Source organism: Spermophilus citellus (genome assembly GCF_964194105.1).
Source record: "Spermophilus citellus genome assembly, chromosome: 7".
Classification (NCBI taxonomy): Eukaryota; Metazoa; Chordata; class Mammalia; order Rodentia; family Sciuridae; genus Spermophilus; species Spermophilus citellus.
In genome coordinates this window covers 127,097,365-127,241,543 of record NC_138188.1, presented here as the reverse complement: position 1 = coordinate 127,241,543, position 144,179 = coordinate 127,097,365, and the positions used below count along the sequence as shown (strand labels likewise).

General features: G+C 33.7%; 2 protein-coding genes and 1 long non-coding RNA gene across 4 annotated transcripts; 1 reads left to right on the top strand and 2 right to left on the bottom strand.

Moving 5' to 3' along the window:
• Positions 1-51,997: 51,997 nt before the first annotated feature.
• Positions 51,998-64,057, bottom strand: LOC308652611. The gene is made up of 5 exons (XR_014022838.1): positions 64,004-64,057; positions 54,915-54,980; positions 53,986-54,065; positions 52,627-52,771; positions 51,998-52,517 (listed from the first exon to the last, which is right to left on the bottom strand). It is a non-coding gene; the product is annotated as an uncharacterized lncRNA (long non-coding RNA).
• A 96-nt stretch (positions 64,058-64,153) lies between these two features.
• On the top strand, positions 64,154-98,026 carry CHMP2B (charged multivesicular body protein 2B). The gene is made up of 6 exons (XM_081300578.1): positions 64,154-64,409; positions 80,517-80,608; positions 88,024-88,218; positions 93,016-93,118; positions 96,608-96,714; positions 96,907-98,026. The coding sequence occupies exons 1-6, from the start codon at positions 64,376-64,378 to the stop codon at positions 97,015-97,017; spliced, it is 642 nt and encodes a 213-aa protein (XP_081156704.1). The 5' UTR covers positions 64,154-64,375; the 3' UTR covers positions 97,018-98,026.
• Positions 98,027-102,057: 4,031 nt separating this feature from the next.
• On the bottom strand, positions 102,058-118,088 carry POU1F1 (POU class 1 homeobox 1; the record flags this gene model as incomplete). Of its 2 annotated transcripts, none has more annotated exons than XM_081301814.1 (6): positions 102,058-102,268; positions 103,108-103,168; positions 103,905-104,069; positions 106,363-106,587; positions 114,603-114,752; positions 117,947-118,088. In XM_081301814.1, the coding sequence occupies 6 exons, from the start codon at positions 118,086-118,088 to the stop codon at positions 102,058-102,060; spliced, it is 954 nt and encodes a 317-aa protein (XP_081157940.1). The 2 variants fall into 2 exon arrangements, with proteins under 2 accessions (XP_081157940.1, XP_081157941.1); XM_081301815.1 differs by having other exon boundaries at positions 114,603-114,674.
• Between the last annotated feature and the right edge of the window lie 26,091 nt (positions 118,089-144,179).

Sequence of the window (144,179 nt, the reverse complement as noted above, 5' to 3'; positions counted from 1 at the left end):
TATTTATATATATGTTAAATATATAAATATTACATATATATATATATATATATATATATATATATATATGTTGTAGGTGGACAGAATACCTTTATTTGTTTATTTTTATGTGGTGCTGAGGATCTAACCCAGTGCTTCAGTGCCCTATCATTGAGCCACAACCTCAGCCACCTCACACTTAAGCTTATTTAGCACATTATTCCATAAAATCCAATTTAGTATTAATATCTTAAGACAACAAAATTTTATGTGATATTTCAATGAAAAAAATCCTATAACTATTAGAGTTCTTGTAAGGATTAAAATGAGATTTTGTACAGTGACTATACTTATAAGCAATACACCATGAAAGTCATTATTTTTATTATTTCATTCAAGGGTTCAGTGTTATGCCAAACATATCACTAATCTGTTTTTTGTTTGTTTGTTTTGTTTTTGTTGTTGTTTTTGTGATTATTCTTTATTAAGAAAAAAAAAAGGTCTTCCCTGTTGGAGTCCTTTCCTTTTTCTTTTTCTGCCATTTTTAATTAGACTTTTTAAGACACTTGTGAGTTACATGGAGTTATAAAAAAATAACACAGAGATAATTATACAATTAACTGGATACTATTTATACAGTTCCCTTACATGTTAACATCTTGAAATACTATAGTACAAGATTAGAACCAGATTATTGATTTGATACCATATGCCAATCTTACTCAGATCTCCCCAGTTTTATTTTGCTACCTGTGTGTGTTCATGTAGTTCTATACAATTTTATCATATCTGTAGATCGAATTCTCTACCACTTTCAAGATGTGGAATAGTTCAATGGCCACAGGAATTTCTCTTATGGCCACATTATAGTCACATCCACCTGCTGCCTGTTTCTCTGTATTTCCTTCTCCAGGTCTTAACGTCTGGTAACAATCTGTTTGCCATTTCTAAAACTTTGCCTTTTCAAGAATTATTATATAAATGAAACCAAACAATGTAATGTCTTGAAATTTGGCATTTGAACACAGTATTATTTCAAGTTTTTGTGTCAGCACTTTTTATGACTGAAAAACTTTTTATGATATGAATATCTTCTAGTTTATTTAACCATTCACTCAATAAAGAAAATCTGATAGCTTCCAATTTGAGGTTATTATGAATAAAGTTGTCATGAAGGTTTGCATACAGCATTAGTGCGAATGTAAGTTTTCATCTTTCTGGGATAAATGCCTAAGGGTTTGTGGTCTTCATTTTTTTGTTAATTGCATCTTTAATGTTATGAAAACAAAAATGGCCAAACTCTTTTGCAGACTTTACATTCTATTTACATTCTACTTTACATTCTCATATGTGATGGAAATATTTGATTGACATCCCCACTAGCGTTTAGTATTGACATTTTAATTTAACTTCTGCATGCACATGCACACATACACACACACACACACAGCCATAAACACATGTTTTCATGTATATGTTTATAATATATATGTACCAATATTACATTGAATTTCTTTTAATTATTCTAATAGTTATGCAGTGATATGTAGTTGTGGTTTTTTTAGTTTCCATTTGTTTGATGGTTAATGATGTTAACAAAATTTTTGTGTGTTTGTTGGTCATCAGTATATCCCATTCAGTGAAATGTCATTCCTGGATGTTGATAGTTTCCAAATGGTTTGTTTATGTTTTTGCTGCTGAGTTTTGAGAAGTTTTTACATATTTCACATACTTGTCCTTTTTTAAATATGACTTAGTATTTATTTCGGTCTATTCTTTGATCATCCTCTTAATAGTGTCTTTTGCAGAGCAAGAGTTTTAGGTTTTCATGTACTTACTAATCTTTTCTTTTATGGCTCATGTTTGGATACCAAGAATTCATTTTATTGCTTCATTTTATAGACAAGCTTCAGTTTCCAAAGTTCTTTATGTACTTTTTCCTAAAAAAAATTATAGTTTTCAATTTTATTATGAAGTCCATGGTCCATTTTGTTTTAATGTTACTATAAAGTGTGAATTTCAGATTGAGGTTCATTTCTTTGCCTATACATGTTCAATTACTCTAATGATGAGAAAGCTATCCTTCTTTCATTGAATTGTTTTGAATATTTGCCAAAAATCAATTTTGCATATTTTTGAGTATCTATGTCTAGTTCTTCTCTTTTTCTTATATATTTATGTGTTTATGCCTCCCAGAATGCCGCACAATCTTGATTCCTGTATCTTTGTAATAATTTCATATCAAATAAAATGATTTCTACATTATGTTTCCTTTTCAAGATTGTTTTAGTTATTCCATGTTGTCCCCATTCTTATCCATATAAATTTTAGAATAAGCATGACTATATCTACAAAAATATTGCTGGGATTATTACAGGAATTATATTGAACATATCAAATAATTTGGAGATAATGTATACATTTCTTTTTGTATAAACCACCCAATTCATGAACATGGTATATCTCTTCATTTATTTAGGTGCTCTTTGATTTCTTTAATTGTATTTTGCAGTTTTTACTTACATTTTCTATGACAAAATTGCATTTTATAATTTTCATATGTAAGAAAAGTTCCCCCCCCCCGAACAATTACAAATGACACCATGTTTTTATTTTCAATTTCCAGGTAAACAATGTTTAGAGACATGTATGTTGATCATATATTTTTCAACTTTGCTGAACACAATTGGTAGTTTTTCTAAATCTCTTGAGTTTGTTTTTTTTTAAGTAGACAACTATGCATCTTTATAAAGGAGAGAAGGTATGAAGATTATAGATTAATTTTATTACTTATGAGATTAAATTAAAAATTCATCAATTTTATTTGTTCTGCTAAAACAGAAGAAATACTGCCTTATTGTTGTGGTTAGACATTCCAATATTATATTAATTGAATGGCAAGAATGGACATCTTTCCTTTGTTCACCCTCTCAGGATAGAGCATTTATTTTTTTTTATTAATCCATTTTAAAATACCCACAGGGGGATAAATATAAGATTTCTATGTTGTTATTTACTTTTCTAAATTAGGCATCTAAAAATAAAAGTGGCCTCCAAAACTGTAAGTACATTCTGCCACTGCAAATGGAAAAAAAAATCTAGAGCTGACCTATGATCAGGAATTAGAATAAGTATCAAAGAACAGTGTGAAGGTAAATTATAAAGATTAATTTTATTGATTATGAGAGAAGATAAAATGCATCTAAATTTATTAATGATATTCTGAGTTTAAATTTAAAGCTATTTGATAAATCATGATGCTCATAGATTTGGTAACTAAATGGTAGCTACTAAATCAAAAAGCATTTCATATATAAATGCTTATAATTGTAGAATGATATAAATGTTTACCTGCACATGCAATTTATGTTATCATTCTAAAGTTGTAAACATTTAACTGAAAACTTTATCATTTTAATTGTGAATTTAAAAATGTAAATATCTACAATTCTAGAATACTAAAGCAAATTATATATGTATTTATTATTATAGAAGTATAAACTAATGGAAAATGTATATCTGTTTATATACATTATGCTATAATTATAAATATTTATACAATGCAGTCTTTTATATAAGAATGTCAAAGATCAAGAGGTTTTTTTCTATTTGCCTTATATGAAACTATAAAAAGTCCTCAAATATAGCTCTGCCAATTACTGCCTAGAAGGTGTAGGAAAAGGAGGATGAACAGGTTTCAGTAGATACACATCATGTCAAAATTTACTAAAAATATGTAAACAAATATTCTCAGAAACTCTAAAAATGGAACAGGTTAGATATCTCTGACATTTACAGCCATCCATGTCTGAAAACTGAATTTTAATGGGGATAAGTGAAATGATTTACTCTGCTCATTTGCAAACATATGTAATAGTTTAAACTGTGAATTTTACTTTTTGCTTTAAAGAAATGTATTTTTAGTGTAGCCAAACATACACACACACACACACACACACACACACACACACACACACACACGAAATGAGACTGTCATGGCTTCCTAGTTTCTCACTTGAATTAGGCAAATGTGGACTTGATAGGTAACCCGTCTCCAGATAATATGGTTACAATTCAAAGAAGTGATAAAGTCGTCCCTTGCTCAAAGAGTGAGATAATATTTTAAAATCAGCTATTAACTCAAGGAACCTGGAAAAACTTGATAAGTGCACTCAGAAGAATCTTTGAGCAAGTTAGTTTCAGTTTTCTGATAACTTCAACACAAAAATAAGAGACTGCTACTGCCATCTGTTGGTCAAACAAAACACCATACACTCTGGACATCAGATGGCCTTGCTCCTGGGCATAGTCTTTCAAGGGCGAAGGACTCTTGCTAACCCAAACTGAGCAAGTTCTGAATGAATCTCATATTCTGTTAGAATGTCAAAAGGACATTGTTCAAATAGATCTCTCCCTTTCCCATTGCATTCAGACTTCCTCGTGGTTTCTGTTTAAGAAAAGGGTTTGTTTTTATCCTGATAAGAATGAAGTGATCTGCAAAAACAGTGTAGCTCAAAATGAAAATTATTGTGGCTTACTGTGTTTGTGTGTGTGCAGGTGATGTATATGGGGTGTGGGTGGGTGTGTGTGTGTGTGTGCAGGTGCACACGCGCGCATTTGTGAAAGAAAGAGAGTTCATGAGACAGAGCAAAACAAATCAAGACAGATTAATGATGAAAAGGAGGGAGAATAAGAAGGTGTAATCTGCCAGATATCACAGGTATAAGGCAAAAGAGAAAACACATTTTCCAAAGCTTTCTGAAGAGAGCATTATCTTAAGAAAAGCTAGGAACCCAGACTTCTTGTCCTTGTATTCTTCACCTGTAGATCCCAAATCAGCTGTACCAATATCATCTGCTGCTTGTTACAAATTCAGAAGTTCAGGTTGGATGCCAGAGTCCGAATCTGATTCAGAAATTGATTTTTCTGAATATTAACCTGCATCTTAGAAAGATCGTCAGATGACTTTTAATACATAGCAAAATTTAAGAAAAGATATTCTAGCTCTTTACCATTAATGAATTAAAACAGGTTTTCTGACATGATTACCTATTATATTTAATGACTCTAAAACATACATTTTTCATTTGTATTTTGGAATGTGCATTATAATCTGCAGTAGTGATCAGCAGCTTTCATTTTAGTGATATGTAGCACAATAATACATCTTAAAATTGATGAAATCTTTGATTATGTGAAATATAGTAAACATCATTCTGTTAAGTACAGAAGTAATCTAGTGGGAAGAAATATGGAACAGGTAATAATAAAAATAGATAATATTTCCTAAGCATTTACTGCATTGTACTTATTAAGCTAACTAAATACATCATTATATTTAAGACACTTTATATTCAGCCCTGCTTTATAGGTAGAAATTAATACTTTAGTTAAATAAGTTTCCCATGTTATCACATGGATTATAAATGTTAGATGCAGAATTTTTCCTGATGCCAGAGGTCAAATTCTTAATCATAAACGATTGCCTTTGATATTGCAGAAGAAATATCAGGAAAAGCCAGAAACAGGAAAGACTGAAGTGGAAGTTTGTGGGGGCCAAAGGTGTGATCTGTTCATGTATACTGCCTAAGAATTTGTGATTCTTCAGGCTAGAATGTGAGAAAAGAACATATCAGAGATAAGATAATATACAAATCTGTCAAAATAGAAAGAATTTTCAAAAAATATTAGGAACAGGAGGAAAAATAGGCTGAACTGGGAGCTAGGAGCTGAGCACCGGAGGGGCCCTGGTGCTGAAGAAACCCCAGCCATCTGCTCACTGACCTTTCAGAGTCACCAAGGCCCAATTCCTGCAGGTGTTGGAAAACACATGGGTGGATAGCATGGGAAGAGAAGTGGTAATTCTGTAGTGTCCTATCTGCATCTGATAGGGTTTTGTTTTGTACTTACCCATTTTTTTTTTAATGTCACAGCAAGAAACCAATGCTCTCTAAAGTGACACAACCTGGATTTTACCTCCCACCTTTGAGCCAGTTGTCAGAGACTGCAAGCTTTAAAAACTGGGGTGGTTGATGAAGAGAGTATAGTTGCTCCATCTAGAGACAGTAAAGGAAAATGGTGCCGATAGTGAGTGTTATCTATCAGCAACTGAAAATTTGCTATTTCTCAGGAACTGAGACGGTCCTTCATGTACAGCAACCGCCACAATGTTCCACCCATTTTAAAGATGAGGAAATGGATGCTTAAAGCACTTAAAATCTCAGTAAACTAAAGGGCTGAAAATTCTCAGTATGCATTTATATGATGTACTAGTAGGAGAGATAAACAAGCAGGTGTTAATGAATTTGCTTCACAGAAAGCAAAAAGTTAAACACAAAGTTGTATGGTTTGCACAGATCCATCTGGTTTGTGGTTCTCTACAGTACTGGGATTTATGTTCTCTCCCATAGTACTGGGATTGAATCCACGGTGCTCTACTAGTGAGCTACACCCCAGCCATTCTTATTTTTTAATTTATTATTGTTGTTGTTGTTGTTGTTATTTTGACAGTGTCTTGCTAAGTCAAGGAGGCTGGCTTCAACCTTGTATCCTCCTGCCTCAGCTTCCCAAACAGCAGGGTTTCCCCATGTGAGCCAAGGCACACAGTGTTTCTACCATGTTGATAATTAATGAGGCTGCCTTACATATAAGATTATATTGACTTGGGCAGTACAATATAGAGCCAACCTCCATATAGTGAACTGACAGACCGTGATAATTCATAATGATCGGAAGTAGGCCTCATTCTTTTAATGAGTTTGGGCCATTCAGAAATAATGAGCTCTACTCAATTTTCTTTGTGTGTACCTCATTCAAACAACTGGCTTCTGGATATATAAATCAGAGAAATAAAGAAGTATTTGCATGATTTAGTATAAACCATGTACAAATGTGATTTCTAATGAATCACAACATCCTACAGCTATATCCTTAGAGCAGGGGCTGTCTTTGCTAACACTAGTTTAGAAATAAGCATATTTATTATACTATATAAATATTACTAATGACGATGTTAATAATATCTTCCCATTAAAGGTCGCACTCACTGTTGTGTAAGCCTCCTCCTGCTGATAAATTGCCCACAGGTTAAATGGAGTTGATATAAATACTACAGGTTGCCAGCTGAGAAGAATACAATAAGTGCAATTTTAAAATAATTATGGCAAAAAGCCATGTCTTATTGGCACTAAGTGTTTTAAAGACTTTTATAGTACAATAGAAACACACCTTAGAGACTTGTTTCACAAAACATATTTTCTTTTACAATTGGAAAATTTGTTAAATATACAGTCCATCATCTTAATTGGTATGGAAGCATGACTGAGTCCTGAGAAGAATCAATTCCCTCAGGTGCGCTTAGAAGATCTGATCAACCGAAAAATGTGTTTTCATGCTGGGTAGATAAGGAGATATTTTTCTTTTTTTTTTTTTTTTCTTTTTTTAAAGAGAGAGAGTGGGGGGGGAGAGAGAGAGAGAGAGAAAATTTTTTAATATTTATTTATTTTTTAGTTCTCGGCGGACACAACATCTTTGTACATGGTGCTGAGGATCGAACCCGGGCCACATGCATGCCAGGGGAGCGCGCTACCGCTTGAGCCACATCCCCAGCCCCAAGGAGATATTTTTCTTCCAGTGAGTTTATCTCTATGATTTTAGAAACCCTTCTCATATTTTTATAATATTTCCCCCCATGTTATTTCAATATACAGTGAAAGAATGTCAAGATGGTCAAGTACCATCTAATGGGTACATCAGTTTAAAAATATTTTTAAAATAAAAAAATTAAAGAATACTGCCAGTTATTCAAGATGAAAATAAGGAGGATAAAAAGAGATGACCAACTAATGTGATCTTCTTCATCCTTATTTCTAATATGTTGCTTGTAGAATTTGATTCTAAAATTACAAATCAGAGTCTTGGAACTTATGACTTTAAATTTATTTTGGTGAGGCATATTGTGCAGTCAAACTTCTGTCAGTACTAATAATTTGAAATGTTTTCCTGTTTTTGTTTCAGTGGTATAAATTTTTGCTTTACTTCTCAAAGGAAAGTTCTCATTTAATCATGACCTCCATCTCTATTTTTTTTTTTTTTTTTGGCTTGAAGAATGAAAGAAAAGTGTTGGGTATACAGCTCAGAGATACAGTGTCTGCCTAGCATGTATGAGGCTCTGATTTTGATGCCAGCACTAGTGGTCAGCAGGTAAAGGGAGGGAAGGAATCTTAGACCAGTAGAAAAGTCACAGAAAAAAAAAAGTACATGACTTTCTGAAACTTTTAGATTGCATAATATAAAATATGGTAGCTGCATACCATTTCTGCCTTGAAATTCATCATTAATTTTCTATTCAAAGATCATTAATTTGGGGTCATGTAACTTTTTCCTTTCCTTTTTTGGATTATGTTAATGAATAGGATAATCCCCCAAAACCAATTATTAATTGCAGCATAGCTTTTTCTTATTAAAGGGACATAATAAGAGCAACCAGTTATTTAGGCCTCCTATGTGCTAGGCACATCATAAAATGTCTCAACAAAGCTTCAAATTATTATCATCCTTGTGCAAATGAAAAAATAAAATATCTATAGAAATAAAATAGTATGTTGAAGATCACCATTGGGTTAATATCTGAATTCTTTTTCTCTATGTCATGCAAAACTTGTACAATTTTCATTGTACCAATGTAGTAGTAATTAAATTTCGAATCTACTACATGAAAACACCATCATTATCTGTGTTGCTCTAGACCCTACAAAGGATTTAGTATGACAATTATTTACTACAAAAGAAAAAGTGAAATCTCCTTAAGGTAAAAGATATCAAAACAGGAGAACTAATAGGCAGATAATAGCTGTAGAGATGTTATACATCCAACCACTTGTAAGTTTGTAGCAAAATGCGATTATGTCTTAAAGAAATTACATATTTAATTTTCAATTCTTCCTAATTAAAAAGAATTCACTCACTCCCTTAGGGCCAAACACAAACTCATAAATACCAATTGATAGACTTTAATTTATTAAGGAACCATACTTAGTTGATGTTTATGTGTTATCCCTCAGCTTATTCTATTTTTTATCTTTCTATTATTTTTGAAAAAAAATTGACATTATAATGCTTTAAAAATCATGCCTTATTTTATATCATGTATTTTTTAGTTTTATTTATAAAACTAAATTTGTAATTGACACATAATATCTGTGCATATTTATAGAGTATTTTTTTTACTTTTTTTTCATTTTTAGTTGTACATGAACACAATGCCTTTATTTTATTTACGTGGTGCTGAGTTCAAACCTGGTTCCCCATACACGTGAGGCAAGCACTCTACCCTTGAGCCACAACCTCAGTCCTGTAGAGTATAATTTGATACATTTATCTATTGTATGGTGTTCTGACCAGGGTAATTAGCCTCTCTTCTTCAAAGTTTAAAACTTAAGAATCTTTAATTCCACCTCTCTATGGGTACATTTTTTACTTCATTTTTTTATACTTATACATTTTTCTACTCAAAACAATAATAAAATCTAATGATATGTTTACAGCATAAAAATGAAAAGGAGAGGTCAAGTAATTATCTTCCATCTACAAATTCCCTCTACATAGGAATGTTGAGAAGAATAGGGAAGATGACTTTCCACAATGTGTTGCTCACTTGATTTCTTGTGTCAATTAAAAGCATCAGAGATAATTGCTCCTCTCTCCTCTCTTTGCCCTGAGCTATAATGAGAGGAGAGGGGAGAAAAAGTTAACTGTACAAGTAAATATTTTTTTCCTACTTTTGAATTGGGCAAAATTCAACATTTTTAACACATGGTAGAAATCCTGTTTATTTTAGTCCTAAGACCGTGAGATATTTTTCTAGCACATGGTGGACAGAGACCTTTATTTATGCATTTAGGTCATGTTTTTTATTTATGCCTTCGTAATTTTAAAAATACCAGATCAAATTGTAAGCCAATCCATAAAGCCTTCTGCATAACTGTGTGGGAGTCAAACCACAAATATTATCTATATTTATGTTGGGCTGGCCCACCCTTTGGCTGTCTCCATAGCCTGGTTTACTGGGACTGACACTCCTGGGTAGCAGTGGCGCCACATCCATTTGGCATAGCTGTCTACATGGGATCTTTCCTTCTGTTGTCTTTCTTTGGCACGAAGTAGTAAATGTAGTCATGCAAATATGTGTCTAGTCATTGGGCTGCCTGGGACTGTGATGATGGAGTTTGCTAATCTGGCAGTGTGTCCTATGGTTCATGAACTATCTATCTTAATACAGGCTTCTGGTTAGTTTGGTAAGTATGTTTCAAGCTTCATATACCTACAAACAATGTATACAGAGGCTATACATGAAGTAGTATACTGGAATAAAGACAAATCCTGTCAATATTCTATATGGTTGGAAAATTCTTATGGCATTACCCAAATAGTCCTTTAGCTGGGGTTTCAGGCCAAAATGATTACTTGAAGTATTAGAGTATACACTCTATGGTCACATATACACTACTGTTAATTTCCAGATATACCCATGACCGGCTTGTAACAGAACACAACACTTTCATTTGTCTACAGATTTGAGATCTGAAAAAAGATTCAGATGTGTTCAAAGAAATTATCTGTCAATCATAAAAACTCAACATAAGCCTTTCCTATATACCCAAAAGTTTTAAAAGGAGAGAGAGAGGGGGAGGGAGGGAAAGAGAGAGATTGCTTATAATATAATTGGGAGGAGAAGAAAAGGTGAGTTAGCTAAACATGAAAGGATTTTGGACAACGTAGAAATTACTTAGGCTTCATAGTCAGAAAAGGTTTTGTACAACAGCTAGATTTGACAGGACATTGAAACCTGACCAGAAATAACACAAATGGTGAAATCGAAGGATCACTAACATCATCACAAAAATTTGGTGAATATTTATAATAAATACAGCAAAGTGGAATTTACAAAATGGGGTTAACAAAATGAAGACATACTCCTTTTAGTCAGGATTGTATAGTCTAGTCAAAAGCTTAAATCAATAGAAAAATAAATAGCAATTCATGCCAACAAATTATAGTGTTAAATAAGTGGTTTTGACATTGCTACACAAAGTTAAAAGGGTGGAACTAGGTGAATAGGAAAGAATGTATAAATGAGGTGGAATTTAACATGGACTTCAATAAGCTGCTCTTGGATATGTGAAAAACACACCCAAACAATAAATGACAAATGTGCCAATTAATTAAACAAAAACCCAGGAATTTATGTTGAGTTATGGTGGAAATTAAGGACAAAGGGTGTGAATCATAGGGGTATACATCTGGAAGGGACTAGAATATCATCTAGTTCAAAAGTAGCAATTGCTTTCCAAACTCGGAAGACTCTATAAGAGCACTTCACAGTGAAAGAAAAGTGCATTATTAGGTACATTTTGCCTGAATTGTGTAAAATTACTGTTAAGTTTAGGAGTCACTATGATACAAGGAATCACACCAAAAATATATTGAGAAGGCAAGGTATGTATTAAAATATGCACTCAAGTGATTTAATATTAAAGTGTATTAGTACACTAGTTTTCTGATTCAATTAGAAGATACTGGAGCTAGCACATCCATAAGGAAGCCAGTAGAACAATGAAAGAACTGGCCATTTTTAGAATTAAGCAAGTTCAAATATGCTGGTTAATGGGGAAAATGTTGATATCAGTTTCAGGTACACTGATTTTGCCCTCACAGTGGGGCAGAAGAGTAGTGTAAAGGTAGACATATAGGACTGGCATCTTCTAGGGACCCACAGGTAAAGCTAAAGTGTTAACCCATTCAAGATACCTTCAGCTCCATCATTGAACAGGGTCATCGGGTTCAGATCTTCATTCTGAGTCATAATAGAAGCATAAAAAGAACTTAGGGTTATCATAAGATTGAAAAAAATAAGTCTTTTTATTTATAAAAACTGACAGTTTTTATACATTATTTTTTCTTCCCACATGCTCAAAAGCACTTCAGGTTCATTCTAAGTGACAAAAATTCCCCTCAAAGATGAAATTGACTCATTCTGTTAGTATATTACTGCTGCTGGTCTCAGGCTGTCACAACAATGCTGTTGCTCTGTTAAGTGGAGGCAGGAGTAGAATCATTTACATGTATATGTGCCTGCTTTGCAAAAAATAAAAAGAAGAAGAAGAGGAGGAGGAGGAGGAGGAGGCTTTAAATTCTGTTTCTCCCCCATCTACCTACTGCCTTCCAAAAACTAGAGGGAAAAAAATACTAATAGTATGGGTTCCATCAATAGCTAATATCTCTTTCCAGATGGATACAAAAAGAAAAAAAAAATGATGTGATAGTTGGCAAAAGATGAACATAAAGGCAATAAGTGGAGAGATCAATAAACAATATGGCCACATCCATTCCTCAGAATACTTTTATTGCACCATATTGAATTAATAGAAATGCCTTTGGTACAAATGCAAAATTATTTATGAAACAATAGAAAATCTGCTCTTAAGTAGAAAAAAAAGCATTACACATGATTTCAGCGAAAAAAAGAACCAGATGTTACACATATTTAAACACACACACACACACACACAATCCCATATGCAGTTATCCATGAAATATTCAACACACACAAAAGTTTAGGGCTTTCCTGGCTGGATTTCTTTCCTCCCTCTCACCTTCATGCTAATCTTCCACATGTCAGTGTTGCTTTGGAATCAGGGTGTGTTACTAAAGTCAAGAGCCAAGAGCCAACTGAATATTGGTTCCAGTTGAATTTTGTATATAGCGTGCTCAGGCACATCCTCTGCCTTAAAAGGAAAAGAGTGTAGTTGCTACAGGTCAGGAATGAAGGTTTACAGACTTCTAGACCATTAGCTATCTGTGGAACCCAAAATGGGTTGACCTCTGCAATAAAATTAAGAACTAAGCAATGGATGAGCAAGAAATAGGGTTATTGTAATAGTCCAGATTCCTATATTGAAGGTAAAAAGATGTGAAATTACCAATTAAATTCCCAGCACTAAAAGAAAACAACATTGTCTCAGATATAAAATCAAACCCTTACATTTTAATCCTGGTATTCAAATTGAAATTATCTTTGTACATTAAAGTTTAAAAAAAGAGTATTGAATGAAAAGCAACTGACTATATCAACCACATATTCATCCACTTCTTTTTTTTTTTTTCTTTTCAACTGCTCTCACGAGCCCACGTACCTCTTGGGTTTAGTATTTTTGTTAGCTCTTATTTAAAGTGATTTTTTTTCTTTTGCATAATCATATCTGGAATATTCTGAACTCCATAGCCATTTTTAAGAAATACTCAGGTAGTTAATTTTTCAAAGATATAAACCCTTTGTATATATTAGCTTATTTCTTTATAAGTTTAATAGAATTAGGAATATCTACCCTCTAGGTGATGCTTACTTTGATATTTTGATTTGTAATTAAACAAAAATAATTTCTGTATCGAAACAGAAATCTATGCTAAAGGATTTCATTTTCCTTTATTTCCTATTAAACATAGTGCCAGGTGTGTCCTCCACTGCTTCATTTTCTACATGAAGTGATGTTGAAGTGACTCTCCAGGGAATTCCAGGTCCCCAAGGTGCCATAGGATCAAAGTGCTCTGAAGGCTGATGGCGGTGGGTTTTGCCCTAGACTTATTGTTGAGTCCCTTGGACAAGACTGGATGGCTAGAGGATGGGGATAATTGGATATATCAGTCATGAATTTTTTGTTTATATGAAAACATAGATTGTCAGTGTTGCCTGAATACTTTATAAAACATGGATAACATTATTTTCATATCCAAGACACACAAGTCAGTTTATTTGGGTATTTGGGATTTATTAATTAACAAGGAAAGATTCTCTGACCTCCAGAAAGTACTTACACTAAAAGATAACACAGGTTTAGAACAATCAAACATACACAAAGATTTATTTACATATATAAATAGATCTAACTACAGAAGAAAGTATATCTAATCAAAGCATAGTATGGGTGGTTTCTATGTGAACTCTATGAAGGGAAACAGAAGACACCTCATCTGAGAATAAGAGTTGAGGCTTTGTATATTTATTCTGCTTTCCATAATAAGGAAAATGCATGATATGAAAATAAAACATTCTCAGGTTACATGTGGGAGATATACCTGCACCTGTCCCTTAACTCTTACAAATCATTTCAATTCAAAAAATAATTTTTATGTGAACAAAAGAAATGGATTCCTCACAAGATGATTAATAAAAGTAAAAGAAGATAGAGAGGGGTGAAAAAATTACAAATGAGCGCACGAGATTCTCCATGAATAGAGGAGATATATAAACTATTACCATCCTCAGGACTGAACAGAAAGTCCCCTATAGATGGCACTGTACTTAGGATGTGCCAAATCATCAGATAGTCATCATTGGAGATCTCAAAGTTCTCTCCTTCTCGATAATAAAAGTTCACCTATTTGGAACAAATATAAGCAGAACTTTTTCTTTCAGGATTATCTTTACTTCCCAAAAGAAATCTGTAACAAGGACTTTGATAAAAGAAATAATTAAAAACTGTCTTGAGATGGAAATTATCCATCATAATGAATAGTAAACATTATGAACTTTAATACTGTAAGCATTCTCTGCTTTTTCTCTTTTCCTCTTCTCCCACTGTTTCTTTCAATAATTTTCTTCCATATTTATTCATACAGTTCTTCTTTAAAAAAGACAGAAGAAGGGATTTCTATAACTTTTAAAATCTATGCACATTTTAAATAACACTGTATAGTATTTGGTATGCAAAACTGGGGACAAAACATGAGTGTGTGTGCCTGACAAATACAGATAAAGGCAACAATTAGCACTGAAATATCTCAGGGGAAGGCTGGTTGCTAGGGTTTGGCTGCTGTTGGCCATTGTGCAAGGGTACATGATGCCCAGAGTTGCAATGTATTGTGCTTCCCAGTCTACACCTAGGCTTTACATTCGAAGCTTCAGAAATGATATGTAACAGCAAAACAGACACACATCAGGGTGGTAAATCTAACAAAAAAACACTTGCATGTCTACTTAGGAAGGAAGATACACTAATCAGCATATCCTGGGAAATCCTTGGATATAGGAGCCCAAGTCACCATTTCTGAGAGGGTGTACAGCTCCCACCTAAGGAAGCTGGTAAAAGCAAATTAAGATGAACTTCTGGGAGACCTGAGGAATTAACTGGGAAATGAGAGTGTGGATTAAGGCCTGGGGAAATAGCTCAGTTGGTAGGGTGCTTGCCTAGCATGCACAAAGCTCTAGGTTCAATCCCCAGCACCACCAAAAAAAAAAAAAGTGTGGATTAAGATATAACCCAAATCAGAAGCTGGGAGTAGTGATAAGTACAGCTAGGATTTTGACTATAGACACTTTGGTGCCAAAAACATCTTCAGATCAAGGACACTATAGAAGCTCTGAAATATTTGGAGGCCCATATGCCAGCCCTGTGTACTAGGATCTCAGATCAAATTTGCCACATATATGAGTAGTAGCTCAGGATTAAGCCTGAAGAGGTATTGTGATCTGGTTAGTTCAGTCATAAAGAACTCAGAGAGCAACACATTTGCCAGCTTCCTTCTGTCTGCCTGGCACTGTGTCAAGTACTCTGCCTATATTTTTTTCTAATATTCATGATCCCTCTTTTGTTATGCATTATGAATTCTATTATATTGATGAAGGAGTTAAATACAAAAGAATATCTGGCTTAAATGCTTAAATCCAGACTGATCTAGGTATGAAGGCTGAAGTGAATCCCTGTATAAGGTTCTGATGTAGCTGAGGAAAGCACTCAGTTGGTAGAGTGCTTGCCTAGCATGTACAACATGTACTTCAACCCACTTGCTGGGAGCATTATCAATCTGTAGTTTTATAGTTACTTGCCATATGGAGTGGTCATGAGAATATGAATACCTATTCAAGTTTATATGGTGAAAGCCTGTTTTGTGTCAGGAAATGTCAGCAAATAGTCTGAACTAGTCAAATACTGTCTACTCTTAGGATTCCATATGCCCAAATGAATTGTCTAAACCAATTAGTATGACAGTCCCATGTCCAATGTCCAACCTAGACTGTGAGACCTGAGAATTTAGCTGAGGACATTTCAGAAAGTATTCTTTTTTAAAAAGTTACAACCATTCCCTTTGTTATGCAAGCACAAAGGAACTTTGTCCTGTTATAACATTGACACTGAGGGTGACAGAGTAAAGTACTTTACATGACTGAGCATCTGATTCTGCTGGTTAATGGCATACTCCTTTGTGAATAAAGAAATATAAATTGGTATATTCTGTGATTTGTAGTTGAATGTTTCCAAACTGATATGTCATCCAGAAACTGAATTGAAGTGTCTGTCCCAGAGGATAATTTTAACAAATTAGAGCAGTCTTTGAAGATACAGAGCCAGAAAACACTATGTGGGTTTGGGATGGGGCAAGAAAGGATAAAGATCAACTCCAAATTATAACAAGTAGAGGAGTAAAATTGAGAAGATGGAAAGATAATGATCAATGAAACATGGGAAACAAATATCCACTTCTAAAAGTCAAACAAAACAAAATGTACTACTTTTAGGAGTTCGAATGCTAGTAGTTGACTAGGAATCTGTATGCCCAAGTGAATTTTCTAAACCAATTATGACAATCTCATGTCCAGTACTCAACCTGGACTACAAAACATGAGAATGCAGAGTCACATGATGAAAAGACAAGTCAGAAATTTCCCTTCCAGGGATAAAATTTACATTTTCCAGAATTCCAGAAGCATATTTGTATTCACCAATTTGTCCTTGCTGGTTTTAAAGATACAGGTTGCTGAGCATCCACCCAGAGGAGCATTATCTGGGTGGCTTCCATTGCAGTGAACCCAGCTCTTGCTTTGAACATCACTTAACTGCTCAGATATTTCTACCATTGGCACCAGTTTTCAGAGAAACTAACACTAAAAAGGTAGAGGCACTGTTAGGCGGGAGAATTATAGAGTATTCTTAGATTTACATACCAATTTTTAAAATGAGCATATTACAGCCATCAGTTCTTATGATTAATTATTAACAATCATTATTTTTTCCTTCTGTCAATTTTTAAAATATTGAATTGAATTCTCAAACATAAGAGCAAATGGATTTCTTTAAATAATTAAAATAAAATACCAATATTATAAGGCATATGTGCATCTAAAACATCAAAAAATTTTTAAAGGGATTGAGTTTAAAGTAGAAATGTCAATAATGTTGGTAAACACTAACATCAACTGTAGTTGCAATTAAGTATTTTTTATATTTTGAAGACATTAAACACTGTTATTTTACAAAAAAGCACAGTCCTGTGTAGAAACAATATAAAATTAAAACAATAGCTCATTGTTCAGGTTGCATTCTAAGGATGCCAGACATAATTGAGCTACATTAACTCACATGAAATAGGACCCAGTGGTGACATCCTGATTACCATTCTCAATTAACACTGCTACATTTTTTAATGCCTATGTTTAATGTCAAAGCATTAAGTGGCTTCCAAGATAAGAAATCTATTAGTGTTTCAAAAATATGTTCAAACCAGAGAGACTAGAAACGGAATGAAACCATATGTCATTTGCACTAAGGTGATAATTTCAGCAATATGAATTAATCAAGTTTCTCAAGGGATGGCTATAATTTAAAAAACTCAAGTGTTGAATACTGGGCAGAATCAGCTTAAGATATAAGACAACAAATCTGAGAAGAGTTGAGGGGTAGTGCACAGGAGGGAGAGAATATTTCCATAATCCTAACTATTTCAAGTCAGGTGTTGACCTTTGCATTTGTTCTTATTTAATGCAGGTGAGTCACTTAGGCCTGGCAAAAGCACACCTTCAATATATGGTTCTTAAAGGAATGGTTAAAAAGAGAGAAAAATCAGAAAAAAACAAAACTCAAAGTTTAGAATTATAGTGAAATAGTGCAGCTTAGATCTGAGTTCTAGTCCTGATTTTGCTGCAAGGTTTTCATGTAAATGTGAGCAAATTATCTGATGTTCGGTTATTACATCTATCCATTTAGATTATGGAGTTTCTAAAATTCCTCCCAAATCCTTGTCACTGAAACTGTGGTTTAGAAATAATTAGGCCATAAAACGTCCCAGAAATTAAGACAAAGAAAAAGAAATATGGAAAATGGCCAAAAATTAGTAACGGTAGATGACTTGAAAGATTGTGTTTGTTTTTAAAATTGGAACCATCTGAATAAAATTAGGTGGAAATAATCCCTTAGGGTCTGAATATATTTAAACAGAAACATCCAATCTAAAAACCAAAGAATACATTCTTGAAGAAAATAAAAATAAAAATTTCCAAATGGAAGAGATTAATATTTAGAAATTGTTTATTCATACATTAGTCAACAAACAGGTATTAAAATTTTTCTTTATGTCAAGTACCTGATTCAGCACAAAGGGTTGAATGATAAATAAGAGAAATTCTTTTCCCTATTCTATGGCAGTGAGTTCATCATATAGTCTAGAAATGTAATTGTAAGCACTAAAAAAAAAAATGACACAAAGAAGAAATTCAGACTACATATAATATGGTTCCTGGATTAAATTTTTATATGTTTTAATTTAAAAGACAAAAATGAATTATATTTTCAATATTCCTCATTAGAAAAATTAAATTAAATGACTTATTAATTTGAAATAATAGCAAATTAAACTAGTAAAATAGGCATTATTGGATGATGTCATTTGAAAAAGGCAAAAGCATAAGCTCTCTAAAATAACATCTTTACTTCAGATGTTTAATAGGTATATATTGAGACTCTTTTTTCTCCTCAAGCAAAAAATTTTTGAAGACAGATTATTGGATAAAGTGACTAAACTTTTTTTTTAACACAAGACTAAATTGCTTTGCCAAAGGGATCTACCAATTTAAAGTGTATTATGTAAATATTTTACTCATTCTTATAAAGAGCATATTAATAGGGATAGATTTTATGTATTAAAATTTATTATTTAAAAGTTGTGTTTCCCTTTTTACTAGTGAAGGTCAAGGTATTTCTACATGTTTACTAATTGAATTGATCTTCTTTGATGTGAAGTGTTTATAATGACATTCTACCATTTATTAGGGGCTTGCTGGACTATAATCTTCTAAAATTTAGCCTATATAGAGTTTGTATAGCTTGCTTATGATTTGAATTTTATATATTTAGAAATTGATTTATAAAATACATGATTTTTACTTCATGCCACTTATAATATTTTGATTATGAAGCACATTATTTTACTTTTATTAATATTAATTTAATTGTACAAATTCATGAAGTATACTTCAATAATATGAACCATGTATATAGTATGTGATGGTTAAATCAAAGTAGCTGATATTTCCATCTCAAACATTATTTTAGAAGCTTTTTATTAACACATAATAATTTCACATATTTATGGGGTACAGTGTGATATTTCAATATATTTACTGATCAAATCAGACCAATTAACATCTCCATCTCCTTATCATTACTGTGTGTTTACAGTTTTCAAGCCCTTACTCCAATTACTCATAAAACATGCAATAGATATTTTAACTGCTTCAGATCTCTGGAAATTATTACTTCTGTGGTTTAGAACTCATTGTCCAACCTCTCTCTATTCCCCACCTCTTCCCAGCCTCTGTTAATCTCTGTTAACAATCTGATCAGCTTTTTAAAACATCCTCTTGAGAGAGAACTTTCAGTATTTGTCTTTCTGTGTCTGGCTTATTTCACTTAATATAATGTCCTCCAGTTCCATACATTTTTGCTGCAAATGATACCATATCATTCTTTTTGTGGCTGAATAGTAATCCAATATATATATCATATTTTCCTCAGCCATTCATCTGCTGATGGGCTTCTATAATTGATTCTATACCTTAACTATCAATGAACATGGACATTCAGGTATCTCTTTGATATGCTGATATTATTTCTTTTGGATACAGACACAGAAGAGAGATAGTTGGATCTTATATGGTAAATCTGTTTTTAGCTTTTATTCTTTTAAATATTTGATGATGGACCTTTATTTTTTATTTATTTATATGTGGTGCTGAGAATTGAACCTAGTGCCTCACACATGACAGGCAGACGCTCTACACTGAACTACAAATCCAGCCCTGTTTTTAGCTTTTTGCGGAAACTCCATACTGTTCTCAATAGTGGCTGCACTAATTTACATGTCTATCAACAGTGTATATGAGTTCCTTTTCCTCTATATCCTCACCAGCATTTCTTACTTTTTGTCTTTTTGATGCTAGCCATTCTAAGTGAGTGAGTGAGCTGATATCTCACTGTGGTTTTGATTTGCATTTACCTGAAGGCTAATGAAGTTGAACATTTTTTTCATCTTGTTGACCATGTGAATTTCTTCTTTTGAGAAGTGTCTATTCATATCCATGCCATTTTTAAATTGCATTATTTTTTTCTTTATTGACCTTTTAATTTCCATGTATATTCTGGATACAAATAATTTTTCAGATGCATAGTTTGCAAAATCTTTTCTCCCATTCTGTAAATAGATTGTCCCTTTGATCTTGATGATTATTTTCTTTGCAGTGCTGAAACTTCTTACTTTGCTATAATTAAATTTGTCTATTTTGGCTTTTTCTGTTTCATTTGCTTTGAGGATCTTATAAAATAATTGCTGTCAGAACAATATTTTGAAGTTTTTCTTCAATGTTTTCTTCTAGTAGTTTCATAGTGTCAGATTTTACATTTAGGTTTTTGTTCCAGTTTGAGTTTACTTTTATATAGAATGAAAAATAGGGGTCAAATTTCCATCTTCTATATGTGAATATCTAGTTTTCCAAGCACCATTTATTATTGAAGATTGTTTTTTCTCCAGTGTTTTGTTTTTGTTTTTATTTTACTTATTCCTTTGTGAAGAATCAATTGTCTGAAAACGAATGGGGTTATTTATGGGCACTCTCTTCTATTACATAGATCTCTGTATCTGTTTTTATACCAATATCATACTGTATTATTTACCATATCTTTTTAGTATATTTTAAGTCAGTGTGATTCATACATCTTTATTGTTTTGCTCAAGATTATTTTGCTTCAGTTATTTGTGGTCTTTTAATTCTTCTGTAAATTTTAAGATTTTTTTCTGGTTTTATGAAAATTACCATTGGTATTTTGATGGGAATTGCATTGGATCTACAAATCACTTCAGGTAGTATAGACATTTTAACAATATTTATTCTTCTAATCCATGAACATGGAGTTATTTCCATTTGCATGTATGTATGTGCATGTGTGTGTGTGTATGCACAAACATGAATGCACATAGATTACCTCATTTCTTTTCTCAGGGTTTTGTAATTTTGATTGGAGAGGTCTTTCACTTCCTTGGATTTCTTGGTTTCTACTTTTGATGTTGGTTTATATTGCTTTCAGGATTTCTTTCTTAGCAGTAACATTATCGATGTATACAAATACTGCTGATGTTTGTATTTTGGTTTTATATCCTGCAGCTTTACTGAACTCATTTATTAGTTCTCATAGTTTTTCAGTGGAGCATTTAAGTTGTTCTTGTGTCTTTCCATGGATTATTTTCCTTTCTCTTTTTGTTCAAATTTCAAGCATTTAACTCCTCTTACATGTTGTTTTTAAGACATATTTTTTTATTATGTGGTGTTCCTCCAAGATCAGAGAGCAAAATTTTACTGTTATGATGTACCAAGAGAATTTTAACTAAATTGTAATTTTTAATTCCACTTGTTTATTCATTCTCTTCATTTTAAATTTTTTAATACAAATGTCATTTTTAAAGAAAAGTAAATGTACACATTGTTATTTTCCAAAAACGTAAAATAATCTTCAGTACTTTCTGTACATATTGGAGCACGTAAATTTGCTTTCTTGGAGCCTAAAAATTCATGGAATAGTTTAAGCAATCATTGATTAACAGTTTATATAACAGTCCTGTATGGTAGTGACAATCAGGAGACCAGATTACAAAAGCAAACAACAGGAACCCAGTCTTCTTTGTGCCTGAGGTCCCTTTTGACTATGGAGAACTCTTCCTAGAAGTGTTGCATATTTAAAGAGAACTTGTTATGGTTTGGATCTAGAATGTACTCCAAAAGCTCCTGTGTTGAAGGTTTAGTCCCCAGTGTAGCAATGGGTAGAGGTTGGGTTTTGATAATGATCTTATCATGAGGGTTTTGATCTCAGGAGTAGATTAATCCATTGACAGCTGAGTGGCCTATTGGAAGGTGATGAAACTTGAGGGGGATGGGGACAGGACACATGGTTGGAGAAGATAGGTCATTGTGAAGCCAGATTTAAAGTTAGGTAGTCAGTGTAGTTAGGTAAATCGGGTCTAATATCGAGTAAGATCCAAAATGGAGGCCTTGTTTAGAATGAATTCTGGGAAAAGTTAAACAACTCTTGGAATGTTAATGAAGTCCTTCGAATGTTAATGAAGTCAGGAGAAAGCCCTAGGCCCAAAGCCCATCCCAAAGAAGTGTTAATGAACAGCCCCCAGCAAACTTGAAGATGCTGATTCAGAAGTGTCCAGATTATTTCTTTGGCCCACCTGTGTCCCACCTCTGGGGCCTTCCCACCTATATTCCATCACTGAAAGAACTATAAAAATGGGAAACAACCACACTTCCACGGATTTCATCTCTTGGGTCCCCTTCTTCCTCCAGGAGAAGTCTTTTCTGCTGTCCTTTAATAAACTTCTAATTTCTACTTGGGTCCCCTTCTTCCTCCAGGAGAAGTCTTTTCTGCTGTCCTTTAATAAACTTCTAATTTCTACTCTGACCTTGCCTCAGCGTGCTTCTCTGGTGTTATTCTTCAACATTGGGGAAGCAAGGACTCCTCACTGGTCCACAGCAGTAACAATTGGGGGCAAGGCTTTGGGCCCCTGGCCCCTTCTTCTTTCTCTATCTCTTCTTGCTGGCTGCCAGGACATCCTTCCACCATGATATTTGGCCTAGCTCAGGCCCATAGCAATGGAGCCAGCAAAAATGGACTAAAATCTTTGAAACTGTGAGCACCAAAGAAAGCTTTCCTCTTCCAAGTTATTTGTGTCACGTATTTTGGTCACAACCACAAAAAGCTGACAAACAAAGTCCTCTTTTGTTTCAATAATGCACTTACAATTTTAAATATATTCCAGTTTCTCTCAGAGGGGGAAACTCAGAAGAGAAATGATGAAGACAAAGGCAAATGTTTGTGAAGTTAGATAGCAAGGTATTGTAATATTGCTAAGCATAATTTTTAGAAAGTGTCTTTTCTTTTTCTGAAAATAAACCACATAATCCTTTCACAAGCATATACATTTTTAAAATTATAAAATGAAAAAAAATGTTCAAGAACCGAAGCTACTCACATCTACTATATTTAATTTCTAGTTTTTGTTAAAATTAATGCTCCTTATTGTAGAACATTTGAAAAATATGATAATATTGATAGGAAAGAATTATAACCCAACAATTCCAAATGAACTGTGTATTCCAAAATAATAATTTATTTTTTTCATTGTACATGCTTGGTGTTTAATAAAAATTTATCAAATCAGTGAATATTTTTTAAATTTACTTTTCAATGTCTTACATGTTTACAATTGCTATCGTTTATTGTCAACATACCAAGCTTCATACCAAATGCTACATGTAACATCTCATTTAATACAACAACCTTATTTGCAAGGATCACTTAGTGCCCTATTGGTAAATGTAAAAAGATTACTTTAAAAAATCTACATTGCCTATAAAATATCACAGAATAGCAACTGTTTAAGGATCCATGAACCTTGCCTGCAGAGGGCATGCTTCTGACCCCCTACACAATTCTACTCCTTGGATAGGGATACAAATCACAATCATTTTACTGGGCATAATCTTTTAAAAACACTATTGGTTGTAAATCATTTCTTAAATGAACAAATGTTTAATTTCCTGGTATTATACAATTATAAAAATTTGATTTTTCTGGAGTTAGTAGCATTTATTAAAGCATTCCATTTGGGGGGATAGTGCTAGCATTTTGCTATTTTAATATTGTGATATTGAGAAACTAGTGTGACTCCATTTTTGAGAAACCAGCTTCTACCTCAAGGCCTGTCCTAAGGAAGGGGGCGTGACCCTTGTCCCAGGAAAAACCCACAGAGCACTCCTAAGCATGTACCCACCCTACTGAGTTGTTTGTCTATAAATAACAGGAGAGATCTGCAGGTGTCCCTGACTCAGCCAGGCTAGGTGATGACCCACAGCAACCACCAATCAGCATGAGACAGGGAAAATACCTAGGATACCAGATGACCCCTCAGTAGTTTATGGTGGTTGATAACATGTTGGGAAACCATGTAGTTTAACACGTACACTCCTCATGGCTTAAACCAATCAGTTCAAAGGAATCCTCCTCTTATACTAGCCAATCACCCCTATCCAAATTGTTCCAGCCAGTGAATGTGCTAATCAATGTTAAGAGTTGTTGTTTGATTTTCCCTCGGTATGGAATGATTTGCTGTGTGATGTTGTGAGTCACAGAGTATCCCCCCAAAACCTATAAAATCTCATTGAACAAAGGACCAAGACTCACTCCCTGGGACCACTGCAGGAATGGTTGTTGATTCCAGGCTGGAGCTTGCAATAAAGACTCTTGTATGATTGCATCGGATTCGGCTCCTGGAGATCTATTGAGGTCCCACGAATCTGGCATTACAATATTTATTATAATAAATAATCTTTAATCTACATTTTGATTGCTACTTTAGAGTTGATTGCTGTAAGTGAAAGTGTTAGGTCAATAATATGATGATTTTTGAGGTTCCTGATTCAGATTAAGTAATTTATGCTCTCCTTAAGATTGTTTGATGATTGCAACTACATCATACAAGCAGCCTTCAATCTTTTTGGTCTCAGACCCCTTTACAATCTTAAAACTTTTTGAGGATCTCATAGAGTTTTTGTTTATGTAAATTAGCACTATCTATACTTACCATATTAGAAATTAAAACTAAAAATACATGTAAACACATAAGTACACATTTTATTAACTGTCAGAGTGATACTTAGTGATACATTATACTTAGGGAAGCCAGAAAACTTTACAGTGAATCTGTGAAAGAACAAAGTTTAAAATGTCATGATGTTATTAGGCAAACACTTCAACCACATAGTAGCCCTGTAAAATTCGTGGGGTTCCCCAGTCGTCCATGAGTCATTTGCGGAGAACCACTGCACTATACCACACTTAGTATTTAATATCTCATCTTAAAATATTTCTATTTTGATGAACAAAAATCCTATGCTATTCATGTTTTAACTTGCATTTATTTGGATCATAGTGATCTGAATTTCACCCTTTAATTTTTTTCTTCTTTTTAAAATTAAATAATTTTTTAGTTAAATTTTTGTTGTTGTTGTTGTACTGGAGACTAAACCTAGGATCTTGCATGTGCTAGGTAAGTATCTGCCCCTCAGCTACACCCTGCAGCCCTGTTACAATTATTTTACACTTATTTATTTATTTATTTATTTATTTATTTATTTATGTATTTATTTATTTTGAAACAGAGTCTTACAAGGTTGCCCAGGTCAGCCTTGAATTTGTGATCTTCCTGACTCAGCTTCCTAAGTAGCTTGGATTACAGGTATTTGCCACTAGGCCCAATTTTTTATTTATATTTTTAACCAATAAATAAAAGCCATTAAAATTATCAATATTAACAGGGTATAATATAATGTTTCAATACGTGTATCCATTACCTAATGTTTAAATCAAGTGACTCTCCCCTTTTGAGATCTTTCCCACTCCTGTCAATTTACTCATCTTTCATTTTTCCTCATTGTCTGATTTAAAATCATTTTTAGGTTTGTACCTGAAATGCAGACCATAATGCAACTTGCTTTTTATTTTCTTTCCAGCAGTCTGAAGCAAATCTGGATTGCTATTACTGTCTGCTTTGGCAGAATGTAAGCTCACAAGCCTTTGGAGTGAGTCCCCTTGACACCATTGCCCGAGGGCAGATTTGTGTACCCTATAGATATTCCCAGAGAAGGAGATTCCTGTCCGGAAGTTCTGATAATCTTTTTAACTTCTGAGTATTTGTGATGCACAACTCCTGAAAGTAAGCAACCCTCATACCTTCCTCCTGACTCTGTCCTCAAACGTCCAAATAAGGAGAGAAGTCACAGGCAAAGATATAGGGCTGTTCCTGTCACACAGCAGCACAGCCAGACATCCTTCTACTCATTGTTAGAGTGCCACCCAAAGTTGTTCCTTTTAACTCTTACTTTTATCCAGTTAGGTCTGCAAACACTTGTCAAAATGTCTGGTATTCTACAACACTATCCCTTTTGCTATTTAATAAAATCTTCTTGGTTCCAAAAATAGTTTCTAAATGAATCCTACATTAATATTTCTAACCATCATCTGGCTACATTTTCCACTCAAACATAAAATTTGAAGGCATTCTTAACAGGATACTGTAGGAGTTATGTTACAACTTAAGTTATATTGTTTTGTTTATTATTAGTCATAGTTCCTTTCAGCATACATAATTTTCTGTTTAAAAGAGCAAGTGGATTTTTCCACAATAAAGTTGAGTATGTCTGAAAAAAAAAGATCCCTTGCAGCATTTAGATTTACTGAAATTATGTTCTGTCAAAATATTTTATAATGACAGCATAAAATATTGCCCTGAGGAAAACTATAGCTGAAAGTTGACTGGGAAATAATATCTTGGTGCTATGCCACATTAGAATAATTTTTTATTTCCTGCAGATAATATTTTATGGCTATACTTTTGAAAGAGAACCTATATTTGCCCGCAAAGAGAATATTTAAATGAGAAAGTTAAGGATTCATGATGCATTACTAAATTATGAATTTGACTGCCACCTCCATACATTTCTATCCATAAAAGCCCCTTTTCCACTTTGGACTAAATGAAGTGGTTAATAGTTTGGGCAAGTATCTAGCTTCTGAAAATAGCCTGCAGATAAAGGATGACATTAGTGATAAATATAATATACATCTGACAATTACATACAGTGCTGGTGCATACAGTACCACAGGATAATTAGCAGGCACCCCTGGCAACTCTGCATGTCCTCCCCTCCATCTGTTGCTTCACTTTGAGTTTGAGGCAACTAGAATATTGAGCATTTGGAAAAATTTTAGTACTGTGAAGTTTCGTTTATATACACATAATGAACTACAGGCAATAGATAAAATTAATGACTCAAGTACCAAAGACCTTTTCTAGCCTTGGTTAGGCTAAATACTCAGATATTTGAAAGAAATTTCCAATCTCCATCTGATATCTGGCAGCTCTTCAGCTTTATAGATAGTTAAATCAAATCTTAGCCTTGTGGGATCAATAACACATAAAAGATGACACGGAGCTACTAAAAATAACCCATTCTAGGGAAATTATCTCATGGTTTGAAAAAAGAAGTTTGTCTCTTTCTGGAATATGAGATCAAGTATTCAATAATATTCACAAAAAAAGAACTCAGCAAGTAAGAATAGTTTCTAGAATCATCATTAGAATATGGATGATGGAAGCAGACTTACTATGTTAAGTTCTATATTCTGCTATTTATTAGTCATGTAAATTTGGCCACTTTTCTTTAACTCTCTTTCTCTCCCTCTGTCTCATTTTTTTGCATCTGTAACTTGAACATCATTCTAGTATCTCTGGGGTTGTTGTGAGGATTAAATGCATTAATATTCCTAAATATTTATGACAGTGTCTGTCACAGAGTAAATTATATAAGTGTTTTTAAGTAAATAAAAAAGGAATATACACACAAGGGCCCTGGGTTCAATCTCCAGCACCATAAACATATATATATGTTTATCTTATCTTTGAGCATTTTAGCCCTGAAAAGATAACCATAGACGTGTTTGTGCTAGTTAATCATAAAATCCTTATTACCACCATATTGCTTCAAAACTAATTTTATTAAATGTTAATAAGGCTATGATATAATAAATTCAGTTTACATCTATCAACATTTTATCATAAATAAATATAATGTTTCTACTGAAAGACAGAATATTTATTTTAACAGTGAGTATTGGTGTTTGGAAACATTCCAAATGAGACATGGCAATATAATAACAAATTGTGCTTATTAGTCAGTGTACCAAAAATATTTTTTTTTAAACTGCAGAAAATGTTGTGTTGCATGCAAATATTTTTAATTGAACAGAAGTCCAGACCTAAAGCCCTGGAGGTATAGATTAGATAATTAGTCACAGTACTCTTTGCTGATCCCAGTAGAAATTAGCTAAATCTAAACTACTAATAACAGACAGACCGTAGAACATAAGAACAAATATTCACTATTTGCTGATTTATTCCTTTTTATGTGTGCTTTAAAATCCACATATACAGGGAATGATATAGATTTTTTCCTAAATCTTGATCTGAAAAATTTAATTTTAGGACGGAATATTTTTTTTAACATAGCTATAATTGGCAGTAAAACAGTGCAATGTTGACAAAAAAAAGTTCTTAATTCTAATTTTTGAGATAAGCTCTAAAATGAAGGCAAACAACGGAAGAAACTATCTTTTGTTTCCTGTTGTAAAAGTACTAATACCATTAATATCCTTTAAAAATCAAATAATTTTTCTAAAATTCTGAAGCCAGAAATCACCCCAATCAATTTATATTGTGTCTGAATAATTTATAATAAATATAAATAAAACAGAAATAAAAATTATAATTGTTCACAAAACTTAGATTTTTATTTACATACCTGAGGCATCCTATTGATTCTGATAATTGACTACTGTGACTTGAATGTATCTTCAAAAAGAATGTGTTGGAAAGTTGATCACCAATATAACAGGGTGGGAGATGGGCCCTGATGAGAGATGATTAGGCCACAAGGGCAGAGAGATGATTAGGCCACTCTCCTTATAAAAGGGGAGTTCTGCCCAACTTAATTTCTCTTTCTTGTGTACATTGTGTTGTCTTGTGCCTTTCTACCTTCCACCATGGGATGATGCAGAAAAAAGGCTAACACCTTGTGCCAATTCCTTGGTCTTTGAATTCCCAGCCTGTCAAACAATGAGAAATAAATTTCCAGTGTTTACAAATTACTGTCTGTGGAATTCCGTTGTAGCAACACAAAACAGACTAAGACACTGACTTATGCAGATATTTAAATATCTACATTAAGACTTCAGTAAATGTCTCAGAAAGTAGATTTGGGCAAATTAAGCTTGATAATAATTTATTCTAATGGTTCCTCTATCAGTTAGCTTTTTCTGTCACTAACAACTCCAAAATTTAGCAGCTTACAACAACAGCCATTCGTCATTGTTCAGGTGAGCTAAATGATTCTGCCAATTTGGGTCATCCTTTGTTGATCTCACCTGGCTTCCTGCATGTATCTGCAGTTCCCTGGTACAATGGGTGGGTGCTGGTCATCTGAGATAGTCTAACACTATCTCATGTCTAGCTGTTGGTCAGCTGACACCTGGAGGAATGGGGGAAAGAAGGGCAACTGGACTGTTATCTCCTCTCTCTCTCTCTCTCTCTCTCTCTCTCTCTCTCTCTCTCTCTCACACACACACACACACACACACAAAAGATCTCTTTATGCTTGAGCTGAGAAATAGTACATCGTTTCCACCAAATTCTGTTAGCCAAAGCGAGCTACAAAGCCAGCCCAAATTACAAAATGGAGGTACAGACTCCACCCCTTTATGGGAGTAACAGTGAAGAATTATGGTCATTTCTATAGTCTACCATAGTTGCTCTGGGTAATTTAAGGATGTATTTTTAACAAGTTTAGGTCTAATCTCAATGCAGTGTATACATGTACCTTGTCATTGACATTTATTTATGAATTTATTTGTACCTCTTAGACTTTGTCTAGATGATATTAACTAGCAGATCGAAGCATGAAAATAACAGCCAATCTGCTTGGTTTGGGACATATTTTAATCATGGTTTGACTGAATTCTTTGATTGTTGATTCACAAGATTTTCAGACTGAAATTTCTTGACATCTATCCTTCCTTGACTTTAAGTTAGTTGAATAAGAGTAATCATTGTAATAGTAACAAAATTGTGTTTATTTAAAAGTACTTACTCTATAGAACTCCGGTTGAATTGGCTGCTTAAAATCCAGCATAATAGAGCACCATAATGTTACTATTTCAGCTTTATGTCGGGGTCCTTTGGTAAAAAGTATATATGTAATGATATAGAGGAATATAGTGACTTTTATGGAAATGTAAAGACAAAATTTTTATTTATTCTTCTGTTCAAAGTGCCAGAATCCTGGCTGAAGTTGCAGTGGAGGCCACCTGATTCCTGTGCCACTTGGTAAAAAGTCTCTCAACTTGGATCTTTTATAAGAGTGGCAGAAAAAAAGATGAGAAGCATTTACAGAGTATACAGTTAATGTGAGTATAGATTACATGCATATATTAACACATATCTGTCTTTACAATACAACTAATAGGATGTTTGACCCCCATGTGTTACCCAAACTTTCTGTTCTCCAAAATAATTCAATAATTACACCACTTTCCGTTTTGTTACTGTTAAGGCTTGGATATAAAGTGTCCCCCAAAACCTCCAGTTAATGAAGGAATTTCAGAGGTAAATTATTAGATCATGAGAGCCTTAATCTAATTAGTCCATCCTAGTTTGAATGGACTGGTAATTAACTGTAGGCAGGTGAGCTGTGATTGGAGGAAGTGGGTCACTGGGTGAGTGCCCTTGAAGTGTGCATCTTCCCGTGGCCCCTTCTCCCCATTCAGTTTCCTGATAATAAGCATAGCACCTTACCTCTCATGGGCCATTCCCCCAGGATGTGCTGCTTCACCTTGGTTCCAGAATAAAGGAGTAGGTCGTCTGTGATCTCAGACCTCTGAAACCATGAGCCCCAAATAAACATTTCCTCCTCTAAAGGTATTTTGGTCACAATGATGAAAAAGCAAACTAAAACAATTACTTAAACCTGAAACCTAGAAATTGTTCTTCACATCTCCTCTTACTTATTCCCTGGATATAATAAGTAACCAAGTCATACAGACTCTATTTCCCTAATATCTCTGAAGTCTGAGTTCACCTCATTTTTCCTCAGTTTACCCATTAGAAGATACCTCCTGGATGGGAATGTATCCTGAAATATCTCCCTAAAATCTGACTCATTTCCTCTAATCCAGTGCCTCTGCCACTGCTAGAATGAATTCCCTAAAACAATACTATTTATTCCATTCATTTATCTAGGATTAAACATTGACTCTTTATGGCCTTCAGGATAAAATCCAAACCCAAATAAGCCTGCAAAAGGATTTTACATTATAAATCCTGTATTCAACTAGTCAGCTATTACTTCAAGGCCTAAACAAAATAATGGGGCCACATTTCAAAACAAGGTAGTGCACTATCTTGGTAGGGTTATTAAGACAGTGGCAAAACCAGATTTGCCCCTCTCAAACTACCACCCACATCTCAGCTGAGATTATAGAGATATTTTTGGAGTGTTTTGGCATACAATCTTCCTCCACAGCCGGACACATCATATACTCACACTAGAAAAAGAAGCTTGATTTGTTCCTCTTGGTCTAGGCTGAGTAGCAGGGTGTTCAAGGAAAATTCTTGGCTTTTGGTATATATGAGGTAGAGAAACTGGTACCAGAAGTAAATCTTTAAAAGTCCATAGGGAATAGGCTGAATGATAGAGGTAAGAGGCAGAAAAAAGGTAGATGTTGCTTTATGCCTTGTGGGTAAGATGGGCACTATGTTCCGCATGCAACCCTTTTAAATCTTAATATAGATGAGTGTCTGGTTGGTTGTAGTGACCCCAGTTGGTTGTGGGCCTCCATGCCCAGGGATCTGATTGAGGAATGGTAAGTGGAATGGATCATTTGAAGACAATATTGCCCACCTCGGAGGCACCGCAATAGGAGGAACCCAGCAAAGCATGCACCTGAGGAACCCAAGAAAGAATCCAACACCAAGTGTAAATATTAGCAAAATGACACTCACAGGGCGCTGGCACTGGATTACACCCATGCTGTCAATTAGCTCCTGCCCATCTCTTATATCGCCACTGCTCCAGTTACCAAACTCAAAGGGAGCAGAGACATCCCTGAGATACATGGGCAGAACAAAAAGATGATTCTTACCCTGGATGAACTCTCCTTACCCCTGACAAAGAAGTGAGACTTGGGGAACATTTAAAAATGGAAATTCAAAGCAAGTTGAGATCAGGAAAATATGTCCTCACAAATATTTTAAACACAAACTTTCTTTCCTTGAAAATGAATTAAAAGTTTTTTTGGAGATGTACTTATAGGCAATTGTTTTAGTCATGCTTTTCACTGCTCTGACTAAAAGACCTGATAAGAATAATTTTAGAGGAGGAAACATTTTTTTTTGGGGGGGGGGCGCTCACAGTTTCAGAAATCTCAGTCCATAGACAGCCAGCTCCATTCGAGGTGAGCCAGAAGAATGTGGCAAGGGGAAGCAGCTCACGTGATGATCAGAAAGCAGAGAGACTCTACTTGCCAGATACAAAATATATACCCCAAAAGCACATCTCCAGTGACCAACCTTCTCCACCATACCCTATATGCCTTCAGTAACTACTCAGTTAATACCATAAGGGGATTAATCATAGCACAAACATTTCACCTCTAAGCCTTCTTGCATTGTCTCATACATGAGCTTTTGAGGTACACCTCACATCCCAACCACAACGGCGATATTCTAAGATTTATAAAAATCTGAAGATGTACATTTGCAGTATTTGGTTCTTCCCAGAATTATAGAACTAACCTCCTCTCTATCTAAGATACTCTATATATTTCAACAGATAATCTGAAATGCTCTGCTGCATCTTTCAGAAAGGAAAATAAAACATCAACCCCTATGAGAAGCTTCTTCAATGAAAACAAATAAATGTTTACAAAACAAAATGAACTAAAGGAACTTAAGAACCAGGGGAAATATGCACTTATAACCCCCTCTGGCAACATTTTAATTATAATGCAGTCTCTCTTCCCCAGGCAATGAGTCCAATCTACTATAATATGAACAACAATCTATTTACTACAACACATTAAGAAATCCAAATATCTGGAACAGGTCATATCTCATTTGCTATTCCTGATTAAAACAAATAATGGACTAAGATGGCTTTCTATCTTTCCTTATTTTTTTTTATCATCACTGCTCTTGTGTCCAAGATTGTTCTTGGAATAGATCTAATACTTTAATACTTAAGAAGATATGATTTTCTAATTTGCTTTAATCATACAAAACAGTCTGAGAGCTGTTGCTTTGAGTATTTTCATAATGATGACTCAGGAAACCTTGAATATTGGTACTTAATATATTTTGTTGAATCAAGGAAATCATATCTACACAAGTCATAATAATATGCCAAAATATCACTTCTTAAGTTATAGAAAAGTGAAATCCTCTCTACTTACCATCTTTGATAATTCTGCATGAATTACCTCAAGCGTCTATTTTTTTTATGTGAATTATAAAAACAGTATGGAATGTGCCACTTAGACATACTGAGTATAACTGAGTCCAAAGTTAGAGGACAGATTGTCTTTGCTCCACTTTCACTTTATACCATAGTTTTAAGCTCTTATTTTGTGTATATAAAGAAAATTTTTCATACTTCTTTTGGTATACCCTTAGTTTCACTTTTCATACAAGGCAAAATCTTGAAAAGACAGATTATCTATGCATAGAGGAAATGATTTTCCCTGAAGGGCATTTTCTTTTTCTTTATCCAGGATATTTTTTAAAGTCTCAAGAGATGAGACTGGCTGTTCAACTAAGTTCAGGAACACATTTCCATTCAACCCGTTATCTATCATTGTAAACACAAACCTGCAGTGTTACTCTGGTGATAATCTATCATCTAACAAGGGTGAGGATCTCTTCAAATGACAGGAGCAAGGAGAAGTTGTGGATTTGGCTTACAAGGAGATTTATTAATTGAATTTCACACATAAAACATATTCAGTTCAATATTTCCTTACTCAAGTTATATATATACAGTCGTACTCCCCACAATTTTGGAAAGTCAGATAGCTACACTGGAGAAGCAATCTGATATTTAAAAATGAGAATGAACAGACTGTACATCTAGTCTCACAATTGATTTCTAAAATGTTATTTTATTGCAAAACAAACACTATTTTTCTACACATAAATAGAAACTAGAAGGGATGTCCTCCTGAAGGACTCTCTCTCCTAAATGTCCTTATTCTTCCTTCATTATTCTATCTATTTTCCCAGGATAGCAACATTAATTTGACATGGCTGAATTATGCTACCTACTGTTTCCTGTATAGCACTTTCAGTGCCTCAGGCTGGGTTTCCTGCTTTGGGGATAGGGGCCAGAAAGACATTTCTAACTCCACTGTAGTATGGGAAGCAATTAAGCTACAAGTTGCTTAGCTGTAAGCAGTTAACCTCACAAGCCTAATAAATTATTTGATTATATGGAGGACTAACAACTTTGATCCCTTTTAGTAAATATATATGAAATTCTAATACTTTGCTGTTATTTTTATTGTTTAATTATTTTAAAATCTGCCCTCTTTTTTTCCCCATGCTTTGGAATGTACAAGGAGCTAAGAGGATAAATGCCTACGTTCTCTCACTGCCAAATTATACAGTTCTATTGTCTTTGAGGCTACTATTGTCAGTGTTTCAGTTGGAGGCTGCACAACTTGTTCCTATAATGGAGAGAAAGCAGCATTTTAAATTTTTTGTTCCCTCTACTCAATTAAAAACAAACAAACAGACATAAATTCCTTCATGGACACTAATGAATCCAAAATAGTCTGTAATTAATTTCAAATTCACTACTAGTTTCAAAAATTAGCTAACACTGCAAATCACGTTGACCATGATCAGGCCCTTAATAACCAGGCCTATTGTGTGAAATGTGCAAAGTCAGCAGAAACACAAATTAAAACCTCTCTGATTTAAACACTTCTGCTAGCACAGAATATGAACAAAGCAAGATGAAAGCTGAATTTTTAAAAAGCTGTAAACAACTATGTCTCATACAATTTCAGTTAATAAATCATTTTAAAGTACACTTTCTTCTTTGAACATTCATTGTTGGGAGGTCAAACCATCAGAGGTATGTGAAAGCAAAATCCCTCCTTATTTTCCCCTAACAGCTAAATAATAATGCATAATTAGTCTTGGTAGGCAGTATAACGTAATTATGATGATAAGCCTAAAAAGACCCTGACTCTTTATTTTGGAAATTAATTTGAAAAAAATGAAAATTAAAGAAGTTTGAATTTAACAAAAGAAGAGGAAATAATCCATTGTTAAAGTAGAACATGTCCCTAATGCTCTTTGTAATCTGAGGAGACCTTAAATACTTGGCTTCTAAAGAAGTGCTCTGACAACTATATCACAAATTTATTTTTATTCTCATTTTCCTAATACGTTATATCCACTATTGACATAAATAAAATAATATTGATTTATAGTGATAATTTCATATTTGTGCCTTTGCTGTTGTTTGTTCTTAAAGCAACACAACTTTGATCTATCATTTTTGAGAAAAGTCCAAATGGTAAAAATAGTGTGCTAGATTGTAGTGCAACCCCATGCATCATGGTCCCTGGATTTAAATACCAGAAGTCAATCTTACAAATGTGTCCATTATTTGTCAACTAGGAGAAATTGCTAAATCTATTCAATACTTGATTTTAATAGCTAAGTGGAAGATAACTACCTATTTTAGAGGGATACAAGTTGTAGAGGCAATCTGCAGGACTGAGTCAACAAATATAGGAAAGATTTTGTACTTCTTCTGAAATTGCTTTGGTGATAAGTTTTCCCTCCTTCTCTAGGCCTCCAGTAGCCCTGTATCTCATGGCCAATCCTTTTGTTCTTTACAAGTTGCCATCAATATTTGCTGCTTTCTGTCCTCTCACTCATGAGAGAATAACTTTCTTTCATTGAAACTCTTTCGTGAATGCCTTTTTAATGAAAAATGGATGCAACACTTGATTCTATCCTTTGACAAATCTCATTCTAAATTCTTAATGACTTCCCCAACAAAGGAAAAGCAGATGCTCCCCCCAAAACTCCAGATGCTATGCAATGTATGACACCACACACAGCTAATCTTACATAAACTAAAGATTCATTTTCCCCCTCCTGTATTTTTTCTATAGGACATTATTCTGCTTATGAATGTTATACATACAGTCAATTATCCAAGCTAATGGAGGTGAGCTATGGGAGAGATAATTAAGAACAGTAGATAATCTATGCTGCTATTAGTGCAGGTGTAAACCAAGAGTCTGGCCTGAGACATCATTGTAGGGGGTGTGTGGTGGGAAGAAGGAGGTTTGTAGTCCCAAGATATTTAGAGTGGTAGCATATTGCCACTAAGGAAAGATGGGGGAAGTAGGCCTGGTGACAAAGAAAATGTTAAGACATATGAGCACTCATTAACATAGATGTTGTGGATAATCTGGAATTCACTGTAATGTTCACATGTGTGCATGGACAATAATAGAAATTAACTGAAAGCAATATGTTTGATTTATACCACCAGCAGTTTTTTTTATTCTGTTTGTTATGTTTTATGTGACAGTCCTTGCCATCAGCCCCAGAAGTCAATTTTACAGATGTGCCCTTGAGATTAGTAAAGGAAGTGGCATAACTTGTATTGGATTGAAATGTATTGTAACACTGAACATATGCAACCCAATTGTGCTGAATCTATGTCATTGAACATACATTCTATCAATTATAGGTTGTCACTGTTATTCTATACATGAGGGTCATGAAATATACACTAAAACTATGACCAATTGATTTTTAATCAATTTAGTGATCAGCATTGTTTTAATCATGACAACTGTTTAAATGTACAAAATATCTGAGTATCTCTTTATGAATTCTGTAGTTATTAAATAAAGGATGATCATATTATTTCCTGTACTAAGGAAATGTACATACTGGTAAGACTACATATGTTTGTGCAGGAAAGCACAGATTTTTTTTTTGTTGGTTGTAAAGATATTGTAAACATTTTAGTATTCTACATATAAAATATAATCAAAATCATCAGCCAAAGAAAATAAATACTAAAATATACATGAGAAAATGGCAAGAATAGTCCAGAAGTCCTTTTTAATTGTGACTCAAAAATGATAGTAATGGAAATTTCTTGGCAACCTAAGAAAGTCCATCATTTTTACCAACAATTGCTTCAAAGCAGGAAAAGAGCAGCAGATGTGGACTTCTCAATTTATAACCATCTTCCCCATAGCTTTGTGATACACTATCCTTTGGGCAGTAAGACTCCAGGGTCTCAACTAGTGTGCTTTTCAATTACTGATACTATCCCTGATAGATAGGAAGTGATAAAACAACATAAGAAATCATTTTTCATAATTCTTCAGAGTCCAATCTAGCCCCAAACTCACTTCCCTTGCACCCCATTCAGGCTGTAGAAGCTGAGTTTTTGTGGATTCTATTGCCTCAAGTGGAATCACTTCTCATATTTTTTCAGTAGATGAGCCTCTGGAGTATTTCTTTTTTACTCACAAAATCTAGTAAAACAGAGTATAGCCTCTAAGCATTCCCACCGAGGAGACATAAATATCAAACAAAATAATATTAAAACAATCTTGCTATCCAATATTTCAAATAATATTGGTTTCTTTTAATAAACATCCCAACATTTTTCCCAGATGTTTGAAAACATTTGAAATATTCAGAGATTCAGTACATAAATCCAGTTGATTTGCATACAAAGAATCATGAAAATTATGAAATGTCTTTGCAAAACAGAAAGGTAAATGTCCAAGGAAACTAGACAACTTGTAATGAAATAATCTCCCCTTTCAAAGAAGAGGATCAACAATACACCGAATTATTAAAAATTAATATAACCAATCAATTTTAATTGGCTTTACTTTTGAGGTCAATAGGTATTAGCTTTGATTTTTATAAAATATTTCCATGTTAATGACTCTAAGATCTATTGTCTCGGAGATTTTCCCTAGGCATACAAAGCTAAGGTTGAAAGCAGTTAAGGGTGCTTAAATTCCTTTACAAGCCTATTATAAGCCAATATTCAATCAAAACGATTATTGCTAGCCATTAAAAAATCCACTAAGTATCAAGGGTAATAACTCTTGCATGTTATTACTGGGAATTCCTACAAAGCAAAAGGCTTTTGTGCTGCTGTTTGCAAAGACTGCTTAATTTATTTGACGTCCTTGGGAAAAAAAATCTGCTGTTCAACCAGAAAAAAAAAAAAAAAAAGAGTAGTTTTGTCCCCATTATCTCTGAACAAGAAGTGTCAGGAAGCTTCAGGCTAGAATTAACATGAGATAGGCTATTACAGTTGTAAGAGCATTTAGCAGCCTTCCCCACTGACTTCAGGGTGATAATGTATACGGCCCCAGTATAATCTGTCTCCTCTGCTGCTCTCTCTTTGACTGTCTTCTCCTTTCCTTCTTTACTAATATACATGCCTTATTGTAAATCATGATAAGTAAACAGCAGTATTTTTCTACTAAAGTGACACCTTTGGTAGGATTTTACCTTCGGCAAAGTCACATAAAGAATCACTGTGTATATGTGACCATTTTTTAAAAGCCAAACACAGCATTCAAGTGTAGGAATATCCCAGGACTCATGCTTTATAAACTGAATTATCTGGGCTCTTTTACATTAGAAGTCTTCTCACATAATGTTAATTTGCACAAAGTATGGAAATATAATTAAAATTGTGGTGTTATGGTTTATACCAAATTTTGGCTGTCTTAATAAAAGATAAAAATTATGTCCTGAAGATTCAGAATATTCATAATTACTGATATTAAGTATAATCCAAAACATATTTAAACCAAGGCAGCTCCTTTCTTGAAATTTAGAAGATATATTGTACCAGAAGTAATGTTTGAATGTTTTTAGTTTCTGAATTTCTCCAGGTGTTTCAATGTTAATTTCCCTTAAATTGATGTTAACCCCCTTGAAATTAGAAATGCACAGCAGAAGAAAAAAAACTACATGTGCAAATTACTCAACATTTAAAAATTTTAAGCATCATGAAATTCAACAAATAATATTAGGATATAAAAAGTTAGTTTTTTATGGGAATTCTTTGAAATTACATTTTTCCAACATTGGCACTATTGACATGAAGGGCTCTATAGTTCTTTGCTTTGAGGGTCTGTCCCATGATTTATAGGACTTTTAGCAATGCTGTTGGTTAAGTCATTAGCTTTCACTGTCCCTATCACATCCCACATAAACATCCTGAGTTGTGGTGACAAAAATGTTTTCTAGAAGATGTGGGTGTGGGCGGAGAGATCACCCTCACTAAGAACCATTTCTTTAAGCTACAGACTTAATCTATATTTGACAATATTATAAATACTTCATTAACATTTGTAAAAGGAACTATCATGGAAAACTCAGTTGTAAAATTCGATTTGTTTCAAACAGTAACAAATATACTATTTGTGTTACCTTAGATTTGGACTTCTCATTTATTTCTTGTATACATTCTGAGAAATTGACAATTATGAGAAACACATGAAAAACTTATGGCTCAAATATCATAAAAATTCCTAAATATCAATGTCTTTGTCTACTTGGGCTGTATAACACAATACCATAGACTGGGTATCTTAATCAACAGAAATCTATTTTCTCACATTTGGGGGGCTAGAAATTCAAGATCAGGATGTGTGTTATTAAGTTTTCATCACTGTGACCTGACAAGAACAACTTGGAGAGGAAAAGTTTACTTTGGTTCACAGTTTCAGAGGTTTAATCCATGGTCAGCCTACCATTGCTCTGGGCCTACAGTGAGACAGAACATCATGGCAGACGAGCATGGCAGAGGAAAAGCCACTCAGCCCATGGCAGTGATGAAGCAGAGGGAGAATGGAGAAGGAGCCACAGAAATAATGGATCTTTCCAGGGCACATCCCCTGTGACCCACCTCCCCAGCCATGTTCTACCCGCCTATAGTTACCAACCAGTTAGTCCATTTAAACTAGAATGGATGATTAGATTACATCTCTCATGATCTCATGATTTCACCTCTGAATATTCCTGCATTAATAGGAACTTTTGGGTCTTGCTTCCTGCCCAGAGCAATGGAATATATTGAACATGGACTGATCCTCTGAAACTATGAGCCAAAATAAACTTTTCTTCCTCTGAGTAGATCTTGTCAGACTTAAATCCAATGTGAGCAGTTGAAAAATGAGCTGGAGAGGCAGACAGAAGGGCGTTAAAATGAACTTACATCTTATCAAGAGTAAAGAGACTTTGAGAAAGAAATGATAAAGAAGAAATAACAAAGGAAAGGGACTTTTTGGAATCAATGATACTTAGGGATGTAAATTGTTATATACAATGTAGAAGAAACTTCCGTTTTAATATCATTGAGGATCCCATGGACTGCCATTATTTTTTTTAATTGTTGATGGACCTTTATTTTATTAATTTATGTGTATGTGGTGATGAGAATCAAACCCAGTGCCTCACACATGCCTCACACAAGTGCTCTTCCACTGAGCCACAACCCCAGCCCTGAGCCACAACCCCAGCCCTTGGCTGCCATTCTTGGATGGACTTAAAAACCTTTATAAGTAATCAAATTTATTATAATTTTAAAAAATTAGAGTTTATTAAAACTGTTCTATTTTTCTGTGTATTTCTCAGTAGAATTTATTCTCTGAACTTTCCAGATAAAATAATCAATTTGTTTCTAGAAAAATAAAAAGTAGGAGCTTTGGGGAGACACCTTATATTCAAACTGTAACAAGGTGTTAACCTGGCAGGATTCCAGTGAGTGCTATTTTCCTGACTTGCAAACAATGCCCATCTTCCGGGTTCACTGACCTCTTCTTTGTGAGAAAGATTTTCTGGTGTGTCATAATGATATCCACCTCATTATAAGGGCCTGGTGACCTCATCTACTGTCTGTAAAAATTCCTCTCACAATGGGAGCTAGGATTTCATCATATGAATTTTGATGGAAGCAGAGGGACATACAAACATTTAGTACCTAATAACCACTCAATTTCTAGCTTAGAAATCTCATGTTGGTTAAGTAAAATTTCTGGAACTATAAGAGAAATAACTGTCAGTTTTTTTTTAGTATGTCATTCATATCTTCATTGTGTGTTCGAATTAGATAAGCATTATGAACACTTCTTGATATGTTTATTGGCACAGTTAATTTTAAATTATGCTGGGTCTTAAAATTATCTGTTTGGGTTTTTCATATGTAAATATAATAAAGAGGAAAAATTAAAGGTACAAATTTATTTATTTAAAAACATAAAGGATTCATAAACTATGTAAAATATAATTTTTATGATTTACCATAAAACTAATTGATGATATTATAGTTGGGGTTCCTTTGGGGCTTGAGGAAGGGATAGGCCTATGGGGGATCTAGAGGTTAGGTCTGAGGAGTCCCTCACAGTAAGAAGTGACTGACAGCAATTCAGAGAGGTCTTTTCATAATAAAATTTTATACACTTTGAAATTCATCAAATTGAGTGCTTAGGGTCTGTGAACTTTTCTTTATATATTTTACACTATAAGAAAAATGTTTGAAACCTTGTTCTCACACAGAGACAAGTTTCTGCTTTTGTAGTGTAAAAGAGAATCTTGATCTTCAAGCAAGTCAAAGTCTGAAGAGTCAGACCTGCAAACAGATTGCACAACACAATGTGATTAGAGGTGAAAGATGTATATGAGCAGAATTCTTTACAAAAACAGACAAGGAAGTAATCAACTGTGCCTGGGAAAAGGAGGGAATATTTTATGATAAGCAGCATTTGAACTGGGTCAGGAAGGGTGGCAAATGTTCTTATTACTCTATATTGGTCATCATAAAGTAAATTAGCTTTGAAGGAAATAGAACTTACCTGATTGCAATATATATTCATTTTAAGGTAGTTCTGTATTTATTGGTTGAAAAAAATGTGAACCAGATACAACTATATAATAAAGGCCTTCCTTTTATACAGTTTTATACAGAACTTTATCTAACGTATTATTAATATACCTGGATATGTGTTTATGCTCCAACTTCAGGTGCTTCCCTCATTGATATGTTTTTTTTTTTTCAATTTTCTTTAAAGTAAGTGACAATAAGGCAGAGGGCAAGAAGAATGCAGAAGAGATAAAATAATAAAATGTCATATAAATGCCAATGGACATCATTATCAAATTACTACTATGTAAATTCTTAAACATGGTCTTAGTAATAAAGTGATATGAAACCATGAATTTTTTTTTCTGAAAAATGACTGCCAATTATCAATAACTAACTATGAACACAAAAACTAACCCTTGAGGGAAAGACTAATGGTGAGGTGTGCATAGAGCTAAGATTTAAACTTGAGGAAACTCAGGCCTCTACAACCAGGATAGCAGCTGTATCACCATTAACCAGAACTAGGGGACAAAGGGGCAACCCTGTGGACTAGTAGAGAGCTTCAGAGCATGGTGAAAAAAAAGGAACAATTTTAAGGAAAAAAAAAAGATAGGTGTGGGAGTGTGTGTGTGTGTGTGTGTGTGTGTGTTTATGTATGTTATTTGTGGAATGATATTCTTGAGAATCGATTTTCTATCAAAAAGTACTCACTAGGGGTAAAATCTCAAATTGGTCAAAACCCCTATTTATCAGGCATAATTTTTATTGGGGAATATTTCTTTCCTCCTCTTTGGCAAAATTCTTTCAAGATGGACCACTTGCCCAGGCATAATACCATATAACTGTAATCCTAGCAACTGGGGAGGTGGAGGCCGGAGGATTGCAAGTCCCCGGCCAGCCTGGGCAACTTAAGGAGACCCTATCTCAAAATAAAAATTAAAAAAGGCTAAGGATGTGGCTCAGTGGTAGAGTGCCCCTGGGTTCAATCCCCAGTTACTACAAGAAATAAAGAGAGGAAAAAAAAATAAATAAAAACAAAGATGGAACACTCAATTCTCAGGAGTGCCCCTGAAAACCTCAACTCTGAAATTTTAGTATTCTCTCAACTACCTATATTCCCTATTTCACAATCTCTGACTGCATGAGAGTTTCTCCTTGACCTCAACTAGAAATTCAGTAATGAACTCTACCCTGTTTAGCAGCTCTGTGCTGACTTTACAGTAATGGTATTTTCACACTTTCCTCCTGAATTCTCTTCCTTTCTCATCTTTCTACTACACCCTCATGGCTGCCAATCTTACTGGGGTGAGGTGGTATCTTAGGGTGGTTTTGATTTGCATTTCCTTGACTGCTAGAGATGGTGAGCATTTTTTCATGTACTTGTTGATTGATTGTGTGTCCTCCTCTGTGAAGTGTTTGTTCATGTCCTTGGCCCATTTGTTGATTGGGTTGTTTGTTTTCTTATTGTCTAATTTTTTGAGTTCTTTGTATACTCTGGATATTAGGGCTCTATCTGAAGTGTGAGGAGTAAAAATTTGTTCCCATGATGTGGGCTCCCTATTTACCTCTCTTATTGTTTCTCTTGCTGAGAAAAAAACTTTTCAGTTTAAGAAAGTCCCATTTGTTGATTCTTGTTATTAACTCTTGTGCTATGGGTGTCCTGTTAAGGAATTTTGAGCCCGTCCCCACAATCTGTAGATCGGAGCCAACTTTTTCTTCTATCAGAAGGAGAGTCTCTGATTTGATATCTAGCTCCTTTATCCACTTTGAGTTGACTTTTGTGCATGGCGAGAGAAAGGGATTCAGTTTCATTTTGTTGCATATGGATTTCCAGTTTTCCCAACACCATTTGTTGAAGATGCTATCCTTTCTCCATTGCATGTTTTTAGCTCCTTTATCAAATATAAGATAGTTGTAGCTTTGTGGATTAGTCTCTGTGTCCTCTATTCTGTACCATTGGTCCACCCGCCTGTTCTGGTACCAGTACCATGCTGTTTTTGTCACTATTGCTCTGTAATATAGTTTGAAATCTGGTATCGCTATACCACCTGATTCACACTTCCTGCTTAGAATTGTTTTTGCTATTCTGGGTCTTTTATTTTTCCATATGAATTTCATGATTGCTTTATCTATTTATACAAGAAATGCCATTGGGATTTTGATTGGCATTGCATTGAACCTATAGAGAACTTTTGGTAATATCGCCATTTTGATGATGTTAGTTCTGCCTATCCATGAACAAGGTATATTTTTCCATCTTCTAAGATCCTCTTCTATTTCTTTCTTTAGGGTTCTGTAGTTTTCATTGTATAGGTCTTTCACCTCTTTTGTTAGGTTGATTCCCAAGTATTTTATTTTTTTTGAGGATATTGTGAATGGAGTGTTTTTCCTCATTTCCATTTCAGAAGTTTTGTCGCTGATATACAGAAATGCCTTTGATTTATGTGTGTTGATTTTATATCCTGCCACTTACAATCACTATTTATGGATCAATACAAGCCCTGTCTTCAATCTTCTTTTATTATCAGTGTCTCACATACTGGGGAAGATGAATCACATTACAATGTCCCTCTGTGTTCACACAAAGCTATGGCCTCTCCTTTGAAGTGTACCCTTGATATTATAATTAACTTCTTTTGTGATTGTTTAAAACATTGGTTCCAAATCTTTACTATACTCTTCAAATCCTTAACCATATACCACAATATTATCAAAGATGCACGTTAATCAAAAATTGCATTGCTTCTCTAACAGGCTCAGTTTCCTATATACACTGCCACACATCTTTCCTCCTTTTCACTATCTCTGAGATGAGATTTCTCTTATTTTCAGAAAGTAAACCTTTCACCCATGAGCTGGAAATTCAATTCTCTTTCTTTCTCTGCGATCTCACTCCAATAATTATCAATTCTATCTTTTTCTTTTTAAAACTCTATTTTACTAATCTAATTAAAATAATTCAAGTCTTCTGCAACCTGTAAACAACTGCCCTCCCCATCCTAAGGACAACAGCACCAAACATCATCTTAGCATTACCACCTGCTCCAGGGACTGATTCAGTTCCCTTCCTTTCTTTTTATATCTGTGGTCACAGTTCTTAAAATAATACATCATATTTACTTTTTTTCATATCCTGAATTTTCAATTACTCCTGTCAGGGGCATATAGTAGAAACCTGGCTTGAGCACTTATAGAAGATATAGAAAGTGATGTGTCCTTAGACAGGTGACATAAGTTTGTCTAATTTCCTACTCTTTAAAATGTAGATACTGGGGCTGGGGATGTGGCTCAAGCAGTAGCGTGCTCGCCTGGCATGTGTGCGGCCTGGATTCGATCCTCAGCACCATATACCAACAAAGATGTTGTGTCCGCCAAGAACTAAAAAATAAATATTAAAAAATTCTCTCTCTCTCTCTCTCTCTCTCTCTCTCTCTCTCTCTCTAAAGAAATAAAATAAAATGTAGATACCTATTGTGCAGGCTCAGTAGTGGAATTAAATGGCATAATATTACAAAATACCTGATGCAATTCCTGACATAGTGTAAATATTATCTACCATTTACACAGTGTAAATATTATCTAAATATTATTTCCCATTATTCTTAGTTCATCACATTTCTGTTCTTATCTTTTTCCTTTTGTTTTTCTTCACACTGCTATAATCCCCCTTCTGCTCACAACTTTGCCCCCCATAGCATAGAATCACTCTTGCTAAAGTTACCAATGACTTTCTAATTGTCAAATCCTATAAACTACATATAAAATTTTTGTCTGATTTTATATTAATATTTGATGCTGTTAAATTTGCTTTTTAAAACATCCAGTTCTTCTGGATCTTCTATTTATTCCTTAATTCTCTCCTTTGTTGACTCCTTGTTCTTAGTGAGCTCTTAAGTGCTGAGTCTCATCATGGCTCCATCCTGGATGTCTTGTCTTTACTTTCTCGTATGTCCCTTAAGACAGTTAATGACTCTAGCTCTGCATCTTCCCTAAGCTTTAAACTATTTTCAATTGTGTATTAGAGAGCTTCACATAGGTGTCTCATATACTTATGAAGCAAAATGTGTCTTCAGTGGAACTCATTTGTATTTGCCCCAAATTATCTTCCTCCTACAAACTTTATCTTAATTTTGTCAATATACTGTTCTTTAGTTCTAATACTGTTCTCTATCTAACTGTTCTAACATTTCTACTGTTCTTCAATCTAAATGTTCTTCAGTCTATCATAACTCAGTTGAAATATTCAATTCATGGGCTGAGGCTATAGCTGAGTTAGTAGCTTGCTTGCCTCGCATGCACAAGGCCCTGGGTTCAATCACCACCACCACCACAACACACACACACACAAAAAAAAAAAAATTAAAAAAAAATATTCAATTAATCCTTTATCTGGTGCACTTTCAATTCAGTTTGCACAAAATTATCTTCTCAAAAATCAAAACTTGGCATACTTAATGCTATTGAGCCATATGTACACTTACAAAGATAAACTGCATGTTCTCATACTTTACCAACATAAAATAAGTAAGTAAATATTACAACAACTGCGTCATCATTGCAAACCAAATCTTACAAATCTGGTTCCAGCTTACCCTCACTGCTAATGTGATTCTGTTTCCCTAACCCTCACACTTTTGTTGAATATTCCATGACACTTTATCACTACTCTGCATGTTATTCCTTTGTCCAAAGTACACTATTTTCAGTCGGATGAACCATTTCCTGATCTAGTCCTAATCTCTCCTGTCAAGTCTTCTTAGAACCCTCCCACACAGAGCCTGTGAATTCCCTATAGATGTTCAATAATAGCATTTCACACACACCTTTACTACACTGCTTAGCATCTTATAATTATTTATTTCTATTTTTCTCCCCAACTAGACTATGAGTACTTTAAGCACACATTTGTCTTCATTAACTTTGTAATTCCAGTTTTTAGTAGAATTCTTAGAACAAGTTTTCTATGTATTACAAGATACACAAATGGAAACATAAGTGAGCTTGAATAGAAAGATAAGTGGCAAATAGCATAAAATCCCTATTACAGTACTTAATTTAATCTAAGATATCTTCAATTCTCAGAAGGATTATTATGGCCTACTGAAAAGGAAAAACAAATCTGGCAATTAAGTTATGACATAATACTTTCCTAAAATTTACATTAAAAATATTTATGCTTACTGGAAAAAAACCCTTAAATTTGGTTGTACCAAAGTTTTTAAAGTATTATTTTATGAATGCATATTAGATAAATTTAAGCAGACTTTATCACTTGTGCAGATTATATGACTTTTGTAAGCATCTATTTTAGTGTTTATGGAATTCTTACAACATATTCCCATTTTAGAATTTTAATCTTTTGAATCACTAATCAATGACTCTATTTCTACCCATTATTTTCCTCTGTGTTTCTATGTGCTACTGATACCCAGTTATTTCTTATGACTTCCTTATTTTCTTCTATATTTTATTTCTTCTAACAAACTTTAATTTCAGATTTCTTTTATTTATTCACAGGAAAGTTGCAAAGAATTTACAAGCATTTTCTATACACCCTTTACCCAATTTTAGTTTTGGACTCTGAGTATAAAACTGAGTCTCTTTTGTAGACTTTGAAACTTGATTCTCCATCAATCTTATCAGTCTGTATCAAGAATTCATTTTCTTTCAACAACACAGATGCATGCCCTTCCTTGATGATTGAAAATTATGAGTTTGCATTTGTCCACTTACACTGAGAGTAACAACAACAGCTATATTTGGGGGTTGGCTTACTTTTAAACAGTTGATGCATGTCCACTAACTAAAAAAAAAAAAAAGTGAAATATTGACCCTTAAGAAGGGATGCTCATTGTGTATTTCAGATAACAGCTAGTTCAGCAGCTCAGCCATTATCTATTTATATTTATGCATGTGTACATGTATGCATGCATGTGTGCACACTCATTTGCATGCACACAACAAACAGAGTAGCATCTTGGGGCACATACTCTTCAGAAGCATTTTGATGTTAAAAATTCAACACAAGACATATTTGGGGCCATGGCAGTATTGCCATTCTTCATTCATGTTCATGATCTTTATCTTTTCAGTGTGTTTAATCTTGACAGGAAAATTATGAAGTCTGTCAAACAGCCCCAAGTTTAGAATCTTATCTTATTTGGATAAACTTATATTTGTTGTTTTCTTCAATTTAATCACTTGTTGCTAAAGGAAGAAATGCTACCATTCAATTAGCTGGAACATTCTGACAAATGGCTGTCAAATCTTTAAAGATAAACCTGTTCTATAATTAAAGTAGTCACTCCAGCCTTCTCCTTTCATTGAAAGTTCATTAACTTAATCTTAGACATATTAATATGCTTGCCTATAGTTTCATCTCTTGGTACATAGCCAATCTAATAACACATATTCTAGTAATTTGAATATTTTATATGTGTGGATCTCATTAAAACTTTGGTTATTCTTTGCAAGAAATTGTGAAATTGTATTCATTTCTCCCTCCTATCGTAAGTATTTGCTTCATTAATATCAAATTCATGCCCCACTTCTCCGTTTTCATGGTATTCTGAGTACAGAATAACTTATTGTTGTAATCTCTTTGATGCCATTTTTAGCAATGCACATAATTCAAATGAAGTGACTATAAGAAGAGACATGATAAAGTTCACATTAAGATTTAGGCAGACGTGATTGTAAGTTATCATCAGGTGTAAAAATGTCTTTAAAAATGTAACTTATAAACAAGAAAATATCGTTGATTCCTAGAGAATTAAGCACAACTGCCATTCTAACACTTCTCTATTTTTTGACTCACCATTCTACCCATTTACTTCTTTCTCAATGGGGAACTTTAGTTCCTATATTGCTTAGAAAACTAATGTATTACAGGTTAGTTATTAAGCATCCACCTGTATATTTTTTCACAAAGATCATCCATTGTGAGTGGATTATTTCACCTTGCTTACATCTCTGAGGCAAATATATTCCTTTTTCTTTCCAAGGATAAAATTCCTTTTTTTTTTTTTTTGTTGTTGTTGTTTTGTTTTGTTGCCTGAAAAATTTGTGTACACAGATAAGCACCCTAGGTGGCTATGATGTAGGTAAGCTTCAGATCAGTTTGATAAATAATGGTGCTCCCATCTTTCATCACTGTGTTTCTACTGAAAGCTTTAATGTTGCTATAAATATACCCATGGGAGAATATACATTTCCTGTTCTATTTTTTCACTCCTTTAGGGTAATAAATATTAATAGAACAATATTTGTCTCTTAGATGTTGCGCTCAAAAGATGCTCTACACTGTTCCAAACTAAGGACAGGATGAAACCTCAAATTCGTAGTATTTGTTGCCTTGACTACAAGATAAACTAATGAATCTTGGTCCTTTGAGGGTGAGGAGATGTGAAGAAGGACAAAAAAGAAAAGCAATGAGTGGTAAAAGTTAAGGTGTTCCAGGGTACCCTTCAAATCGGCTAGGGCCTGGACTCGAGGAAATGCTAGACAAAATCTATGTTTCTTATCTCTCTTTATAAGCCATGCATGTTTGGACCCAGTAAATAAAAGAGGATTCCCAGGTCTATATATACTACCAGAAGTCATGAGGCATGATGGAGAGGTTATACTTCAAGGGTCTTGGAAACAATCCACTTCCCTTCATTTCAATCTCAGATTCTGAAGTGCAGTGTATACTTCCTTCCTCCATTTCCTTTCTCAGCCTCACTTGCTCTTTAGCTCAATGTGTTTTGACCCTATGCCCCTACACAAATGAAACTGCATTTCTGAATGTCACAAATGATAATCACAAGATACAATGGCCTTTTTTTCTACTTCATCCCCTGTGTATGATTTTAACAGGTTTGACTACCCATCCTTGAAATTCTCTTTCCTTCTGACTTTCCTAACACTAAATAAGCTTAAACTGCTTGTTTTTGTTGTTTTTAAGAAGTTCAAATTTCACAAATGGAAGATGCTAAGGGAAGTTGGTAAAAGAAAGTGGTTATGTTGGTAGTGAAATCCTCCCCTAAAGTTATTCAAAGGAAGGAATTTTCAAAACACATAATGTTCCAACTCTGCGATTCCAAACTCTGATTTTCTTCATGAAGGGTAAGAGGTTAAGACAAAAAAGTGTTTGGCAATATATGGTAGAGAATGCTCTTTCAAGCATAAAATGAAGAAAGTGAGTTTGTCATCTTTTGCCTATATGAGAAAGGATTGCTACCCCTTAGTAATATGCCTTTGGAACTCACCAATGTGGGGTGATTTCTTGATTCATAGTAATTTTCTCCTTATCTGGGAGTGGCATATTAATAAGGAAAAGTGGGTACTTAATGGCCATATCGACTCTGAACTTTCTACTCTAAACCTGAATACCCAAAAGGTAGATATCTTACCCAAGTTGGGCATATAGATTTGGTATCCTTGGAATTTTAAATTTAAAAGGAAGAGATACAAAGGTTTTGTTACTCATTTTACCAGTGTAATGTTAATAAAAGTCAATACCAGGAGATAAAGAGGGGTTATGAGAGTTCCTTTTAGTTGCCACATTCTTTCCTTTATACATCTTTTATTAAAGATATCACTCCACATATTAAGTATTGCATAAACTTACCACAAAACCCCACAATTAGCTGATCCTTTAAGAGGTGTCAAAAGAGTTGGGCAGGCATGGTGGAGCATTCCTGTAATCGCAGCTACTGGGAGGTTGAGGCAGGAGGATTGCATGTTTGAGACAAGCCTGGGCAATTTAGGCAGATCCTATCTGGGAAAAAAAAAAAGTGCAAAGGCTAGCTGAAGATGCAGCTCAGTGGTAGAGTTCCCCTGGGTTCAATCACCAGCACTGAGGTGGGGGGACGGAGATACCAAAAGACACTGTAGTGTTAGAACCTATTTTTCTCCTTTGTTGTTCCTCACAGATTGAGGAATGTGGATAAAACAAAATCACCTGAAAATTGAGGTAAGTAAATAGTCTAAGAAAACGTCTTTTTTTTTTTTTCAGGTTAAATGTGAGTCTCATAGTTTCATTAGAGTGTCAACCCATTTGTTTTATTATCTCTTGACCATTTGTTTCCTTATTGTATTGGCTTTGAGAATATTTATATGTTCAGAGTTACTTTTTATTGTGTATTGTTTACAACACACCTGTGACTTAGCAAAGTATGATTATTCATACAGTACAGATGGTGAGACTAACGTATAATGCCATCTAAAAGCTAAATAGCAGAGTTGGAACCAGAATTTATGGTTCCCCAAACCTCATGTAGAGCAGTATTTTCTGATATCCCTACCCTGTCTTTAACATTCATGAACAAAAGACTGTATAACTGCAATCTCACACCAAAATACAAAGCTAGGATTTTAGAATGGGTTTGGGTCTTTCTCTTTAGTGGAAATATATAGTGTTTTAAAATAAAAGTAATGTTTACAACCCAGTACTCAGAGATCAAATCTTGTAAAGATGTTTCAGGTTTCCAAGCCTGGCCTCAGACATAATGTCATTCATTTCTTTGTCATATATTTTGTTTAAAATCTGGAATTTTCTTTCTCTAAAGGGAGTGTCAGAGATTTTTTTTTTTTTTTTTTTTTGGTACCAGGGATTGAAGAGGGTAGGAGCACTTAACCAATGATCTACATTCCCAGCCCATTTATTAATTAATTTATTTTTAATTTTTTTGCTTTTGTTTTGAGACAGGGTCTTGCTAAGTTGCTTAGTCTGGCTTTGAACTTGTGATTCTCTTATCTCAGCCTCCTCAATCTCTGAGATTACAGGCATGAGACACCATGCCCAACCAGAAACATAATTTTTAGCTGATTTGAGAATGTATTGTCCTCTGTGTTATATGTAAGTTTAATCCCTTACTTGGTTGAATTCTGGTTTAGGGCATGTTTATTAAAACAAACAACAATCTCTAGAAGAAGAAAACGTTTTCCTGAAAATAGTATGGAGCTAAGCATTTACCCTATGCATCAGGTTTGAAAATCTGTCAGCTTAGTCATGTAGTTAGAATCACATATTATGCCAAGAAACACATGGGAATTTAAATTAAATTTATTCTAAGATTGGTAAAGAAAAGTAGAACAGAAAGAGAAAAATCATTTGGACTGATACATTCTTATTCCACATTTATTAAACAGCTATACATCACTATTGACAAAAAGTTTTCCCCCTTAAAACATAAGTACAGAAAAAAAAATGTTGTAATCCAGTGTGAATTTATCCATTCCCCTTCTTCCAGCACCAATTTTGGAGTAACTGGATAAATTGAAACACAGGATTATATCACAATTGACATTCCAAATGCAAAAGTAAAAATAAATCTTTGCTCAATTTATTATCAATAGAATATGTAAAATAAAGATATCCTAAAAGGGTTTCAAAGTTTAGTTTAACATCGCATCCTTTAGATTTTTTTCTGTCAGTTAATGAAGCGCAAGGACTAACCTAATTCATGTGATCCCCATCTGTCATTGCCGCAGTAGTGATGAAGCCAAAAATGAAATTCCATTCTTCATTCAATTCCTGTGGCTGGATATTAGTCAGGTAATCAAGCACAACTCCCAGGCACTTGTGTTTTCAGATGAGGAAACTAAGGTCAAGTGACTTGCCCTGGGTCACACAGCAAGACATCATGAGAGAAAGGAACAGAACTAGTAACCTTGGACTTTCTCAGATGTTACCAAGACCACTGAACCATACCATCTTCCCAGGTAATTACCTCTTTGATTTTGAGTGGGTCACATTTTTATTTTCTTTTGCTTTTTCTTTTCAAGCACAATCCTTATTCTTTATTTCTTCTTTATCTTCTTCTTTTAAGCAGGCATGCAGAAATGCTCTCTCCACTTAGTGTTTCTGGTAATTATCTTCAAGGAAACCAGAATACAAATTTAAATTACTTATTAACATGCTGATTAGAAATTTCTCTCAAAGACTCAAAAGGCAGGAAGGGACCCCCAGAGATCATCTGATCCAGCCCCTGACTTCAGGCATGTTTCACCTAAACAGTTTCAGGCAGATGGAAAACTATATTTATGACCCCCCAGGAGAGACTCTTCAACCTCCCTTGGTAACACAACCCTGGGCTTAGATCTGCTTTTCTACATAATGGATTAGGTGCACAATGTAGAAAAAGAATACATACTTCCTTGTAATGTCAGGTATTATTAAAATGATTGAGATTAATCATATTATGTGTTGTATTTATATAATTTCTTATCTGTCCAACATTTTTCTTCTATGTTGGAAAAGTCTTCCTATTTATTAATCTTTCTTTTGACATAAAACCTGTTGTAATTTATTATTCACTTAAAAACCATATTCTGGAGGATACCAGAATTTTAAGTGAGTTCAAGTGTCTGCCATTTTATTTATGCTTTTTTTTTTTTTTGGCAATGCAGGATGTGTCCAATAGAAATATTATTACCTTCTCTTAATCCCTATCCTGATACCCCAACCAGGATACCCTCAGATGATATTTGAGGGAACTGTGAGAATTAAGAACAGTTTCTCCTGGGTTAGACGTGAAAAGATGATCTGGGCAAATGTATACACTATGACTTGCTCTTGGGACTTGCCTTTTTAATTTCCTTAGAATATTGTGCATATGAATTTAAATATCTGATATTCATAGTTGAAATCCCATTTCTGTTTAATTCTCTTTAGGGAATGATCCCATATTTGCCCAGTTATGTTTCAGACATAAAATAATAATTTTTGTCTTCATTAAAATCAGAATATATTTATAAAAATATCCATTGCTGCTCTTTTAAATCTCCACATTGAATGGCAGAAAATACATGCTGGTAAAACAATCCTTAGTTCAAATGTGCCCAGTGGAATAAGAAGTAGTCTTCTGGAAGGGCTGGCTTCCGATATGAAACTAGCTTTAATGAGCTACATGAATTAAACTTTGGGCACTGAAGGTGGAGGGAACATCCTGTCATTTCTTCATATGCTAAAATGATGTCAGAATTTATCAAAGCCCACACATTTCTGAGAGACTGCCTCTTAGATCTCATCTTCTCTTCCTCATTTCCTATATATTTATTAAGAAAGGTCTGCTGGTACAGTAACATACCTGTAATCTCAGCTACTCAGGAGGCTGAGGCAGGATGATCTCAAGTTTGAAGTCAGTTTCCTCAGGAGTTTAGTGAGCCCCTGTCTCAAAATAAAAAAATAAAAAGGTCTAGGGGTATATTTCAGTGACAGAGTGCCCCTGCCCCTGGGCTCAATTTCGAGTACTGCAAAAAAGTTATAGTCCAATACAAGCATTAGCTTGAGAGGTTGAGAGCCAGGTTACCTGAGATCCTATTTGTAAACTTTCTACTGACCAACTCTGAGGTTTGCTAATTCTTTTTTATAGGTCCCATCTTATTTATTTATAAAATGAAGAGCTTATAAGAGAGGATCTCTGGAATCCCTTTAATGTCTAAAACTGTAGCATGAGTTAGTAAAAAAATGACTAAATGAATGACTGACTATAATTATTGAGATTTTAGTCTAGTTCTGCATATTTTATTTTTCTTACAATAAAAATTGTGTGATATTTCTCGAATATACATTTTAAATGTATTTTAATTAAAAGCTAAATGTTACTTGGATTTTTTTTATTTAAGATAACACTAATCATAGGATCTTTGTAAATTAGATCTCTGTGAAGAATAAAAGAAAAAAGTAATGAGTTATTTAAGCATTTGCAATATGTTGATTTTTAAATATTATGAACTCAGCTCACATCCAAAATTAAATGTCAATTAAAGAAAACTTTTATTAAACACAAATGCACTGGATCCATAAGAATTTGAAATAAAGCATCAAACTAAGTCTGTTCCAATGAAAAATTTCATGTTAGGATTTATCCAAATGTGTTTTAATCTCTTTCCTAGAAATCTTCTAGGATGGAACTGAGAATACATTGAGTTCCTCTGCCAAATATAAGCCAGTTAGATTAATCTTTTGAACACCTTTAACCAGGGTGCATAGAGTAGCATAGAATAGCATATTTACGTCAGAGGGTCAAAGGTGCACTTCATAACTACACTGGAATGTGTTAGGTGACACCAGGAAAGTCATCTAGAAAAGAAACAACATAAAGAATGTTATTCAGGGAAAATGAATTTATACTTTATTTAAAAACTTAGTATTGTCTATGGTAGATGGAATGATGTCCCTCAAATATGTCCACATCCTAATCTCCAGACCTTGTGAATATACATCTCATGGCAAGGGGAAAGAAAGGTTACAAATTAAATAAAGTTTGTTAATAATATAACAGTAAAATAAGGAGCTTCTCTTGGAATATCTCAGTAGGCCCAATGTCATCACACAAGAGCCCTTAAATGTGGAAGAAGGGCAGAAGAGTCAGAGTCAGAGAGAGAGTGATCTGAAGATGTTACGTTGCTAGTTTTAAGATGGAGGAAGGGGCAAGGAGTCAAATAATGTTTGCAGCCCCTGGATGTTAGAGAAGGCAAGAAACAGATCAGCCCCCAAACTTACAAAAGAAACACAGCTTTCATGAAAGCTTGACAGTCACTTGGTGAAACCCATTTTGTACTTCTGGCCACCATAACTGTAAAATAGCATACTTTGGGTTCTTTAATTCACTAAGTTTACGGTAATTTAGTACAGCAGTCATAAAAATTAATAGAATATCTTTTTGAGAGGAAACCAGGGGAATATATTCAAGAGATACCCTTATTTATCAATATCCTGTTTCACATAAACTCAAAATTGTACTTGAGACTCTCCACATCTCCAAATGCAGCAGCTATTGTCAAAAATGATATTTTAACTCAAAATTCTGTTCTGACATGACAATTCAACTTGTTATTCTAAACTACAGATTTAGTCTTACTAATGTTAGTTAATTTGCTTGTATCCTCATCCAAAATAGATTCTTCTTAATTTGATAGAAATCCTTTCTGAATACTTCTTTAGAGCTCTTTTTATCATGCATAGAATATAGAATAGTCTATAACTAAAATTGATTATTATACACAAGGACCTTATTTTTTTATTTTTAATTTTTTTACTTTTTCACAAGTACCTTTTAAAGGTTGGTCTTAGTAGAGAGGAACCCACAGTGGGCATAAATGGATACTATCAACAAGATTCCAATGAATTGAGTGCTCAGGTTTTTGTTTCTAAGCAATGAACTTAAAACTTTAAAACATAAAAGTAGTATTCAAATTTTAATTTTTAGTACTTGTTCTGAAAATAATGCTGTGTACCCTAAAATTGTAATCATAACAAATAAAGTAGAAGTAAGGATAAGCAATTTTCATATTAAACTATGAAAATATGATATAGTATGTGCCCAGTATCTAAACATCACAAACGTTCAGATATTACTTATTATTACTATTGTGTCTATCAGTAAATTCAGGTTTCCGAGCTTTATTTTATTTTAATCAGGCTTACACATTTAGGATATACTTCTATTTCTTTTTATCAAAAATATCTAAAATTATTTTCAAACTGTTCCAATATTTCATCTGATATTAGGAGTCTGAGTTGTGAAGTATTTCCTTACATATAAAAGAAACAAAATTAAGAGAAGACATTTTAAAAATGATATATTTCTAAATAAAATATATTTATTATAGAGCAATCATTTGAAAGTTTTCCAAACAAAATGTGCACCCACAAATTCAACTAATTTCATAATTTTGTTAGTGACTCCAAGTTATACATCCATATATCACATGTTGTCATTTAATTCCTGATTTTCCTCCAGTAACTTTACTAGATTTTTAGCCTCTTTGGAATAGAGTCCAAGGCTTGTTTACTTTTGATTCCTCAGATTGTCTAACTAGCACCACACATTTCATACATTGGGTTTAATCTAAGGATTTGTTACATGACTGAATAGAACAATGAAAAGAAGGCTTAAGTGTAGCTTGAAATGGTCACATTATTAAAGGTCACATTATTTGTATAGAAAATGTAATGCCTTTGCTTTAGGAAATGATTCATACTCGCTAATTTGCCAAAATCTAACATTCTGAGCCCTTTCTAATTCCTACTCATTTAAAATATAAAATGTGATAGCTATTACAATTTTATTTTATTGAAGAATCGAACCCATTACCCCCATATTTAGGTTCATTTCTATTTTGTATTATAGTAGTTCTGCACTTTAGAGTCCTTATTGAATTGAAGAGCAAATATATACATATGCTGTGTTGTGCCAGGGGGCACAAATTCTGTTTTGATTTAGTCATGTGCAACTTGTATTAACACTGAGAGGAATTCAGGGCAAAGTTTAGTTTATGTTTTCAAGAAGGATCATATTGCTACATATAGCAAATAACACATGAAGTCCTTTAGACTATAAAACCAATGATGTGCAGCCATACACATTTAGGATACTCATTTAGCCTTTCATTGACTAAGTGTCTCAATAGTCTGACTCATTCTTTATGGCAAATATTTTTAAAAGCAAAATGTGAAAAAGAGAGAAAAGAAATAATTTTCTAGGATTGTTAAAGCATGAATATAGATATGGGAAAAAATCCAAATGTTAAGACTCACATACTGAAACATGGAAATGTTGTACATATTAGTTGGCTTAAAATGTATAAAAAATTATAGAAGTGCTTATGATTATCTCATTTGAGCGTTGTCCTTAGGTCAGGTAGAATAGTGCTGTCTACTCGCTCTGAATTTGGAGAAGCTGACAGAATGGTGCCTGTGTGGAGGTGCTGAGCTGCTGAGAAGGGTTGGGGGCAGGAAAGGAAGGTACACAGGACTAGCTTTTAGTTAGCCTTTCCCTGAAACTATTCCTCTGTGAGTAAGTACTAGATATAGCAATCCTAGACAGGACCATACTCTTGACTGGCTTGTCCCCTCAACACATGTTACCTACCTAGACATTGATTGTCACAATGACCTTGACAAAGAGCCTACTTTGTTGGCCATGAAGTATGAAAGACTTAGGGAGTCTGTCCTGAAGATTACAAACTTATTGGTGGGCAGACATCAATGTACTGATTGTCATGTTCTGATCCTGCAAAAATAAATAAACATAAAAAGAAAGAAAGGGAAGTAGGAGAGAGGGAAAGAAGGAATGAAAAAGTGGGACTGTTTTTATGTACTTTGGCTCTAGCTCCTCACCAACTATATAACTTAAAGAAACTTTCATTTTGCTCTTGATCCTTATTTCTTATTGTGATCTGAATGTTTTTCTTACCCTAAATTTGCATGTTAAAATGTAATTTGTAGTATCTGTGGAAGCCCTGGTGACCTATTCATCTCCCAAAAGCTGTACCCTTGTGGATAGGATTAGTACCCTTACAAAAGCAGCCTGAGAGCTTGTTTGCTGCTCCAGACCTGTGACAGAGTACATGGAACAGCCATCCATGAGGAACAGGCCTTCATGGACACTGAGGGCCCCCTGAACTTGAACTTCACAGAATTATAACAATAAATGTTTTTTCTAAATTGCCCAGTCTAAGTATTTTCCACTATAGTCTGAATGGACTAAGACACTTTTAGAAAGGAAAGACTACGACTTCTTCCATGCTTCTATAAAAAATATCTAAATGCTAGATAAGTTAATGTGTCAATCTTAATTTTTGTTTTTGAATAATGACAATTTATACTGTAGCATCATTGAATATATTAGGGGGAAAATGGTATAAGGTAGTTAGTAAAATAGTAAAACAGTTTTCGGTATGTTCAAATTTGAGCCTTAAGTGAAACTGGAAACAAAACAAAACAAACAAAAAAAGCATTGTACACAAAATTAAATCCTTATCTAGAGCTATAACAGAACTATTTATTGATTTTGAAAACAGCTCTCTAGACCTGTGCTGTTCATGGAGATATATAATATTGATAATGTTGGCTTTTCTTCAGATATGTGAGACTCGAAATCATGTCAAGTTAATATGAATGTACTGAGTTACGTTTGTCCTTTTGTAATTAAAAATCTTGAACCATAGGTAAATTTAAAATGCTATTGCATTGAGTTGCTACTAAATGTATTTATATTACAGTAGGAAAATTACTAACGGGTCTATAAGGGCTCTGAATCATGAGGTTTAAAGCTGGAATTCAGGAGAAAGGTCACAAACTGACATGCCATGAAGCTTTTAAATAATAAATGCCAAAGTTAGACACATAATCCTAGAACAAGTAAAATTTTACAAAAATAATATGTTCAAGGACAATAAAAACAGGAATTTTTTTAAGTTCATGAGAAGAAATAGGCTAATTTGGAGAGAGATATCTAAAAGAATGCAGATAACTAGGATCAGAATCAGAAAGATGATTCTTTCTCTACTCGAGGAGTGACTTTCAGAAAGAAGAGATTACTCTTGAGAAAATATAAAAGGTAAGAATGTGGGAACAATAATGGGGACAACTAATACCTTTTTAGTTTTTATTATGTGCTATGGTCTGAATTTCTCCTCCACAGTTCAGATGTTGAAACTTTGCTATCAATGTGATAATATTAAAAGGTGGGTACTGCTGGGCACAGTGGCAGAATCCCAGCTACTGGGCAATCTGAGGCAGTTGGATTGTAATTTACCCGCCAGTGTGGGCAATTTAGGGAGACCTTATCTAAAAATAAAACAAAACAAAACAAAGCACAAAGGGGTGGGGATTTGGCTTACTAGGCAAGCACTCCTGGGTTCAATTCCCAGTGAGGGGGGAGGGTTAGGAGGTGATTAAGTCAGGAGGGCAGAGTCTATGTGCATGGGATTAGTGCCTTGTAAGAGAGGTTTGAGAGAGCTGCTTCTCTGTCCCACCTTCTGTCCCTAATGGCATGTGAAGACACAGCATTCTTCCCTTCTTAAGGACACAGCAAGAAGCGGCCAGCTTGGAGGCAAAGAACAACTCTTAAATATGTTAGTGCTTTGATCTTAGACTTCCCACTTTCTACAACTATGAGACTAAAATATCTATTGCTTATTGAATTACTTAGTCTGTAGAATTTTGTAGTAGTAGCAGAGATGGACTGAGATGTGTCTAATACTTCTCCTGAGTGTTTTACATGAATTCATTTATTTGCTGGGCATGGTGGCGCATGTTTGTAATCCCAGCTATGTGGGAGGCTGAGGCAGAAAAATCTCAAGTTTGAGACTAACTTAAGCAACATGGCAAGACCCTGTCTCAAAAAAAAAAAAAAAAAAAAAAAAAAAGTTGGAGGGCTGGGTATACAGTTCAGTGGTAGAGCAACCCTGGGTTCAGTCCACAGGACCACATGTTATTAACTCATTTAGTCCTTGCAATAGCTATATGAAGGTGCTATATGAAGCTGTCTGAACATGTTTTCCTTATCACAAATGTGTTCAAATGAATGTGGAGGGTTTCAGTGACATACCCCAGATCTAACAGCTACAAAGCTGCAGAACCTGTTGTAGACCCAGCAGTCTCTGTCCACAATCAGCATTCACCATGATGCAGCCTGCCTTCCAGAGCCAGAAGAGCAGAAGATTACATCCAAAAAGAATGAGAAATGGCAAGTATCTGGTTTTCAAAGAGGGGGAAACTATGTGATGGAGTACCCTAGGAAACAAATTTAAGTAGGGGATTGAATTGTGTTTTAATGCATGGGAAAAAGTCTTGAGCATGTGGATGAATCATGTTTCTCCAAGAAAGAATTAATGCCAAACTCAACTAATTTTTAACTTTATGGCTGCTGTAACTCATAAAACATGAATATAGCATTGTCATTTTACACCTTTATATCAGCACATTGTTTCTGTATTATTAAAGATTATAAAAATCTTCAAAATGGTCTTAAAGGTGAAGGTTTTAATTACAAAATATTATTTTATATGAATGGATTCATAGATAGCTACTGTGCCTCAAAGGTGTTCATAAGTGAATCAGTACAAAGATGAATGGGTGTTTCTAGATGATGCAAGAAAAACTCTGTAGTTGGAATAAAATTATCCATTAATCAAGTATAAGATGGGTAGGACTGAGTAGGAATTTTATTTAAAAAAGTGCTAAAGGTTTTTACTAGAGTAAAAGTTTGATGTGAGTCAAAGAAACTATTGTCAAAACTGCTAATGCAATTGGTGTGCTATCAGAAACACAGTGTATAGAACAAGAGAGGTAATAGATCACATTATCCTGACGTCACATCTAAACAATATGTTTTATCTGGCTGACAGTATAATGAAGGAATATAATCAGAAGGGCAAAATCTAGATAGTGAAAATCTGGACATCTAATGAACATATAACATAAGTTTATCCAATAAGATAGGTGGGTGTGTGCACATGAGTGTTTCAGATATAAGTATTGAGACTATTTTGATCTTTTTTGCCAAACAATAACATGATGTCATTCTAAGCAGAACACTCTGCCTGTTATGTTTAAAAAGAACAGAGGTGGTAAGGATGGAAGCAGAAAAACATGAGTGGTAAAGTTGCAGAACAGAGATGAAGGCTGAGTTGGGGTGATTTGAAATGGTGGGTTGCTATATCATTTGGTTCCACCATATTTTTATAGGTAAAGCCAAGATTTAGTAGTATTATCATAGGGTTTCAAACACCACAAGCCAAGGTATTTCGCCTAAGTTATATTTTATTTACTATATAATTTCATATTTTTTTAAAGAGAGAGAGAGAATTTTTTAACATTTTTTAGTTTTCGGTGGACACAACATCTTTTTATTTTATTTTTATGTGGTGCCGAGGATCGAACCCAGCGCCCCGCGCATGCCAGGCAAGCGCGCTACCACTTGAGCCACATCTCCAGCCCCATAATTTCAGATTTTAAAGGTATCTTATTAATATTCTAATCAAGGATTTGATTCTTTAAAGAAATCCTGTCTACAATAACATAGTCCTTGAACACTTCAGTGACAAGAAACTCACTACCTTATACAGCATTCATTTCATTTTTGAATAGCTCATTTTCAGAAGTCTTTTCTTATACTGAGTCAAAGCCTGCCTCTTTGTGATGGACAATTGAGAAAAGATAAGATAAAAAAATGTTAGGGAGGGAGGTAAAAGCCAAGGGGAGAAGATGGTATTTGTTTCTTCACTGGTATATCCCCAACATACAGAATAGTATGTTTCATTAGGTATGTAAAAAATACTTCTCACTGAGCAATTTAGAAAATGAGCATCAGGTCATAAAGATATGACCACAGGACATTAATTCATTGATTCTTAATGAGATAAAAATTAAAATGTTTTCTCTATCCTCTATACATGTCTTGCTGATTCAGCAAATTTATACATGACAATGGGGACTTTAAATAAATGAAGAACAGTATTGTATTCTGGTTTACAACTTCTTGGGTACCAAATTTCAACTTTATTTAAATGTATCTTGCCCTTCATATAAGGGATGATATACAAAATATGTACGGGTACAGACTGGGCACCAATTAATCAGAATGGATGCCAGCCAGTCTGTTCCAATCTATGGGAGAATCAAGCTATTAAAGTGCTGAGTTTAAATAGTACATATTTCTGTTTTATCTTTATTGTAATGAACAAGCCCTGCCTTTAGCTCCTGCTGTGCAGTTTTGGAGGGTCTTCCATATGGTTGCTGCTAAGTACTTTGGCATTTTCCCAACTGTTACAATTGGGTCAGTGGGGGGGATTGTGTAGGAGTAATAAAACAAGGGTGACTACAGCAGGGAGAAGTACGATTTCTACACACATAACAGCTTATTGCTTCTCATGCCTTCAAGCACAGCTCTGTGCTGTTCATTACAATGGGACGCCACGGCAATCTGCCTTTTTACTATAGAGCTTACTCCAGGAAAGGCCAGGCAATGGGTGTAGACCATCACATCAGGTACATTTTCCCCTAATTTTTCCTTACTTTCTCTTCCAAGAACACCTAAATAACTTGAGGAGGAACAAGACAATTATACTTCACATATTACATCATTTTATGAAAGTCTTCTTGAGCATATTTGTGACTAGTACCAGAAAGTGATTATCATTGGCCATGAGGGCTTTGATATTTTACAAAGAGAAAAGAAATGAGAAGGCAACTGATGCTCCCAAATGGTTAACAATTCTTGAGACACGATTCATAAATCCCAAAATGAGTGATAATATTAATATTGTGATTGGAGTAAATTCCAAACAAGAAGTCATATATACTTAAAAAAAAAACAACAACAACAACACTGCTATGGTTACTATTATTTCGGCGCTGGGGATTGAACCCCACGCCTTGCACATGATAAACAAGCTTTCTACCAGTCAGCAATACCCCAAGCTAGAGCTATTATTTTTCTCCTGTGGAAGACAGTGTTGCTAAGCAGTAAATTGGGAGGAAAATAAGTTCAAAGCAAAATTAAGATTCCAAACAGTGAAATAATACATTAAAAAGAGATATGAAATACAAGATTGTATATTCCATATTTATACTTATACATGCAAGTATTCTTTAAGTATTATACTTTTCCTTTAAATGATATGGAGATTTTTTTTTTATACCAAAGACCAACATACAGCTGTATAGCATTCTCATAGGTCCACTGAAGAGTCATGAATTTCTCCTGAATAATCACAAGAAATAAAGATAAAGAGATGTAGATATTTAAACCCGTATAGAAATATCTGTGTATTTTGATGTAGGTTTCCAGGCAAAAGCACTAAACAGAAAGTGGTGCATAAAGAAACTTGCTTCTCATGCCTTCCTTCCCCGCGCCATTCCCCAATCCTGGACACCATCGGAGACCCACACCAGGTCACCGGAGACCGGGGTCAAGGGCGACATGTGAAAGCTTTGGGTCCTCCAGTAGGAAGAGATCCCTGAGCGAGATACTGCAGGAAAGGGCGTGAACTCGAAAGGCAACCGCGGAGCGCTGAACTCAGCATTCCCACCAGCCCTCTTACTTTTTTCTTTCTTTCTTCTTCTTCTTTTTTTTTTTTTTTTTTTTTTGGTAAGAAAAAAAATTAATACTGGCAGCAACAGGACAGTTACAAATCAAGAGTGGGCCCAAGCGGTTCCGGGACGACCAGCACTTTCCCTAGGACCCTGGAGACCCCATACTCCAGCCTCCCCGAAGCAGGACGGAAAGCGCTAAACAAGGCTTCCTTCTGTCCGCAGTCAGCAGGGACACCCGCTGGAGCCCCAGCCGCGCCCGCCAGCTCCCGACGCCGTACCGGGCCAGCGTGGTATCCCCCAGCCACGACCCCGCAGCGCCCAGGAACTGGCAGCCGTTGAAGTGAGGGCAGAGGCAGCGGCTTCAGAGGCGCAGTGCGCAGGCGTGCGTGCAGATTGCGCAGGCGCCGCCTAGAAGTGACTTCTCCAAAAAGTGTCTTAGTTCCCGGTCACCTGAGCTCCCCGCGACACGGCTGCGGTAGCCTCGCGGATACACGCCCTCCACGGGTCCTGCGTGGCGACCCGGCCCTTGTCCTTTTGCTCGGTCGCTCCGCCACCCCGAGCCCTCCAAAGGCCTGTCCTTTCCCTTCTTGCCTTTCCTAGTCTCGGGCCGGACCGGGCCGAGCCGGGCCGCCCGGGCGCGGTCCCCAACCATGGCGTCCCTCTTCAAGAAGAAAACTGTGGATGGTAAGTTCCAGGATGGGCTTACAGGGCCCAGCTGTGTGTTTTCCCGGCGTCTTTTAGGGTTTCCGGCTGCATTTCTGGCTGCTTTCCCTGGGGGCGGGGCTGGGTCAATATCTGCCCCACAGGTGACCGCCCTGGCTGCGTCACTTTTCTGCTTCCCCATCACCTCTGGCTCTACCTACTTCAAGCTCACCTGGACAGTCTGACTTCTGTCTCCAACACTTCCCCCACTGTTATTTACTATTTTTAGTTTTTCTGTAGCAGGGTTTTGAGCATTTTGAGGCGCAGGGTACTGCTGGCCTTTGAGTGTCATTAGACTTGGGGTGATTTGATGAATTTCTTGTTGGTGTCTTCTGCTTGTTTTTTTTTTTTCCCCCTTCAATTTAGGATAGTACTACATAAGGCATTCTAACCGTAAATCTGTGTGCTTGGATGTGGAGAGGGTTAGCCCACTCCAGTTACAAAATGAACTTGGGTCTGGACCGGTTGTCCCTTTTAAGAACACCCCTGAGTAGACATGTGAAACACATGTTACTTAATTGACTCCAGGAGAAACATAAAAGAAATACCAGGGAAGGGCCTGGGTTTAGTTTTCTTAATGGATTTTTCTCCCTGGTGATTTTGCTAACTAAAGTAAGGGATGTATTATATATTATTTTTATAGAAGTTTACATTACAAAGACTCTTCTTACTTTGTTTCATATGTTTAGCTCAATGTCATCTTAAGAAAAAATGAATGTACTGAAGTGTACAAGTTTTGAGTTCATATGCAATGACTGTAATGTATATTTATACAACACTGATTAATTAGTCTTGATATTTTCATTGACATTTGATAGGTATTAAATTCATTTAAGTTATTTAAAAATTGTTTCCCATTAAATGTTGAGACTAAGTTGTTGTTGGTTCAACCAGAGAATCACTTCTTTGTAAGGGTCTAACCCTGCCACAAAAGGAGCAGTGGCAGCTAGACAGTGATTGGTACAACCACAGTGCTCTGTCCTGACTTGGAGGTAACTCCTTCTTTCCTTTGTGTTGACTGTTCCAATGCCAGCTAAATTGTTTTGGGGAAGATAACAAAGACATCATCTTTACCCTGCTGCTCTGTCCTTCATTTCAACACATAATGCCATTTTATCCCTAATCTCTCATAAATCATAATGCACTTTTGCTTATTCTGTGATTGAAAAATATTTTTTTCAGATCATTGACTTTTTACTAATTGAAAAGTACCATTTACAATACCTGGAATAGCTACTAACTTGGTATATGATGTAGTACAACTATGTGAAATCGCTTTTTTGTGTGTATTTTTCTTGAAAATGCTTTTTAATCCTTAACAGAGCACTCTATTTTTTTTTTTTTCAGTCCTTCAGTGTCAATACTCAGTTATTGTGTAGTATTTTCAGGGCTGAAGGAGGGGAGGGTTTTTATTTTCTTATTGTTTGAGTTTTGTATATTGAGAATTTTTCTTTATTAGTGTTATGTAGTGAGAATGCTAAACAGAGGAAAAAACATTTTTTTCCTATTTGATGTTACAAAATGAATTCATTTTTAAGTTATAGAGTCCATACATCTTAGTTTTAGTTGCTTAATATCTGCAAAATATTTTTAAAAACAGATATCTTAGGTCTGTGCTTTCTGGTGCTTTTGGCAGTCTAGTGACTATTGTACTTGAAGTACAGAGGAGAGGAAAAAAGGACAATGAAGATGTGCAGTGAGGGTGTTTTACTATGTATTCATTTGCAGTTACTAAATCCTTCTAAGGAATGTTTTTGCTGAATAGGCTTATTTTCTGGGGGAAATAGTCTTAAGGACTTTTGCTAGGAACCATACCACTAAATACCTTTGTGTAAAATTCCTGAATGTAATTTGTTCATCATATATGTTTACTACAACTACCAAGCTACATACTTTATGTTTTCTTAAATTATTAATCAAATCATTTACTCACATCTCAATTATAGATTATATTTTCATTACTTTAATGCAGAGCTTTACTGATGCTTTTACTCCTTGTTTTATTAAAGGGAAGTTTTTTTGTTTGTTTAAAAGATGACAGCACTCTTAGCAGTAATGAGGCTATATATTATGAAATTTAATGTATTTTTATGCATGCCTCTAGATTCTCAGGCATGTTGATTATTGATCATAAGATCTTTTACTATATGCTGACTTTTTGTCTGTTCTAGCAGTAATGAAATTCTAATATATAAGGGAAATAGGTAACTGCTTGTGGATCTGGGGAATAATTGAATCTTTTGGTCTCTTCGGATTGGCTGGGAGAGTTACATACTATATCATTAAAGACGACTGTGCATGTAAATTAAAAAGAGAGACAACATTATAGCACTTATTACTATTCAGAGTTATGTTTAATTCATTTTTGACACAAAGATGAACAAGTGTCCTCAGTGTATACTTTCTTCCAGAAATTAATGAGAGGTGTATCTCAATGCCATTTAAGAGGAAGATTCTTTCCAATTTGAAATTACAATCAAGTATTTGACATTTTTTTAGTGACTTGTAAAATATATACACACACGTAGAGTTATTTTGTTTATCTACAATGTGCCCCGCCCCCCAGGGACTAATAGTGACCTATTTATTGAAGCTAACTACGAACCTGTAAATCAGGATTCCATAAGGACTTGTCATAAATGCACAAACATCCATGCCTTTTATTTTTTAAAATTTTTTTGACATATTATATATTTGAATCAGATGGGATTCAATTTCAATTTCTCATTTTTCTGAGTGTACAGGTTGCAGAATTACATTGGTCATGCAGTCACATATATACCCACAGCAATAATAATGCCTATTTTATTCTGCTGTCCTTCCATTCCCTCCTTCCCTTCCCCTCCCCTCCCATCACCACTCTCTACCCAAACTAATGTGACCTACTTCTTTTTTTTCCCCCTCACATCCTCAAACCTGAATTCTGTATAATGAAGAGTGTCTCCTTCCCTCTTACATGCAATTCCCCTTCTCCCTGCCTTTCCCTCCCACCTCTTTTCCCTATCTAGAGGTAATTTTCTTCTCATGCTTTTCCTCCCTACTCCATTTTGAGTCACCTCCCTTATATCAGAGAAGACATTCGGCATTTGTTTTTTAGGGATTGGCTAACTTCACTTAGCATAATCTGCTCTAATGCCATCCATTTGCCTGCAAACGCCATGATCTTATTATTTTTTAGTGCTGAGTAATATTCCCTTGTGTATAAATGCCACATTTTTTTATCCATCCATCCATTGAAGGACATCTAGGTTGGCTCCACAGTCTAGCTATTGTGAATTGTGCTGCTATAAACATTGATGTGGCTGTGTCCCTGTAGTATGCCGTTTTTAGGTCCTTTGAGTAAAGTTCGAGAAGAGGAATAGCTGAGTCAAATGGTGGTTCCATTCCCAGTTTTCCAAGGAATCTCCATACTGTTTTCCAAATTGGCTGCACCAATTTGCAGTCCCACCAGTAATGTATGAGTGTACCTTTTTCCCTGCATCCTTGCCAGCTCTTGTTGTTTGACTTCATAATGGCTGCCATTCTTACTGGAGGAGTAGTTTTAATTTGCATTTCTCTGATTGCTAGAGATGGTGAGCATTTTTTTTTGTGTGTGTATTTGTTGATTGATTGTATATCCTCTTCTGAGAAGTATCTGTTCAGGTCCTTGGCCCATTTGTTGATTGGGCCATTTGTTTTTTTGTTGTTTAACTTTTTGAGTTCTTTTTATATCCAAGAGATTAGAGCTCTATCTGATGCAACTATGCCTTTTAAAAGGGACAGACATTTCCTGGGGCTGAAGGTGTAGCTTGGGGTAGAGCATTAGAAAGGCCATGGATTGGATCCTCAGCACTGTTAAAAACAAAACAAAACAAAACAAAACAGTGAATTTCTTTAATCACTTTATAATTTTTATCTGGTATGTTCAATAAAGACAAACTTGAGGTCCTATTCTAAGACAGTACTATGCTAACAATTTTGCATACATTATCTTATTTAATTCTCATAAAGCCTATAAGTACCACTATTATTCTCATTATATAGATGAGGAATTAAGAGGAAAGGAACCACCTTGCCCCAAATTATAAAGACACAAAGTAGAAGAGCTAGGACCTCTTCATTTACCTAGATTATCAGTGACTTCTAGGTCATCAATTCCAGTGACTACTTATTTTAATGATAATCTCTTGGGCCTGTGTTTTATATTTGATCCTGATAATAATTTCTTCTTGGAAAGTCTCCCTTTTGGCTTCCATGGCTAAAACATTTTCCTAATTTGCCTCTGACCACTACTTTTTCTTTTTCCAGGTTTTCTTTTTTATTTGTTAAACCTGAGCATTAAATATTAGTGGGTTTTGTTGTTGCTGTTTCATCTTGGGCTCTCACTGTTCTAACAGTGCATGCTATCTTTGCATGATGCACTGTCCACTCATATCTTAGTTATAAATTAAGTGCTAATGTATTCCAAAAGTGTATTTCTAGATACAAATACCTAGAATTTTTATTTCTCGGAGCAGTATGTCCAACAATTTGCTGAATATCTGCAAATAGATGTCTCAAAGCATCTCTAGTTAGAGATCCCAAGCAGAACTTTTCATCTTATTTAAATTGGTTCCTTCCCAAAGTGGAATGGTGGCATATGCCTGTAATCCCAAGTGACTTGGGAGGTGGAGGCAAGAGGATTGTAAGTTTGAGGCCAACTTCAGCAATTTAGTAAGAACCTGTCTCAAAAATTAAAAAACTGGAGATGTAGTTTAGTGGAATGCTCCCCTGGGTCTAATCCCCAATGGTGGGGAAAATCACTTTCTTCCCAGGGTTTTCTTCCTCCAGTGTGAGCAGTATTTGATTTTTGCCCTCTACTTTCAGCTAATTACCCAGTTACTAACTACCAAATCCTGCTGTTTCTTTTCCTCTTGAGTATTTGATACTTATAAATGTGTGGGTCTGCAACTCTTTGCTCTAGTTCAGATCCTACTTATCTTGCAATTTACTGTATCACCTTTCTTCTTTTCTTTTCTGAAGCTTCATAACCCTTAAATTCTTTACCTACAAAATTGGTTGTGTAATCAGCAGTCCTGAAACCTAAATCTGACTGTGCTACTCCTCAAAAATACTATTTAATTTCTGGCACCAATAAATCAAGTGTGAACTCTTTGATTATGGATGCATGGCTCTCCTTGATCTAGTTGTTGCCTTTCTTTCTAGCCATGGCTCTGGCCACTTTTTTCTCCAGCAGTAATGCTATTATCAGTATACTGTATATCATACTCTTTCTTATTCTGACATATTTTTTGCTTATAGTGCCCATATTCCTAGATTTTTTTCCCCTTCCTCTACCCAGCTGAACCATCTGAGGCAAAAACCTTCTCCAGAACGTATTCTATAATGTTACTTCAGATTGTGTTAGATAAGGTACTCCTTTTGGTTAGTAAATACTATTATTTTAATGGTGTGGTCTATTCTCTAAATTGTAAATTACTGTAGAGATATTTTAAAATCTGCTGAAGATTCTCTAAAACCAACGTGGAATACAGGGAAGGCCTAAAATAAGCATAATGCACTTTCAGGAATGCTGAAAAAATCTACTTTGTTTCTAGTGAATGCAAATGAGAAAAGAGATGCTAAACAATGGGAACATGAGAAGTGTTTTCCATATTTAGAGCTTACTATTCTATACATTCACATTATTGGCACCCTCTCTGAGCCTTGGTGCAGGTTTAGAGATACTTTGAGAAATGTTACACACAGTAGAGGAGCAAAACTGTTGGGGTTTGGTCTCACTGGAGTGATATCAGTATAGGCTAGCTGTCCAAGAACAGTCTGTGTTTTGACTAAATTGGAACAAATGTCCTGTCAAGAAGTCAGTTGTGGTACCACATTGATGATGAGAGTAAATAAAATCTACCAGCCATACACACTGAATTACCGTAAGAAACATGTCCTCCTTCTTCCAGAATAAAAGCATTCTTATGGTGGCATCTACAGTATCTTCCCTAGAATGCCATATGTCCCCTTAGTGCTTATTATTCTGAATGTTTAAAAACTCATATTTTACTTTCTATTTGCTCCTTCATTCTTGGCACACCGAAGAAAAATAATTGAATGTAGGACTGAGGAGCACAGTATGCTCTTTAGAGCATTTTTCTTAGTAAAAGTTCTCTATACGATTAGAACAGATAATCCTGTAGAAAAATTTTTTTCCTCAGTATTTCTCCATTCCTCTCATGACTCCTAAGACCAAATTAGACTCAGCAGTTTTCTGGTACATGCCCATCTCAGAACTTTTCTTCAACTCTTGAAAACACTAAAATTTTAATAATAATAATGATAATAAATTTGTGTGACTGAATTTCTCAAGGTTTGAATGACTTTTGAGATTCATTGGTCAGACAAAATCAAATAGAATGTTGTTTTCTTTTCCTATTATGCTTCCAAAGGCTTTAGTCTCCCATTTTCTCTTTAGTATTCCACTTCTTTCTTCTAGGCACGTTCTGCCTTTTTGCACCTTTAACCTATTTTATCTGAACTAACACTCAGGGTTTTTCTTCTGTCCATAGTTCTAACTGGAGTTTGTCTAATGTTAATACCAGTACCACAATACTCACTATTCCCAATGATGCCAGCTGTTACAGAGTTTATAGGTAAAGTCTAAAGTAGAAACTTCCCAGAAAGCAGGATATAGGAATATTTTAAGTGCTGTTTTATTCATGTGTTGGCTAGAATCAGGATAACTGATAGGCAATAAAATTGTAAAGATAAAATGATTTTTCACAAAGAAATACATTTAAAAGTAGAAAATATGACTTACTAGTTTTTTTTTTAATCCATTGTGTCCTTATAGTAAATCACATTACAGAATTCAGTAGAACAAATGCTATCTACTAAACCAGGTTGAATCCCCATGAATACTGTGATCTCCCTGATGTGCCTCAGCACTCCTGAGACAGCAATCCTGAACTGTCCTGCAAACTTGAGACAGGCCTCTTCCCTTGTCCCCAAAGAAAGGTACTTCAACCTGTATGACTTTCAAGTTAATGAATGTTCCTATTATAGTTAATAATTGCTTTTTATTTTAATTCTCAAATGTGCAAATTTTATGTGAATGAGCAAGGTACAGGGAAGTAAGCCAAAATTCAAGTTGGGGTTTGGCTTATTTTGTTTTGGTTAAATCTTTTGACCTTAAACAAGTAAACCCAAATGACTTATTAGAATTGAAGAAGGCAGAAAGAGTTTTCAGTGTATCTTTTAAAGTCCCAAACTTAAGTCTTTGATGTTGTCACATCTATTTCATTGATAAAAAAGAGCCTGAAAATCTTGAGGTACACATGATCCCTGAGCTGGCCTGGGTGAACTTTCCCTAAGTGGTGTTCTTGGCATAGGCCAGAAAAGCGTGGTGGGTGGGGCTGTTTCCAGGACCTTATTAATCTCACTGAGTGAAAGGTAATGGAGAGAACATGCTGTAACAGACCTATATACCTTAAGCATTTTCACATTTGAAAGTTTTCTATTATCACATATTCTGAAGTATTTCTCAATAGCCCCACAAGGTAGATGAAGTGTTAAAGTTTTTTAAAAAAGTTCAGGCTTTTTTTTTTTTTTTTTTTTTTTTGCATAAAGAAAGAAGCAGAGTGTGGACAGGAACCATATATTCTATCTATCTCCTAGGTATCAATAGTACCTGTACATGTTTCTGTGATTGTCTTGATGGAGATCATATTATCGGACCTAAGTTCAGCTGCTCACTGCTTGAAAGCCAATACTTAGGACATGAGAGATGATGAGAATGAATCAGTTTCGTTCAGGCATGGCCTGATAAGATAGAGAGACTATGGTCCATCAATGCTCCATTTTGGGGAACTCAGGTAAGTGAAAGGGGTTTTATAGGGAGAAGTGAAGGGAACTAAGACAGTGAACAGGAAGGCTGCATGCTGAACAGAATCTTCATCATCCAAGACATGTCTTCTTTTTTCTGAGGCCTAACTTGAACATCACAATTGATCTTGATTCCTGGGACTAGTTACTGTGTTTTCCTTAAACAGATATGTTGCCTCACCACAATTTATGTGCTTTGTGTTAGTCTATACATAGGATTGAAAAACAAGGAGAGGCATTAAACATTGAGATGTTATCTGAAGGTCATCAGATATATTGGGTTCTGTACATGGAAATGAAAGTTAGTTAACATCTTAGAGATTAGCTGGTTAGTTATGTGATCCATGTTTCTGTTGTAGAAAGACATCTTTTCATAGTTCAGGTTTTACTGCTGTTAAATTATGAGTCATCTTTCTTGATAATCAGTAGATTTTATTTTTCTGTTTAAAGGAACATGTTAAATGTGCTTTTTAGATCAGTCCTTTTACATTTCATTGTAACTGTACTCTCTTAGAATATGAAGTATAATATATTGAGATAGTAGTTAACATCAAGTAAAAAATGGGAGTACTGACAAACATCTAAATAAATATGTTATCAAACCACTCTTAGAATCTTTGAAATAAGAGTTTATTGGACCTTACACATCCTGAAACAAGTTGCCACCACATCCAGCATCAATTATAGAGAACAGGTGGCAGAATGTCTACTGGACCTCTAACGAAGAGTAATTTTATAATGAAAATTTGGGGAATTAGCAGATGTTTTTATATTGACTTGCAATAAGAGAGTTGGAATAATGTGAGTTGGGGAAAGCTTTGGAATAAGAAGACAGATAAGAAGAAATAATTGTTGCTTTTGGGTTGGTTGTGATGGTAAATAGAATGTGGTGATGCTTAGGGAATAATGATAGAATTTTCGATATAAGGTTCTAACATACATTCAGGATTGTGAAGTAGGTTTTTGTTATTTTGTTGTTGATTAACTTCCCCCATCTCTCCTCATCTCCATCCTCTGGCCCTTGTAATTAAATTTAGGGGATCTCTTCTTATATGTATTTCTTGCTTTTGAAGAATTTGTAGCCTTGTGATGATATGAAACCTAAAAAGAAATAAATCTAGTGGAAAAGAAATCTGGCTTTAAAAAACATTAAATATGTCTCTACTTTTTTCATTTTATCCATTCTGAATTATCTAGAAGCCAAATCATTAAATGTATGTTTAACATAGTGGCTGCTTAAGAAAAATTGAAGAGCAGTTTATTTGTTTTAGTCTATTCCTATTGTTTCCCTATGAAAAGATGTTTTACTCTCATTTTCTACTTACCATAATATGTTTTAAAGTGTTATAATCATAACACTATGTAACATTAGATGCTCTGAGTTTATAGCTTGGAACTGTTTAAATATTAATAGGTCTATTAACAAGTGTGAGACTGTGGAATATACAGTAGTTAATTTTCTTTATTTTTCCTTTTATGATATATAGTGATAGTTAATGTACATGTAGTTATATAAAACTAAGAAAATTAAAATCACACTGTTATTAAATTTCATGTTTGTTTTTGTCATAACACTTTCTTTTTTTCAATAAAGATGGCTATACCAATCTAAACCCTTGATGATTGGAAAACTAGGTGTCCAATAATATATTTTAATTCTGACACTAATTATCCAGAGTTAGAGTAGACCTTGTAGAGCAAGGACTCAGTCTAACAGGACTGCCCCATCCCAGATGCCACTTGCAACTCCTAGGTTGCCTGCCACTCATGCTTCTTTCTGACCAGATGTTCCCACAGCTTACTCTCCAGGGTTGATAATTTGATAGGACCGCTCTCAGAACTCAGGAAAGTGCTTTATTTACAAATACTGGTTTATTGTAAAGAATATCACTCAGCAACAGTCATATGGAAGATACATAGAACTAAAGGAGAAATGCAGAGCTTCCGTGCCCACTCTGAGTGTGCCACCTTCCCGTCACATAAATGTGTTCACTGCTGTTAGGAAGCTCTGAATCTCTTTGGCATTTTATATCCAAGTCTCTGAAATCCTTCCACCCTTAAGGTACAGGGAGGGAAAGGGGCTGAAAATCAAATGTTTGATGTTTCTGGTGTCTAGCCCCATCTTTATCCCACTTCCTCCTCCAATCCACACATACAATAGCATACTCATATGTGGTAGAAAGGAGCTTATTCTGAAAGATAAAAAGGATTTGTTATCATTTAGAATATCCCAAGGGTTTTAGGCCCTTTGTGTCAGGAATCCATAATAAAAACCAAATTTATACTTTTGATTTTACTAATCTAGTGATTAAACAATGTGTATTGATAGAATTTTAAATCTTAGCAATCAAGGCTTTATCAGCTGTGTACACCTATGTCAATTATCTGACCATAGTTAACTTGTCAGTATAGTGACTTTGCTTTCCTGGGTAGTATTGTTGTGGCTGAAGACCATAATCACTAACACTGCGCTGTCACTTTCTCTTACCAGGTGAGTTTGGGAGACTTTGGTAACACAAAGGGGTTGTACTTCATATTTGTAATTTTAGTTTTAAGTTTAGAGCACATTTTCTATCAAAATAGTGGGTAAAGTGGTAAATGTCTTCATACCAACCTGTTGGCAATGGCAAGGTAGGAAGCTTGGTCCAGAAGCAGTGAATTAGGTGTGTTTGAGTTGAGGATGAAGAGGCTGATAATTGCTTTGAAAGGGGAAGAGTTTTTCTTCATTGTTTGTTTGTCGATCATAGATGTTTGAGGAAAGAGATTTTGATTTATGGGCTAAATTATGTTCTCCACTTTCAAATGTATGATGAAGGTCTGATTTCAAGTGTGGCTGTATTTGGAAATAGGATCTTTAAAGAGGTAACTAAAAGTAAGTGAGGTCATAAGGGTGGGGTCTGGATTGAACTTGACTGGTCTGATGAGAAGAGGAATAGACATCAGAAAAGGCACACACAGAAAAAAGACCATGTTTGGACACAGCAAGTAGGTGATCACAATGGCCCAGGAGAAAGCAAACCTAATGGCACTTGATTTTGTACTTCAGTTCTCCAAAACTGTGAGAAATATCTTTTGTTTAAGCCTCTAGTTTGTGATATTTTGTTCTGATAGTGCTGGGGTCAAAAGACAAAACCACAACAAACTTAAAGATCTTAATTGACTTTATCTGTGATTCTAGATTGGGTTTCTAGATTATGATTCTAGATTGGGATTCTAGATTTCAGTCTATGGAATTTTATGAATAGAATTTCATAGATTGGTCATTTCAGAGTTACTTTCCTAGTTAGGCAGGGACAGAGAGATAAATAATAATCTGATAATAAATAATTAACATCAGTTACTTCAGATACCTTTTTGAAGTTTAAACTTAGAGAACTTCATTGAAACTAACTTTGGAAGTCTGGCTTTTGTCTCCTGATTTCTTAGAAAGTCAGCTAACACTTTACATTTAATGACATGAAAAATGTAGTAAGAGTAAGTCTGTTTTGATTTTTAGTGGTCTTTTGGGACCTAGTACAGGAACTTCATCGAAAGCAATGACCTCCTGTAATTTTTATTTAACTCTAGTAACTAATACATTCTGTTATTTTTACATTAGAATCCAAACCAATGCTCCATGAAACAGTAATATCTAGGAAATGTTAATAGATATTTCTTAAAAGGGATTCTTGGTTTAGTAAATTTGACAAATAATCTATAATATATTTTCCTCTTAAAGACTTGCAATGTGTATTTACATATTAAACATACAGTATCTTGAAGCAAATAATTTTTTTTTCAATTTCAACATTTCCCAAATATTTGTCTACATAACATCTTCTCTCTCTCTTTTAAATAAGAAGTGTTTTCCATCAAGTCCTAGTCATTTTAGGAGAAGAAAGTTAGTAGCAGGAGAAAAAGCCCCCACTTTCTACATCTTCACTGTAGAGATACTATTGAAAAAAAATCCAGGAATTATACCAAAATATGGCACTAAAGAATGCTGATTATTTTAAATTAAAAGAACTTAATGGCAAACACTGGAAGAAGCTGTCTTCTTGTCTACTTATAGTCTGAACCCCCAAGGAAGAAAACAGCTACCTCCGTATCTTTTCCCTGAGCTGCCATTAATTAAACTCACACCATAGAAAAAGAAACCAGAGATTGTTGACATACTTAGTCACATACCATCATCCTCTGTTGCATTCATTTACATATTATGAGGTGTTCTGCATGCCAACTACACTTTTTCCCAGTCCGTGTATTTCCCTAGAAGTCATTTATTCGTCCCTTGACATTCCCTGTCCTCCACTTCCACAAAGAGGTATATAAATTTCTACATAGTGGGTAATAATAATTCAGATAGTTTCGAGCTGGTAGGTAACCATACTTCTGTAAATCCCCTCCTCCATGAATTTTGTGTTTGTATGTGTGTTAAAAAAATGTATGCTTTTTCTCCTGTTTAATTTTTGTCAGTTTATTCCAGTGACTCTTCAGAGAGTGGAGATTTCCCTTCACACACATGTGTTTCTATATGTAATCCCTGCACATGTGTTTCTATATGCAACCAACATCAAGAATGGGACCCAGTAAATCTTGAGCAGTAGAGGCCCACCCTATAATCTAATGGAGAAATAGGGTCAACAAAAGAGAGAAAATAGATTTCTTATAGATAAGATATAAGAGTTTTGGCATCTTATTTTAAATTTTATTCCAAAAGCCCTTGTAGTTGACTGGTTTATATCAACAATTTAACCATAATAACTATTAATGTAACTACTAGTTACATATTATACTAAAAAAAGGATGAGTGCTGGCTTATTTTAGTTGTGTTAAAGGTAAAATTCATATAACATTAACTATTTTAAACTGGAAAGTTCAGTGACTTTCAGTACATTCACAGTGGTGTGTTGACTACAATATATAGATCCAAGACATTGCTGTTACCTCACAGTAAACACATTAAGTAGTGACTCAAATTTCTCCCTTCTTCCCACTCTCTGACAACTACCAACCTGCTTGACTTTATGGATTTATCTACTCTGGCTATGTGGTTTAAGTGGAATCATAGGTTGTGATCTTTTTTATCTGGCCTCTTTTACTTACCATAATGTTTTTGAGGTGCATCCATATTGTAGTACATTTCATTACTTCATTTCTTTTGACAGTTGAATAATATTCTGTTGAATACAGTTTGTTTATTTGTTCAGCTCTTCATGGACCTTTGGATTGTTTCCACCTTTATATATGAATAGTGCTGTAAACATTCATGAAGAAGTGTTTGAGTTTCTGTGTCAATTTTTAAAATTTATTTTAGCTGATACATATGAATATAAATATTATACAAATTAATGGAGTAACATGTAATATTTTGGTACATGTACACATTAGATCAGGGAAAACATGTCTGTCTTCTTACTTACGATTTCTTCATGGTGAACACTTTCAAAATCCTTTCTTAAGAGATTTTTGAAATGTATAGTATATTGTTTCCTGTAGTTAATTACCCTATTATGTACTAGCATATCATAACTTCTTGCTTCTAACCTTAACTTAGTGCCCACTGATCAGCTTTTCCCCCATCTCTTCTTTCCTCCTTTACTCCCCAGCCTCTGATAATCACCACACTACCCTCAACTTTAATGAGAACAACTTTTCTAGATTCTACATACAGGTGAGATCATGTAGGACTCGTCTTTTTAATACTGGCTTATTTCACTAAGTGTAATAATTTCTGTTTCCATCCATACTGATGCAAATGACAGGCTTTCATTATTTTGTGGCTGAATATTATTTCATTGTGTTTGTGCCATATTTTCTTTATTCATTGATCAGTTGATGACACTTAGGTTGTTTTCATTTCTTCGCTGTTGTATGTTATTTACTTTTTGTGTGAGTACTCCAAGAACATGGTAATATAGATGTCCCTTTCACATGGTGATTTCATTTCTTTTGGATGTATACCTAGTAGTGAGACTGCTGGATCATGTGGGTCAGCTTTTATTCTTTAATGGAACCTCCATATTGTTTTCCATAATGGCTGTACTAATTTATATCCCCACTGAGGGTGTGTGAGTTTCCTTTTTCTTCACATCCTCATAGATACTTATCTTTAGTCATTTTAATAGTAGCCATTTTCATTAGGGTGAGGTAATATTTCATTATGATTTAAATTTACATTTTCCTGATAATTAATGATGTTGAGCATTTTTTTTTTCATATACCATGTTCTTTCGAGAAGTGTCTATTAGGTCTGTTGTGCATTTTTAAATCATGTTATTTTTATTCTTTTGCTTTTTTGCTCTTGAGTTCTTTGGAGTTCTTGTGTGTTCAGGATATAAATCTCTTGTCAGATATATAATTTGGAAATATTTTTCCAGTTCTATAGGCAGTCTTCATTCTGTTGCTTGTTTCTCTGTGCATAAGCATTTTGGTTTGATATAATCCCATTTGTCTATATTTGCTTTTGTTTTCTGTGCTTTTAAGCTCTCCTGTTTAAATTCTTTGGGGTAAATATGTAGGAGTGGAATTTCTCTATTATAGGTTATTCTTAGTTTTAATCTTTAAGGATAACCACACTCTTATCCACAGCAGCCAGATCTTTTTACATTCTTACCACGAGCACACAAGGGGTCCAGGCAACACATCTTTATGGACAGTTTGTTCTCCTTTTTTTTTTTTTTTTAATTATAACCATTCGAGTGGATGTGAAGTGGCTCCTCATTTCCCTAATGACAAATGATGTTTTAGATCTTTTTTATGTGTTTGTTGACTCTTTGTATTTTCTTTGCGAAAATGTCTATTCAAGCCCTTGTCCCTTTTATATTTGGGTTGTCTTTTGTTCTTGAGTTATACAAATTGTTTATATATCCCAAGTACCAGATTCTTATCAAATATGTGTTTTTCACTCATTTTCTCTCAATCTACAGGTCATCTTTTCACTTGATAATGTACTTTTTGAGGCACAATACATTCATTTTTATTTAGTCCAATTTATAAGTTTTTTTTTCTTTCATTAAAAGCTTATGCTTTTAATGTCATATTTGAGAACTCATTGCCAATTCTACGAAGACATGAAAATTTACATCAGTGTAGTCTAAGAATTTTATGACTTTAGCTTTGATATTTGGGTTGTTGATCTTTTTTGAGTTAATTTTTGTACATGGTGTGGGGTGTTCTTTACCATGTGGATGACCAGTTATGTCATTTTAAGAGACTGTTCTTTTGTTGTTTTTGTTATTTTTAATATATCTCTATTGAAAAGATGCTCCAGTGAAGTGGATAATATCACTGGTTCAAGAGACAGAATGCTTTGAGTCCAAATGTGATGTCATCACTTTTACCACCTATGGGATGTTGGCAAGTTATTTAACTTTCCTAACACTCAATTTGTTATATATAAAATAATGCAAAAATCAACTCTATAACATTTTGAACATCAGATTTGTAATATGAGTGAAACACTTAATAAGATTCCTGACAATAAGAAATCAATGTTGGCAAAATTAACAGTGACATTGTGTTCCTTTTAAGATATTGCTGTTATATAACCCAGATATAGCACATCAATCCTAGGTTATATGTCAATTTTACCAAAAGTGGAAATAAAGAATCCAAATGTATTGAGGTAAGTTAAAAAGAGATTATGATTGAGTGGACACATACAGTATATCAGGGCATTTTGTGAATTATTTACTCCTTAAAACAATCCCTATTTTATTAACAAAATGAAAGTTTTAGAGTGTTAGCTAAATTTGCCAAGATATAATTAATTGTGTAATAAAGTGATAGAGGTGTGATGCAAATCCACATCTGCCTCATTAAAAGGTTTCATTATTTTGTGACTTACTGTAGGAAAAAAAAAGGCAATAAAATATGAGACATGCCTTTCTTTCTGAAATTCCTATAGCACTGGAGTAGGAGAGATGCTTTGTGTGTGTGTGATATGTATCTACCATATAAAATCATGTACTAATTAAAAAAGGGAATAGTTCATTTTGATGTAATATGTACTTGTGGTTAAACCTCAGACTATCATATTTCCATTTATCTTCTGTCAATTCTTTATAATCAGTATTTATAATCCATGGTTTACTATTTCAGTAATTTTTAGTGTATTAAATTGAAGGAAAAAATTTCTAACATCTAGTAAAGCAAGGCTTTTTTTTTCCTATTACAATTTCTTAGTCCAGTATTTTAACGAAGTAAATTGTATAATGATAAATTCGCTTTTTGTGTGTGTGTGTGTGCTTCTCATAGATGTAATAAAGGAACAGAATCGTGAGTTACGAGGTACACAGAGGGCTATAATCAGAGATCGAGCAGCTTTAGAGAAGCAGGAAAAACAGCTGGTAAGTAGAACATTAAATTTCAGTTTAACTTTTCAAACAAATTTGGAAATTGGTGTCAGAATCATTAGCTAACCAGGAAAAAAGCACATGGCAGGTGGTAAGTGATTTACTTCACTTAGAAATAATCAATAAAAAATTAAAATAAATAAATAAATAAATAAATAAATAAATAAATAAAAAGAAATGACATTTAATGCTTTCCTGCATTTTCTGCTTACGTTCATTATGTTCTGCTTTCATCACAATTCTGTGTATTCTTCTGAATATAGAATCAGATTATTCCTCAGTTTGTGAAAATCAAAAAATGCTTCTCAAATAGAATTACCTTCTTTTTAGTTAACTGCAAAGATAAAATTGTCACAAAAAAACAAGAGAGTTATAGAAAAGTTAAATTAATTCAGAGGTGTCTTATGATATTTTAAAGATCACTGTGTTTGTGGCAGTGAATAACATTTTTTATAAATTACATCTATATTATTGATGTTTCTAAATGTATATTGCTTCAGATGTTTTTCTATAAAGCAGTTTTATTGAGAGTATAATTGACATGCAATAAACTGTACATATTTAAAAGGTACAGTTTGATATGTTTTGATATAAGTATTAACACCTGAAAACATTACTGCAGTTTATGTAATGAACAGAGCCATTGTCCTCAAAAGTTTTCTTATACCTTTTGAAATACCTTTTGCACATCCCTCCCTCTCTTTCCTCAGTGAGGCAAATACTGATTTGTCACAGTAGATTAATTTATTTTTCTAAAAATTTATAAAAATGGAATCCTATCTGAACTCTTATGGCTATTTTCAGCATAATCGTTTTGAAGGATTAATATTGTTACATGTATCAGAATTAATTATTTGTTATTCATGAGTGTTAATCCATTATGTGGATATTTTTCAGTTTGTATATCCATTTGTTGGCCTATGGACATTTGAGGTTTTCCCGGGTTTTAGGTTGTTTTGAATAAAGTTGCTATATACAGTCAAATGAAGTTTTGTGTAAATATTTATTTTCATGGGGATTTTCTAAGAATGAGTTTTTACTGGGTCATATGATAAATATATGTTTAACTATTTTGCAAAGTACCTCTAATATTTTCTCTTTCCATTAACAGTGTAGGAGAATCACAATTTTCTGGTAGGAACGCATTTCCTAATTCACAAATGATGCTCAGAATCTTTTTATGTACTTTTTTATCATATATTTATCTTTGTGAAAGCTCCTATTCAAGTAGTTTATTTTACCCATGTTTTTTCATCTAGGTGTTTTCTTATTATTCAATTGTGGTAGTTCTCTATATATTGTGGATATAAATGCTTTATTCAATGCGTATTTTGGAAATAAGTTTCTGGTCTTTTACTTCATTTTCCTGTATGTTTGGGGGGAACCAAAGTATTTTATTATTATTTTCTTCTTTGACTAGTGCTTCTAGTGTCTTATGAAATCTTTGCCTAACCCAAAGGCACTAATACTTTCTCTCATGTGTCCCTTAGAATTATCATAGTTTTAGTTTTTACATTTAAAACTGGGAACCATTGAATTAAACTTCATCTTGGTGTCAAATAAGGTTCAAGGTTTTTTGTTTTTGTTTTTTTGCATGTGCAACTTGAGTTGTTCCAACATGATTTGTTCCTGAAATCTTTCCCTTATCATTTTTATTGAAAATCATGTCCAAGCATGTAGGGGCATCTCAGGGCTCTATGCTGTTTCATTGAACTATCTGACTATATGTAAGTCAATACCACACTGTTTTTACTAATATTTTTGATGGTAAGTTTTCAAGTTTAACAATGTTAATCATTCGACTTTGTATTTCTTTTTTACATAATTGTTTAGGCTATTTTAGGTGCTTATATTTCCATATGAACTTTAGAGTAAACCTGCCAACCACAAAAACAATTAGATTTTGATTGGAATTACATTAAATATGTAAACCCTTGGGAAGAATTAACATTTTGACAATAATAAGTCTTCCAATCCATGAATATTTTATGTCTGCATTTATTTAAATCTTTAGTTTTTCTCAGCAGTGGTTTGTACTGTTAAGTATAGGTTTTGTACTTCATTTTTCATATTTATCCCTAAATATCTCAGTGTTTGCTAAATTTTAATTTTTTATCATTTTTAAGAACAAATTTAATTTCTGACATTTTTCACTAGTATATATACAGACACATTAAATTGTTGTGTGTTCGTTTTGAATCCCATAGCCTTCCTGAGCTCATTTATTCTTGTAGCCCTTTTGTAGATTTCATTTTATTTCCAGTGGTATTTTTTAAAAATTTATTTATTTTAATTAGGCATATACAACAGCAGAATGCTGTTGATTATACACAGAATGCTGATTCATTGTACATAGTTGCAGCACAATTTTTCATTTCTGTTTGTACACAATGTAGCATCACATCATATGTGCAGTCATACATGTACCTATGGTAATAATGTACATCACATTTCACCATCTTTCCTGCCCCCATAGCCCTCACCTCTTCTTCGTCCCCTTTGCCCAATCAAAGTTCCTCCATTTTTCCTATGCCCTCCCCCATTATGGATCAGCATCCACTGATCCATCTCTCATCAGAGAGAACATTCGGCCTTTGGATTTTTGGGATTGGCTTACTTCACTTAGCATGATATTCTCCAGTTCTGTCTACTTACCTGTAAATGCCATAATTTTATTCTCCACTTTCTTTATCCATTTATTTATTGAAGGGTATCTAGGTTGCTTCCACAGTTTACCTATTGTGAATTTAGCTGTTATAAGCATTGATGTGGTTGCATTACTCTAGTATGCTGATTTTAAGTCCTTTGGGTATAGACCAAGGGATAACTGGATCAAATGATGGTTCCATTCCAAGTTTTCTAAGGAATTTCCATACTGTTTTCCAGAGTGGCTACACCAATTTGCAGTCCCACTAGCAACATATGAGTGAGCCTTTTCCCTCCACATCTTCAGCAACACTTATTGTTATAATTCTTGACATAACTATCATTTTGACTGGGGTATAAAATCTTAAGAGTAGTTTTGATTTGCATTTCTCTATTACTAGAGATGTTGAACATTTTTTCATATATTTGTTGATCAATTTGTATATCTTCTTCTGAGAAGTGTCTGTTCAGCTCATTAGCCCATTTATTGATTAGGTTGTTTTTTTTTTTTTTTGGTGTTAAGTTTTTTGAGTTCTTTATATATCCTGGAATGCCGCAGTCTGGCTGGGCACAATTCAGGAGCCACTTGTCAAAAGAAACGAACTTTATTTTTAGAACACACACACCACACCACACAGCTCCTCAGGAAAAACCCTCAGAGACCAACTGCCACCACTAGCTTCCCACAAGCCTCTCAACCTCCGCCCCCTCCTCCTACTCTTGAGGCTGATTGGCTGGGTCGTGAGGGCGGAGCCAAGAAAAGTCCCCCAATGGGCAGCTCCATGGTCTGAAAGGGCGGGGAAACAGCCCAATGAGCATCACCGCAGAGGAGCCAATCAGTTGGCAGCTAGAAGTTTGCTGGGGCCTCTTCGGCTGTGGCTCTCAACATCTCCCCCTCTCTGTTTAAACAACAAGCATGTGGCTTAGGGACCGTGCCTGCCTTAGGTTGTCCAATAGTACATATGGTCCTTACCCATCATCGGATGAGCTGACCTTAAGCCATAATAGTGGGTACATTTTGAATGATGTTATTTGTTAATGTCAAACCTGATTGATCTAGGACATCTCATCCCCATAAATTTATGGGAAGATGATCCAATACATATGGTTGTATAGTTCCTTCACATCCTTCAGGATCCTTCCAATCTAATACCATTGCACTTCTATGGGGATTAGTCGCCACTCCTAGGCCTCGAAGCGTTTGAGTGGCTTGTTGTAATGGCCAATGTTTTGGCCATTCTTGACCAGAGATCATGCTAAGGTCTGCACCTGTATCCAGTAGCCCATTAAATTCATGTCCTTGAATATTTAGTTTTAGCATGGGGCGAGAATCTAAATTTAAAGAAAGCATAGCGCAATCTACACCTGTGGAGCCTAATCCCTTGGAACCTCTTTCTACAGTACGACTGGAAAATTTATCATGTAGGCTGGGTATTATTAGTAACTGTGCTATTCTATCTCCTGGTGAAATTACTGATATACCCTTTGGAGAAGGGTCTTGGGCCCTGGAGCACTGGGCCCCCCTGTCCATTTTTTGGCAATGGAGCCCGATGCCTTTTTCCATGATATCGTGGATAGACACCTGGTTCTTGTTCATTTTTTGATAATGGAGTACCCTCTATGGTGGTTTGAGAGCAGCATTCATTAGCCCAATGTCTCCCTCTACGGCATCGTGGGCAAATACCCAATATTCTACTCCTTTGATACCTAGTTTTTTAAACCCTCCTCCTATGGGACAATTCCTTTTAAAATGTCCTATTTGTTCACAATTGTAGCATGTTTTTGGCCTGGCATCTAAAACCTGTTGTACTGCAGCTGCCACGACTTGCCCTTGTTCATTAATGTCTCTACATAATTTAATATATGTGTTTAAATCTTCATGTTTCCATGGTCTAATGACTTCTCTGCACCAACGATTCGCTTGCTCATAAGCCAGTTGTTTTATTAATGGCATTGCTTGTTCTGTATTCCCAAAAACTCTGGTAGCTGTTTGAATAAGCCTATCTACAAATTCAGCGTAAGGTTCATTAGCTCCTTGTATTACCTTAGATAATTGACCTTGTAAACCTCCATGTCCTTGTAAAGTCTTCCATGTCCTAACCGCATCTACAGCAATTTGTATGTATACGCCAGGATCATATGCAATTTGTTGCTGCTGATCCTCATAAGGTCCCTTTCCTAACAACATATCTAGATTTCTCTGAGGATAACCAGCTGCTGCATTTCGCCTAGCCTACTCCTTGCAAAATTCCTCATTGACAACCTTCCATAACAGGTATTGTCCTCCATTTAGCACAGCTTTACACATATTAGCCCAGTCTTCTGGCGTCATGTTCAAGTTGGTAATGGATTAGACCATGCTTACAGTGAAGGGTGCTTGAGGACCATAGGTTGTTACAGCCTCTTTTAGCTGCTTCATTTTTTTGAAATTTAAAGCATGGTGAATTCGCTGCCCTCCTGCTTGCTCAAATATAGGGCATGTTAATATTTGAGATCCTGTCTCAGGATCCCAACTATCAACTGCGGGGGTGAGAGCCTCCCAGCATATGGAGGTGGCGCTGTTGGTTGGACACTTACGTCCTCTGGTGATAGAAAGGTGTTAGTAGCAATCTTCTGTAGAGGTGGCGCTGTTGGTTGGACACTTACACCCTCTGGTGATAGAAAGGTGTTAGTAGCAGTCTCCTGTTGTAACTTTTCCCCTGATGGCTTTTTCTGCTCTAAACTTTCTTCCTCTGTCTGACTAGCTCGAGAGACCTTCTCTTTTACTTGAATCTTTTCCTCTGTCTGACTAACTTGAGAGCCCTTCTCTTTTACTTGAATCTTTTCCTCTGTCTGACTAACTTGAGAGACCTTCTCTTTTACTTGAATCAATATGTCTTCTCCTTCCTCTACCATTGTCTGAACTGAAGGCTTTGGACTAAGCAAACAAGATATGAACATCCACAATGGCAATGTGCCAACTGGCAGAATCCCTGGACTTTTCTTTTCTATTCTTTTTAAATCTTCACCATGATGGTTCCATTGTGATATGTTTAACAATTACTCCTTAAAAAGCCATGGGCTACATTTTTGTATTGTATCAATGTATGCCCTGACTGCTCTTGATTTTACTGGGATGCCTCCTTCCTCTAACAATTTACTTAACACTCTTTCGGTTTGTTTTTTACTAATTTCTGATCCCATATTTCTACTATAATACAACCCAACAAAATGATGCCAAACAAAACCGAGACAGAATGAAACAAAAATGGAACAACACAAAATCATTATATCAGCCTTTCTATCCTCCTGAAATGTCCATCTGTCCTTTCTCCCTATCTGTTCCTCAGACGCAAATAGTTTTTCCTCAGATGTGAGGACAGGCAACTTAAAACAAAATCGAAACAAAACAAAAGAAGACTTAAAATGGCTACCCATCCTCTTGCCCTGCCCTCAGGGGCGAGCAGTTTACCTTATCACTTACCCTCAGTCGTTCCCCATGCGAGCCACCAAATGCCACAGTCTAGCTGGGCACAATTCAGGAGCCACTTGTCAAAAGAAAAAAACTTTATTTTTAGAACACACACACCACACCACACAGCTCCTCAGGAAAACCCTCAGAGCCCAACTGCCACCACCGGCTTCCCACAAGCCTCTCAACCTGTCCAATGTATCACACTGTATATGCTACCTGCCCATTAGTCCCTTCATATCTGTCTGGGTTATCAGCTCATTTGTAACAGTGTCAAAGTATTTGTGTTCATATATCCCTTATTTTACTTAATAATGAGCCCCAAGTGCAAGAGTAATGATGGTGACAATTCACATATGCCAAAGACAAACTATAATGTGCTTCCTTTAAATGAAAAGGTAAAACCTTATCATAGATATATATGTACAGGGGAAAAAATAGAATGTATAGGGTTTGGTACCACACACAGTTTCAGACATCATTGAGGACTTTGAAACATCTCTCCTGTGGATAAGGAGGGACTACTATAATTTTAACAATTATAGCTATGTACTTGAGAGAGGAGATAATGATATCTCTTATGATATTTGTGTTTGTTTCTTATTTAAATCCTGTTAGTTTTGCTTCCTGTATTTTCAAGCACTGTTAATTAGGTGCATATGCATTTATGATTGCCTTGAGATCTGTATTTTTTTCCTTTATTATCATGAAATGCTTTTTTAAAATTTCTGATAATATTCCTTGTTCTCAAGTGTATTTGTTTTGTATTAATTATAGCCATCCAGATTGGCAAACTTGTATAAATATTTATATAATTTTTATTTTTCCACTTTTTAATCTAAATTTGCTTTTATATTTAAAGTTGGTTTCTTGAGGTAGCATGTAATTGGATTAACTTATCTATCTAATCTGACACTTGCCCTTTTAATTGATGTATAAGATGGACTGTTTCATTTAGTGCAGTTATCTATATTATTACTATATTATTATCTTTAAATGTCACCACAATATCTGCCTACCTACTTTTAGACATTTTTAAAACATTTTTTTCTGTGTTCTATGTATCTCCTGTTTTGTAGACTTGCTTTGTATTCATAGATGGAGGCGCTAGTTCTCCCCTTCCCATGTGAACATATAGATATGGAATAAATAGCCCTCTCAAATTACTTTTCCTCTCTATGACCTTTATGACAACCTCTTCCTTTTAGGGAAAAATAATGTATAACTTACTATAGCTCTTTTCTTCTGAAATGAATCATTCAGAACTACCCCTTGATGATTTTATTTCCCTCTTCTTACTTTTCCCTTTTAGGAATTAGAAATTAAGAAAATGGCAAAGATTGGTAATAAAGAAGCTTGCAGGGTTTTAGCCAAACAGCTTGTACATCTACGGAAACAGAAAACAAGAACTTTTGCTGTAAGTTCAAAGGTCACTTCTATGTCCACACAAACGAAAGTGATGAATTCCCAGATGAAGATGGCCGGAGCAATGTCTACCACAGCAAAGGTCAGTGGGAGGCTTTGTGTCCAAATTCCATCAAAGATATGTAAATGTTAATATTCAAATCAGATTTCCAAGCACCTTCTGGTATGTGTGTGTGTGTGTGTGTGTGTGTGTGGGGTACAGAATTCTAGGCCTTAGTAATTACTCTGTATTCTTTGTTGGTATGTTTTAATATAAAATAAAGACATTTCCGCTTTCCCAAGATCACATGTAGTTTCTAAGTTTATAATATTTCCTTAAAGCGGTGTTAACTTTTTTCCACAATTGTCAGATCTTGAGGCTGGGGTTGTAGCTCAGTGATAGAATTCTTGCCTCCCATGTATGAGGCACTGGTTTTGATCCTCAGCACCACATAAAAATAAATAAGTAAATAAAGAAATTGTGTCCATCTACAACTTAGAAAAAAATTAAATTGTCAGATCATTGGGATTCTCATTTCATTAAGTTATCATTTTTTACTACTTTCTAGTAATAATTTCTTCTTGATTCACTTTTATGAATGTATTAGAAGGATGTATGGATAGTGTCAAAAGGATTTATCAAATAATGTTTTTTCAGGAGTTTTATATTTTAACTATATATATGTAACATAGCATATATATTAACACACACATATGGCTTTCGTTGTAGAGTTTAAAATCTTAGTATATAATCATTTAATAAGTAATGTCCTTGATATGTATCAAACACTGTGAGTAATCAAAAATGGTTTTACATAAAGACTTTGCTTTTGCAGACTTTGCAGTTCCGCTTGGGGAAGTATAAGGTATATCTGATAGGAAACTTGCTGCCATACATTAGTCTGTATGAAGCTTTGTTGAACTGCATAGATCTTTGAGTAGGATGGTCCAAAGGACTTTGTGAAATACCTAGTTTTAAAGGAATTATGAGGTGTTAGATGTAGGTAAGGGGGAGTATGAATATAAAGAGCCAAAGGGAAAAAATCCAGAGAAAATTATGAGGTATATATTATGAAAATGATGTGTGTAGTGGAATCTCTTTATTAACAATAGTTATAGGGCTGGGATTGTGGCTCAGCAGTAGAGTGCTTGCCTAGCACCCGCGGGACCCGGGTTTGATCCTCAGCACCACATAAAAAAATAAAGGCATTGTGTTGAGTCCATCTACACCTAAGAAATAAATATTTAAAAAAAAAACAGTAGTTATAGTCTGTGAATTCGGGAATAATGAAATAGTAAATATTGCACTATTGCTCTTATGGGGAACATTGTGGACAGCTTCATGTGAGGCTTTTGTTCACAACATTTGCATTGACTAATCTATACCCAGCCTTATTTTATGTGTGTTTCTGTTTAAAGACACCATATTTAATATATATTGTCAATTTATTAATACATAGTGACAATAGCACTATGCCTCATGCATAAATGAAGCTTATCTACCTTGTGTTTTCTCTGTAAGGCACACTGTACCTTCTTTCACTTAGGAACATTAGACAGCACTTTAGTACTATGCTTAGGGACTTTTTAAAGTGCAAAATCACCAATAATAAGCAAAAAAAAATGAGAAAAATGTATTACTAAAGAGATTGCCACAGGTATACTGATTTACAGTATGAAAGCTGAGACAAGAAGGTAGTGCATTGCCTTTTGGGTGACTCAGTTTAATTTGTCTCTCTGCCCATGTCACCATATTAAAGCATTGTAAATATTGATGTGAAGTTACAAATAAATTTTAGCAACTAGAAAAATTTATACATATGTATTCCACAAATAACAAAAATCAATTGTGATTTCTGCTTAGACTACGAAAAACATGCCAACAGAATGCATCTATTTTATGAGGTATAAAAAGTGTAGTAACACATTCTGTAAAAAATAGAGAAAGTTTCAGCATAAGTTTTGTTTCTCAGTTAACTTATTCTTGATGGATTTTAGTCATTTTACAATCAAACGTTTGTAGTTAAGGGCAAAACTTCAGAACTTTTGTTTCTTTTTGTCCTTACAGATTGACAGTTAATATCTGTTCGATTTTGGGGAAAGATCATTTTGGAGATCACTTAGGTAGGCAGTAGTGTTAGGGGGGAGCAATTACTCATTTTTTAATTTTCTGTAACTAATAGACTAGGAAAACATATTTAATATAGTTTTTCCATGTAGAGATGTCTCAGTTGGAATTCTCACTTAAATATCTTAGAAATGTGTTAACTTACCAAATATTGTTTAGGTTCTCTATGTGGCCACTACACTAGATAGTGGGCATGAAATGGAAAGTAAAACCTGGCAAGGGCTTAACCTTCGTAGAGCTTAATGTCTATATAAGCGGTAGCACATTTAAGAGGTAGAAGGAAAGCTCTGCTTAGTTCAAATCTCATTTCACTTAGTTACTGTGTGATCTTGGGGATATTATTTAGCTTTTCTGTGCCTTGATTCTCTGTAACGTAGCAAAAATATCATTTAACTTTAATATTATTGTATGTAAAATGCTTAGAACAGTGTCTGGCTTACTTATGCAGGCATTAGCTACTCTATCACCATCCTCCTCATTAATGTTATTAGCATTATTTACCACAATAATGTAAGTTACAATTAAAGTAATATAATTTAAACCAACAAATGTAAAATTTTGTCTGTAGTGCTGGGTTTTAACAAGACTGTTCTAATCTTGGGTGTCAGTGGCTGTTTCTTTATGAAAGTAGCTTCTAACTGCAGTGTGAAGTGTTGATTGTGAAGCAGGTGGAGAGGAGCACTCCAGGTGAGGGAAAAGTAAAGGTCTGTGGCAGAAGAGAGCATAGTAGTTAAGGAAATAAAAGATCAGTGTATGCCTGTAAGACAATGGTAGCAAATCAGACCTCTTGTTAAATAGATTGCAGCTGATGATGGGTCTCTTTGTAAGTTATGGAATTTGACTTTTAACAGTAAGAGCAATGAAAAAGTTTTGGAGAGTTAGGTGTAGGAGGCAGTGGGGCACTGGAGGAGTCGAGTGCAGTGGCATGTTGATGAAAGATTACATTGGCACAGCATGAGTAGAGATTGTGTGAGAAAAGACTGCTTTTTTCTTTATATATTTGATACCAGTATATTGTCAGTGTATAATAATCTTTTAATATACCAGATTAACTATGAATAAAATACATATATATTCATGCATATATAGTGCATCATATATGTAAATTGTGACTATGCAAGAATAGTAATATCTATCTCTCTCTCTCTCTCTCTCTCTCTCTCTCTCTCTCTCTCTCTCTCTCCTTTTTTTTTTTTGGTACCTAGGATTGAATCCTGAACCCATAGGGGCTTAACCACTGAGCCACATCCCCGGTCATTTTTATATTTTATTTAGAGACAGGGTCTTGCTGAGTGCTTACCTCTCAATCTCCCTGCCTTAGCCTCCCAAGCCACTGGGATTACAGACCTGCACCACCATGCCCAACAATAACCTCTTTTAATGAAATGAAGTTATTAAGTATATACAAGATTTTTTTTACATATTTTTGCAAAACAATTTTTCATAATTATTTATGGTTTAAAGTGTATTAATAGCCTGAGTAGCTATGCTAGTATAACCTCTAATCCTTTTACACATTGAAATTTTTAAGAAAAATTATAATTAAACTTCAAAATTCTTTTAAATTTAAATATGACCTACTTGCCACATGTTTTTCACTGTTGTGACTAAAGGATCTAACCAGAACAACTTTAGAGGAGAAAAAGTTTATTTGGGGGCTCACAGTTTAAGAGGTCTTAGCCCATAGAAAGCTGGCTCCATTCCTCTGGGCTTGAGGTGAGGCTGAACATCATGGTGGGAGAGGGTGGCAGACGGAAGCAGCTCATGCCATGGTTATCAGGAAGCAGAAAAAGTGAGTCTCCATTCTCCAGATACAAAATATATATGCCATAGCCACCCCCCAATTCCCACCTTTCCAGTGATACCCTACCCCTTCAGTTATCACTCAGTTAATCCCTACCAAGGGATTAATTCATTGATTGGATTAAGACTCTCACAACCCAATCACTTTTTCTCTGAAGCTTCTTGCATTGTCTCACATGTGAGCTTTTGTGGGTGAGGACACTACATCTAAACCACAACACCATGTAACAGGTCAATTTAGTTTTCCCTTTAGAATAGAAATAAGTTTTATATTGATAATTTTTTTGCTATATAATTTTTGCCTGCTATTCAGATGAAGTAGTTTGCACTGGTCTTTATTATGTAGTTGTTAAACATGTGGTTTTTAAATGACTATTCCGTTTTTTTCTAGAATAGTTAACACTGTGTTTTAGAATGTCAGAGTATGTATTTTTTAAAAGCCTATGTATATGTGATTGTGTGATGTGCTTTCCCTAGATTTATTTCATGGTAAAAATTTTCTTTTTTGGTACTGTGGATTAAAACTAGAGGTGCTGGGCTGGGGATGTGGCTCAAGCGGTAGCGTGCTCGCCTAGCATGCGTGCGGCCCGGGTTCGATCCTCAGCACCACATACTAAAGATATTGTGTCTGCCGAAAACTAAAAAATAAATATTAAAAAATTTTTTTTTCTCTCTCTCTCTCTATTAAAAAACAAAACAAAACAAAACAAAAAACTAGAGGTGCTTTACCACTGAGCTACAACCCCAACTGTTTTGTTGTTGTTGTTGTTGTTGTTTTGAGACAGGGTCTCACCAAATTGCTTAGGGCCTCACTTCACTAAATTGCTGAGGCTGGCCTTGAACTTGTGATCCTCCAGCCTCAGCCTTCCAAGTCACTGGGATTACAGACATGTATCACAGTGGCCTGGCACTCGATGGTAAAAGTTTCATAATTGTGTAGCTAACATTAATCTTTTTATATATTTACAGACAATGCAGGCAGTTAACAAGAAAATGGATCCACAAAAGACATTACAAACAATGCAGAATTTCCAGAAGGAAAACATGAAAATGGAAATGACTGAAGAAATGAGTAAGTTTCAGAAGTTATGATGAAATGTACAATTTTCTCATCTTTGAATTAGCCCGGTGCATTTGCTAGCAGTCTCATATTCTCATACATGAAGGCACAAATGAGGAAACAAGGAATGATAGAGCAACTATATAAATGTTTATTTTCATAACTTCAATATACATTTATATTGGCAGTGTTCAAGGCACAAAACTCTTACTGTATAACTGAGGGATAAATATAAGATGTCAGACCATATTTCTATTATATATTGGCTTTAACAGTCTTACTTTATTGATTATCGTACCCAAAAAATTGTGAATAAAATAAGTGTTGGGTAAGTTAGGTAGTTTCAGAATTATATAAATTCTGTCATACTATAAAAGAGATATATGTATTAGAGGTAGAATTAATGGAACCGTTTTTTTTTTCTTTCACAGAATGTCATTTATATTTAGTTTTCTTCTTTGTAAGTGTATATGTGTGTATATATGTGGTTTTTTTATCTTCTTAAGAGTATTGACTAAGCTTTATGAGGCAATTGGTTTATAGTACCAAATTCTTCACAGAAAGACCACACCAATTTTATTTTGTCAAAAATGGATGAGTAACTCCTTACAACTCCCTGGTCAATATTGAATCATTACTCATATGTCAAAAATGTGCACCACTGTTTTGAAAAAATACTTCTTGGTGATTTTACAACTATGTAGGGATATGCTGGTTTGGCTCTGCATATCTGCCAGCATTTTAGTTTGACAGCATTTGATGTATAAATCAGTATCTATTTAAATTGCTAGCGTTTTCATATTCACTGTTGCTGTAGGATTTTTTTCCAGAGCATCAAATTTTTTCAAGGGTATAATGATACTGTATGTGTATCTTTGATAGGTCCAGACCTTTTTTTATTTTGTACTTCATGCCTTTACTTTGAAAATGTAATTTTTTTTTTCAAGGCTCTTGAAACATTTTAGTAATTGTCTAATGACTGAGAGAATTATCATTTATATAATGATCATAGTATCTAACAAATTTGCATGTGATTTCCAGTGATGACACAGGTGTGAGCAACTCTTAGAGGAATTAACTTTTCCATTAAGCTATAATGAAAAGAATCAAGCCCTTATTTATCTATTATATCTATCACAGTTGTTTCCGTTAATATTTTAGTACTTTGAAAATCAGTACAAAGTAAAACAGTAATTTATGGTTGTTTTTTCAATAGATTAGTAAATAAAGTACATTAACAAAATTTTCACCAAAGATACATTGAAAGTGGAAATGAATATATCTTTTTTGAATGAGAATTTATTGCTATGTTGTTCCAAAAGTTGTCCACATTCAAGTTTTAGAAACAAGGTCTTTGGGAAATCTTCATTATATCTTTGATTAGTTTTGTCATACCTTTTCTGAAAGGATTCTTCTCTGTTAATCCCTGTTTATACTTCTGTGTTTGTTCTCATCTATCCCTTTTTTCATTATTTCTCAAACATTTCTTTATTCAGGCCCTTAAAACTCAGACCTGGGCTTTCCATTCCCTATTACTTCCCACCATCCAGGTAGCACAGAAGTTTACCTCTAGGGTATGCTTGACAGATTCTTTCAATGACTTCCTATTTATCACAAAGTAACACCCTCAAAATAATAAATCGTAAATCAAAACCAGTTTTCCAGTGAAGTTCTTTTATTTTGCCAGTGACAATATTGAACTCCAGAAAAGTAAAATACCTTTTCCCAAAATTTGAATGGATACTGAAAGGAACAACTGGTACTAATTCATGTCTTAAAAATGTTCACTCTGTTTCTTCAGAGATGATAGTCTATGATTTTTTTTCTTATCCATTAGCTTTTGAGCCTTATCCAATTTTATACTGTTGAATTAACACACACAAAAAAAAATCAGCTTTTCGAATCATGTTCATACAGACCAGAAATCATAACCAGTATCAAGCATTATTATTGATGTCAAGGATATAAGCAGCTGAGAGTAATACAGGCCAAGCAGGGAGAAGATTTGGAATCATAAATGATTCTCTGTATCTATTTTTCCTATCTCAGACTGATCTCTGATCAGTAATCATATAGAATAATAGATAATACAGCAGATAAAATTGCTTATCATCCTGTGTTGAAGAGGAGCATTTAAATTATGAAATAACTCCAACATGTTAATTCCCCAGATGTTTAATGGTCATATGGCATTTTCCAGGATCCATGGATCATAAGCCCACAGGTTGTAGGTTTGTCGCTATTACTATCCTAGAGGACATTCTGCTATGAGCATTGTTTCAGTAGCAGATATTTTGTCTTTTACCAAGAGCCACTTATCAAGGTGGTTTCAAGGAGATCAGCCTACACTACCTGTCTTTCCTCTATTCAGGGGAGGTACTATTAGAGGCCCACCACTTTAATATTTTTCATCTTGCCCTTTTCTATTCATGTACCTTGAATCCCAATCAAACTGAAAAATTTACTCTTCTTTGTATGTGTTTTGACTGCTTCACATGTCTGCATCTCTTTTTGGTCAAACCTTAGGCATGCTTCTAAGATTGTCATTCACGTATTCCTTTTAGCTGAATGTATATAGTTTCCCTCTGAAACTATATAAGCATCTATTTCTCCATGTACTATAATGTATTTTGTTTCCTACTCAAGAATAAACTTAAGATCTTTATTTTTCTCCAGTTTTCCATTGTATTTGTACTACATGCCAGTGTCAAAGATAAATGAGACATAATCCCAGGACTTTAAACATTCCTTCCCCTCAACTCAGCATGCTACCCTCTATGTAGAAGGCTTTTGATAAATATTTTAGGCAGGGAAGGGAAAAAAATCAAGGATTACAGCAGTAATAATTTTGAAATGTTAAATTGGACATTATTCTTTGGACAAATTCAGTAAACTATTGAACCTTTGACCCTATTAGAATATTCTGCCTGTATCTTGAGAATATACTTAAAAAATAGAAAAATATTATATAGGTATAAAAGAGTAAATTGTTACCCACATACTAACAGGTTATTTGATTCTTGTATATTTTTTCCTGGTTAGGTTTAACAGCTAGCAGCTCACAATTTGTGGATCATATTTAAAGACCTTAAGCCTTGTGAATATCACTGGGATTTGTTTAAAGATATAATTGTTTTTATTATTTTTTTTTCTTTTTGCCATGCTAGGGCCTTCATGTATTAGGCAAGCAATCTACCACTATGCTATGTCACCAGCCCTAAAGATAAGATTTTTTAAAAAATCAGAGTAGAACTATTTCATTATAGGATAATTTTTCTAGATATGAACATTTTTCTAAATTTAGTGGTTTAGAAATGTGTTAATCAGTATACTTCACTGACATTTCAAAATGACTTTTGTCTTTCATTGGTTGACCTAAATTTGCCTTCTGTGATGTAAAAAATATGTACACATAGTTGGACTATCTTCTAAAAATGTGAAACTGTCCTGAAATCTGTTTGAAAGTAACAGCTTTGTTTTATTCCCCCTCCCTCCACCAAGTCAACGACACACTTGATGACATCTTTGATGGCTCTGATGAGGAAGAAGAAAGCCAGGATATTGTGAATCAAGTTCTTGATGAAATTGGAATTGAAATCTCTGGAAAGGTATGAATATCTTCTTTTTTTAGATGAAAATAGTTTTGGCCACTTTTGTTCATTGTTTTAGGTTGTCCATTAGTGTTAACGTGTTTTTATATTTGCTTCAAAAGTAAATTACTTTGCAGCTTATCCTTTATGTTCTTACCCAAGTGTTTGCAAATGAAAATTTTTTTTTCTCTTTTTGTTTCTTTATTATAGATGGCCAAAGCTCCATCAGCTGCCCGAAGTTTACCATCTGCCTCTACTTCAAAGGCTACAATCTCCGATGAAGAGATTGAACGGCAACTCAAAGCCTTAGGAGTAGATTAATGAAAAAGTCATGATATTTTTGTGTACTGATTTAGTATAAAGCAAGCACAGTGCAGATTCTTTTTACAAAAACACATTTATTTTGCAAAAATGAAAACCATGAGTGAACAGTTGTTTCCTAACCCATGGCCATTTTGAGTCTTGCCAAAGAATAACAATGATGCAAAAATGGAAACAGTTTGAATTTTAATTAGAACTATTTAGAAGTGATGATATGTAAAACTGGATTTCTTTTCTGCATGGCATAGAGAAATTATAACTATTACTTAGTGTCTATTTATGTTCTAAATCTTTTTACACTGAATACAAAATTCTTGTTAAATGCCACTAGGCACCAACTTAAGAAAGAAACTTGTAAAAATATTAAATGTATATCGTTAATTCTGTATCTGTTGCTTGTCCTTTGTAAATGATTATGTGTTATGACCATAGGCAGTTCATCTGCCAAATTATTTTTAAATGATCAAAAAGAACAGTGCTGTTTCAACATCTGTCTTAAAACTGCCATGAGGTTTTCTTTCCTTTTTTTTTCCTTTGGGAGAACATTCTAGTTGGTAAGTTTATTACCTTTCAAAATGTGCTTGGGACCTGCCTTAAACAGCACAAACATATTGTGCTCATCTTTAAATTATTTTACCTGGCAGAAAAGAATTTCATTTTAAACTAAAAAATGAGGCCTCTTGTAACAGTTTTCCAGGCTCTCTTCTAAACCTTATGTAAGTGAATTAAATATAATAGAAACAAAGACACTGAATTCATAATTCTTCATAGTAATCCATAGTATATTTTGGTCTTTCTTCCAAGAACTGAGATTTCCTCCATGTAACTTAATTTCTGTTTAATTTAAATTGAATTAATGTATATTCTAATGTATACTCTAAATTGAAGGCATTATTCTTAATGAAGTACAACTGTACAACTACTATGACAATACTTGACCTAAACTTTTAAAATAAAATCTTAACTTTTTTGGGGTGGGTTGGTGGTAAATAAACAACTTTGTCAGAAATGATTGCCTATGTGTGTATTACTATGTTAGTATTCTCTGAGGTGTAATTGCTATGGTATTGTATGTATACTGAGAATAAGAGAACAATAGTTAGAATTTTCAATTTAGTTAGTTTTGAAAATAATGTTACAATATATGGATTCTGACACATCCTACCACAAAAACTCTGGAGTTGTTTATGTATAACTTGGTGGATTTGGGGTGGTGGACATTTGGCCTGATGTTGGCAAAGTCACATTTTAGGACTAGTATACATGTAATGTGTGGATTGTGGAAGGAACAGAAAACTAAGCCATCTAAGTTTAGAATCCATCAATCATACTGTGTTTACTAAGAACATATTCACAATTTCCCTGAAGAGAGATGAGTCAAAATAATTTACTGGATTATGGAATGTTGACCCAGAACATGTTTTGGTTCTTGAATGTACATAATAATGCCATTTAACTTTAATTTCTTGTTTACATGTGGGGGCTTTTGGTTTTTTTAAACTATTTTGTTAAAAAAAAACTGAATAAAGATTTATTACTGTTATCCTTTTTAAAAAAAATCTCTTTTACTCTGTTTTTGGCTTCTGCTAAAATTAGAATTCTTATGATGTTTGGTAATTTTCAAAAGAGTGCTTTTTATTATTTTCTTGGAAGGAAAGTGGAAAACTCTGCTACATAACATTTTCACAACAAAACAAATTGTCTTTTTAAGAATTAGCATTTGGTACAGGATTGATGTTTGTGAATGGAGTAAGCCTAAGAAGTGGTGGTTTCATGTTAAATTATTCTGATAATCTCTTACTGGAGTTTCCAAGAACTAAATTTTAAGTTTTATATTTAAGCTCATAATTCTTGCAATTGCTTTCATTTCTGTTAAATGTGGATACCACAGAATTTTGGACTCAAAACAGAGTATACTCATTCTGACTTGGCTACATATATAAAATGCTTTGAGTGGCATATTTACGATCACTATAAATTTGTAATGTTACTCTATCTTTTACGAAATATTGGAAGTTCCTTTTGGACCTTTGAGGAGCAAGATGTTTTTTATAGATTGAGCTTAATGAATGTTGATTATTTAATTATTTTTTAAACCCTGTTCTCTGTAACTTGGTAATAGGATTTTTTTTTTTTTTAACATTTATATTCAAGCTGCAAGGGGTTGCCAATAGAGAGGGCAGAATAATAACAGCAAAATCTCTGGTACCAAATGGGAGGCAGTGCAATGTCACATTTTGTTACCAGATGTAAATGTCATGGATGGAGGAGATTTGAGAGTACCAGAAAACTGGAATGTGGTGGTATGAAAATGTCAGTACACGTGATGATAACACCTGGTATTAAGAAACAAAATGACCATCTGTCAGGATGATTGTGTTACACAGACTGTACTTTATACTCTTAAGATGAGTGCTTGGTTATGGCAGGAGCTAGTGGAAAGGGCCTCAGGATTTTGACACTATAGAATGGGAGTAGGAAGCCAGCCATCTATGAGCTTTGTGTTATTTGACCCACACTGTGGTTTTATATTTTGTTACTCCCATTTGAATGCCAATAGGAGCCTGTACTCCCCCTTTGGCCAAAAGTACATTCCCTACATCCACTTGCCCCACTTCTAGCCTGATGCTTGTGGACCTAATTTAAATATATTCCACTATTTTAGATACTTCTATGTCAAAACAAGATTTGTCCCAGTATGAAAAGGAGTGACTTTCTTCTTTGATGCCGCTACTCTGCACAGAAAAGTTTCTCAGCTGCAGAAAAAGATCAGTTTTCTTATATCTTCTCTATTAGCCATTCTTCTAACCCTAGTTCCTTGAGTCAATTGAATTGAGTTCCTGTCATGTGTAACTAAAAACAACAAATAAAAAAATTTTTAAAAAAGCAAACCTAAGTATTGTGAAGTCTGATTTCAGACACCCCAAAATACCTTCCATGGTCCCTCAAGGACTTGAAATGCACACACCTTCCTATCCCCCAATGCTAAAAACATTTCTTTGAGTAGATAAATCCTTTCCAAAAAATGGAAAGTTACATGAATCAGTTTGTCAACCATCTCTAAGTAAAGCTTAATGTGTCAGCATAATTAACAGACCTTTCTATTTTAATGGATGAATGCACTGAATTCCTAAAGACATACCAAGTATTCCTTCAAGATAATTGCTTTTTTTTTTTTTTTTTTTTTTTTTTTTTTTTTTTGCGGGGGGAGTGGTAAAAATTAGTTCACAGTGCTGGTTTTACCTTAATTTGAAAAGTATGATCTTATGGATGAATTTATGATTAGAAAGTGGGTGTGGGTGGATGTGTATAAAATCTTGTTTATATTATATAAAGTAAGTCATGTTAAATATTACCAGCAGATCTATAATTAAAATGCAAAAACATTGATCTAGTTTCATATTGCATTATATTGTTTCTATTTTAAGTTTTCAAAGTACATATATGTAATTTTGCATGTATATATGTGTTCATATATACATATGATGATTCTTTTGAAAACTATAGAATCTCTTCCTCTATGTGGTTTTTACATAGGTGACAGTAAAATACTGAGTTACCTAGAAAGAAAATACCTTTAGGGCTGAATAATTTGGAATTTACTCTTGAATAAAAGTATAAAATCTAACACTTATTAGGTGCTAAATGTGTGCTTCAGCTTGGTTGGATCATAAGTTACCAGCAGATCTATAATTAAAATGCAAAAACTTGGTAACATATCTGTTTATTAGTAAGATTAAGGTTGTGGATTATTTGTGCATATTACATATATGATCTATAAAAGGATCTTATTCTAAGTGATTAATAATATAAAAATAGGAGGCTGTACAGAATAATTTATTAAGTAAGCATTCTATGTCAACAATTTCCAGATTGTTGTATAAAATAAGTTAGGTAACATTGCCAGCAGACATTCAAAATGTCCCCAAAATGGACTATTCTAGATTTATATTATAGTACAGTTTGCTTCTACTTGCAAGTTCAATGTCTTTTTGAGATACAATTACTGGAATTGAAAAGCTCAAATATCAAACTTTGTTATTAATAATAAATCAGATTCTAACCATTGACTGTCTTTTTTATAGGATCCCTGATGATGTTCAGGATTGTGAGATCTCAAAAATAGATTTAGTTTTTAAATTAGACAGCACCCTTCATGTTTGTAGCCATTGTTAACAAACATTACATGCTATTATGAGCAAACACCTTCCAAGCACTCGAGAAATAACAGCAAACAAGCCAGATACCTTCACTGCCCTGTTGCAGCTTACAGACTAATGGTTTGGGGCTCAGTTATGTATAGCTTAAAAATGTACACACACACACACACACACAAACAGAAAAAAAAAAATTGGCAGTGCTGGGGATCAAACCCAGAGCCAGTTATGCTAGGCAAGTGTTCTACCACTGAGCAACACTCCTAGCCCATGTATTTTCTGTAGCTGAACATCAAAAAGCCAATGTTTGGGGAAAATCAAAAGGTTTTACATTGTGTTTCTATACATCTCTTTTGAAGGACTTATGTGGGCTCTGTGCCATAAATATTAAATTCAAAGGCATCAGTTCTGATTGAATTTATTCCTACATGGAGTAATAAAATTCTAAGACATCTCTGCTGATCAGCAGAACCAATTCATTAATCAGTGTTAATGAATCTTCTAACTGGCTCTTCCCTGATCATATTCCTTACATATATTACCAATTAAAAATTACACAGCTAATAACCTGTCTTAATAAAAGTTTCAAACTAAAACAAACAAAAAAACATACAAACTGATGTCTATATGTGTGTGCAGTCTCATTATTTTTTTCTATTAGTATCTTTTGTTTACAATGTACATTGTAGCTTCTGAGAATAATTATTTTAAAGAAAATATAATTTAAATTGTTGAATTCATTTTTTAAAAACACAGAACTGCATAAGTTATTGATGTAAAATAAATTTGAAGTCAACCACGTACCTAATTTCTATTTTTGTTGGGAAAGAGAACAGGATGAAAAATAGTAAGGAAAAAAATGGCTGTCACACAATAGGAACTCTTATCTGCACTCAAGATGCTCCTTAGAAACAGAAAATAGACTTTGATTCAGACTTGTCTTTACCCTCTTTTCTCTCTGCCTTCGGTTGCAAAACCAAACTCTTACTACTTCTTTCTCAAGATTCAGTTCTTCAGCCATCCGCATGATCTCCTGAGAGGAAGGCTTATTCTGTTCTCCAAAGTGTCTCTCCAGAGCATCTTTAGCAGCAATACTGGGATGGAGCAGTAGGGGTGAGAGTGAGATTATGTAGATTTTAGTGAATTTTTTGGAAGAACAAAATCAAGTTGAATTTCTTAAATATTGATATGAAAAAAGAACTCTAAGGTTAAACACTTGTAAATACAAAATACATTTTGTTAACATTTAGTTGTTTATTGTATTCCAGAGAGCATTACTGATGCCACAGGAAAAAATAAATGAGGGTCCCAGCCTTTCTATGTTTATTCCATTTATTGCCACAGGAGGGCACCAAAATCTTGAAAAAGGATATGAACAATAGGCATTTCTCCAAATTGTTTGGGTTATTTTTAATAAACAAAATATCTTGTGAACAACTAACCAATGGAAGCAAAACCTGTCTTCTATCATTTTCTATATGTGTGCCCCACATAAATTACAAAAAACCAAGAAAACTTTTGGGGTTGAAATGCAAGATGTCATATTCAATGTTAAAGACGGAAATACACTGAAATGGCTAGTTTTGTTATTTTTAGTCAGATAGAAACTGTCCTATCAGAGCAAGTACATTTTCTACAAAAGTTCTCTTAGAACTTTCTTACAAGTGATTATTTGGTTTTTGTTTTTATCCAAAATTTCTGAAACTAAAATGTTTTTGAATCAAACAATATATATTTTTCATGAACTGTTAAAAATTACCAGCTCTCTATTGCTCACTATTAAGTTTTTAAATTGTTTTATAATCTATCTTTTTTTCTTCAATCAACTTTATTTATTTTACATGTATGTTATGTTGTGTCTACATTATATTAAAATGATGATTCCATTTGTAAAATATCTTTTTTCCCCTATAATAATATTGCAAAGGAATACCTTATAGTTGTTCTCCGTTTCCTTTTCCTTTCATTTGCTCCCACTTTTTCATTGTACAAAGCTATAATGTGGAAGAGAGAGATAATTACAAAGTCAATTTAAAAGAAAATAACTATCATATTTGGATTTCTTATTCATGAAGCAATGAAAAATAAAATTACTTTGCATTTTTGTCTTCAATTTTTGCAGTTTGCCATTTTATTTTACATTCCATTTTTTTAAAAAAGTTGAAACAAATAGTAACTTTGCAAATATAATTTTTTTGCAAATCATATCCCCACCTTACTTTTGTTCAAACATTGCTATAAGTATATTCAAACCTTGCTCTATATCCAGCATTGACATTAGTACATGTAAAAAATGTTAAATTACTCATTGAGAATTTCCTTATGTTATTTATTTGGAAGACTGGTGTGTACAAATGCTCTGCATATACCAATTTTAGTGGAGCACAGGGGTAAAACATCTGGGTGTGTTCAGATATTTTACCACTTCGTTCTGATGTCACATTATCTAAAAGTTTTCCTTATATAGCTTATTCTGTCTTCAATAAATTGACTTCTATACTTTCTTTGCACTGTTCTTCCCCTTCTTCTTTCCTTCTTTTCCTCCTTCCTTCCTTTATTCCTCCCTTCCTTCCTGTCTCTTTTTGTGATGTAACAAGATGCTTACTTTTCATCTCAAAGAGAAAAGGGGAGGAAAACCTCAAGCCTCTTGCTTTAGCATTAATCCTCCCACTTGCAGTAAATACTTTAGATTAAAACTCAGCACAGTCTTCAGGGATTTAGCTTTAGTACCTCCTACTTGCTCAGCTTCCTCCAGCCATTTTGATAATATTGCTTTTAGTTTGCATGCATTTTTAAAACTGAGTTGTAGGTTTTCAAATCTGCAGATGGTTGTCTGACTGAATTCAGAGCCATGCACAGCTGCCAGGGCTTCCCCAACGTTTGTTTGGGTGTATCCTGTGAAAGGGCAATAAAGATCATTAGCTTCAGCTTTTTAAAAAGCATCAGTTTTGGTTCATTATCACAAATATTTGTGCATCTTTCTTTGCCAACTATTACTTTTTAAAAATAATATATTTTGACAATTTAGAATTATTTAGTAAGGATCACTATAGGATTGTCCAGTAGTTCAAAAAATATTCCTTGTTAATTAATGAATTGCTTTTTTCTAAAAGTCAAAAAATTTCATATGGGGCTGGGCTGGAGCTATCACTCAGTGGTAGAGTGCCTGCCTGGCATGTGTGAGGCACTGGGTTTGATCCTCAGCACTGCATAAAAATAAATAGATAAAGATATTGTGTCCATCTACGACTAAAAAAAATTTTTTTAAAAATTCATATGGGAACATCTACCATTTGTAATATTTAGTCAAGTTGGATGGATGTATTATAAATAATTTATAAGAAAAGTATTCATATCTTTTATCATGATTATTAAATATCTGATGATATATGATAAAAACCATTAATATATCAAGTATAATGCATAAAATATGTCATAGATATTTTAACTCCAAACATGAGTGAAATATTAAACTATATTGTTGAAAAGTACCAAATAAAACTAAGAAATATGTATACTTTCCCTAAAAATATGTCTATAGTGAGGTTATGATCATACATTGTATGCATATATCCAAGCACATTTATTATATTGTTTGGTAATGCTTCTGTCTCCAAGCAAAAGATCCTTATTGACTGTCCCAAACATTTCTAGAATACAAGCTAAAATAAACCATCAACATGTAATTTGAAACATTCACAGCAATACAAACAGAAGACTGAAAATGAATGTCATAAAGATTTCTACTGCTGTGTTTATTACATTAGTAACTACATATTATTTTTAGGGCCTAAAGCTATATACCTATACCTATAAAGTGACTACATATGATGCCATCAATAAGTATCATTATAAAATTCTCTGATTCATTTCACAAGTTCATTGGTTCAAACTGTCATTTCATTCTACTTTTTAAAATAAACTACTTCATGAATTTTAATGACAATTAATTGTTTTAGCTGTTATGTTAAAAACACTTTTCAATAGAAAATGAACAATAGCTCTGAATAGACTGTCACCAGAAAACAAAATACAAATGAGCATTAAATATGTAAAAGAATACGCCTCACTCGAAGGAGAAATTTGAAATGAAACTAAAATGAGAGGGATTGGGGATGTAGCTCAGTGGTAGAGAGCTTGCCTAGCATGTACAACTCCTCCCCCACCCCCACCCCACCGCCAGCATTGTAAAAACAGAAGGGCGGGGGGAAATACCGTGAGATGTCATTTCTACTTATTTATTTTGAAAGATATAAAAGATTAATAACATATTTTTCAACCATTATTGACTTTATATTCTTGTCCCTGTTCTAGATGCTGAGGATATACCATTAAAGACAAAACAAAAAGAAATAAGAAAAAAAAAAAAAAAAAAAACACCTAACACCTATTTTCTTATGTTGTGAGGGTGGCAAAACAGACTATTGGTGGTAGTAAAATTTGGTGCAATTTCTGTGGAGACTAGTTCAACAAAGATCTATTACAAGTAAAATTTTTAATCAGCATTTAAAATTTTTAATCATACATTTTTCTTATGTATATATTTATATAGGTATAAAATGCATATTTAAAGTTAGAACTTTGGGCATTGTTAAAGTTGGGCATTGTTTTTGACAGCAGATGATAAGAAACCTAAATTATACCAGAAGAGGTTTTGTAGAATACATTGTAGTATATTTTATAAAATGGAAGTCAACAGATCCATACAAGGAAAATAGCTCTAAAAAACTCAAAACTCTTCCAAATAAAACTGCATCAAAGAATATGTGCTAATTTATATATGCACAAGATATCTGGAAAAATACAGGAGAAACTAACAACATTGGTAAACAGAAATTTTTAATCATGTGAATGTATGGTCTATTCAAATGTTCACATAAAATATAGATTAAAAGGGCACTCCCAAACTAATCTTGAGGTAGATAAGTTTTAAAACAGTACCTTTACTTAAAAAACAAACAACAACAACAAAAAATCCAAACAAACAAATTAAAGAAAAACACGTTTTTTGGCTATTAAGGATTTACATGGAAATAATGTTTTTTGTAGATTTTCATAGTTTGACTAACTGAAATCTGCAGTAGAGATGTACAATGAGAACTGTCTTAGACTTTTGAACAGAGCATTAGAAATTTCACAGTGACAGAGTAGGATTGTCATATTAACAATCCTTGCTCTTAACACATACCTAACTTAATTCTCCTCACTTTAAATTCATTGGCAAACTTTTCAAGCTCTCGAATTTCTGGAGAATCCATGTCTATTGGTTCTTCAACCAGTTTGCTCTTCCGCCTGAGTTCTTGCTTGAATTCAGCGACTGTGGTGTCCTCTGTCAAGAGAGGCTGGTGGAGGGCAGGAAACCCATGACCCAGGGTGTGATCAGGAAACTTGTAAAGGCAAGGAGTTAAACTACCTGTGAGCAAACAGAGGAAAGCACAGGCCATTGGTTATTACCCCTTGTTTTTACACAAGCCAGGGTCTTGCCTGTTAGAACCCCTTATTCTTCCCTGGCCAGTCTCAATTCCTCAAGGTTACCTTACATCCAGTCTCCCAAAGTAGGAGTCACAGTAACTCAGTAGAAATGAAACTATTTATCTTCACCTTCTCCAGAACAGCAAAAACAGAAATAATGTCAAAGGCAAGTAGCAAGAGAATGCAAATAATTAAAATAGAAATATTTTACAATTCTCAGAAGTTTAAGATTGTCAATATTTTTTGCCCTTCTCTCTCTTACCTATTCCTGAGAATCTGAGTTTGTATCTCTGTTCTCTTAATTAATTGGACAAATAATCTTTAGTGCTGGGTAAAATTGAAGCACCAATCATTTTGAACTAGCTGCTGTGCCACAAGTTTTCTTGTGACTGGGAAATTGATTTTACAATATTAATAAGTTGCACTTTTTAAAGAATTAGTAAATGTTTAATTTCAATTGGGAAATAATCATATTTTTTAAAAAAACAAAAACAGGTAAAAGAAATTATGAGAACTTAAAAATACATTAATATGTTTAAGTAGATTTTAGAAATGAACAGTCCAACAAAGGGTGATTTTACAAGTTCTATTAAAAAGTTGTCAACAAACTTTCTGGAAAATATGTAATAGAATGGAATAACTTCTTGGTGATTATTTAAGGAAAATCAAAAACAAATGGCAAGGGAGATACAATTCTAGATATTAAAGGTAATCACTCATAAATGATGAACTATTGATTAGTTTGTTAAATGATAACAAAAATGATACACTGTTCTGATATTTTAGAAAATGCTGTCCAACTCCATTCCTCATTAGGAAAAAAGGAATCTATCTCCATATAGGAGCATAGGTGACAGTATGGCATCAAGATGAGTTCCAACATACTTTTTAAAATCTTTCTTCATTGGTACATTACTATTTTATAAAGATTTCATTTCTGTTTATTTTAAATGACATGTATAACCAAGACATTTTGGTACAGAAATATTGAGTAACTTGTGAGTACAAATACTTAAAAGCAAATTATTATAAAATATGTGCAATAATTGTTCTTGAAAACAGTGGAAATATATATCAAGGCTTCATGCTCCTTACAAAATCCATAAACCCATAAACATATTCATAAATCAGACATGAGTAATAATGTAAAAAATAAATCTTTGATTAATACATCAGTATGCAATGAATAAAATTATCACTAAGCAAAGTGTTGACTTATTTATATGAGAACATGTAATTATAAAGTACACCCTTATCCAGTAGAATATATCATTTCCTAATGAAAATTAAAGATACAAATGAGAGATTAAATAAAATGATATTAAATAAATTTGGTTGCTTCATATGTATGAAAAATATTTGGAAGACACTAGTTTTGTCTTGAAAAATGTGTGTATTTACAAACCAAAATTATCCAGTTAAATTGTTGTGTATCTTCTACATAAGCATACCATAAGGTCTGAATGTGTTAGCAATTTTGATTACTATTTTCAATTTGTCTTTCAGATCAGAATCATTTACTACTGCAAATCCTCCATGCAACACTTTGGGCTTATTTCTCATGGTAATGTTCCTCATTCTTACACAAACAAATGAGTTAGAATACGTATTTCCCCCCCAAATTTAAAATCTAGGAAATTTAAGAAGAAATTAAATAATTTTCTTCAAGTGCCACAATGAACTATTCAATAGTAAATAGAACAGAATTCCACTAAGCACTCAAATAAACTACATCAAGACAATTACCTATTTTATTTTCCAAACTGTATGTACTCAGGTAAGTTAAATGACTTTCCTTTAAAGGTTTTTCCTGCATTTAAACACATTTGGCTACATTAAGCAAAAGCTTTCTGACAAAAATATTAATTAATTAAAAAAGTGTATTATACCTATTTCCAGGAATATTCAAAAGTAGTTTATACATTATAAATACTGCAAAGAAGTGGACACTTAGAAAATAAATTTTAACAAAGTCCATGAAATGTGTATAAAAAATACTATGCTTCAGTTTGGCATCCAAAATAAGAATAAAGACATGATGTGCAATACATTTTTATTCTATGTTATATAAAAGTTTCCACAATTATTATCAGTCTAACAGTTTTCTTAGAACTAACCTTACACAATTCAGCATAGTAGTTGCAAGTACAACCAAAGTGCCATTTATAGCATGTGTTTTTCTAGTTAAGGGAAGTGGGGAGTGATTGGTATGGTATATGTGGCAAGAAATTTTTCAAATCTTTTTTTGAGTCTGGATTACTGAGGAAGAAAAGCAGAAAGAAAGTAAAAGATCTGCTATTCGTATACAGCAAATCTCTCACAAACATTTTTGGAAACATTGATAAAGCAACATTGTGTCTTTAGATAAAGGATCTAAAGAGAGTGTGCACTAGACAAGCACACATTTAAATAGCTCTGACCCATTCTCATCCTCTCCACAGCCTAAATATGTCTTCACAGTGAAGATTAAGCCACCGCAGCCCTTCTGAATTGTTCTGTATGTAATTTTGTATGGCAGAGGTGAAGGATAGAGGTAACTCTTTTAAAGCAGGCAGTGGAGGACAGAGGTAGGGCTTGCCTTGCAAGGTACTGATTCTGTACCATGGCATGGGACAAATTGTTCTTCTGCAACATGTGACTAGCTGACAACTTCTCAGGTTATGGGCTTGGTGCCTTAAAAGAAGAAAGGTGGGGGTGGAGAGGGAAGAAACTACTTAGCCATAGAAATGAATGAAAACATGTATTTGAATATTTTTATTTATTCCATCTTTTTCCCCATGCATAAAAATTGAAAGCAAACCATAAATCCCAATTCTGATCTTTTCACCTTTATTGCACTGGTGAATGCAACTGTTTGCAACAGGGTCCACTGCCAGTTTTTGTAAATTAAGTTTAATTGAAACATAGCCATGCCCATGTAGCTTGGGACTGCTCTCCTGCTACAATGACAAAATCAAGCACTTGCAACAGAGTCTAGAGAGCATAAGATATTTACTGTCTGGCTCCTGACAGGAAAAGGTCACCAATTTGTAGTCTAAAAGGGAAAATACTTCACGTTACTGCTACTGAAAGACCTTTTGTGATTGGTTGAGAGGCAAAAGACGTTGGAACTATTCCTTCCCTCACAGTGGATAATTCTGAACAACCATAGGAACACTTTAGGGTAAAACAAAATGAAAGAGGAGTGGAGAGATGGAAGGAGGTGAGAGGGAGAGAGGAAAGAACAGACTGGACAAAAGAAATTTAAAAAGCAATTTTTTTTTTTTTTTTAATGAAGAGATGGACTTGAAAGTATACTTTTTTCCCCATCTCATTGGTTGAAGTAATTTTGGGTGCCCCTTGTATTAATTCAGGTCGGGAGGAGGACATTTTCATTCATAATTATCCTTTCCCTTATTATCCACTTCTCATCAGAAGAGGATGGATATTCATCCTTTTGGTTAATTCCGGAACATATTTCTTTCTTCCTTCTTAAAATTAAACTTTAAAACAAGAACTATCATAGCAGTTCTTGGTTCTCCATTGCATCTTATATCCAAGCTAGAGTTAATATTCAGTGCCAGGAGGCTGATTTGCTTCAATTCCTAGGAAGGAGTGACATCCCAATGAACTAAATCTCAAAACTCTGCTTTAGAAGCTGGAGAACACAAACAATCTCAGATACCCAAGAATCAATGTTAAGGATTTTTGTTAATATTTCGTTCTGTGCTAATCTAGAAAAGATTGGAGTAGCATTTATATTTCTGTTTCCTTTTATTTGCACTGTAGATTGTTGAATAGTCTAAATTGTTAGAAGTGAAGGAACAGAAGAAGGAATTTTAGCAACAAGAATATATGAAGAGATCAAAACAGAAAGCAGGTTGAGTCGGGTACAAATTTTGCTGCTAGATTTATAGATATGGAAAGATTGAAGCTCAGAGGTGCTATGTGACTTGAACAAGGTTAGTAATTAGTTAATGGTGTGGCTTTTGCTCCCAATTAGTCATTCTGTTTATGCCTGTGCCTGAACGAGGAGGTACAATGGATTCATCTGATGATTAAAATCCCCCATACTAAACTAACAAAGTATTAGCTGTAGCTCTTCCCTTCCTGTGAGCTAATTCAATAAAATGCTCAAATGAAAGCATCAGAGTATAGGTAATAAAATAAATAAATTAAAATAGTAATTTCACATCCTTTGAAATATAATTCTTTCTGGAGCTTCATCTTCATGCAGAGCATGTGACACAATCTGTCTTTGTTGTTGATAAGATGCGTCTGTGGATTGGGAGAAAGTAGCTGATTCACACCTTCTAAAGCTTCAGAAAATTCAAATAACAACCAGATTTCTATTATGTATTTTATATCTTTTTTTCTTATTTATGAATTCCTGTATTTTATGACTCAATTTGTGCTGCTTCTCTGAGAATGAAGGCATGAAAATATAGATTCTTTAAGGTTTAATCTGCCGTGAAGAAAATGCTAATGGTGGGTATAATGTCAAAATACAGACTTTCTGACAAATTATAAAGCATATCACATTTTAATGATATCTCTCTCAGAAATATTCAAATACAACTGTATGCTTGCCATAGCGAGTTTTTCATTCAGTGAAAAAAATAATTTTAAGGCTGCAATTATACCTGCAAATTAACAATTTTGCTCTTGTTGCCCCTAAGCCAGGTTTTGAATCTGGTTAAAAGGTTTTCTCAGGGGACTTTTCCTTTTTAATTGTGATGAAGAAGGGATTAGTGAAAGAGAGTTTGTTAACTGTCTGCTTGAGTGAACTTGTACTCACAAAAGCTGAACTGCCTGTGGACTTTTATTGTGAACCCAATCTGTTGGCTCCAGTCCCAGGAACAGTATGGATGTTAGGTTTCTGAGGCCAGCTGCAAACCCATTGGGCCAGCAGTGGCCCTCTTGGATGTGGTGGAAGGGAAGAGGTATCATTAAGGAGCTGAAGGTATTATGGCAAGAGACTATTAGCTACTGGTCTGTGGCCGATTTTTCATTTGTGCTGTCTTCTAACAAGGGGCAGGGATTGCTTCTGTGCTGGAATAAGAGAGAAACAAAAGGTAAACCCGTGGTTTGTAGAAATCACTGTCAATGAACTTTCCTCCAAGAGACAGCAGCACCTAACTATGTGCTTGTCATTTCCCATCTACATAATCAAAATATTGTAAGACAAAAGAAAGCGGTCCATCTGCAACTGCAGTAGCCCAATGCACAGATTTGACCATTTTATAATGGGAAGTAGTTCATCCCTGAGGAGGGTTGTTTTTATCACCTATGAACACTGATTAACTTAGGACATGGGTCATAAGTGGTCAGTTCTTAAAGACAAAGAGTATCTTTGGCTTTCCCTATTTCTGAATTATTAGAAATCATATCAGGCTTCATTTTACCATAAAAGTGAGGATGCTAGTTTATTTGAAATGTTATATGACAGAAAAAAAAAAAAACAACTAATCTTTTTCTGAAATACTTTAAAGTTTTAACTGTTTTTGAGTCTTAAACTGAGATGTTTCAAGAAATTCAAGAATAGAATTATTTCTTTTTATTTCAAAATTATAGCCATAAATTGATGTTTCTTCATTTCAAATTTTATCTAGATTATAATGAAACATAAGTTAAAAGATATTTAAAAGTTAAATATATGATTCCTTCATCCAAAATTTCTCAGTATTCTCTCTCTCTCTCTCTCTCTCTCTCTCTCTCTCTCTCTCTCTCTCACACACACACACACACACACACACACACACACAGAGTCTTTGTTTAATATAACTGATGAGAGTTCTTTTCGTACTATAGAAATAAACATAGAAGATTAACCAATTTGTTTATAAAATAAACAACAAATAAAAATTTGTGCACAACAAATTGTGCCCGGTATTAATCAATTAAAATTTTTTATCTCCTCATGCCCTAAAATGAGTAATGAGTTTTTTTCATGAGGAGATCTCTGATCCAGATTTTTTATCTTCCTTAAAAACTATGCTATGGTTCAGAAAAATGCAAGTCAAAACTACACTAAGATTTCTTTTCAGTCAGAATTAGAATTGCCAAGTTTAAAAGGAACAATAATAAATTCTGATGAGGATGTGGGGTAAAGTACACTCATACATTGCTGGTGGGATTAGAAATTAGTACAACCACTATAGAAAGTAGTGTGAAGACTCTTCAAAACTGAGGAATGGAACTACCATTTGAACCGCCTATCCCCTTCCTCAGTATTTATCCAAAAGATCTAAAATTGGCATACTACAGTGATTGCTGCAGTCTGGCTGGGCACAAAATAACAGAGCCACCACACAGCCTTGTAGGTTCAAACAGCAACCTTTATTCCCTGAACTCTCACCGGCCCTCTACACACACTTCCTGGGAACAAACTGCCTCCACAGGGCTCCACGCGCCAATTCTAGAAGAAACCCGGGATAACTCAATGGGAACTCCAAAGTAGCAGGCGCCCAAGGCAGCAGGATCCGCCCTAATCCCAGCAGGATCCACCCTAATCCCGGAGCAGGGTCACCTTTCAACCATTCCCTTTGGCAAAAATGCCAGGTGTCATTCTGACTAAACTGTGGCTCTCAACAAGTGATGCAGACACTTTAGTATTTATAGCAGCACAACTCATAATAGAAAAATTATTAAATAAAACTAGATGCCCATCAACAGATGAATGGATCAAGAAATTATGGTATACACACAATGGAGTTCTACTTAACCATAAAGAAGAATAAAATAATGACAGTTGTTGGTAAATGGATGTAAATGGGGGAAAGAAATCATGCTAAGTGAAATAAGCCAGATTCAATAATCAAGAGTCAAATGTTTTCTCTCATATTAGGAAGCTAGCAAAATAAGGGAAGGAAAGTGGTGAGGGAAGGGATCAGATATTATGAAGATATAAGGTAAATCAGTGGAGTAGAAGGAGAACCAGAGGGAGAGAGGGAGGAAAGAAGGGAAAAGGGTAAAAATATAGAATGAATTTAATAATAATGTGTTACATACAAATATAAATGTACCAAGAAGAATTTCACCTGTACATATTTGTAGAAAATTCCAATCAAAAATAAATAAATAAAGGAGTGAGAGGAAGATCGATAGAGGAAAGGAGACAGAATGGAGGAAGGAGGAGGGCAGGCAATGGGCACCGAATGAAGATTGAAATCAAATTGCTTGCACATATTATTTTGCCAAAATGAACCCAAATACTATGTATAATACTCAAATTTTAAAAATGCTATGTGTTCATATGAGCCTAAGTAAATCAGCAATTATGCTTGAAATGGTGATACTTTACTTATCCAGAGGAGATAAGTATGTAACTTAACTGATTTCATTCTCAGTTAAGACTCTCAAGCATCTCAGAAAGGGTGACCAAAGCCCCAAATAGCTATCAGGAAAGTCCTCGAAGATTACTGTCAGCTTTCAGACAGTATCTTATTAATCTTTATGGACCAAATAGTTCAAAAGAAATACTGTGGTGAGGGAGATGTTCAACAAATCTCTTATGTCTGATATGGCAGCCATAGCCACATGAGGTAACGGAGCACCCAAAATGTAGCTAGGGCACCTGAGGGAACTGGATTTTAAATTTTATTTTATTTCAATTGATTTACATTTAAATGTAAATGCTACTGTATAACTATTGAAGGTAAGCCCGAAATAGCCTCAGGTGTCAATTGGCAGTTTGATTTTTTAATTTTCAAATTAAAAAATGCAAGGCAAACATAAGAGTTTAAAAGGACAACAGTTTATAGGTATATAGAATAGAGCAATCAGATATGACCTCTATGATCTCTGAGGACATCAAAGATCAGGAAACATCTCAATAAGTGGTGATTTTACCAGTAAATTTCAAGGTTAAGATATCAGAAGAATTTTATGTTATGTACTGGTCACCATTTCCAAAAGACCAGAGAATTCATCAGTTTCCCTCAATTCAATATCATATACAAAGATAATTTTTCTTACCTGCCATCACTCCATAGGTTGATGGCTGGTTTCCATAATGACAGGAAGGAACAGAATAATGAAGTCCTGTTGCTGTATTTCCCAACGTTGTCACAGAGAAATATGTGCACGAACATTTAGGAGTTTGGATCAAAGACAAAATAGACGGGACTGGTAAGAAAATGTATGAGGATTCAAGACACATTCAGTTCATTTCAAAGATACACATTTATGCGATTCTTAAAGCTATATACCAATAATTTCTTTTCACTGGGGAGAAGTTTTTAGTGAGTAGGCAAAATTAGGGCTCAAACTTCACTTCTGGTAATGAGATCTTAAGTCATTGGAGTAAAATATAACTTTCATTAATTATCCTGTGATCTGTGCTATAGCTACAAGTACCCCACAAAGGGGTGACGGGTCAGTGTAAATCCTGGCTTTTGGGGGAGTTTCCATCTAATATAGACATTACAACAACCAAGAATAGCCTCTTAACATTGTTGTGCTAGAAATTTTTCTCTGTAAGAATAAATACTGAAATTGACTCTTGAATAGTCTGTAGGTTTGCTTATTTTCCTAACAACTTCCTTTCACAGAAGAGGAAATGACAGTATCCTGCCAGTGCATATGATTGTAACAATATCCCTGCTTTCAGGGTGTTCAGCAAAACCTGTGAAAAGTGGTATGATGGATTTGATGTATTTATGCAGGTTTTCTATGCACACATTTATTCAACCATTTTTATGATAAAGTCAATTGGAAAATAAGTTCATTGTCAATTGAAGATATACATAAAGCTCTGTGTAAACATAATCTTATTTATATATATACTTCATAGAATCAATGTGTATTTTAATGGAAATTTGAATTACTGAAATTTTATCAAGTTTTATATATAAATCAAGTTGACAAAGAGCAAGGACTATCAAATATTAAACTGTCATAGTTTCTTTATATATTTTCTCACTTTTCCCTTATATTCTGGATAAGGTGGTAGATTTTCATAATCATAACATAAACCAATCTTATGAATAAATGAGATATCATATAGTATAGGACTAGGATCCTTTGAAAACAGAAGGCCCATACTCTTTCCCTTTTACTGTAGGCATGGTGGCACACACCTGTAAATCCCAGAAACTTGGGAGGCTGAGGCACAAGGATAGCCAATTTCAGACCAACCTTAGCAACTTAAAGAGGCCTTAAGGGCTTAGGGATACCCTGTCTAAAAAATAAAAATTAAATCTTGGGCTTTGGCTCAGTGGTTAAGCTCACCAGTGTTCAATCCCTGGTACCAAATAGGAAAAAATAAATATTAAGATACGATCTAGTGATTAAAGACTTGAGGACTATTCATAAAGAAAAATATATTTTGTCTAAATATAGAACAATCTTTAATTTTTTTAAATGTCTGAAAGTCATTTTATAAATGACATCAAAAGAACTGAAGTTGTTTTGCAATATAAAGATGACAACAAAATCTTACTATGTATTCAAAAATCAAATAAATATAAACACATTTAATACCCAAATTTTCTAATTAAAACCAGTTTTTCCAATTCATAGACAATTAGATACATATAACTTCACAAAAAAAGTATTAATCAATTTAAAACAGTCTAAGGTTTTTTAACCATTTTTGCTGGAATGAAAACTTTTTACTTTCAACTTTTAAATAATTTTTTATTCTGGTTTTATGAAGTTGGGTAAAGAATAAGCTCATTTACTAAATGCTCTGGTATTTGTTTCTTAAATAAATAGGCTTCTTACTCTTGAGAAGCCCATACTCCTTCCTTTTGACTGCATAATCATTGCTTTCCTAAAAAAAAAAAAAAAAAAAAAAAAATCTCTGCTTGTGCCTAAAATCAAACAAATAAGTAGGGTTTTGAGCTTAAAATTAGATCTCTTTGCTAGATCACTACCTCAGTTCTAAAGTTCATTTTCATGCTGACTAATACTTCTTTATACAGCAGTAGTTAAAAGAAGCAATATATTGTTCTTATACCCAATCTGTAAAATGATTTATTATTTAAAATATATGATTAACTATATGGCAATTTTTATATTGATTTATAGTATATGCAAAAAAGTATATATAACTATATATGTAATACTATATGTATATAACAATATATATATAATAATATAACAAAAAATGATTATATGAAACACTTGGTTCTATTTTTTTCCCTTTTTTTTAATTTTATTGTTGGTTGTTCAAAACATTACATAGTTCTTAATTTTTAAAAAATATGTTTGAGGATACTTCCAATATTGTCTTTTTAGTTTAATTATAGGAACCTTTTTAGATGAAAAAAAAAAAACCTATATTGAGTGATTTTATAAAAGTCCAAGTATCCAATCTCTAGATTTTAAAAAATTCTTCTAAATTTTTTGTTTTGAAACTCTCTAATTATAGTGAAAGTTAAACCTTCCATCTTTAAAAACAGAACATATATTTATCAACTCAAATTTTGATTTTAGATGTACAAAATTTTATTTTATTTTTAAATGTGAGGCAAATTACATCTAGAACAAAAAAAGTGAATAGTGCATTACTACTTAATGGAAGAGATATACTCTATTCAAACCTTTATCCATTAATAAATCAACTTTGAAGCAGTTTGTTACCATATAATTAAGGAATTAATGCAGTAAGGAAGCATACATATTTGGCTGATTGTGGGGAGACAAAATATTTAAATTCCCAAGTTTAATTTCTATTTAAAACAGATGAGAAAATCATAAGAGCTTGTTTATATAGTCTCTGTGGAGCTCAGTCTTGAGAAATTTAACTAAGTTAATGTACTATAAATGTTATATTACTTCTAGTGATTTTATATTATGTTTAAGACATGTTTATTAAAACATTTAATTACTTTATTCCTTAAAATCTACTGTTGTTGGCATTGGAAATTATTCAATTGTATTTATTATCAAGTTTATGACTTTTAAACAGTTCCACCTGTGATTTGAAAACCAACTAAATCTTTAATAAAAAGAAGTAGTACCTAGTAAATATTAAACTATTTTAGAATACTCACTTCATTTTTTTGTTATACATAAATGTTTCCACTCAAATATTTTTCAGATTAAAAAAAAATCCTGCCCACTGCTTTCATATGTCTAAAAGAGATTTTCTTTATTGTAATAAAATCAATAATAATCTAGATGATTTCCTTAATATTTCATTTAAAAGTCTGTAGGCATTTTGTTTTTTTAAATATGTTTAATATTTAACAAATCAAATGAAATTGAAGGGAAAATATAAAAGAAGCAAAGAGATTATTCAGTAGCAAGAGTCAAAGCATTCATTCTGCAAATTTTAGGCCTCGCCATATGGAAACTGTCAAAGGAGTCAGTACCTGTAGACATCACATTGGTGGCATGGTTGGAGACTGGTAGGCACTCGGCAGCACTGTGATGCATTATCAGAGGCAGAGTTGCAGAAGCGTCAGAATTCAGAGGTATAAAGGTATCAGCCGGAGTAAAAGATTGGCAACTCATTCCCACAAGAGAGTAGAAAAATAAGAAGAACTGCTGCTCCCCAAATGAAAGTTTTACTATATTACTGTATCAAAGGGCTGATTCAATTCTCCCTACCTGCATATATACATCAAGAAGGCTCTGAGGCACCAGGAGGGCGCGTGCTAGCATTTATACTGCAAGGAAATCCCTTTATACATGTTAATAGTCTTTTCCCAGGAGTATTGCTTTATCAACCTGAACTGTCTTCCTTTTTTACCCAAACATATCCATGCCCAAGAAGGAAGCTGGTTCTGGGGGATAGCTTGAGGGGAAGGGAGAAATCTGAAACTCTGACAACTTTACTAATCTGGATATTTTGGAGAGGACTCAAGAACTTTGAAAAAGTGTCTCTCAAAGAAATCATGTTACAATTAATTGAAAAATAGTAGGTGCCTTTTGGCTACTAGCAAACGTAATTACAAATTTATACATTTTTCCCCCTTTTTGGCAAAATTATCATTAAACCTGAAAAATAACATGAAACAAGAGAAATACATACTATGTAATGTTAAGAATTTTAATATTTAAGTGTTATTGGAGAACAATTACTGAGAAAAGCAGATGCAACTAAATATGAGAATGAATATGTTGGCTGTTACTAATTTAAACACAGCAATGCACATTTTTTTGAAAGAGAGAGAGAGAAAGAGAGAGAGAGAGAAAGAGAGAGAGAATTTTTTAATATTTATTTTTTTTTAGTTTTCGGTGGACACAACATCTTTATTTTTTTATTTTTATGTGGTGCTGAGGATTGAACCCAGAGCCCCGTGCATGCCAGGCCAACGCGCTACCGCTTGAGCCACATCCCCAGCCCAACCATGCAGATTTTTTAAAAACTGTGACAAGTAATTAAATTGATACTATACTTAAGTGGAAAATGGAAAAAAAGGAATAAAATGTAGTAATGTACAGAGAAGACAAACATGAGTGTCCACATCTTTCCCTTGATTTCAATTTACTCATCAACCACTAACATTTACTAAGTTTTAACTAGAATGCTGACAGTATTCAAGGATTCTTTCTATAGCTATGTCAAGCAAATCTCACAGCACTTCTGTGGGTTATGTATCATATCATCCTCATTAAGCCAGACTGTGCCAGAGTCTGAAGTCTGGGCCAGAGCCTGGAGTGACCATGGTAGCATTGAATGCAGACTTCTCACACCGAATATATTGACATTATATGGGAATGAAAAAAATACAAATACCAAAACCAGTTGATTCAAAGATAAATATAAGCGTCAAGATTTTTAATGATCATGATTTCTATCTATAACTGAGTAAATGCAGTATTATTTAGAGTATATATGCTAGGATAAAATAGTAAGAGTTATCTGATAGATACTAGACATTACTGATGTGAAGGTCATGCTTCATTAGACTCTGAAGTTTTTTATTATGGAATATTTCAAGATAAGTTAGAATTGGTTGCTTTAGGTTAAGTTTAACATTAATATTGAAAAGAATACATCTTCTAAAAACTAGAAAAATTAATTAGTAACCAATTGATAGTTTGTAGGAAAATTTGTTAAAGATTGCCTAAATCATTAGCTATTGACTAAAAATACTATTCTAAAAAGATATATTTTTCCATTCTGTATTAATCTGCTCTTTTATAACAATTATAATAATCCCTATTAATCTGCTCTAATGAGATGAAGATTTATATAGCCAAAAGCATTTATTATACTTTTGCAGAACTTTAGTAATTTTCAGACTTAAGTATATAAAAACATGGTCTTCCAGTATGTTTATAAAATTAGTATGCTAAGAAACTAAATGCAAATAACTTTATTGAGAATAACTTAATGAAAAGATTAAGCTATATGATATTTATGGTGATCACAATTTGAAAATCACCCTTAATAATTTTACTAGTATTTTATAAACATCATGGGAATATTTTTGTAAATTATATCAATAAAGTAATAATGGAATACCATCAAATCTGACTAGCAAGTAATAAAAAATTTCCTAGTAATTTATCACAATAATTAAATAATGAAATTGCAATATTAGACTGTCTTGCTTTAATAAAGTAATTTAAAAAGTTTAAGATAGGCATTTTGGCAACCACCTATAATCCCAGCTACTCTGAAGGCTGAAGCTAGAGGATCACAAATTCAAGTCCAGCCAGGGCAACCTGGCTGACCTTGCCTCAAAGAGCTGGGGTTGTGGCTCAGGGATAGTGGGCTTAGCATCTAGCATGTGCAAGGTCCTGGGTTTAATTTCTAGTACTGAAAAAAAAATTAAACACCTGTCTATGAAATGCAAACTTCAATGATAGAGTTAAAATGCTCTCAAGCTAAGAAACAGATATTTCCATTAAAATCTTCCCAATATCATAAGATATTTATTTACCAATTTTATTACAAGTCTTGTAAACAATTTTAATACTCATATAATATTGAATTGTATATAAGTAGCAATTAAAAGTTTTTCACTAAAATTAGAATTGTATGCTCTCAAATGGGGGTACACAGTTAAATAAATTAAGATAAAACAAAAAACCTGAAAAAAATTTTTTTTCACTCTTTTTTGGTATTTGTGTTACTTTCTTCTTTTTACTTTTGTAAACAAGAATGTAATTAACATTTCCATCCAAAATATTTTAATGATGGATTTTTATGATATAATGTAGGATTTTTTTGCATGCTCCCTTTAAAGATTGATTTTGAGATGTAGGGGTATACAGTGTGTTTTACAAACTTTTATCATTTTTAAAATAATTTGTTGTGTTATGATTTTGTTTTCAAATATTATGAACAAATTGGGCAAAGCACATTGCATATTATCAGGGAACAAGGGAATTTTCTAGAATCAGGCCACAGGAAAAGACTGAGGAGAAAATGGGAAGCCATTTGGCACAGATGTTCGCCTTTTCTATTTTCTTTTATTCTGTCTCTCAATTTTCTTACTCTCTGCAGAGTAGCCTAGGCTGATGTTTACTCCATAGCCACCTCACGCATCATCTTAAACTTTCAAGTAGGCAAAGGGATAATCTTGCAGCTTCTTTATCTACATTATAACAGAAATATTCTTTTTGGGTGTGGCTATTTGATGTATACAGAAGCACAAGCTTGGTTTCTATTGGTCCATGCTTAGGAATGAATGGGTTTGCCCTGAATGCACATAGGTATTTGTAGATAAAGGGATAGGTTATAGTTGGGGAAGACAGTTAAAATAGAAATGATGCTGTTATATGATCATATGCTAGCACCATTAGTAGAATTATAAATTATTTTACGCTCTTAATGTCAGTAGTAAAGACTAGGTAGTGATGCTTTATCAGTTTGATAGGACCATGGAATTTTATAGCTTTATTCTGATTTTTGGATTGCTAATATGCTATCCTTTCATTTTATTTATATTTATCAGATTGATAATTAGTTCCACATTTTGCCATTTTATTTAATGCCATTCACAGTTTTATTACCATTTGTATATTTTGAAATATACTAAAAATATTAATTTTCATTGTTTTCAATTTATTATTAAAAATTTCTATTTTTTATGTCTTTTAAAGTTGTGCTAGACCTTAACATCCACAATATTTTTTTAAATATTTTTTTAGCTGTCAATGCACCTTTATTTTATTTATACGTGGTGCTGAGAATAAAATCCAGTGCCTCACACATCCTAGGCAAGTGCTGTACCACTAAGTTACAACCCCACCCAACATCCACAATATTTTATGTAAAATATAAACATGTTGATCTTTTCATTTCTGTATTTTTTAATGATTTTAAATTTTAAAATTCTTCTTTATCCAAAGGCTTATTTACTTATTTTTCACTTTCATAATTTTGAGTCTTACAAAATTCCTCTTGACATTTTAGGCTAATATATTCATTATGTTTCTAGAGTTCCTTTATAAATGTTTAGATATTAATGAAAAATATAGCTAAATTAAAAATATTAGATAAAATAAAGACTACTTCAAATTAAGTTAATAAAAGAATAAATACAAGGAAATTATTTGTAATGGTGTGTTTGTTAACCTAATTCAATTACTGTAGCTCTTTTTAAACTAAGAATATGATCATTTTTTTGAAATACACTTAGGTTTGAAAGAATAATCTCACTTTGAGAAATATATAAGCTCTAGAAAAATGCTATTATGTAATAATATCCAAATCTATTTATTTATACGTAGTAGAAATAAGGGTCTTTTTTCATATTTATGTTTTCTAATATTTTTTTTTTATTATTCAGAGCAGTATAACATGCTCAGCACATCAGCAGGTTCTGGAGCCCAACTGTCTCAGTTTATTACACCTTTACATCTATGGAATTATGAGCAAGTAATACCACATTTCTCTGTAATATGGGTTTGTACAAAGCTATATTACCTAAGTGGCATGGGCATTATTTCTTGTGGAGCAATTATGAGGCAAACCAAATAACTTAATACTATGATATAATATACTCAATCAATGTTGGTAATTCTTTTGCTGCCAACTTGCATTCAAATCACTTTGAACTAATTCAAGCTATAGATATTTTAAATATTAAGAAATTGATAAAGAGGAAGGGATTAAGATGAAGAACTCCCATGTGAATAAGAAAGTGAAGATGAATCTCAATTAATTTATTCAGTTACTCTAAGTAGCAATAAAATGTAGTATTCCCACAACTCATAACTTTTGAAAAGATGATGAATTTTACTCAAAGCAGTTTTTTAAAGAAAAGATTATACAGCCATATGGTTTGAAAAGGGATGTTGTCACACTGGAAGCACACATTATTCAGCACATATCATTCATGCATGCCTTGTTTGGCTGTTTATTGATTGTGAACACAGCAATGAATGTTCACATTATGCAGTTCATTCTTGCATAGATTCTTTCATGCCCAGAAATTAAAGTTCTTTATTGCCCAAGGTAGACATTATGTCAAAGGCTTGCAACCTTGCTGAAGATGAATGCTCTCATAACGCTGTCCAAAGGGTAAGCTTGTAATTTTCGGAAAATAAACGTCAAGGTGAGACACTGACTTAGGAATGATGCTTACCCATAAGGACCATATCCCTGTTGTACTATAACTCATGGGTGGATTTATCATTTGCCTCACTCACTTAAATAGATTCAGTCTTTTCCAAACAATATACTGCTGTGCTTGGGTTAATTAAATTGGAAAACCTCTTTTCTCTGAGTTTCATTACATAGCATTAATAGGTGATGCAAAGAGGTACATTTCAGAGTGTATAAATCTTTCAAAAGAGATATGTTTGCTATTGAGATTGAATGAGAAGACTTTCATTCCTTAAACTCATGATGTAAAGGGGGAAATGATTAGCTCCTTACTGGGTGACACAAGGATATCATATGGTGTAACAAGAAATGAATGCAGAACACAGCAAATTAATTGATATTGTACTGAGTGAGCCTATCTTCTTTTTTCTTTCAGGTGTCTCTAAAGATGAAAGAAGGAGAATGTTGTCTTAGTTACTTCAATGAGATTATTTAATTATAATCATCTGGCTATGGCTTAGTACATGATACAAGATCATCTAATGTAGGGATTTTAGAAGGGAACAAGGTAAACGGGTGCAAAGTGGGAGGAAGAAAGGTGTTTCATTTCCTCTGATGGAGATCAAAGGATACATCTGATTATTTGGGATTGCCCCAGTGTTTTGTTGTGTTTTTTAGGGGGGCCTGGGCTATGTTAAGAAAAATTCATCAATCTATCAGTATTGTTGAGGTGGAAGAGATATTCAGAAATTTTTGTATAATTCACAGCATTTGATTAAAAATTCATGAAAATGAAGGTTAAAAAGACTTATTACAAAGTCAAATCATGGTGAAGAATAAGAAGGGCATTTAAAAGATATATTCTTACCATGTTCTATGATTGGACTATCTATCCTAAAATAATAGTCTACACCATTTCTAGTTATCCTTCTGTGTGTGTGTGTGTGTGTGTGTGTGTGTGTGTGTGTGTATGTATTTACTATCATACTTAAATGTATACTTTATTTCCGTTCCTTCTTTCTGTTCTCATGTAGGAATACTGTGGGTAGATGAAGTATTTATAAGTTTCTATTCATACTGTTGAGTAAGAGATGTAATAATAAACTATCATAAATCACTATTATTTTGAATCACTAAGGAAAAGAGATGTAGATAAATCTTACTCAATTTATAATTCAAATAGAAAAAAAGTTAATTGTTTGATAGATGTGGGAGAAGTTAATGGCAGCATAATTGAATTATTGAAAAAAATACCACAGGATACATTTAAAAATATTGCTGAGGACTGTGCCTGGTATGTATTTTCAATAACCAATTGTTAAAAAATATTTTTTTTCCATAATAATATATTTTTTCTGAATCCCAAACCAGATTCATTTAGTGTTTGTTTATTGAACATCTATTTGTTCCTCATTTTAGTAAACTGCCTTGAAATACATTATTCAGTCAAATGTTACTTAAATTAATGTAATTTTAGTGGTCTTCAAGTGATATGCTAATCTCTTTTGCATATTTTCAAAATATTTGCATATTTTCAAAACATGATAAAATGTAAATTTATAATTTTTGTTTCTTTGGTTACGAAGCAATATTCTTATTTTTTGTAACTGTTATAGAAAAATCCAAATATTCTGATTTATATTTAAAATGAAAATCTTAATCTCTCTGTATAGGAGAATTATTTCAGCGCAGAAACTGAACAAAGCAGTAGAAGTAAACTCAAATTAATTCTTTAAGTCTCCTACTGAGTAAGTAGAATGTATTTTATCTATGCAGGGGTAAATGGAGAGAGCAGATTGGGATAATTTGTAAGAAAATGCTTCCTAATGCCCCATCTAATAGCAATTAAATACATATGTATATGTGTGTGTGTACATAGGTATATGTGTGTGTATGAGATTAATTTCTGTCTAGATCTTGGAGTTCTGAATAAAACGAATATAATCACATTACTCTTGACAAAAGCCTGGACATTTAATTAAGAAAAATTGAAGGATTGAATAAAAGGTAAATAAAACTAGAATTTCTCTCACTCAGACACCTGCCCAATACTAGATTGATTCTGCAAATGAAAACCGCTCTGCTGTACATTGCAGGAATGAACCATCTCTGGGGCTCAAACTGTTTTTCCCACGGTTCTCAGAGAACATGTCGGGTGGAAACAGAGTGCCTTAACAGAATTTTTAAAAACTGGGCTGGCTAAATTCTGAATTTTAAATGATGTTAAGTATTTAATCTAGGTAAGACAGTTAAGCTACCTGAAAGTTTTGTATAGAATACAATTAAATGCATAAAATAAATAAAGCCAGTGTTATTGAAATGCTTAGGATAATACAGATAGGTGAGCATTAAAAAGTGTGTTTTTATAGAGTAAGAAGACAAAATACAAAATTGAATCTGATCAGGATCATCTAGTTACTTCACTCTCTGAAGTAAGATCATTTTAAAAGACATTATACGTTATACTGTTTACGACAATTATTTTCTAATGAGTTACTGATTCAGTGATTCAGAAGTTGTACATAATGAATGATTAAAAATATTGATAATGTTTATAGAATATAAAAGCGTGACAATTATTTTGTAAAATGCATTCCCCCTTATTAAGCTCCTGTCTTTACTAACAGAACACAGTGAAATAACAGGTACCTTACTTTTCTTATGAGTCTTACTTTGACTCTACAGACGTTCAAGGGATTAAACACATTGGAGTGATTGAGGGAAAAACAGAAGAAGGAAGAGTAGAGGTGGCTAGGAGAAGGGGATTGGAGAGACTGCAGAGGACTGAGAATAGGCTGTGAGTTTAAAAGACCCTTAGAAAACTTAGTGACTCTGTTAGGTAGGACAGAAATAGGACTTATTATGCAAGAGGGAACATTGATCATATTTCACTTGTGATACACATAAAAGTATAGGAAAGCACAAGGTAAAATAATATAAATAATTTTGTCTTTATTTTCTTAAATTATTCTTCCTAGTACCTATTTTATTTATACTTGATATCCATAATTTAGAGAGAAAAATTAAGGCGATAAGAATGATGAAGTAGGAGGAGTAGAATGAGTTCTTAGAATTAGTCAATGACGCAAGTTTGTAAAGCCAACTACAGAATTCTAGTTTAAAAATGACTAGTAATGAGAACAAAAGTTCTTTAGGGTTCATGGGGACTTTGTAATATTTTAATTGCTTCTTTTGTATTGAAGAACAGAGGGCAAATCATAATAGTGTTGAGAAACGATGACCAAAAGGAGATTAAAATGTAAGCACTCAGAAAATCCATTTCATTTTTATTCATACCTGAACTTTGGGCACATACTTCTGTTTAATGAATATTGATGCATTAGGCAGAAAAACATCATCTGTTCAAACAGAGTTGGTAGTTTAAGGTTTCATTTTTCTATCAAATATCTTGTAAGCCAAGTGATTTCATCAACATATTCAAATCAATGTCCAGCATCCAATAAAGGTCGCTTGTAAAACTTTGAAACATAAGACACAGTAGGCAAGATTTTAACCTAAAAACACTAAAATGAAGTTTGTTTCAAATAAAGTTAATTGTTAACATTCTATATTTACAAAAAATATAAAATTCTACTAATAATTTCAAAATAATGTCTACAAGCCTATAGTGAGCATTTAGTTTTTGACGAAGTTATCTTTAAAAGCAGCAGGAAAAAAAATTATTGAATAAAACACTGGAATACAAATCCAGAGCACTATATAGTGGAATGGTATATGTCAGCTAAAACAAAAGATTTTAAAATCAAATGAAATGTACAAATAAGAAAGCAAAATACAAAGGAAACACTTGGACTTAAAAAAATGCTTCTAAATAGTCACAAAAGAATAAAATTTTCAATGTTCTAAGAAAAACAAGTTAGATTCTGTGGCTATGTCAATGTCAGGACATGTATTCTTCAAGTTAAGGAGCATTAGCAGAATAAAGTTGGGCATTTCATAATGATAAAATTGCCAGTTTGGATTTCTGTTTCCACAACAGGGCAGAGTAGGCCTACTCCTTTCACTAAGTACCACTAGTACAAACAAAATAAGACAATGAAATAGGGGAGACTATCTAAGAACCTGAGGACCTCAGGGAAAATAGGGGAGTGAGTTCCCTCCTTGTTGGTTGAATGGTTTCCTGCTTATTCCCTGCAAGTTTCCTGCATGTTTTTGTTGTTTTGTTTTTTATATATCTAAGGCTTAGTGCTGGAGAAGCTGGTGCCCCAGTTACAACAATGGGTGCAGATAAAACAAGCTCCAAGAAAATTCTGCTTTAACCAAAGGACCAGGTAAAGGGCAGCCTCACAAGACAGAAAAGTTGTTTACAAGGACCACTGTCCCCACCCAGGGCATGTGTCAGAAGAGGCCTAGTGGGAGATAGGATTTTCACCTACTTTACCTCAGTAAGATGGCCCTCCATTTACCTTGGTGTCAGTGGAGGCCACATGGAAAGCGAAACTGAAGCACCCTTCCCACTCCCTGCCAAAGTATATCAGTGGAGCCCAGTAGGAGCCCAAACTTACTCTCATCGACCAGCAGTGAGGTGCTCTACTTGAGTGTCAAAAATGGCCAAATGCAAACCTGGACCTCTAAGCACACTTGACATCAATCAGGCACTGGCCCCCTTCCCCGTTAGCACAGTATCAGCAGAGGAAGACTATTAAAGCAAACAAACAAACAAACAAAATTAAATAAGATTCAAAAAATCTCATAATACAGTCCCCAAAATATTTAGGATAGGATTTTTAAAATTACTTATTATCATGAACCTGGAAAATTTCAACATGAATGAGAAAGGACAGTCCAGAGGTATCAACACCAACGTGACAAAGATGTTGGAATTTTCCTGATGATTGTAAAGCGACATAATAAAAACATTTACAAAAACACTAGAAACAAATGAAAAGTAGAAAGTATCAGCAAACAGAAGACACAATGAACCAAGTGAATATTTTAGAAATAAAAGATATTTCAGAAGAACTGAAATACAAAATCTCAGTGAACATATTCAGCAGAATTGAGAGGATAGAAGAAAGAATGGTGAACTTGAAGGCAGAACAATACAATTATACAGTATAAGCAAAAGGAAGCAAACAAAAAAAAGAGAATTAAACCTCACTAACTTGGACACTATAACAAAAGTTCTAACATTATTGTCATTTGTGTGCCAGAAGGGAGTTGAAAGATGGAGCTCAAAAAGTATTTTAAGAAATAGTGTTTGAAAAATTTTGAAACTGAGTAAAATGTATAAAGTATGGATATAAGAAAGGCCAACCAGGAATGATCCCAAAGGATCTATACCGAGACATACCATTTGACCCAGCTATCCCTCTCCTCAGTCTATACCCAAAGGACTTAAAAACAGCATACTACAGGGACACGGCCACATCAATGTTTATAGCGGTGCAATTCACAATAACTAAATTGTGGAACTAACCTAGATGCCCTTCAGTAGATGAATGGATAAAAAAAAATGTGGCATGTATACATAATGGAATGTTACTCAGCAATAAAAGAGAATAAAATCATGGCATTTGCAGGTAAATGTATGGAGTCGGAGGAGATAATGCTAAGTGAAGTTAGCCAATCCCAAAAAACTAAATGCCAGATGTTTTCTCTGACATAAGGAGGCTGATTCATAGTGGAGTTGGTAGGGGAAGCATAGAAGGAATAGAGGAGCTGTATTTAGGGCAGAAGGGTTGGAGGGAAAGATGGGGCATGTGGTTAGAAATGATGGTGGAATGTGATGGTCATCATTATCCAAAGTACATGTATGAAGACACAAATTGGTGTGAATATACTTTGTATACAGCCAGAGATATGAAAAATTGGGCTCTATTTGTGTAATATGAATTGTAATGCATTCTGCTGTCATATATACATTTTTTAAAAAGACACATCATAATCAGATTTCCAAAAATTAAAGAGAAGAGAAAAAGTCTTGAAAGCAGTAAGAGGAAAGCAACATCTTATCTTTAGGGGAAAAAAAATTCAAATGCCAATAGGCTTTTCATCAGAACAGTAGAGGTCAGGAAGAAGTGTCCCAGTACTTTCAAGTGCTAGAGGAAATAACTATAAACCCAGAATCCCATATGGAGTAAAAGTATATTCTAAGATTGAAGAAGAAATGAGGGCATCATCAGAGAAAGGAAAAAGAAGAGAATCTGCTTCCAGCAGCCTTCCTTAAAAGAATAGACAAAGGAAGTCCTCTAAACAGAAGTCAAGGAGAAAGAAGCCATCTTGGAACAACAAGAAGGAAAAAGCACAATGGGAAAAGTAAACATCTTGGAGGAAACCAAGACCTAGGAAGCTGCATGACTGCTTGGGCCTCAGAGGAAATGGAGAGAGAATGGCTTCAATATTCCCTTCTGAGGACATCCCTCAGTGCAAGGCAGGCCATGACCATGGGGATGCTGTTGGATATCCACTGTCAGAAGAAAAGAGACTGCAAAAGGTGTTGAATTTGGGAAGATGGAGGTGATAGTGCAAATGGATCTGAGTCTCTAGGCTTCCTTAGATAAGAAGGAATTTTCTCCTACCTCCAGTTTTTGCTCACATCATCAACCTCTGTGCTGATGAATGTTTGGATGTTTCTCTGGCATTGTTTAAACAAAAAGGAAACTGGTTTCCAAGAGCCAGAATGCTATAGAACCGGGGATATCTGAAGGCAAAGACTTAGTTTGTGTTCCTACTCTAGTGTCATCTGTTCCCTAAACTATCCCCAGGTGACATTTTCCTGAAAATTAGCTTATTTAAAGTCTTAAGATAGAGGAACTGAATTAAATAAAAAATTTCTATTGCAAATTTTATGTGCAGTCTTCTTTATCTTTTCATGTTTAAAATAATTTTGAGTTCATACTTTTTTTCTTCACACCAAAACCAGAATTAAATGAGAGTATTTGCAAAAGAACAAAATAGGTCAATTCATCAGAGAGCCATACTAATAATGAATGCATGCATGCCTAATTGCAGAGTTTCAAAGTTATATATGAATGTTCCTAGAACTAAAGTAAAAATAGAAAAGTTCACAACTATATTTAGATAATTCAATATCCATTCTCAGTTATTGATAGGACAACTAAAACAGAGGAAAGAAGGACAGATATGTGAAGACTTGTGAGCTGAGGCAGGCAGAAACTGAGTTTGAGGTAAGCCTCAGAAACTTAGTGAGACCCTGTCTCTAAATAAATTTTTTAAAAGGGTTGGGGTGCTGCTCAATGGTAAAACACTTGCCTAGCATGTGCAGGTCCTGGGTTCAACCTCTAGAAACTTGGGGGGCAGGAAATGTCAGTAAGAATATAGAAAATTGCAACTACATTGGAAGCCAACTTGATTTAATGAACATTTACAAAATACAATTTTCTAAATGGCAAAAATGCACAGTCTTCTTAAGCACATGCAAAGATTTTTTTCTAGCATAGAAACTTTATGCTGGGGCAGAAAATAAGTCATAAGTAAAAGGTAAATGATTAAAATAATAAAAAGTAATCCCTGACAAAAGTAAGATTTAAGTTAGAAATCAATAAAGGAAGAAATTAATAAATTATTTGAAAATTAAGCAATATACTTTTGATGCTATCACAGAAGAAATGATCAAATATTTCAAAAATAAGGAAAATTTAGGTTTAAGTCTTCTTTCTAGAAGGTAATAAAAGAAAAGCAAATTAAACCCAAAATATAAAAGAGAAAAATTAGTAAGGAATAGAAATCATTAAAACCAGAAACACATTTGTATTGAGTCAATTAGATAAAAGAACACAAAAGAAAACATCCAAATGGAAGATAGATGTTCCTCCTCACTAGCAAGCAGTGAAATAAAAATTACATCATAAGATACTATTTCATACTCATTATATGTCGTTAAAAGTCTGATAATGCTAATTTGTCAAAAAAACATAATTTTAGTTATGCATTGCATGTATTAAAAACACTTTGGATAGCAGTTAGATCATACCTAGTAAAATCAAAGATAAATTCAACTTATGAAGAATTCTTGTATGCTTAACAACTTAGAAGATCTTTAGCATAACTTTGCATGGACACATATTAAAGAAGTTAATTCTAGCTTTATTTATAATGGTAAAAAATGGAAATGATTCAACAATAAGGAAATGGAAAATTGAACTCTGGCATAGTCCTTCACAAGAAGCTATGCCTCCTTTAAAATGAATTAAAAGTCTTCCCTTTGTCTTTGCATGTTCTGTATTTGTGGACTCAACTGCAGATCAAAAACATTTAAAAAATAATGTGTTTTAGACATATACAGACTTTTTTCTTTGACATTATTTTCTCTAAATAATACAGCATAGCAATTATTTACATGATTTATATTGCATTAGATACTATAAGCAATCTATAGATGATTCAAAGTAGATGTATACAAGTTATTTATAAATACTACATCTTTTTATATAAGAACTTGAGCATCTAAGGATTTTTGGCATCTGAGAATGGTCCTGGAATCAATCCCTCCCAAGTACTGAAGGACCTGTAAAAACATCTAAATCTCAAAAGCATAGTGCTAAATAAAAAAGAAAAAAATACAAAGGGAAAAGTATATGCGAATGTTTATGTAAAAATTTAAAACACTTAATATAATGCTGTATGTTGTTTGACATCTTTACATATGTGAACAAGTAAAAATAACAAGAAAAAGTAGGTGGATAGGGATTGTTACTTAATTATAATTCTAATGCTTTAATATTTTATAAAAGAAATAAAATAAAAAGATCTAAAGCTCATAGAGTAAACCAGTAACTATTAAATCTGGGGCTAAGTATGTTGGTGTCTGAGCTTCTCTACACACTTGAAATACAACATATTTGTACAGCTTGCAACACTGTACAGTGTGTTGATTTTCTATTTTGTGGAAGGCACTATTTTAGGCCATGGAAATACAGCAGTGAATGAAACACTTATAAAGCATGCATATGGTCATTAAATAGTATGAATATTTTCGTTACACTAATAGTCAAAGGAATGCAAAGATAACTATATGATTAATGATATATTAAGACAGAGTGACTAAAAATTAGTTGAAAAATGTATTCGCATAACTTTGCAGAAATGTAAATGTGCTTAACATTTTTATAGGTCAATTTGGGATCATCATTAATTATGTATTAAGACACTCAAAATGTTAATTGTTTTTTCTTGAAGGAATTTATCATAAATATGTAGAAATGCCAACAAATATTTCTGTATAAGAATTTCCACAAAACAATTATTTTATTAGTAAGTAAAAGAACACCTATACATCTGATTATAGAAGAATATTTAAATAAATGGTAAATTGAGCATCCCTAATCTGAAAATCTAAATTTCCAAATGCTCTAAAAAGTTTTTAAAAATATTTTTTAGTTGTTGATGGACCTTTATTTTACTCATTTATTTATGGTGCTGAGATTTAAACATGTGAGGCAAGCACTCTACCACTGAGCCACAACCCTAGCCCACAAAATCCAAAATTTTTTGAACAGGGAAAGGATATGTAAAATTCCATCCTAGGCCTTATGGGATGGGTTACACTTAAAACCCAAGTGCACTAAAATACTATAAAATTACCTTCAGATTTTATGTATGAAATATATATGAAAAATAAATGAATTTTATGTTTAGATTTAGATCCCTTTCCCACACAATATGTCCTTGTGTAGAATATTTCAAAATCCAACAATATTGAAAAATATAAACTACTTTTAGTCCCAAGTACTTCAGAGAGAAGATATTCAACCTGTATTTCTGTATATGTGTGTGTGCATTTGTGTGTGTGTGTGTGTGTGTGTGAGAGAGAGAGAGAGAGAGAGAGAGAGAGAGAGAGAGAGAGAGAGATAGATAGATATGGGGTCTCACTATGTTGTAAATGCTGGCTTTAAACTAACAATGCCCTTGCTTCAGCTTCCTGAGTATGTGGGATTACATGTGTGCACCACCTTACCCTTCTCAATCCATATTTTTATATGAGGAATAGTATGTAAGCATTTGAAAATAATGTTTTATAAGAATATTTAATAGCATAAGAAAAGTATCTCATCATATAAAGGTATATAAATAAAGTAAGGTGAAGAGTTTTCACAGAGATTTTAGTACAATACTTTTTTAGAGCATATTGATAGTTTTGGAATTTTGTAAGAACAATAATTTTCTGCTTTCCTAAAGTGATTATAAATGCATGTGAAAATTTAACAATTTTATCATTAAATCAACATTAAATACAGATATTTCAATTTCCTGGTGAATTAGATATTAAGGTAGAAACTAGGATTCACCAAATCTCTTTCACCTGGAATAAAAACTAATAAGAAAAGAAAATCAAGAAAGGGACATTTCAAGAAGATTTAATGGGTTGTTTCTTATTTGTACATTGGTTTTGTCATTTGCTTCTGTTGTCTTTATTAGGTGAATTCAGGTTTAGTTGATCAAACAATTCCCTTTATGTAACAATACTGAGTATAAATAATTCAATTACTTTATCAACTTTTATTCTTTTTAAGGAGAATTTTTAAAAGGTCTCTCTGATTTGAGGAGGAGTTCTATGAATTATTTAAATAAGAATGTCAGATTCAAAGGGTAATTAATCATTAGGGCATAGAAAATGTTTCGAGGATTACATTCAGATACAGTGTGATGACAGTCGTGCATGCACCAGGGAAGTGAGGAGTGGCCCATGAGCAACAGAAAGGGAAAAATGGAGCACACACTGGATGAAACTATCTATACAATAAATTTAAAGACATATAAAAAGAGGCAGAAATTACTGACAGTTAAAGAAAGCTTGGAATAACCAGTTATATAGATATCTTAGAAATTCAAGGATTTCTTTCTTGAAATACAACTTTGGCAAAATACCCTTACAAGATGCCTATAAATGTCAAACACTTTTGCAAATCCAAAGATATTTCAATCATACTTTTCAATCAGTGAAATGAAATATTAGTTTCTCAAAACATTTCTCTCTCAAGAGAGAACATATCGGTTATCATGCACACAGGGAGAGATACAAAGACATATAAGATATAATCCCTTATTGAGGTTAGGATCTTTTTTTAAAGCATTGTTATAAGAAATATTTTTGTTTTTGTTGTTACTGATGAGGAAGTGTAATTATTTTATTTGGAGAAATTGGACAAGACTAAAGAGGATTGGAATAAAAATCTTCTTTCACTGTTTATACAGTCATTCTAGTTTCCAACCTTATTTTGTTGCTAGGCTCCTGCATCTCTGATAAATCACCTGAGTTAGAAGCCACCTCAGAGAGTATGTAGCTCAACTCATATGAAATCAGACTACTTCCCCAGAGGGTCAAGTTCACAAGAGCCATATTCTAAAATATGACCATTTTCAAAGAGTGGCTCTTTTTAAAAGTCCAACACATCTGATTTGATCCAATCAAGTCATCTAGGGTGTGGAGGGGAGCTGTGGTTTGTTGAAAAAAATCCTGCGGGAAATAAACAGAATATAAATATTATATAATCCTGCTGAAATATTTTCATATATACTAATGTCTGAAATAATGATTTTGACTATCTTTTCTTTCTAGTTACATCTTTGAGATAAGGAAGAATCCTGTCTGTTCCTACCTCTTTCCTGACCTTAGCCACCTCATTTGGTGGAGCCATGTCCTGGCATAAGTACACAAGAAATTCAGGGATATCATGTTTGTCTGTTAGATTTAAATGGCCATTTTCAATGTTGCATTATCCCATTTACTGAGTGTAGCATTGGAAAGAACATCTATACCTCCCTTAATTAATATTTAGTTTTAAAACTGAAAAGATTATATTTGAAAATGAAATGAATAATTTCATGGGAAATTTAAAATAAATCAAACTTAACCCTTTTGGCAAGAAACATTCCTCCCAAATATCACAGTACCCAGTATATTCAGAATAAATATCAATGCTTTGTGAGTACAGATAAATGAGTCACATTAATTTAAATATTAGAAGTAGTCAAAATAGTGTAACAAAGACACAAATATTAATAAAAATAATGTTATATATTTCTCTTCTAGTGAAATTAGTATTCAGTTTATTGAATTGCACAAACTATTTTTGTTAAGTAGTATAGGAGATATCAGTCTTAATTTGCAACCTTTAAAGAGTTGTTTTCCTAGGAAGAGAAAGTAGAATGTATAAGTGAACATAATGCACAAAACAATTTCATTTCTGACACTAGGTCACTAACAGTACTGTTCTTAACAAAGTTGCTTGCATTAAATGATTGACTATGACTTCTTATACCATAATAATTATTTCCACTGACCAGTCCTTTTTTTCATGACAACAACAGGTTTTCCTTTTTTTAAACAGTACCCTTCTCATATTATTAGGGTGATCATGTAAGTTATACACACATAGACAGCTTTAGAAGGAAGTAGGCACTGTTAAAACTTGCAGAGTACAAGGTGTGGACTGTGTGAACTAGAATACAGGGCCATATATTTATGTTGCATATCTGTCATCATTCAGAAAATGTAATTATGACTCATCATAAATGCAACTTCTAAGATTTATATAATGTGAAACAACCTTAAGTGGATCTGAAACAAGTATATTTTAACTTGTTTAGGGTGTTAGGATTGGATGGTGGGAATATTTAATTTGGACATCCTTGTGAAACAGTTCATAACTGACAATCTAGGAGCACATTCAAATTATGGGGGAAGGCAATAAAATTTATTTCCTAAAGATTAATAAGAACAAAATAAAAAACATATATCAACTATGAAGACTTACCTATGAATGCATTAGGGACTGAGATTTTATTTTGGTCTTAATATTTTCTGATTTTTAAAAATCAGATATGTTTCTTCATTGTATTAACTATATTATGATAGTGAAGTAAAATATTAAATTTTGTATTTGAGTTCTGATTGAATACCTACAATGTTTAATTGTAGCCTATTTTATTTGTCCAGTACTTTTAGAGTTCCATATGTCCTATCAAAGATCACCCCTATAACATACCTTTCCTATCTCTTACCAGGTGCTTTCTACTCCTGTAGATTATACATACCACCAGCAAGACTATCAGTAAGAAAACAGTGGCTGACTGTAGTATATATAGAAATAAAGATTCTCTCCTCCATGGACTCTAGTCAAGATCCTTTAAATTCTTTTTCAACTGAGCCTCAAGCTTAACTTACAAAGACTAGAACTAAGCACTAACATAGTTTCTAACAGTTCAAGGTCACATCCTTAAAATCCCCTAAGATGCCTGACTGAGAAAGCTCAAGGCTGCCAAAAGAATTTGCCTTTTGTTCTAGCCAACACCTGAAGATAAGGTCGTTGTCTCCCAGCCTTGTAGGAGGGTAGGGGCAAACCCAGATGGGGTTCCCATGTACATACTTCACCATTCTGCTTTTTGCAATTTTTTATTTTCCCGATTCTACTGCTCATCCTCCCTCCATTACCTTTTTCTTTATTTAGAATGCTCAGTTATCTCTGAACATATTGAAGTTGAGTTCAGTTCATGCTGGTCTCATTCTATCCTCTGTCCACTTTATCTCGGAAAATATATATGGCATACCACACAATATAAGCGCATACACACACACACACACACACACACACACACACATAAGATATGTAATACACATATATGTATTTGTATATCATAGTGTTTGAGAGAAAGATTAGACATAATTATTAGAAAACAAATAACTTAAGGACAAAAAAGACAATTGCCAAAGACATGAAAGCCATATACTATTTTTTTCATATTCACAGATGTGACAATGCTTTTCACGTTTTTTTTTTTTTTTTTTTTTTTTTTTTTGCAAGATTAGAAAGTCAAGCACTTGGTCAAAGTATGAAATCTGGCTTTGTTGAAAACAATGCCAGCCATTATAAACCCAGGCCTCTTTTCTGGCAATTAGAAAGTTTGTTTTTATTTTCTTTTTCCATTCTGATGGTATATTCTCTTATTTTATTGCTTCTTCATTTTCAAAATGTTCACGTGAGAAAGGAAATACCAATATAAGAAAGACCCTAACTATATTAGGAAATATGAGTTTAATTAGACATATATATGGATATATACACACACACACACACACACATATGTACGCATATACATACATACACATATATATATGTAATTTGGTTAAAAATTTGTGTCAAATAAACTTTGGCATCATCTTTATTTAATACAATAAACATTTATCATGTTCTAAAATAGTCTGATGGAGATGTTTTAAATGTCTACATATTTCAATATGTGTATTATTGTATTTGTTAATGTTAACTTATTGATACTTAAGATTACTTCAGTGTTTATGCATGAATGTATAATTAAAGCCCTTAAATATAAATATTTGCTAATAGTTATGATTATGCTTTTAGACTACACCACTAAAGTGAATTGTTGTGAAATGGAAAATGAATTCTTCTAAGGTAGGATGATTTCAGGAATTGAGATGCTTAATGCCAATTACATTCAATAAAGGGTTTTAAAATTTATACTCTCACTAGTTATTGATGAGTATAAAGGTCCCAGCACATCTTTATATTACATCTTTATATTATAACATCATATAAATAGAAGTAATATGTATTTTTGGTTTTGCTTTTTAATTTGCCTCATTTTTATTACTAGTGTAGATATTACTGGCTGTTTATTTGTTTACTGGTCATTTTATCTTTAAACTATTTAATTATGTTATTTGGCCTGTTTTAATTTTTTGTCCTGGTAAGATAGTATGGAAAAATGCCAAACTTATTGTCAATGTTATATATACAATTTTGACAGCTTTTCCTTTCTGTTGATACACATTTAATTGACTGATTTTGAAGGCTGTTTGAAGGAGGAAATATTGAAAATGATTGACAGGTGTAAATATACAAGTGTTGCTTAATAATATTGAATTCAGGGCTCAGGAGGATGAGGCAGGAGGATTGCAATTTCACGGCTAACCTCAGAAACTTAGCAAGGCCCTAAGCAAATTAGTGAAACTGTATTGTTACTGTAACTCATTAGCTAAACAACCCTGGTATCAAAAAAAAATTAGAATATTAAAGTCAGACATTCATCTAGACAAAATTTGTCATTTGAAGCAAAATGGAAGGAACTGGAGGGTGTTACCTTAAGTGAAATAAGATAGAATATATAGAATATATTCTCACTCATGTAGACAGTTAAAAAGTTGACTGCAAGGAGAAGAGATTAGAATAATGGTTACTAAGGTCTAATAAGGGTAGGGTGGGGGAGAGGGCTAGAGGCACGCTGGATACCAGGTACCAAAAGTGTTAGATAGTGTTCTACAGTTTGATAGCTTAATTTCAGTTTGCAACAAGCTATATTTAGTTTTCCTAATAGTTCTTCTATTTTACAAAATAGAAGATAGAAAACAAAGAGATAAGAAGATGGAAATGTTAATTGCCTTGATTTGGTCGATACACATTTTTTTAACTTGTATTGAATTAACAAACTGTGCCTCTTAAATTATTATTAGTTAAGTATAAATAAAAATTAAAAACATATAAAGAATATAAATAACAAAGGAGACTTCTTAAATTGGCAAATGAAAAATTTAAATATATGTTTGGAATATACAACATGATGTTTTCATATATGTTGTGTTACTCAGCTTTGCATTGCTCCAACAAAAATACCTGACAAGAACAACTTAGAGGAGGAAAGATTTATTTTGGTTCAGAGTTTTAGAGGTTCATGCATGGTTGACTGGCTCCAAGCCAGAAGCACCATGGTAGAAGGGTATGGTAGAGGAAAGCTGTTCAGTTCATGGCTGCAACAAAGCAAAGAGAAAGAAGAAGGCGCCCAGGAAGATCTTTACAGGACACACTCACAGTGACCTAATTCCTCCCACTAGTGCCACCTCTCAATATTCCATGCAGCTATCAATGTATAAATCCACTGATGAGGTCAGAGCCCTATTATCCAATTGTTGCCTAAAAGTTCCACCTCTGCTCCTTGGTGCATTGGGGACCATGCTCTCAACAGATGAACTTTTGAAGGACAGTTCAGATCCAAAATAACATGTACATTAGGTAATTATCGAATCAAGCTAATTAGCATATCATCACCTCACATACTTACTATTTTTGTTGTTGTTCTGAAGTTGTACCTAGTTATATGTAGAACTTTGAGGGTATAGAAAATTACCTAAATAGTAAACTCTTAATTCAAGAAGACACTTCAGGATACTTATAAGCTAGTCCCTTGGTTACTTTTGTAAAGAAGATTTATAGAAAAATAGATACAGTTCTATTTGGAGGCAGCAATAGGCTGGATCAGAGTAGGTGCAGATGGGTGTGGGGAAGAGCAGTTTGTTGTCTTGCTTATAGGTAGTAGCAGACATTCTGTTGCAAGTTTTGTAACAATAAATTAATCTGATTATCTGAGGATGTTAATAAAAGCTCCCAATATCTGCATCTGGAAATTTGCATTAGTGTATCCTTCTAAGAGCTTTGACTTGGAATGTCCCCTGAAGACTTACAAATTGAAGTCTTGGTCCCCAGGCAGTGGTACTATTGGGAGATGATGGAAACTTTACTAAGTGTGGTTAATTGTAAGAGATGGATCACTGGGGTATGCCATTAAAAGGTATATTTTTCCCACCTTCCTTCATTCAGCCACAATGAAGTGAGCAGCTCTGTTCTACCATGGGCTCCCTGCCATGATGTACTGCCTCATCATAGTCACAGAAAGATACAGCCAAGTGACCATGAACTGAAACATCTAAAACTGTGAGCCAAAATAAAACTTTCCTCCTTTAAGGAGTTTTTCTCAGATATTTTCTAACAGGCATGGAAAGCTGACTAATAATCTTGGAACCATGAACATATCCTGAGTAATACTTCAATTAAACCATCATGGAAATGAAACACAAGGTTTAAAGAATTCTATCTCGGCATTGTAATAATTAGTTTTTATCTAGAAAGTGAAACAAACATATATTTCTCTAGTATTTATTAGACCTAACTTAATATTTCTACATTTTTATTTTCCCAATAGGACAAAAAATAAGAAAAAAAGGGTATGTTGTAACTTCAAATTCACTATCAGTTAAGTTCCTTTGTAGGTCTTGTTTATACAAGCTTTTTAAAAACTTTTATTTTTTGAACTTGCTAAAAGTATTTCTTGTTTTATTCAACTTTTGCATCACTGTGACCAAAGGACCTGACAAGAGGAGGAAAAGTTCATTTTGGCTCATGGTTTCAGAAGTTAAGTTGGACCCAAGATGAGGCAGAACACCATAGTGGAAGGGCATGACAGAGGAAAGTAGCTCAGGACATGACAACCAGGAAGCAGAGACAGAGAGCCCCACACATCAGGGACAAAATGTAAACCCCAAAGGCACACCCCAGTGACCTACATCCTTTAGTCACACCCTACCTGCCTATAGTTACCACCCAGTTAATTCATATCAATGGATTAATCCACTGATTTGGTTTCAAAGTAATCATTTCACCTCTGAAAATTCTTGCATTTTCTCATGAGCTTTCAGGGACACCTCATATCTACACCATAACATTTCTTTCCACAGTTATGTCATTTGCATTCATCATTCCATTTTCAGAACATTTTATTCTTCTTACTTCTTACTCCTGCCCAACCCAGTTTGTCAAACAAAAAGCAAGTAACAATTCTCCTTTTAGGTAAGTAATTTTATTTTAATAAAAATTCAATGAAAATTTGTAAATAAATTTTTCAAAAATAGTAACACTCCTTATGACTAATAATTTGATCTTTTAATCTAAAGTGTTTGAAAGAGGAACAGGAAAAGTGACTAATTCTATTTGCTGCTAATTTGCTGAGGATTTAAGTTGGCATAAAATTGATAAAGTCTGAATCTAATGCCGAAAAAATTTTTTCTTTTTATACAAAACTAATCGAGGAAAAAATGTCAAGGAAAGAGAGGTTAGTTTTATTGTCTACTGTGATTCTTGGTTTTTAATTTTAACTGGACTGAGTTGTAGTGCCTAGTGATCAATACTAATTGTTGTTCTGAGGACTTATAAATATGTGGATAACTTCCACCATTGGTTGATCTGAAGTAAGGAGATTACTTTCACTTGGTCAGAGTGAGATGGTAGTGGTGCACCTGATCCAGGCTCTCAAAGAATAAAAAAAAAAAAAATAGAAGAAATTTTGCCTCAAGATTCAATATTAACTCCTGCTTGACTTTCCCATTTGCTAACTTGCTCTACAATTTCACATTTGTCTATTCTCACAATTGCACAAGCCAATTCCTTAAAATAAATCTGTCTCTATATGGTCTATCAATTCTGTTTCTTAGAAAAAAAAACTCTGGTGTGTACAGTCTTGCATTTTAGAATTTATAGGCTTAAAGTTGACTTTAAAATAAAATACCAAGTATAAACAAAACTGAATGAGCTACCTGAATATAGTAAATAAATCACAATTTTATTGTATTGAAGATAAAATATTATATGATCTGTCCATAAATTATTTCAAATTTCATATACTAATATGGGTGACTTATTCCAGATAATCAGATGAGGGATTACTTCTGATGCTATCAAAATCACTAGTCTAGTCTCTGTATGAAGAACTGAAAATTTTGTAGTGAAAAAGGCAATAAATAAACTTGTGATAAAACAAGTTGAATTTAAAATATTACTGTGAAAAGCAGACTTGAAATAAAAATGCCAGGCCACCAAAGCTATCATGATGTCCTATATATAATTTGACTCAAGAAAGATAATTCCTATAATAAGGAGTTTTCCAAAGCAAGTAGTATGTTATCCCTTTTCATGAACTATGACTCAAACTATCTACATATTTGTTTGAAACAGTTTTTTGCAATTTTCTCTCAAATTGCAAATATGACCAAAGTACGATCATGTCAGATATAATCCAAAAAATGTATAATTTGCAGCTACAAAAGATGTAGAAAATAAATATGCTTATAGAATGCATTATTATATTAATTATTTCAGAGAAAAATCTGTTAACATTATTATATATCTAAATCTAGTATTTTATCAAGATATTTAAAAATAATTATTAATAAAAAATTAATTCATCTCAGAGTAATAATACATAAATATTTATATTAAACATTCATTATCCTAGCTAATTGAAAGTTTCAAGCAGCAAAGACCTTGATTAGAAAATATCTAAATCATTTTGAGGTTAAAAGTTGTTTACCTTGATGTCATAAACTGCTTTAAAGTTTGGTGGAGTCTAAATTTAAAACAGCAAGTAATGTGTTAAAAATGTATATACTAAATAGGTATCCAGAATAGCAAATTATATCAACACTGATGTCAGCTCAGGTAGGCAAATGGACCTACCCTTGAGTCTCTATTTCCTAGCATACCCTATGACTGGGGAGATACTTACCAAGTTTTTCAAGGTCACAATTTCTGGCACTGGGCCAGCAGAACTTTCACTGGGCACTTACACCACAGCTTAAAACACTGTTACAAAGCAGAGAATGACAGGCATGTCTTTCCCGTCTTTAGCCTGTGACAGATGACCACTAGTTGGTCAGGTAATAACACACAAGGAGTACATTTGTCATCATCTCATAGGCAGTAATCTTTTATTGTAGACACTTTTCACTAAATTAGTATGCATTTTTTACTACATCTTACTTTGCTATCTTTTGGTCATCTGAGCATCTTCTAAAGACATCGACTTTAGTCCTAAAAAGTAGTATATCCACTAAGAAATTCTATATTGTGGGATAGGACATTTTCTAAGCATAGATGTAGAACAAAGTGTGATTGTTTCAGTATTTTTAAATTCAGGCTGAAGTCATCTTTTAAAACAGCTCCTTAAAGGTAGAACAAGTACATTCAGCAAATGTATAAAAAGAAAAATTGTTTTAGAAATTAGAGTCAGACTTTCTCAATGTTATGCCAACTTAAATCCTTAGAAAATTAGCAGCAAATAGAATTAGTCACTTTTCCTGTTGCTCTTTCAAGCAGATGGACAGCATTGACCGTCATTTAATGATAAAGCAACACAAGACAGCATGAATATACCCCTTAAAAGGAAATCAATCCTTTGAATCAAAATAGCACGTTCTATATGCAGGTTAAATAATGTGTTTCTAAATGTGTTTCCATAGGAATAGTGATTAAAAAATATTACATTTCAGCAGAATATATAAACTCTATAACATATTAAATATTGTTTACTATAGAAATACAATAAGTATTTCTTTATTGAATATGTTCATACTTTGTATCTAGGCTATTTTTAAAGATATTGAAGGTTGCTTAAAATGAAGGAACTTAAAATCAGACAAGTAAAAATGTACTAAAGTAATCCTGAAGGTCACATGGTAGTAGGGAGGCAGACTGGGTACCACAGTCTCCAGGATTGGGAAGGTATCCTGATGATGCCTTAAAGGAGATAGCAATTTTCCAAATACTCAGTTTCAGTGGTGATTTACTGTATAAGAAGGCCGAAGCACAAAGTTAGGAGCAATAAACAGATTGCCAGAGGGGAACCTACATGCGCTCCCAAAGCTGACTTTCTGTAATCTTTGCCTACACAATTTCATCTTCGGGAGTATCTGCTTTACCATCTCTTTTCTATTTTTGGGCCACACCAAAAAAGCAGTAAATAACTATACAAAATATCCAAAAGATATCTGGCGGATATTTATAGCTTTTGATTTGTTCATTCATTAAATAAAACAAACCCAAAATTCAACTTTCTAAAGCAAGGATTGGCTCTTCCCTTAAATGTTCTAGAATTCAATTGCAAGGCTTTGTAAGCTGACACTTATTTCTATTATGATTATTCTAAAATTTTATTTAAGAAGAAATTTTAAATTTCTGTTGTTTAGGTGTTTTCCAGGAATACAACAGGTTTTAGAAAGAAAATTAGATGGGTAGAGAGAAGGTTTTACTGTGAGATGTCGTAAGGATATCATGCGGTCATCAGTCCTTCCATAGACTCAGGAAATAGAATAGGAAGTTCATTAATGGACTGTTTACAATTTATAAGTGTACAGCAGATAAATTGGTTTTTGACTCTTCTAAAAAATCCTGGAGGTATGTAAATTTTTTTCAAAAAAATTAATGAAAACAGTCAACTTTCTTATAACCAAAAGTGAGCCACTCTTCATTAGAAATTTCACTATTACAAAG

Bases quoted from the DNA above. Each gene is read 5' to 3' on its own strand.
- CHMP2B (XM_081300578.1), top strand. From the start codon at position 64,376: ATGGCGTCCCTCTTCAAGAAGAAAACTGTGGATG. The intron at 64,410-80,516 runs GTAAGTTCCAGG...TGCTTCTCATAG, and splicing joins CAAGAAGAAAACTGTGGATG to ATGTAATAAAGGAACAGAAT. The intron at 96,715-96,906 runs GTATGAATATCT...TCTTTATTATAG, and splicing joins GAATTGAAATCTCTGGAAAG to ATGGCCAAAGCTCCATCAGC.